The sequence below is a fragment of the Lycium barbarum genome, chromosome 7 (genome assembly GCF_019175385.1).
Source record: "Lycium barbarum isolate Lr01 chromosome 7, ASM1917538v2, whole genome shotgun sequence".
Classification (NCBI taxonomy): domain Eukaryota; kingdom Viridiplantae; phylum Streptophyta; class Magnoliopsida; order Solanales; family Solanaceae; genus Lycium; species Lycium barbarum.
In genome coordinates, this window is record NC_083343.1 from 40,113,789 (window position 1) to 40,231,253 (window position 117,465).

Here is a 117,465-nt window from a genome sequence, read left to right on the forward strand (position 1 = left end):
CTCATGATCCTCGATATGTATTACGATTATACTAAGTTCCTCATATGACGAGTAATCCTATAAGGATAGATGTAATGAATGACGATAATAGTGATAATGATATTGATGACGACTATAATGGTAATAGCGATGACGATAGCGATGACGATGATGATAGTGATGATAATAGTAAAGATGGTTATGAGCTATTATGTATATGTATCTATGTATGACTATTATGGAACCCCGAGCTTATAAGGCCGGGTAGAATATGTATGTATGTTTATGTAACGCGCGCACCACTGCAGTTGGGTACGGACAACACTGAGCCTTGGTAGGGCCAGGTATATGTAACAATGAGCCTTGGTTGGCCAGGAATGTATGATCACCGAGCCTAGCTACGGTCGGGTACGTGAAACACCGAACCTTCGTGGTCGGGTATGCTATGTAAATGATATGTGTATGACATGAATATGTATATGCTATGGGTAGGTATATGATATAGATATGAGTATGAATACGAATATGATACGATTACGAGTAAGAATATGTACATGATATTAATGTGACTAAGGATATGTAAATGAGTACGGATATGAATATGGATATGGAAACAGAGGTATGTACACAAATACGCATTAGAAATGGAAAGTTCCTATGAAAGGCAAGTAAGTGCTTATGACGATGATATTACTATCTCCCACCCTATGCTATTTCTTATGTTGTATATTATGCTTCTATATTGATACTGATCATGCTTTACATACTCAGCACATTCTTCGTACTGACGTCCTTTTATTTGTGGACGCTGCGTCATGCCCGCAGGTGCACAGGGAGACAGACTTGATCCACAGCTACATTCTCAGAGACTACATAGCAGAGCTCCACTTCATTTGGAGCTATAGCTTTTGGGTACTTATTCTTTTATGTACATAATTATGGGCATAGCGGGGTCCTGTCCCGCCTATATGTTATCACATACTCTCCTTAGAGGCTCGTAGACATGTGTATATGGTTAGATATGATTGGCCTTGTCGGCCTATATTTTGGATTTCATTTTGTTAGCCTCGTCGGCTTATGTACATTGATATGGGCATAGATGTCAATGATGATATGAAGGTATTGTTGTCCAATGGGACTAGTATGATTGATGAATAGAAATGTATGTTTAAATATGTGGCTCACCTAGATGTAAGTGTAAAGGTATGCTAAAGGGTGCCGGGGTGGGCTAGCACCGGGTGCCCGTCGCGGCCCTCCGGTTGGGTCGTGACATTTCAACTCTGTGGGAGCCATTTTGTAAGGAGGGATAGATATGGGTCTAGTATATGGTAGCACATCTATAGCGAAATCAATCTCCCGCTCTGGAGGGAGGCCTGGAAGCTTTTCCGGGAACACATCCGGAAAATCATTCACTACGGGGACAGACTGAAGAGCTTGCGGTTCAGCTTCTACATCTTAAACCCGAACTAGATGGTAAATAAAACCTTTTGTGATCATTTTCCTTGCCTTAAGGTAGGAAATAAACCTACCTTTTGGTGACGCAGTATTCCCTTTCCATTCTAAAACTGGTTCTCCCGGAAATTGGAAGCTAACTATTTTCACTCTACAATCAACATTGGCATGGCAAGAAGCCAACCAATCCATGCCCATGATAACATTAAAATCCACGATTTTTAGCTCATGTAAGTCAACCATAGTACGATGGTCACAAACCACAACTACACAATTTCTATATACTCGACTAGCTATCACCGGTTCACCAACGGGTGTAGACACCTCAAAAGGTTTAATCGTCTCCGATTTAACCCCAAATCGACCCGCAATATATGGAGTAACATATGACAGTGTGGAGCCCGATTCTATGAAAGCATATACATCATGAGAGAATACCGATAATATACCTGTGACGACATCGGGAGAAGACTCAAGATCCTGGCGTCCAGCCAAAGCATAAATACGGTGCTGAGGACCGCTAGAACTGGGGGCTCTCCCCCTACCTCTACCATGGCTGCCTGGCGCATGTGAACCTGGCCCCATAGGGCGTATGGATGATGAAGATCCAGCTACCGATCCTGTAGGCTGGGTCCTACCCCTACCACCAACCGAGGGGCAATCGCGCATAATATAGCCTGGCCGACCGCATGCATAGCAAACCTCTAAACCCAGTCGACACTGGCCCTAATGTAACTTCCCACACTGGGAACATCGTGGCACGGGTGGCCTTGCCTGACCCAAATCACCCCTGCACTGAGAACCTGAAGCCCTGAAACTCTGACTTGGCCCGGAATAAGTAGATCTATCAAATCTCTAGCCTGCAAACCGTGGAGGCGCACTAGTCATAGCATGGCCTGAATGCCTAGAAAACTGCTGTCTCAGCCTACCTCTATACTCACTCGTCGGACCCGAAGATCTAGCCCTCTTGTTATGCCCTCTATCATGCTCACGCTCACTTCTTTGTTGTTGTTGGCTTTCTTCCAAATTCTGGGCGTGGGCTTGAATGCGTGAAATATCCATATTGTCCTGAAGGGACGCAGTCAAGAACCTATCCATCAAATGTGGCCCTAGGCCTCCCACAAACCGGTGCACTCGGTCACCCATATCCGCTACCATAGCCGAAGCATACCTAGCCAAAGAATTGAAGCGGAGACTATACTTTAAAGCACTCATACTCCCTTGCCTAAGATTCAAGAATTTATCGGCTCTAGCCTGCCGAACCTCTGGAGGAAAGTAATGTCAGAGGAAGGCATCCACAAATTCTTGCCATACCGGGGGAGGTGCATTGGCTCCCCGTGAAGCCATCCAAACTGTATACCAATGAACCGCGACATCCCTCAATCTATAGGATGCTAACTCCACCGATTCAACATTTGAAGCATGCATTAACCGAAGAGTCCTCAACATTACATCAATAAAATTCTGAGGGTCCTTTTCCGGCTTTGACCCAAAAAATTCCGGAGGGTTCAAGCTAATAAAATCACGGGCCCTTGTACTAACAGCCCTGTCACCTAGCCCCGTACCTTGCCGCTAAGTCTGGGCGGCAACCAACTGAGTGAGTAAATGAATGGCCTATTTTACATCTTGGCCCGAAGCATCCGGTGCTGGAGCTGGGGTTGAGACTCCCTCATGCTCCTCAGAAATAGGCACTGAATGGGAGGACTAAGATTGAGCCACATTCTGGGACTCACCCTCCTCAATATCCGTTGGCGGTGCTCTTTCAGCTCGCTTTTCTGCCACTGTCTTGCCCTTTTGGGCTGCCGTAGCCTTTCTCTTTACAGGCATCTCTGAAATACATAATACACAGTTAAGGAAAGAAAAATCCTTATATTATGGCTCTATCGCACGATCTTATGAAGAAAGAAGGTCATTCATTCCTAAAATGCCCGCAGCCTCCCGTTTATAAGCGTGCGCGCAACACACCCATAAACAAGACTCTACTGGATACGGCTCGTAGACATACCCTAGGACAGAACTGCTCTGATACCACTTTTGTCACGACCCGACCAGAGGGCCATAACGGGCACCCAGTGCTAACCCACCCGGGCACCTCTTATCGTACATCCACATTTATCTCTAGGTGGGCCACATAGCTAAATCATAATTTCTATCCATCATTCATGAAAATCTTAGTGGCAACGGTACATTCATAACATCATTAACAACTATACCCCCATCAATGTACATAAGCCGACGAGGCTATCAAAATGATATACAAAATATAAGCCGACAAGGCTTCAAGACATCTAACCATACACAACTGTCTACGAGCCTCTAAGAAGAGTAGGTAGTATCATATAGGCGGGACAGGACCCCGCCGTGCCCATGTATGTACACAAAAGAATAATACCAAAGTTGTAGCTCCGGATGAAATGGAGCTCCTCTAAGCAGTCCCTGAATAAGAAAGCTATGGATCAAGCCTGTCTCCCCGGCTACCTACGGGCATGACACAGCGTCGACAAACAAAAGGACGTCAGTACGAATATTGTACTGAGTATGTAAAGCATAATCAATATCATAATAAGAGCATAAGAGATAACATAAAAAACAGCATAAGATGAGAGAATCGGGAGATAGTAAAGTCATCATTATCATTACTTACTTACTTGTTTTTCATAGGGACCTTCCATTTCTAAAGCGTGCTCTTGTACATACATACATGTACATTCGTGTTTGTATTCATATTCGTATCCATAGCATACCCGACCATGGAGGTTCGGTGGTTTCACATACCCGGCTATGACGAGGCTCAGTGATTATACATACCTGGCTCTACAAAGGCTCAGTGTCATCCATACCCAACTGTAGTGGTGTGCGCGCAATAGATATCATACCCGGCCATATAAGCTCGGTGTTACATAATAGTCATACATACTTAGACACGTATAGATAAGATTCCACAAGTATCATCAACATAATTACCATCATCGTTTTCGTTACGTCTATCCTTGGAGGATCAACTATCATACAAGGGATGCAATGGAATAATGAAAGTATCGAGGATCATGAGCTTTAGTAACTTTAGAGATAGAACCATTTGGAGGACATTATGGAACTCATAAAAGGATATATACATAGCCAAGGAACCATGCCTTATTGAAATAAGGGTTAGCCTTACATACCTCTTTATCTTCTTAGCTATCTAACGTTCACCGTTGAAGCTTGAATAATCTACATTTAGAAGGATTCATGCCATGGTTAAGCCTTAATGATACTTTTAAACTCAAACTAGAATAATTCATAGTCTAATGAAAATTGGGCAGCATTTCCCCTATTTCGTCAACTTCCACCATCTCACAAAACAACTCCCAACAACCACAATAACATCCATAATACACTCATAATATCGAATTCAAGCAATCACATTACACTAAGCCTTCAACATTCACCCCCATGTTTAACTCATACTAGCAACTTCATACCCATTTTAGCACATTTTTATATAATGCTTCTTCATCACCATTATTACCTTCCATAACATGTTTATATCCATATCATACTAAGAATCATGACTCCATATAGATTACTACTCATAAACATTATAAAATCTATATTTAGACTTCATTTTCTACCTCCTTCTTCCACCCAAGTTTTGCTACAACCAAACATTCTCAACAACATGAAATAAGCATGAAAACTAACCTTTTCATCCCATGGAAACAAGCTTTGGAGCAGCTATCAACTTTGTGCAAAACCCTAGCTACAATGCCCAAGTTTTCTTGTAGTCTACAAACCCTAAGAAACCTTCTAATGTATGAACACTTTGATTCTTGCCTCTTGATCTTTGTTTTATCTAGGATTGGGGTGGAATAAGATTAGAGAAGGGTTTTGAGCTCTCAATACTTGTAGAAGATAAAAATGAAATAAAAGAACCAAGGGCAACTATTTATACAAAAACTTAAAATCAGCCCGACGGATACTATACGGAAACTTATACGGTCTGTATAAGTGGTCGTGGTTTAGCACCATGAAAAACATCTTCCTGCTGGGGGTTATACGGACCGTATAAGTGGTCGTATAACTCCACTTCCCTGAAACGGTTTCCGTCGTTTTGTTCGATCTCCAATCCTTATGGAACCTTCTTGACACTTGTTTAACACTTCATTACCAATCTAAGGAGAGTTACAACTCTTCTTTAAGACATCATTAAGTCAACATTAGCTCGGTACTTTACGGAACCTTTCCAAAACACAACATATACTTTGCCCTTCTTAAGGAACTTTCTCCTCTTACTTCAAACATCTTTGAAGTCTTAACTAGGATCGTTAAATAACCTTTATTACTTATAGAAATATCATATTCGTCTCGCCCTGAATTAGTCTATCTATCATATGACGACATGAAATTTTTCCGAGGTGTAACATCCTATTTCTAGAAGTTTCAAAGTTTATGCTTTTAAATGCTACGATGAGATTATTGAGCTTATTTCATGATTTCCTTGATTTTATTCATTGTTGTTGATCTCACCTTATATTCATTGGTAAAGTGATGATGATTGTTCCATAAGATAATCGGAGGTTACCGACCTTACGTCACTCCGATAAAATGGTAACGTTTATTTGGGCTCTCATGCATGCTACTTAAATATATATATATATATATATATATATATATATATATGTGTGTGTGTGTGTGTGTGTGTGTGTGTGTAGGATAGGGGAAAAAGGGAGAGGCGTTATATACGCATAGCCACCTGATCAGTTGGTATATTATGACATCGTCCCGGACGCGGGATATATGGGTATGGATCGGGCTGCACGTTCCGCAGCAATATAATATAATATAATATAATATAATATAATATAATATATGGATCGGACTGCACGTTCTGCAGCAATATAAAATATTTAAGGATCGGGCTGCACATTCCACAACAATATTATGTTATATAAGTATGAGAAATGTTTTTATGAAAGGGCCAAGCATGCATGATATTCGCCTTAAGAGGCAATCAGACATACAAGTTATTCTTATCTCATGTTACGTTCTGTACTTCTTATTATTATGTTCCTATTCATGCCTTACATACTCAGTACACAGTTCGTACTGAAGTCCTTTCTTGTGAATGTTGTGTTCATGCCCGCAGGATCAGGTAGCCAGCCAGACGATCTAGACTAGTAGGATCCCCCCTCAGCTGCAGTCAGTGCGCTCCATTGGTCCGGAGCTGTAGCCTTTTGTTTTTTTTTGGTAGGCTACTTTGCCATATAGATATGTGGGTATGACAGGGCCTTATCCTGTCTTTTCTACAGTTTATATTCCATAGAGGTCTGTAGACAGATGTATACAGTGGGAACGTCATGTAGCTTTGTGGTCTCTTATTTGTTTGTACAGTACATGCAGTGGCCATGTCGGACTGCGTTGTCTATCCTTTGCATGCATATATATCTAGAGTTTATTGCATAAGTTTTTCAGTAGATGCTATCATTCAGATATAATTTAGAAATGGGCCACCAAGTTATTCAGCATATGGCAAGTACGAGTTTAGGGGTGCTTGGTCAGTAGTGGTCGGGCCCTCGTCACGACCCATTGGTTTGGGTCGTGACACCCACGATGGGCGCCAAACTGTTTTCCCTTAAAATGGCAACAATTAAATTTATATGTGGTTTATAGGGTATGTGGTTTGATTAGTGATTTATGTAAAACAATAAGCAATATATTAATGAATAAGAAAGAAAGTAGCATAAGAAATCAAGATATTCGTCTCTCTAAATTTGGTCCGGTTTTGGAAGAACCGCCTCTGTCCCGAGCCAAACCAATAGAAAAGCTTTGATATATATGATTTTCAGATTACAAGAATGAATGTGTATGAAAGACTAGCTCTCAAATGAGGGAGGTTCACCCCTATTTATAGTGAACAGTAAATGGGCTTTTGTACAAACCTAAAAAGGCTTTAAGAAAAACCCTAAAATCCACAAAAACGGCGCTCCGTACGGATGTCAGTGCAAATTACGATCCGAATGGCAGGGTGCAACCTGGCTCGCAACGGATCCTTCAAACTTGTGCGTAGTGTCTTTCCCTCGGTTTCTGACGTTTGGTTGGGAAAGCTCGCAACTCCTCGGTCCTCCACCCCTTCGATCTTATCCGAGGCTAATGATCTCGTTTTACTTCGACCTCGTACTAGATGTCGCGACATTTCCAACATATACAGGCTAAATATGTTATTCCCTCCATCCCAATTTATTTAGCATCATTTGATTTGGCACGGAGTTTAAGAAAGGTAGAAAGACTTTTGAAATTTGTGATCCAAAACAAATTTTATATATTTGTGTAGTTGTAAATCATATCATAAAGTTCAATTATTTCTAAATATAAAAAAAAATTGAAACATATTAAAAATAAAAATGTGCCATATAAATTTTGGACAAAAAAGTAGTAGTGCGCGATTATGTTTCGGTGCAACGGACCTAAGTTGTCCAATTTCGTCCAAAGGGATACTTGTTCTCCTATATAAGAAGTGGGAGTGAGCTGCTGAAGCAGCCACCACTTCGTTGACGTGCCAGCTTCTTTTGAGGGTAATTTTCGAACTTCAAGATCTGCACGCCTTAAAATGTTGTACTGGTTGCCTTATCACTTGTTCACGTGGGCATTAATTTGCTATACACTGGGTCCACTTGTATTTTGAATGTCACGCGTTGGTTTTGCAATATCCGAAATTCTGCATCATGACCATGTGGGTCCCGCGTCGATGTCTCAATTTGACATTTCCCACTCTATTTGTTTTACTTTTGGCTTCTATTTCCTTTTTTGTTTTCTTTTTGTTAAAGTAGTATTAAGCTTTCCAGATTATTTCCGAAAGCATTTAATTGATGTAGAATTAAAGGATACAATAAGTTAAATGAATTAACAGTGATTGTTTTTTATGTTTTTATACTATTTGTGAGTGAAAAAGATTAAATATATTATATTTAATTTGCGTTTCTAATTTTGTGAAATAAAGGACAAAAAAAGTATGTTGCTAAATTTGCATTGATTATAAGTATTGTTGTTGTTCTTAATATTTTTTTTCCAATATTAATACTAATATTTATTGGCTATTCATTTTACTCCTAATGAGATGATTTACTACCATATAAATTTATATATTATTTTAAATCATAAATTTCAAAATCATTTAATGATTAGCGCTTACAAAAAATTAAATTTATGAATAAATATTGGGCCCGTGCACAACACGGCTTCTTCCCACTAACCTATATAAGAAGTCACGGAGTGGCAGCTGAAGCAGGTTGCACTCTGTTGACAAGCCAGCTTGCTGGACAGGGTTATTTTCGGGATTCTGTAATTGTAGAGCTTTAACAATATTGTACCATATTGCTGCTTCATTGTACTTTTTCCATTGCTTTACAAGAAAACAGCTCCACTGCAGTTTAATTACATCTGTATCAGCCCAAAATTTATATTACTGTGGGCCCCGTTTGTTTTTTCATTTCAGACGTATGATTTTAGTTCCTGCAGTTAAGAACCTAACACATTTTTGGATTCATCAACAATTGTTACTTGAGTTTTTTTCTTACTTACCACTGATTAGGGCTGGGCGTTCGGTCGGTTCGGTTCAGTTTCACAAATTTGGTTCGATTTTCCGATTTTCGGTTTGTAAAAAATGAGAACCGAAATCGAACTGAAATAACTTCGATTCAATTCGGTTTTTTCAATTTCGGTTCGGTTTATTCGGTCGGTTTTTTCGGTTTAGATATGGATGACATAGTTAAGCATCAAGCCGATACTTCATCATTCCAAAAAATCCTAATAGAGCTCGGTGTGAGACAGTAGAAGTGTTGACGGCATAATATTCACTTCATCAACCAAATACAAATTAATGCAGTGGCAGAACTTTTCCTCACATTTCACTTAAGTCCAGTATTACAAGTATTTCTTGTTTATCAGCCAACATCTTCTCTACAATCCAAGAGATATGACAAAGGGAATGGAGATTATAAGTAGTTCCTACTTGTCAAACTTTGTTGTATCACATCTTCCTACCACTAACCAAGAAGAGTTTTTAATTCACAATTTGCAATGTTGATATTACTAAGATAACACCCATTGTCACAAGAAAATATGCTAATGGGTGTTCTAAGATACATTGTTGAGGAAACTTATTAAAAATCTACAAGGAATTGTACAAGGAATATATAATATATGTTTCAAGAAAAAAGTGATTAGTTAAAATTCAATTTTTCGGTTTAACCGAATTAAATTTTGCATAAATCGAACCGAATTGTTGAAATCTTATAAATTTAAACCGAACCGGACAGAATAAACCGATAAACCAAAATCGAAATTAACTTTGATTCGGTTCGGTCGGTTTTTTCGGTTTGAACCATATTATGCCCAGCCCTACCACTGATAGCTAATCTGCACACGTTTACTTGTTTAGCTAAATTCAATAGATAATCTTAATCAAAATTATTCTAACAATAATTCTTGCCATATACTCTATTCTTTTATCTATTTGCAAAGTAAAAAGACAAAACTAATAAAATCATATGTAAATGTGAGTTTTTGTATTGTTTTTCATTCTACAATGCAGATGGTACGTACCTCGAAGGAAAAAAAACTGAAATTTGTGATCATAAATATAATACAACAACAGTATATCGAGTGTAATTTCACAAGTGGGATTGTAATTACAAGACAACATATGTGGCTACAGGCTTTTCAAACTTGTGCTATTGAATATGTGATAACTTTTTCACAATAAAACTTGTTGTCAAGAGTAAAACAAAAAATTAAGTTAAGTTACTTTTGAATTTGCAAGAGATAATTTCCTCAAACAAACTTAAAAAATTGGATCAAATAAAGTTGAAACAAGACAAGACATGCACTCTAACATAAATTGTTGGGCCCGAACTAGCAACATTTTTTATGTTTACGTATAAAGTTTTTGCAGCTTTAGCTAATGCAAACTAAGACACTGGGCCCGTGCCAACATCCCGCTAGCCTCTTCACAAGTTACAAATTACATATAATGGAAAGACATGTCAGCACTCACCACATTGGGAAGTGATCAATATAACACGACTGTGCCATCCTTATATTCGGTTGATATGTTAACCAACAACACGTGGCAGAGGCATCATTCTCGAACACCACCGAGATCGGACCTGAATTCTAGAAAAAACACAAAACATCCATTAATTAATATTCTTCCAATTTCACTTTCTTAATAAAACATGATTATTATTACTACTTAGAAAGAATATCACGCTCCTCCAAAAAGAAGAAGAAAAAATAATAATAAGACAAAAGAAAAGGTAAAGAGACGGACAAAATAATACTACTTATATAGGTGCAGTGTCGTCTTCAACAATCACAGCAGTCATATAGTAGCAGCAACCACATATCACTGATTCTTTTTCTATAATTGCATCTAAAGATAGAGTTATTCCAGAAGTTTCAGTGAAACGAGGACTCTTCTAGCGGTTGCTTTTACTTTGATTGGATATTTTTTCTCTCATCGTTGGATGATCGGATAGTAAGAGAAAGGTAAATGGAGGTATAAATCGTTGGATAAACTGTTTATATTGAATGTTCACTAATTCCTTACACTTTTCTTTTTATAAGCTTTGTATTAATTACACTTTTCTTTTTACGCTTATATACTACTCTGTATCAATTTATGTGCCACGTCAAACAGCTTAATGTTGATGGGAATTCGGGCAAGAGATTTTTAAGTATTTTGAAATAAAATTTATATATTTGGAAACTACATAAAAATAAAAACTATGTCACAATAATTGATAATTTAAAATATTTAAAAGATATATGAAAAAATTATGGTAAAAAAAGGCTTGTTTGAATCTCGAAATTCGAAAGATGCTACGTGAGTTGTGATGGAGGGAGTACTGTACTTTTTTTTTCTTGTGTAAGTTGAATATGATTATACTGTGTTCTGATGTTTAGAATTATATAAGCATGCTTGAGCTTTGGTGATGAGAAATCTAGCATGATGCCTACTTACAGTAGAGTTTGAATATCGACAGTAATTGATGTACTTATTAGTACTTTGTTTTTGTTTAAACACCAGATTTGGATTTCTGGGGGATTTTATCCTGTTTGGACGTTGAGAAAGAGGATATGGAATGCTGCTTAATTTAATTAGTAGTTATATTTAGAGTCTGTTTGGATGGGCTTAAAATAAGCAGCCTATAAGCTGGAAACAACTTATAAGCTAAAACAAAAGTTGGGGTAGGCTAACTTATTTTTTTGGTTTATAAGCTGTTTTCAACTTATAAGTTGCTTTAGATAAGCTAAGTCAAACGGGCTCAATTATTTTTTTAGGCTTATTTTATGCACAAAATGACTTTAAGCTGACCAGTCAAACACTCAAAAAAACTGAAAACAGCTTATAAGTCAATCCAAACGGGCTCTTAAGCTGTTTATCTCTGCCCTATCAGTCATAGTGCATATTTGGTTCGAGCAGGTTGGATGAGAAATCCCATAGGAGTACAGGAGTTATCCTTGGACTAGTTCTATTCCATGTTTGGCGTAGTGGTGGTGGTGGTAGTAGTAGTTGTTTACCCCGAATTTAGGTAATCAATTGAATTTGTAAATGAGGTATAGGATATGTGGAAAATCTTTAATCGATGTAATTGGAAGAAAATGAATATGGATATGCTATGAGCAAGTGAACAATAATCGATGGTTTGCACTAAATGTATGTATTTAATAATATATGTATTGTTTAATTGAATAAAGCTAAAGAACACACTGAATCCGGATCAAAATCAGGGAATGAGAGAGGGAGATTTTATATATTTTGCAATTACAATGTTCTAGAACTGAAGAAGCCGACCCTTGAAAGTAGGGTAATGCCCCCTATTTATAGTTTTGCCTCATGGGCCTCATATAACATAAAGCCCTTTTGAATAAAGAAAAACCCTAAAAGGATAAGATTGGGTCGTACGGTCTGACACCCGTACGACAGGCAGTACAATGTGGCAGAACGGTCTTGACGCGTGGAAATTGTGTAAGGGATCACCCGGACCAACGGCCATGACCAACTGGACCAACGGCCACGATCAACTCGGCTATGGAGAAACCGAACCAAACGATTTCCTTCGCTTTCTTCGAATCAAGCACTTCTTCGATCCGAAAGAAAGTCTTCATGGTCGTGCTTGTTTCTCTCTTCCCTCGACCTCCGATCTCACCGGTCTAGCATATGTCCGATTTTTACCGTATACAGATAGTCCCCACACTTTCCGGACGGTTTTATCGGAGTAACGGGAAGTGGATGAATCAAAAAACGGTGGTTCTATATGCTCGTTATTATCTTTTCATTTTGGCGGGAACAGTTGCATCACGTCCCTCTGTCATCAGCCATGTGTCTCATCTCGGATGGTCAGCTCTGACAACCGCCGTAACGCACGTTGTTTCAAGTCACTTCTCATTAATTGTGGGACACGTGGCATCCCCTGGTTGGCTGGGATTTGAAACCGCCTCGATCCCCATATCTATATAATGCCCTTCACCTCTTCATTCTTCCATTTTACATCTTCCATTTCACTTCTTCTATGTTCTGTTTCTTCACTTCATCACTTCTAATCATCCTTCATCTCTTATTTCTTGCTGATTCGTTGCTTATATTGCGTGAGAAGAAACCAGCTCCACCAACTTCTTTAGCTATTCTTATTTAGAAAGTGCTGCTTCCTTTTCTTCTTACTCTTACCATTTTGAAATTTTTCTTAACTGCTCCCTTTATTTTCTAACTTCTTTTTTGAATTTGCCAAATCTCCTTTTCCACAACTTCCAAATGTCTGCTAACACCGAAACCACCTCCCACGATGTTCCCTCTATTTCTTCTCAAGGAACCGAGCCAACTTATCAATCCCAAGGAAAAATCGCCTTAGAGCCCACTGCTTTGGACATTGTACCGTCCAAACCCAACTATAACAAGGATTTTGAGGTTGAGAAACCTTCTCTGGTTTCCGACAAGGGGTTTGATGTAAGACGGTACCCCTTGTCTATTACCGAGGACAAACTTGATTTAGTCCGGGCTGATTGCGGATGGGATAACCGTCCGGTACAAGTTATTGCCCCCGGACCTGATGAATCAATCACCGACCATCGGGAGGGCTTCTTATACGTTTACACCTACCCTTTCACACTCAAGCTCGACCCTTCGATCGACCCGGTTATCCTAGATATGTGTCGGACTTACGATGTAACCCTGGACCAGATTGGCCCGATCGTATGGAGGACCGTGGCCTGCCTCCGGCTATTGGCCAATAACTTGAAAAAGGAGTTCACGCTGGCTCACTTCATCTGGCTATACTCCCCGAGGTTGTTCCGGGGGGTGTAATATAGCTAGCTAAGCGAAGCCGGAACCCAATCTTCTCGAAGATGGACGAAGATAGAGACCGGGTTGTCTAGAGCGTTACGTCCGGGTGAGGACCGCGGACATTATTACGGCCAACTACATGCCCTTCCCAGAGAGGTGGAATGATAATCGTAAGTTCTTTTAATAATTTCTTTTGAATGTTTTGTCAAACACTAGTCTCTTCACATTCTCACTATTGGTCCCCTTCTTTATACCAGCTGTGGCGTGGATACCTCCGGCTGTCTAGAACATCAACAAATGGGTTAGTGCTCTTCTTAACCAGCACACCCATGAAGTACGGACATGGGGACTCCTGTCGCGTGGCCGATGGGTCGCTCACAACCACGGTAAAACTTTGCTTCTATCGGTATTCATTGCATTTTCTACATTTCCCTTTTGTAACATCTTCGGCACTCAGGTTTACCCAAGGGCTCGGTGAACCCAAGATCGGAGCCAGCGGCCGAACCCGCTGTGTCGGCACCCGAGTTCAATTCAGCGGGTACATCCCGTATCATTTCTGCCGCTAACAAGAGAAAAAATCCCTCTGACAAAGGGCATAAATCGAATAAGAGGGCGAGGAGCGTCGTTCGGACTCTAAGAGATGAAACCGAGCCCGAGTTCCTCATTCGGAGGATCGGTGTGACCCCTCCCTTTGCTTCTATTCCAGAGGAGGGTACCACCATTTCATAACTCCCTTCAGCCAGGGAGGGACCGACAGCTCCGGCCTTGCACACAGGAGGGGAAGAAATTCATTATCCGACTCCTCTAAGGTCGATTGAATTTGTCGATATTTCAGGTGATGATTCATCCGAAGAAACCCCCCTGCAAAGGACCAGAAGGTCCGGGCGTGCACCCGAGACCGATCTGAGGGCAGAATCGGTCCCCGAGATCAGTTCCAGTAGATGTGGGCCCACTGCCCGGCTATGAGACCGCCGCACCTTCCGAGATCCCTGCCTCTATCGAGGCTGCTAAGGCCGGCTCGAGTTCTCCAACTCCAGGTTCAAGTTCGGATAACTTTGATGACATGTTCTCGGACGCTCCTCCTGTTACCGGCGAAGCTGCCGGTTTTGGACATCTCCCGATCCCTCGAGCCACGAGGGCGGCTAGCCGGACCACCGAGACTGGAGCTAGGGATAGCCTGGTGCGTGTCTTCCCAGCCCCAAGCGTGGAATCTAGAAGGACCAGATCGGCCGTAATCACCCTCCCCAAGGACTGGAGCTTTTTTTCTCGCCCGGTGGGAGTAGCAAGCTACCTGAGGCCGCTCGTCTCGGACTCGGACAAACGAAAGATGAACGGAGTCCCCTGGCAGTGTCTCATTAACGAGGGCATGCACGCGGGCAATCGAGTAAGTTCATCAGCCATCCTTGCATAATTCAATGAGAATATTAGTTTCTCGTTTATCTGAGTTTTAACTTATTTCTTTTGCAGAGTGTGGTGCTTGTTAACGTGGCCTTCGTCCGCGCTCAGCAAGAAGTTGACGATCTCAAGGGCCAGCTGGATGCCCAAGGTCGAGAAACGGAGAAGTTCCAGCACCTTTTGCGGGTGAAGGAGGATGAATTGAATCGAGCAGTTACTCTTTCCAACCTTCAACCCGAGCTCGACGCGGCGAAGGCTGAAAACCTTCGATTAAAGAATGAGTTGGCCGAGATGGTTGAGAAGAACCGGCTTCTCGAATCGGACAAGATCGGCCTTAGCCAAGACAACACTCGTTTTTCCTCAAGGCTTGGTGTTACACCTCGAAAATTTTTCCGTTGGCACGAAAGTGAATGAACTAGTGATGAATATGAGTGCATGATGTCCATGAGCAAGAAACGACGTTTGATGACCTTAGGCGAGATTGCAAAGGTATCCGATGTGAAATGAGAAAGTTGGCTAAGTTAAGATGAGATATAAGGTGAGCAATGCATGTGCATGGACGTGGGTGATTAAAATGAGAAGTCTAAGAAATATGGGAAGTTGCAGATTTGCAACTGCCCAGTGGTCGTAAAGTGCTAGGACAGACCGTAAATTGGTATACGGTCCGTAAACTAGCAGGTCGTAAATTGGCATGCAAAACTTCAACTTTCTGCCAGTTGAGGAAATGGCTAAATACGACCTGGAGGACGGACCGTAAAGTGATTTACGGCCCATAAACCATGGTCGTAAATCACCATGTTGCAGCCTTAAGTTTCTGGTTCTGAATATGGTTAAAGACGACCACGAAGGACGGTCCGTAAACTAGAATACGGACCGTAAACCCCTATGGACGACCACTGTGCACTTCAGTTAAGATTTTGCAAGTCATTAAATAAAGGGACCAACACTTGTTTTATTTCATTTCAACATTACACCACTTCTCTCTAAAACTTCTCTCTACATTTATTATCCAAGTTTTCAAGGATCATAAGTCATCAACAACATAAAACAAAGTGAATCAAGAGTAAGAACATCATCAAAGGTCATCCAAGTCAAGAAATCCAAATGGAGAAAAACTAGGGTTTTTCTCAAAGTGGAGTATTATCAACTAAAGCTTGTTCCTACAACTTCTAAGGTAAGATTCATGATATTTATATAATGTATAAGATATTGGAGAGTTGAAATGCATGGATTGTAGAAATATGGTCAACTAGGTCATGAATGATAAATAGTGACATTTTGAGGAATAGTTTGAATTGAATCACGAATGTTGTTGTGTTGTGATATGAATGTGTTATAAATGGTATTAAAGATCATGAACTAGACACTTTAGACGGATGGACGAAGTTGGGTGTTATGACCTTGAATATGGATGAATTAGAAGCAAGTTGAGAAATCTAGATAATGTGGATAATGTGAATGACTAATGGCCATTGTTATGATATTAATGAAGGTAGAAACGCTAACATTGGAAGGGGACGTGCAAGCGTAGAATAGTCCGACGAAAAGGTATGTAAGGCTAATCCTTCTTTCATAAGGCATGGTTTCTTGGCCAAATCCCTAATTCCTCTATATGAGTATGTTGTTTCCAAATGATTGATATTCCGAGCTCATAAGCTTACGATCCTTGATATGTGCTACGATTGTACTACGTACCTCATACGACGAGTAAGCCCATGATATAGAAGTAACGATAATGATGACGATAGTAACGATGATGATATTAATAATGATGCTAAAGGTGCCTACGGGCTATTATGCTTATATGTGCCTATGAAAGGCTATAATAAAACCCCGAGCTTATGACGCCGGGTAGAATATATGTATATGAATATGTATAAAGTATGTATACGATTACGAAATGCGCTCACACCTCTGCAGATGGTACGAATAACCCTGAAGCCTTGGTAGGGCCAGGTATGAGTAACCTTAAGCCTTGGTTGGCCAAGTACGTATGAAACACCAATCCTATGAGGTCGGGTATGCTATGTAAAATGCTATGTATGTGAAATGACTAAGTATATAATATGGATATGAATGTGATAAGACTATGTATGAGAATACGACTAAGGACATGTATACGAATATGAGCACGAGTATGGTACGAGTACTATTATGGAATACGGATGATGACGTAGGTGTACGAACACGTATGAAAAATGGGAAGCCCCTATGAAAGGCAAGTAAGTGTAATGATGATGATGTTATTGTCTCGCCTCCTATGCTATTTGATATGTTGTTCCTTATGCTTATATATATCGATGTTGATCATGCTTTACATACTCAGTACATTCTTCGTACTGACGTCCTTTTATTTGTGGACGCTGCGTCATGCCCGCAGGTGCACAAGGAGACAGACTTGATCCATAGCTGCTTATCCAGAGATTACATAGCAGAACTCTATTTCTTCCGGAGTCATAGCTTTTGGGTATTCATTCTTTTGTGTATATAAATATGGGCATAGCGGGGTCCTGTCCCGCTCATGTGATATGTTATACTCTTCTTAGAGGCTCGTAGTCACGTGTATGTGTTTGGATAAGTCTGGCCTTGTCGGCCTATGTTTTGTATATCATTTTGTCGGCCACGTTGGCCCATGTACATTGATGTGGCATAGATGCCTATGATGATATAAATGTGCTGCTGTCCAAATGGGACTAGTTAACGAATGAATGGAAATGCATGTATAATTATGTGGCTCTCCTAGATGAAAGCATAAGAGTAAGCTAAGAGGGTGTCCGGGTGGGCTAGCACCGGGTGCTCGTCGCGGCCCCGAGTCGGGTCGTGACAAAAGTGGTATCAGAGCAGTTCAGTCCTAGGGTGTGTCTACGAGCCATGTCTAGTAGAGTCTTGGTTATGGGTGTGTTGCACGCCACACTTATAAACAAGAAGCTGCGGACATTTTAGGAATAAATGACCTTCCTTCTTCATAAGAATCATGCGATAGAGCCATGATGTAAGAAATTCTTGTTCCTTAATCGTGTGTTGTGTATTTCAGAGATGCCCAAAGAGGGAAAGACTACGGCAGCCCAAAAGGGAAAGACGGTGGCAGAAAAGCGGGCTGAAAGAGCACCGCCACCGGTAGTAGAGGAAAGTGAGTCCCAGAGTGCGGCCCAATCCCAGTCTTCCCAGACAGTGCCGGTTACTGAGGAGCGTGAGGGAGCTCCAGCTCCTCCCCCGGATGCTTCAGGCCAAGATGTCAAAGAGGCCATACAATTGCTTACACAGTTGGTTGCTGCTCAGAGTCAGCGGCAAGGTACGAGGCAGGGTGACAATGTTGTTAGTGCAAGGGCCCGTGATTTCATTACTTTAAACCCTCCGGAGTTCTTTGGGTCAAAGCCGGATGAGGATCCTCAGGACTTCATTGATGGTATGTTGAGGACGCTCCGATCGATACACGCTTCAGACACCGAGTCGGTGGAGTTAGCGTCATATAGATTGAGAGATGTCTCGGTCCAATGGTATACGGTTTGGATGGCTTCACGGGGAGCCAATTCACCTCCCCCGGTATGGCAAGAGTTTGTTGATGCTTTTCTCCGTCATTATATGCCTCCAGAAGTTCGGCGAGCTAGGGCTGATAAATTCTTAAATTTGAGTCAAGGCATTATGAGTGCCCTAAAGTATAGCCTCCGTTTTAACTCCTTGGCCAGGTATGCTTCGGCCATGGTAGCAGATATGGGCGACAGGGTACATCGATTCGTAAAGGGCCTAGGGCCACATATGATGGACAAATGCTTGACTGCGTCTCTTCAGGACGGTATGGATATTGCACGCACTCAGGCACATGCTCAGAACATAGAGGAAAGCCTACAACAGTGAAGAAGTGAGCGTGAACAAGATCGGGGACATAGCAAGAGGGCCATATCTTCGGTCCCAATGAGTGAGTCCAGAGGCGGACACAGGCAACAGTTCCCTAGACATTCAGGCTATTCTATGACCAGTGCACCTCCACGGTTTTCAGGCCAGAGCCTTGATAGATCTACTCATCCCGGGCCGAGTCAGAGCTATTCGGGGTCCTAGTTTAGAGGTGATTCAGGCCAGTCAAGGCCACCTATACCACGATGTTCCTAGTGTGGGAAGTCGCATTGGGGTCAATGTCGATTGGGTTCAGATGTTTGCTATTCATGTGGTCGACCAGGCCATATTATGCGTGATTACCCCTCAGTACATGGTAGAGGTAGGACCTAACCATCAGGGTCGGTAGCCGGATCTTCGGCATCTGTACGCCCTACAGGGCCAGGTTCACATGCGCCAGTCAGCCATGGTAGAGGCAGAGGGAGAGTCCCCAGTACTAGCGGTCCTCAGCACCGTATTTATGCTTTGGCTGGATGCCAAGATCTTGAGTCTTCTCCTGACGTAGTCACAGGTATATTATCGGTATTCTCTCATGATGTATATGCTTTGATTGATCCGGGCTCCACCTTATCCTATGTTACTCCTTATATTGCGGGTCAATTTATAGTTGAGCCGGAGTCGATCAAACCTTTTGAGGTGTCCACACCTGTGGGTGAATCGGTAATAGCTAGCCGAGTATATAGGGATTGTATAGTCACGATTTGTGACCATCGTACCATGATTGATTTGCATGAGCTAGAAATGGTAGATTTTGATGTTATTATGGACATGGATTGGTTGGCTTCTTGTTATGCCAATGTTGATTGCCGAATGAAGATGGTTCGTTTCCAGTTTTCGGGAGAACCAGTCTTAGAATGGAAAGGGAATGCGGCATCACCAAAAGGTAGATTTATTTCCTATCTAAAGGCAAGGAATATGATCACGAAAGGATGTATTTATCATCTAGTGCGAGTTCAAGATGTAGAATCTGAATCGCCGACTCTTCAGTCAGTTCCCGTAGTGAACGAATTTCCGGATGTGTTCCCGGAAGAGCTTCCAGGCCTTCCTCCCGAACGGGAGATTGATTTTGCCATTGATGTATTGCCAGGCACTAAACCCATATCTATTCCTCCTTATAGAATGGCACCCGCAGAATCGAAAGAGTGAAGGAGCAACTGAAGGACTTACTTGATAAAGGCTTCATTAGGCCTAGTTCATCCCCATGGGGAGCGCCCGTATTGTTTGTCCGAAAGAAAGATGGCTCTTTGAGAATGTGTATCGATTACCGGCAATTGAATAAGGTGACGATTAAGAATAAATATCCTCTCCTGAGGATTGATGATTTATTTGATCAATTGCAAGGTGCCAAATGGTTTTCAAAGATTGATTTGAGGTCAGGGTATCACCAAGTGAGAGTTAGGGAGAAAGATATCCCTAAGACAGCCTTCAGAACAAGATATGGTCATTTTGAATTTCGGGTAATGTCATTTGGGCTAACGAACGCGCCAACGGTATTTATAGATTTGATGAATAACGTGTTCAGGCCCTTCCTGGATTTATTTGTGATAGTATTTATCGATGACATCTTGGTGTATTCTAGATCCGAGGCAGAACATGCGGATCATTTGTGTATGGTCCTTGGAGTTCTTCGAACTCGATAGTTATTCGCGAAGTTTTCCAAATGCGAGTTTGGTTGAACACAGTGGCATTTTTAGGGCATATTGTTGCAGCTGATGGTATCCGAGTGGATAGTCAAAATATTGAGGCCGTGAAAACTTGGCCAAGACCCACAACTCCTACAGAGGTTCGTAGCTTTCTGGGCTTAGCAGGTTATTACAGGAGATTCGTTGAAGGTTTTTCCTCTATTTTTGCACCACTCACAAAGTTGACACAGAAATCAGCCAAGTTTTAATGGACAGATGCTTGTGAACGTAGTTTCCAAGAGTTAAAGGGTCGATTGACTTCTACCCCAGTTCTGACACTTCCAGAGGGATTGGAAGGATACATTGTGTATTGCGACGCTTCAGGTGTTGGGCTAGGCTGTGTGTTGATGCAACATGTCAAAGTGATTGCGTATGCTTCAAGGCAATTGCGGAAACATGAGCAAAATTATCCTACCCATGACTTAGAATTGGCCGCGGTGGTCCATGCATTAAAGATATGGAGACATTACTTATATGGTGTCCACGTGGATATTTACACAGATCATAAGAGTCTTCAATACATCTTCAAGCAGAAAGAGTTAAATTTGCGGCAACGACGATGGTTGGAATTACTGAAAGACTACGATGTTGATATTTTGTATCACCCCGGAAAGGCAAATGTTGTAGCTGATGCTCTTAGCCGTAGGTCGATGGGAAGTCTAAGTGATGTAAGACCAGAAAAGAAAGAGATGGCCCGTGAGCTGCAACAGTTAGCTAGCCTAGGAGTCCGAGTGGTGGACTCAGGTAGCAGCAGAGCTACTATTCAGAATTCGGCAGTCTCGTCGCTAGTAGCGGAAGTGAAAAAGCGACAATATGAGGATCCCATGCTAATGCAGTACAGAGATACACTCCCTCAGAAGGAGGAGTCATTCTTTGATATTTCAGGAGACGGAGTTCTCCGATGTAGAGGCAGATTATGTGTCCCTGATGTGGCAAGTCTACGCCACCAGATTTTGAGAGAAGCTCATTGTTCCCGTTACTCCGTTCACCCCGGAGCGACGAAGATGTATCACGATCTTAAGTCCATATACTGGTGGAATGGAATGAAGAAAAATATAGCAGAATTTGTAGCTCAATGTCCTAACTGACAACAAGTCAAAATAGAGCACCAAAAGCCGGGCGGATTGCTACAAGCTATAGAAATCCCAACTTGGAAGTGGGAAGTGATTAATATGGATTTAATTACAGGCTTACCCCGTACTCGACGTAAGTATGATTCGATATGGGTGATTGTGGATAGACTCACTAAATCAGCTCATTTCTTACCAGTCAGAACGACCTATGTGGCAGAAGACTATGCCAAGCTTTACCTTAAGGAGATAGTGAGACTCCATGGTGTTCCAGTATCTATCATCTCCGATAGAGGGACTCAGTTTACAGCTAAATTTTGGGAGTCTTTCCAAGAGGGTTTAGGGACCCGAGTTAGCCTTAGCACGGCATTTCATCCACAGACCGATGGACAAGCTGAACGTACTATTCAGACTCTTGAAGATGTGTTGCGAGCATGTATGTTAGATTTTGGAGGAAATTGGGATGATCATTTGCCACTCATTGAATTTGCTTACAACAACAGTTATCATTCCAGTATTCAGATGGCACCGTATGAAGCTTTATATGGGCGAAAGTGTAGATCCCCAATCGGGTTGTTTCAAACCAGAGAAACTATGTTAATAGGGCTAGACTTGGTCCAGCAAGCTATAGAGAAAGTTAAGCTCATACAAGATCGGTTGTTAGCAGCCCAAAGTCGTCAAAAGTCCTATGCGGATAATCGTCGAAGGGACTTAGAGTTCGCAGTGAAAGATTGGGTGTTCTTGAAAGTGTCGCCAATAAAGGGCGTTATGAGATTTGGCAAAAAGGGGAAACTTAGTCCCCGGTACATTGGGCCATATGAGATTGTACGAAAGATAGGCAAAGTGGCCTATGAGTTAGATCTACCTCCCGAGTTGGAGTCAGTCCATCCAGTATTTCACGTCTCGATGCTTCGAAAATGTGTCGGAGATCCTACGAGGATCGTCCCAGTAAATGATGTTCAAGTGACAGAAAAGTTGTCTTACGAAGAAATACCCATTGCCATATTAGATAGGCAAGTACGAAGGCTTAGAAACAAAGAAGTGGCCTCAGTTAAGGTTCTATGGAGAAGCAGTAAACGAGAGGAAATGACGTGGGAAGCGGAAGAAAGTATGCGAACCAAATACCCACATTTATTTCAGCCCTTGGAAGAGGTCCAAGATGAAACGTCAAGATCATAAGGTATGCCTATTTTCCTTTTATGCTTTTAGGTCGTGTGTGGCCAAATTTTTATGCTATTATGTTGTGGCCCTGTGATGCATCGATATTATGGGTTGTTGTGGCCGGATGGTAGTGCCATATTATAGGGGAAACTCTAGAATTTTTTTTATAGAATCCCCGAAGACTTTAACATTCGAGGACGAATGTTCTTAAGGGGGGGAGAATGTTACACCTCGGAAATTTTTCCGTTGGTACGAAAGTGAATGAACTAGTGATGAATATGAGTGTATGATATCCATGAGCAAGAAACGACTTTGATGACCTTAGGCGAGATTGCAAAGGTATCCGAGGTGAAATGAGAAAGTTGGCTAAGTTAAGATGAGATATAAGGTGAGCAATGCATGTGCATGGACGTGGTTGATTAAAATGAGAAGTCTAAGAAATATGGGAAGTTGCAGATTTGCAACTGCCCAGTGGTCGTAAAGTGCTAGGACAGACCGTAAATTGGTATACGGTCCGTAAACTAGCAGGTCGTAAATTGGCATGCAAAACTTCAACTTTCTGCCAGTTGAGGAAATGGCTAAATACGACCTGGAGGACGGACCGTAAAGTGATTTACGGCCCGTAAACCATGGTCGTAAATCACCATGTTGCAGCCTTAAGTTTCTGGTTCTGAATATGGTTAAAGACGACCACGAAGGACGGTCCGTAAACTGGAATACGGACCGTAAACCCCTATGGACGACCACTGTGCACTTCAGTTCAGATTTTGCAAGTCATTAAATAAAGGGACCAACACTTGTTTTATTTCATTTCAACTTTACACCACTTCTCTCTAAAACATCTCTCTACATTTATTATCCAAGTTTTCAAGGATCATAAGTCATCAACAACATAAAACAAAGTGAATCAAGAGTAAGAGCATCATCAAAGGTCATCCAAGTCAAGAAATCCAAATGGAAAAAAATTAGGGTTTTGCTCAAAGTGGAGTATTATAACCTAAAGCTTGTTCGTACAACTTCTAAGGCAAGATTCATGATATTTATATGATGTTTAAGATATTGGAGAGTTGAAATGAATGGATTGTAGAAAATATGGTCAACTAGGTCATGAATGATGAATAGTGACATTTTGAGGAATAGTTTGAATTGAATCACGAATGTTGTTGTGTTGTGATATGAATGTGTTATAAATGGTATTAAAGATCATGAACTAGACACTTTAGACGGATGGACGAAGTTGGGTGTTATGACCTTGAATATGGATGAATTAGAAGCAAGTTGAGAAATCTAGATAATGTGGATAATGTGAATGACTAATGGTCATTGTTATGATATTAATGAAGGTAGCAACGCTAACATTGGAAGGGGACGTGCAAGCGTAGAATAGTCTGACGAAAAGGTATGTAAGGCTAATCCTTCTTTCATAAGGCATGGTTTCTTGGCCAAATCCCTAATTCCTCTATATGAGTATATTGTTTCCAAATGATTGATATTCCGAGCTCATAAGCTCACGATCATTGATATGTGCTACGATTGTACTACGCACCTCATACGACGAGTAATCCCATGATATAAAAGTAACGATAATGATGACGATAGTAACGATGATGATATTAATAATGCTGCTAAAGGTGCCTACGGGCTATTATACTTATATGTGCCTATGAAAGGCTATAATGAAACCCTGAGCTTATGACGCCGGGTAGAATATATGTATATGAATATGTATAAAGTATGTATACGATTACGAAATGCGCGCACACCTCTGCAGATGGTACGGATAACCCTGAAGCCTTGGTAGGGCCAGGTATGAGTAACCTTGAGCCTTGGTTGGCCAAGTATGTATGGAACACCGATCCTATGAGGTCGAGTATGCTATGTAAAATGCTATGTATATGAAATGACTAAGTATATAATATGAATATGAATGTTATAAGACTATGTATGAGAATACAACTAAGGACATGTATACGAATATGAGCACGAGTATGGTACGAGTACTATTATGGAATACGGATGATGACGTAGGTGTACGAACACGTATGAAAAATGGGAAGCCCCTATGAAAGGCAAGTAAGTGTAATGATGATGATGTTATTGTCTCCCCTCCTATGCTATTTCATATGTTGTTCCTTATGCTTATATATATCGATGTTGATCATGCTTTACATACTCAGTACATTCTTCGTACTGACGTACTTTTGTTTGTGGACGCTGCGTCATGCCCGCAGGTGCACAGGGAGACAGACTTGATCCATAGCTGCTTATCCAGAGATTACATAGCAGAACTCCATTTCTTCCGGAGTCATAGCTTTTGGGTATTCATTCTTTTGTGTATATAAATATGGGTATAGCGGGGTCCTGTCCCGCTCATGTGATATGTTATACTCTTCTTAGAGGCTCGTAGTCACGTGTATGTGTTTGGATATGTCTGGCCTTGTTGGCCTATGTTTTGTATATCATTTTGTCGGCCACGTTGGCCCATGTACATTGATGTGGCATAGATGCCTATGATGATATAAATGTGTTGTTGTCCAAATGGGACTAGTTGACGAATGAATGGAAATGCATGTATAATTACGTGGCTCACCTAGATGTAAGCATAAGAGAGTAAGTTAAGAGGGTGCCCGGGTGGGCTAGCACCGGGTGCTCGTCGCGGCCCCGAGTCGGGTCGTGACACTTGGTGAGCTCGAAGCCACTATCTCTCAACTCCGGGGGGAGCTCGACTTGGTCAAGTCCAATGCCGTGAGCATGGCCGAAAGGCATCAACTGCTTGAATCCGAGAGTGCCAAGTACAAGGAGTGGATGAGGGTGTTTGAGCGAAAAGCAGAGGACAGGGCCCGGATATGTGACGAGCTGAAAACCGAACTCGAGGAGATGGCCGAGGCTAATGATCTTCTCAAAGCCGAGCTCGAGTCGGCCACTTAAATCCAAAGGGTCTTCGATGAAGAGTGGGATGAACTGGTGGCAAAGCTAGCCCAGGCTGAGGCCGATTTGGCAGAAGTCCTTAGGAGTATGGAGGCTGCCGAGGCTCATACTACGATTGCGGTAGAGTATAAATGGTGGAAGTCTCGGAGGGTCACCCTTGAGCAAGCCGGGCATGGCTTTGCGGATCTTCCGGCCCTAATACTCGAAGCTAAAAGGGTCGAGGAAGAAGCTAAGAGAGCCCTCGATACTGACTCCGAAACGTCCGAGCGGACAGTGTCCGAACACTCCAGATCCAACCATACCGGATAGACCAGGGCCTGTAGTTAGCCTTTATTTGTTTTTGCCTTTTGGCTTGATTTTTGTTTTCCAACCTCGTAGGGGTCTCTGGTGTAAAAACCTTACATAATGGAACATGCATTTTTCCTGATTTTCTTTATTTCTTTTGCTTGAATGCTTATGACTTTTGCCCCAATTGCCGGTCCATTTTTAGGACAAGCAAAGACTCGGAGTCATTATTTTGGACCGCCTAAGTATTGGCTTTTCTCTTCGTCCGGTATGTTTTGTCCGGGAATTTGACCGAGTGGTTTGCCCGTGCGACTTATCTAATGCTTTTTGAATTCAGACGTCTCCGAATCACGTTAGGCATTTTCTAGGACTGGTATTTTTCGGCTATTCGCTTGTCATAGATTAGGTTCGGACACCTGAATCCCAGCCTTAGCAAATTTTGATGTAGCAGTCCTCATTCGAGGGTGTTTAGAGATTTTGGCTCGGTTCATTGTGACCTTGTTGCCTTTGTTGAATTTCGACCATAGTGCCCGGAATAGGGTATATGAATGAAGCGATGCCGAAATACGGCGGTGATCATCGGGGTAGGGTGTTTTAACAAGAAGACATCCGAAATACAGTAATCTGAACTTTTCGATAATCTTTGTATTGCAAGTATTTGTGCGTACATGATATGAGAATTTTTTTCGTTTCCTTCTGCTTTTGTCGTAGCAAATAATAAATGGACACGATTCATTCTGATCGTTTGGTCCTTACATCGAAACCTAATACAGAAGGTCCAGTCTTGGTTTTGCCGTAGCAAATACTAAGTGGACACGATTCATTCTAATCGTTTGGTCCTTACATCGGAACCTAATACAGAAGGTCCGATTTTGGTTTGTTGAGCTCCTCCGTTTTCGATTAACTGGGGAAAACCTCGATGTGGGTATATTAGTCCCTTAGTGCTTATCCGAGCTGCAAGATGGGGTAAGCACTATCAAGTCCCCACTCGTAGGGTGTGTCCCCGAGTTTCTGGGTGTTTGTCCTTGTCTTTGTCAAGTAACACGTTGTACTTGTTGCCTCATTAAAAACCTTGTCGGAAAAACCATTTTGGGACAAACCGTACTAAGGAAAAGAATGCAACACGTGTTTTCAGACCTAGATTCTAACTTTATCCGGTACTTGACTTCCTGCAAAAAAGAAAAGGGTTAATAGAAAAACACGAGGTGTCCGTACCTTAGCAGTAGTATCTTTTCAAATAAGCCATATTCCAGTTATTACGCAACCGTTGCCCGTCCATGGATTATAGCTGATACGATCCTTTGCCCGTTACCTCAGTTATCTTGTATGGTCCTTCCCAGTTTTCCTTTGTTGGGATTCTTGGTGTTCAAGGTAACTTTCCGAAGCACCAAGTCCCTAACTTGGAAATGTCAAAAATTGGCTCTCCGATTGTAGTACCTTTCCATGCTCTTCTTCTGGGCTGCAATACGGACCAACGCGTTTTTGCGAAGTTCATCCGTGAGATCGAGTTTTACGGCCATGGCCTCCTCGTTTGACTCCTCGGTGGTATACCTGAACCGGAGACTCGGTTCACCAACTTCTACGGGAATGAGGGCTTCGGCCCCGTAGACCAACGAGAAAGGTGTTTCTCCCGTGCTTGATTTCGATGTGGTTCTGTAAGCCCACAATACCTCCGGTAGTACTTCCCTCCAGTGATGCTTTGACGCTTCAAGTCTTTTCCTCAGATTTTGAATTATTGTTTTATTCGTGGATTCCGCCTGTCCGTTCGCACACGGGTGATATGGAGTTGATACGATTTTCTTGATCTTCAACCCTTCGAGGAAATCATTGACTTTGCCGCCCACGAACTGAGGACCATTATCACAAGTTATCTCGGTCGGGATGCCGAAACGACAAATGATGTGGTCCCATATGAAGTCAATGACTTCCTTCTCTCTAATTTTTTCGAAGGCCTGCGCTTCAACCCATTTGGAGAAATAGTCAGTCATAAACAAAATAAAACGGGCTTTACCTGGTGCCCATGGCAGTGGACCAACAATGTCAATTCCCCATTTCATGAAAGGCCAAGGTGAAACCACCGAATGCAGCAACTCCCCGGGCTGATGAATCATCGGGGCATGTCTTTGACACCCGTCGCATTTCCGAACACAATTCTTTGAATCTTCCTCTATTCGGTTCCAGTAATAACCGGCTCTGACAATTTTTCAGACCAGGGCTTCAGCACAGGAGTGGTTGCCGCAGGTCCCCTCGTGCACCTCTCTCATCACATACTCCGTTTCTCCGGGACCCAAACACTTGGCCAGGGGTCCGAAGAAAGACCGTTGCTACAATTGGTCGTCTACCAAGCAGAAACGCGTAGCTTTTGTCCTTAGTGACCGTGATTCTTTTGGGTCACTCGGGAGCTTTCCATCTCGCAAGTATTCGACGTACTTGTTGCGCCAATCCCAAGTTAAACCCATTGTTTTTATTTCGGCATGCCCGTTTTCTATCGCTGAATTCATCAAGTGCACTGTAGTACCGGGGTTGATTTCTTCCCCTTCGACCGAAGATCCCAAATTGGCCAATGCATCGGCTTCGCTGTTCTGCTCCTTCGGTACATGCTGCATGGTCTATTCTTCAAACCGGTGTAATATCACTTGGATTTTTTCCAGATACCTTTGCATCCGTTCGTCCTTGACCTCGAAGACGTTGTTCATCTGGTTGACGACCAAGAGAGAATCGCACTTTGCCTCGATTATATCGGCCCCCATACTCCGGGATAATTCCAAACCTGCAATCATAGCCTCATACTCGGCTTCATTGTTAGTCAATTTAACAGTTCTAATGGATTATCGAACGGCATTCCCGTCGGGGGTTCTAAGGACGATTCCTAGCCCGGAACCTTTGTGGTTCGAGGCTCCGTTCGTGTGTAGCGTCCAAATACCCGAAGCTTTCCCCGAGGTTAGCAGAAGTTCTTTCTCAACCTCGGGAACCATAGCCGGGGTGAAGTCCGCCATAAAATCGGCCAAGATCTAGGACTTGATGGTCGTCCGAGGCTTGTATTCGATATCATATCCGCTAATCTCTACGACCCATTTCGTTACGACCCAGCTAGGGGCCGTGACGGGTACCCAGGGCTAACCACCGAGCACCGCTCGTGCCATCACTTATTAAGCTTATTTAGTAATCATTTATCCGATTCATGCTTAATTTATAATAAAATCCATTTTTATTTAAAAACGAAATGCTTTTATACATACGAGCCCTTAGGCTAGCAAAATAATATACACACACATATATATATATACACATAATGACCATGCCATGAAACCACACGACCACGTCGAGTATCTACGAGCCTCTAAGAGATGACATCAACAACTGTACACAAAAGAATCATCATAGGCATCTCCAGGACAATGAAGGGCTTCCAATCAGCTAGCAGCCTCTAAGAATCCGGAGCAAGATCTCCTCCCTGTCTACCTGTGGGCATGAACACAGCGTCCATAGAAAAAGGATGTCAGTACGAAAACTGTACTGAGTATGTAAGGCAGGAATGAAATAAACAAACATAATAGAAAGATCATGAGTCATGGGACAAAGATATAACCTGCACACATGTCATAGGCAATCATATTACTATCATATTTCACATTTTACACAATCGTAGTACACATGTTATCATATCCAATACATCATCACATACGTCGTCATATACATCATCACATCATAATCTGTATCGTTACTCGCGTTCGGGTAGCCCTCATATGCCGCCCACTAGTGGTGATCATGCCCGGCCCTCTCGGCTCGGTGTAAATATCGCAGCCCGCATTAGCGGTGACATGCCCGGCCATATAGGCGCGGTGGAATCATACGCAGCCCGCATTAGCGGTGACATGCCCGGCCATATAGGCGTGGTGGAATCATATCATCACTACATCAATCATAACACGTCATTATTATACATCTCAAGCCATAGCATCATGTTATCATTTCTTAGTGTTCCATGTATCCCATAGTGTTACAAGTTAGCATTAATTATCATCTTATTGTCATAACATACCATAGCATTAAGAGCATTCATTAGGCTTTAAGACAACCATACTATGTCGGGGTGACGTAAGGTCGTGAATGTTACACTCCATAATAGTCCGGGCTACTTGTATTAAAACAAGAAAGAATGAGTTAAGAAGGTTCAAGGAAAGTTAATCGAGTTAGTAAGAATATCGTTGTATATATGGTTTCCTTAAGTATCCCAAGGTGACATGATTACCTAAAGGATTTGAAATCGCGCTATGAGTATGTATATGAGGTAATGCGAGTGACCTTTTAAAGTAATCGAGATTATTAGTAATGATATAGAGGATGGACGAAAGATATGAACATACTTTTGCGATTGGAGTTTCGTCAAAGCTTTGTGAGTTCTCTAGTTATGATTAAGGTTATTGTGATTCTCTGGACCCTTCGAGACGTGTATATGGATTTTTATTGATGTATATGAGTGTGTATATGTATGTATAAGAGGTTACATGAGGTTGGAAGAGGATTAGAAGTTAAACGAAATGAATCGGAACAACTTCAATAAAATCTCGGACCAAACTTTTAGCCCATATTGTTGGAGGCATATCTCCTTGCATATGAGGAGTTTTAAGGTGTTTCAAAAGGCTAAAATTAAGTTCATCGAGTCTAGTTTACAACGCAACAAACCGATCGTCAAAATAATATCGAGATAAGGAGATATGGACGATGCAAGTTGGATTATTAAGTGGGGATTAAGACTTAAATGTACACAAATTTTGCACTAGTGGCCGTGTGGGGTCCACTAGCACATAACAAATCTGATTTTTATCCCATGCTTGAGTTGGGGGACGTGTAATACCCCCCTTGGGCAGCAAAATGTCTAACTTTGTTGACCAAAAGTTGCATGCCAACTCATTTTCCAATCCCACAAATTAACAAGAGAGAGAAGCTCTCATCTTCTCCAAGTGAAGGAGAGAGAGAGAGAGCCACGGTTTCCATGGCAGCTCCACCACTATTGCACGGCCAGCCCTTCTATTTTTCTTACCATTAAACCCCTAAAGTGTTCTACACATTCACCATTAAGTTTCAAGTGAAGAAGAAACCATAAACATGTCATTCATGCTCCTATAAGCTCACGGACAGATTTGGGTTCTCCAAGTAGATTCAAAAAAATATATTTTCTTCAAGTGTTTCAACCCTTATAAAGGTGTATAGCAACGTGTAGTAGTTGTTGGAAAGAAACAAGGAGGTGTAGCACCTCAAGAGGGTTGAAGATTCGGCCAAAGTGAAGAACAGGTTGTAAGGTAAGAATGATTATTGTTCTTGTGTTGCATGACGATTTGAATGTATAATTCATGCATGTTGTTATTGGATTGTTATTGTGGTTGAAGTAAGGGGTTGAGCCGTGAGCTTGGGGAAGCCATGGTTGGTTTCATTTTGTATGTATTGTTGGTGAATTGAATGGGTGTCAACATATGTAAATGAACAAAGATTGTAGAAGTTGGTTTATGATGTTGTATGTTGGTATTGGACTGTTTTGTGAGGGAGTTAGTGAACTGTTTTTACTTGATATTTTGATTGTTATTATCATGAATTTCATGATGGAAATGAAGGTGTTTAATGGTTGGAGTTGAAACTAAAGTCGTTTGTGAGTTGTTGTAAGGATTATAGAAATGACGATGTAGTTTAGTTGTGTATGAATTGATGTTGTATTTGTCGTGTGGATAGCTGGTCATAACCTACAGAAAATATATGAAAAGAAGGCATGAAATAATGTGTAAGAATCATAGGTGGTTTGCTTAGTATGTTCGTAAATGTTTGCAAGAATTCCGAACATTGTTTAGGGACTGTTTTGGACATGTTATTGGACTGTTTTGGACATGTTGTGGTAATGGACTGTTTTCTAAAAATTTTAAATGAGCCATGTGTTGTAGGCTTTAATGGAATCATGTTTAATCTCCTTGTACATGTATTGGAAATGGATTGAATGTGTTGTGGTTTGGATGAATGGATGAAAATCATGAAGTTGTTATAGTTGTGTTGAAGTCGTGTAAAGGGACTGTTTTAGGGGAAATTATGGACTGTTTTGTGCCAAGTTTTGATTGTTGTTGTTATGAACATTGTGGTATATTGTATGTATGTTGAATATGTGAATTTAGGTGTTAAAGAAACAAATCAAATTGAAGTACGCAAGCAGTCCAAAACAGTGGACTGTTTTAAGGTTAGAAGCAAATTAGTGAATGTTGAATATTGATTGTTGCTATGAACGTGTAGTGAAAGTGAAGCTTAATGATTCAAGTTGAAATTGAAATGGTTTGTGGGCTGTTATAAGAATAAATATGATGCTGAAACAGTTCCGATAATCGCATAAGTAATGTTGTAAACGTGTTGTTGTCGTTGTAATTGAAGTTGGAAAATTGCGAAATAGAAATTGTAGTGTTGTGTGTGCTGTTTGGCCGTGAGTATGGGACAGTTTTGAATGATGTATGGACTGTCCAAAGTCCCTTAAATCATGTTTATACAAGTTTGGATTGATACATGAAAGAATGACTAGCAATATTAGCTTGTAGCACTAGTTGGTTTGAATGCGAACGAAACGTCGTCTAAATGTTAGAAAGGGATTGTGAGTGTCAAAATACGTATCGAATTCCCTCGTAAACTAATCATAGCTTGTGATATCTTGATATAGGATAAGTACCATTGGGCAGCAAGTACAAGTTATTATACGACTAAACGCTAAAGGTATGTAAGGCCTATTCCTTTCTTTTCTTGGCATGTCCTAGACGTAAGTATGAAATGATATGAACCTTGGGGTAAATTCTACTCTCTAGTTCCAAGCATGATTTGTGATCCTTTTCATTCTGTAATGTTATTGTCATGAGTTTATTATATGATTGACTAATGAATGATGCATAGAAGTTCCTACTCTTGAATATTTGCACAACTAGAGACATACTTGATCTCAAAGTTACACCATGATTAAAGTACGCATGTACATAAAATCTGAGATGTTCCTTGCTATAGTTAGTAATGAGATTTCAAAAAAAAAAAAAGAACCGAAGATGAATTGCATATGTGTGGTATCGCCGCTGGATTCTTGGCCGCGGTATTTGTATGTGTGATGTTGCCGCTGGATACTTGACCGCGGTATGTGTGATATTGACCGCTGGATACTTGGCCGCGGTAGGTGTATATGTGTATATGTTTATGTTTATGAGGCTATGATTTTAATACCGAGTCCCTTATTAAAGGGCCGGGACACGTTATATATATGTATGATTATAATATGATTTTACTTACCGAGTCCCTTACAAAAGGGGCGGGACACGATATATATGTACTTACATATGATATGACTACCTTGTTATGATTACTAAAACTTATGATGAATTATGTGACAAGTAAGTCTTGGGATTTTTGGTCTTTGTACTGAATCTTATGCTACTCACTTCAGATATGTTTCTATTTACTATATTTCATGCTTTACATACTCAGTACATACTCCGTACTGATCCCCCTTTCTTCGGGGGGCTGCGTTCATGCCCGCAGGTACAGACGCTCGTTTTGGAGATCCGTCAGCTTAGGGTACCTATTCAGCTATTTTGGACTGCTCCTTTGTTCCGGAGCTAGCTTGTGGTATAACTCCTTTGTGTTGTATTCATATGTGTTTAATTGGGTACGGCGGGGCCCTGTCCCGCCATATGATACAGTCATTACTCTTAGAGGTCTGTGGACATCTTTGTGGGTCTGTATGTAGTTGTTGATGCGTTGTATGACTATGACTTATGTTTGGGGCGTACCCATTCGTAATGGCAGCCTTGTCGGCTTGCATATGTATGTATGTTTGGTATGTTGCATATCGTGGCAGCCTTGTCGGCTTGCGTAGAAAGATATATGTTGTTGTTTAAAAATTGTAACTCCTCAGGAGACAGGTGCCTACGACATACAAAAAAAAAAATTGACAGCTTTAAAACAACACCATACCTTTTTATACAAATAAGTTCATGACATACTAGTTATAAATGATTACAGTTAACTGGCAATATGAGTGTCCAATTCAGGCACTAGTCACGGCCTACGGGGTTGGGTCGTGACAGTGAACCCCCGATTGTATTATGGACATTTATGAGTATCATGCCTCGCCTTGAAGGGAAGGAAAAGTAAGGCGAGTTTTAACAATAATAGCATCATTATCATTGTAGGAACATCAGGCCACAATTTCTTGAGTCTCTAGACTCTAGCTCATTGTCATCACTATCATGCTCATAGGGGATTTAATATATAGGACTCTTAAGCTTCATCTTATAGAAGGATTTGTGGAAAGCTTGAAGGATTCATGCCTTTTGAAAGAAGAGTTAAGCCTCACATACCTTTGTCGTTTAAGCAATTTAGCGTTTACTTATTCTCCTTCAATGTCACGCCTCTACCTTCAAAAAGAGGATTCGTACGATCGTTAGTTAACCAACTATAAGGACGCACTATTATTTCTAGAGAAAATTGGGCAGCACTTCCTTTGTTTATACTACTTTTCCCGTATTCCATATCAACTCCCAATCACCCACAATAACAATCACAATATAGCAAATCACAATTATCATTCATATACAATGGCCATGATCCACCATTTCTCTTCATTTTCCCCCACATTTATGGTTTTGGGTTCGCTATCGGATTTTCCCATGTATCACACTTATCTCATGGTCTTCATGTCATTTGTAACATATTCACACTCACAACACACTAACATTCATGATTCAATTCAACTACCACTCACTCATGACACTATTCACTCTTGAATGACCCATTTGCTATGTTCTTCTACAATTCAGGTATCTTAACCTTCCAATACCTTAAAAAACATAAAATGGTCATGAAACTTACCTTGGATGATGGTTGAACAAGTCTTGAGTGGAGTTTCTCCTCTAGCCACAAAACCCTATCTCACCTCTTTTGGTTTTCTTTGAGGAGGATGAACTTTACTTGGGTTTCACACTCTTGTTTTCATGAACTTGGTGTGGTTGATCTTGATTTTCACTTGGATTCTTGTATTGGAAGAGGTTTGGAAGGTTCTATAGAGATGTTGGGTCGTGGAGAGAGAAGATGAAATAAAATAAAATGAACTTAGGTCCTTATTTAAAAAATTTAAATCTGACCCGACATCATTATACGGTCCATTATACGGTCCGTATAATCGATCGTAAAACTGCTCCAATGACTACCCTTTTTCTGTGTCAACTTGACGGTACATTATACGGGCCGTATAATTTTATACGGTCCGTATAATTGACCGTAAAATCATCCCTTCAGCAACCTCATTCTGCCTCATTCTGTGACTCTTTTACGGTCCATTATACGACCATATAATGTTATACGGTCCGTATAATTGACCATATAATCCATCAGTTCACTGAGTCTTATTCTCGTCATTTCGTTTGATCTCCGATCCTTATGGAACCTTCTTAACAATTATTTAGCACCTCAATACCAGTCTAAAGGACGTTGTCCCTCGTCAAAACACTATATACGTCATACCCTTCATTGGCCTAATCACTATATGCTAGCGGGGGAAATTTCCAAGGTGTAACACATTTAGTTAGTCTACTCGATAATTCCGGTTTATGCATGATGTTCTTTAGGGGGTAAGTAGTCACTACACATATCGGATGGCATTGAAAGTAAGGCTTGAGCTTTCTAGAAGCGCTTACCAATGCCAATGCCGACTTTTCCAAGTGGGGATAACGGGTCTCCGCATCCCCTAAAGTTCTACTCACATAGTATATGGGGAATTGCGTACCTGATTCTTCTCGGACCAAAACACCACTTACCGCTATCTCGGAGACGGTAAGGTAGAGAAAAAGCTGCTCGTCCGCTTTTGGTGTGTGCAGTAGCGGCGGGCTTAACAAGTACCTTTTCAATTCTTGCAAAGCTCATTGACACTCCGGTGTCCAAACGAAGTCGTTCTTATTCCTTAGTAAGGAGAAAAAGCGGTGACTCTTATCCGATGACCTCGATATGAAACAACTCAACACCGCTATCCTTCCGGTAAGCCTCTGCACTCCTTTGACGTTATTCACCACCTCAATATCCTCGATGGTTTTGATCTTATCGGGGTTGATTTCAATTCCCCGGTTCGACACCATGAAACCCAAAAATTTACTGAACCGGACACCGAAGGCACATCTTTTCGGGTTAAGCTTCATGTTGTACTTGCAGAGTACATCGAAGGTTTCCTGCAAATGCTTTAAATGGTCCTCTGTTTCCAGGGACTTGACCACCATGTTGTCAATATAAACTTCTATTGTTTTCCCTATTTGTTCTTCGAACATTCCATTAACTAGGCGTTGGTAAGTTGCACCGTCATTTTTTAATCCAAAAGGCATGATGTTGTAACGGTAAGTCCCATACCGGGTAATAAAGGATGTTTTCTCTTGATCCTCCGGGTGCATCCGGATTTAGTTATACTCGGAGTAAGCATCGAGAAAACTTAACATCTCATGCCCGGCCGTCGCATCGATCATTCTATCAATGTGAGGCAACGGAAATGAATCTTCGGGCATGCTTTGTTTAGATCCTTATAATCAACGCACATTCAAAATTTATTATCTTTTTTCGGTACCACTACTACGTTAGCTAGCCAGTTCGGGTACTTTACCTCCCAGATAGAGCCTATTTTTAAAAGCTTCGTTACCTCATCCTTTACGAAGGCGTGTTTCGCCTCTGCCATGGGCCTTCTTTTCTGCTTCAGTGGGGGAAACCTCCCGTCTAAGCTGAGCTTGTGAGTTGTTACTTTCGGTGGCACACCTGTCATATCTATATGGGACCATGCGAAACAATCGGCATTAGCTCGAAGAAATTTAATTAACTTGTCCCTGAGCTCTGAGGTTAACCCCGTGCCCAGGTATACCTTTCTGTCCGGTAGACATTCGGACAAGGTGATTTGCTCCAACTCCTCTATTGTTGACTTGGTCGCATCCGAGTCATCCGGCATGACGAATGATCTGGGTACACCGAAATCATCCTCTTCATATCCGGATCCAGCCCCGTGTACTTTAGTTGCTATTTGGTGTCCTTTCCCCCGGTTGACTCTTCTTCCTTTTGATCCGATTTTTTGGGCTGAGGTGTCGCTTCCTCAACCGCGAACATCTCCCTTGCAGCGGGCTGTTCACCTCGGATGGTTTTTATCCCCTCCGGGGTCGAGAATTTCAGCTGCTGATGTAATGTCGACGGCACGACCCTCATGCTATGTAACTAAGGTCTACCCAGCAATGCATTATACATCATATCTCCTTCGATTACATAGAACACCGTTTTCTGGATATTGCCATCAATGTTAACCGGCAAAGAGATCTCCCCCTTCGTGGTTTCGCTCGCCATGTTGAACCCGCTGAGCACCCGGGCTATCGGTACGATCTGATCGAGTAGCCTTAGCTGTTCGACCACTCTCCACCGAATAATGTTGGCCGAGCTACCTGGGTCAATCAAAATACGTTTAATTTGTGTTTTAAAAATAAGTATAGAGATTACCAATGCATCATTATGCGGTTGAATGATGCCTTCTGCATCCTCGTTGCTGAAAGAAATGGAACCCTTGGGTCTGCGCTTCTCACGCACAATAGAAACCTTCGTCCGTTTCATCACCGACCCTCGTGGGGTATCGGTACCCCCGATTATCATGTTGATTATATGTTGAGTTCTACTGGTTCGGCCCGTTTATGAGACTCCGTTTCCTTGTAGTTACCTTTGGCTCGTTCACTTAGCAATTCTCGGAGATGGCCGTTCTTCAGTAACCGAGCCACCTCCTCTCTTAGCTAGCGACAATCCTCAGTTCTGTGTCCATGGGTTCCATGATATTCACACATCACGCTCGGGTCCCGTTGGCCCGAGTCTGACCTTAGTGGTCTCGGCCATCTTACATCTGCGATACGGCCGATAGCCGAGACGAGGTCCGAAGTGTTGACGTTGAAGTTGTACTCCGATATACTTGGCAAGTCTTTGTTGCTGGCTGAGCTTCCGGCATCGCTCCTGAATGAGAGACCTCGACTGTTCGACGGGCGCTCGGCCCATTTATCACCTCGCCCGGAGAAATGACTCGGGCCAACCCTCAATTTTTCCAACCTGAAGCTTGGCTTTTCCGAATGAGAGTATGGCCGATACATTTCCCTCGATGGTCTGGACTCCGAGTCGTAATTTTTTTGGGATCCCTCCGAGCTTTTGTTCATATTCACGGGCCTCGGGGGAGGCTCGAGTTGGTCATCCTCTACCCGAATCTTCGACTCGTATCTGTTGTGGACATCCGCCCAGGTCACAGCCTCGTATTCCAGCAAATTTTTCTTTAGTTTGAATAAGGTCGTTGAAAACTTGTGCAGCCCATTCCTCCGGAACCGGAGGGAGCTCCATTCGTTCCCTTTGGAACCGATTGACAAATTCACGCAATAACTCATCATCCCTTTGGGCTATGCGGAAAATATCCGCCTTACGAGCCTGCACCTTTTTGGCACCGGCATGAGCTTTTATGAACGCATGGGCGAGCATTTCGAAAGAAGTGATTGAATGCTCGGGCAGATGGTCGTACCAAGTCAACGCTCCCTTTGACAGAGTTTCCTCGAACTTTTTCAGCAACACGGATTCAATTTCATCCTCTTCCATATCATTGCCTTTTATAGCGCAGGTGTATGAAGTCACGTGTTCCTGAGGGTCCGTTGTGCCGTCATATTTCTAGATATCCGGCATCTTGAACCTCTTCGGGATCAATTTCGGAGCTGCACTCAGAGGAAAAGGCCTCTGAATGTACCTCTTCGAATCCGGTCCTTTCAGAATAGGCGGAGCCCCCGGGATTTGGTCCACCCAAGAGTTATATGTTTCCACCCTCTTTTCGGTCGAGTCTACTCGCTTCGCCAATGTTTCGAGCATCCTTAGAACTTCGGTGGATGAACCAGCTCCGGACCCATTGCTCTCAACCATCCGCGTCTCGTCCCTTCTGGGTTCAGCAACACCTTTTGCCCTCTCCGGGGTCGTTTTATCACTTTTGTTTTGCAACTGGGCTATTGCGATTCCTTGTTCGGCAATCGCTGCTCTCTGTTCCTGTGACATTTCAAAAATTAAACGTAAGTCAATATTATCATTCGGGGTATCCGGTACTTTCCGACCTTGTGTCCGGGACAAAGTAATTGAATTGTGAGTATTTAAAGGATCAGTGGCCGGCGGGGCGGCATTCTCCTGATTCACGGTGTTTTGTCAATTGAGGCCCTCCCTCGAATTAACGAGGTTTAGGTCAGCGGGATTTGCTGGTAATCCTCGTGGCCCACTCTCTTCATTTTGGGCCACAATCTCATTGTTGTTGACGTGACCAGATTGTCCATTGTTAGCCATTTGGTCCGTTTTCACAGAGACGAACAAAAGATATTTTCGATTCTGACGGGTAAGATAGAAACCAAGATTAAAGACCACTATTATCCTAGTCCCACGGTGGGCGCCAAACTGTTTACCCCGAATTTAGGTAATCAATTGAATTTGTAAATGAGGTATAGGATATGTGAAAAATCTTTAATCGATTTAATTGGAAGAAAATGGATATGGATATGCTATGAGCAAGTGAACAATAATCGATGGTTTGCACTAAATGTATGTATTTAATAATATATGTATTGTTTAATTGAATAAAGCTAAAGAACACACTGAATCCGGACCAAAATCAGGGAATGAGAGGGAGATTTTATATATTTTGCTATTACTATGTTCTAGAACTGAAGAAGCCAACCCCTGAAAGTAGGGTAATGCCCCCTATTTATAGTTTTGTCTCATGAGCCTCATACAACATAAAACCCTTTTGAATAAAGAAAAACCCTAAAAGGATAAGATTGAGTCATACGGTCTGACACCCGTACGACAGGCAGTACAATGTGGCAGAACGGTCTTGACGCGTGACAATTGTGTAACGGATCACCCGGACCAACGACCACGACCAACCGGACCAACGGCCATGATCAACTCGGTTATGGAGAAACCGGACCAAACGATTTCCTTCGCTTTCTTCGAATCAAGCACTTCTCCGGTCCGAAAGAAAGTCTTCATGCTCGTGCTTGTTTCCCTCTTCCCTCGATCTCTGGTCTCACCGGTCTAGCATATGTTCAATTTTTACCGTATACAGTAGTAGTAGTAGAAAGATGTTGTTAGTGAAATTCTAAGCAGAATAATATTTTGTCTAACACAATAAAAACCAAATACTAACAGAAAACAAGAAGAATAGTAACAATTTGGTGTATGATATATGTTTAGCCTTAGGCGCACGTTACGGGTTCGAACCCTGGCCTGAACAAAAGGATAGTATTTAAGTGGAGAAGGTTAGAGGGGCGGGCCCAATATCCCAGTTTGAAAAAGGTTATCGAAAATACATGTTTGGCCTTTAGGAAAGATTTAGCCTAGAAAGAAGGTTTCATTCCTGCTTGGTAATCAGTGTTAAGGCGATAGTACTGCAAATTCTCTTTTTGGGATCATTAATCCCACTAACCAGTTTAAAATAGTCTCCTATTTCGGAAAAAGTATTTTTGGGATGACTGACCTCAAGAATACTTTTCTCCATCCAAGTATAGGATGAAGGTTGGAGTCTTTCAGATACCTCCTCATTACATCACAGACAGTGAACGAAATAAGCACTTGGTATCTTAAATGTAATTCTGATGTTTGTTTTGATCAGGGTAATTGTAATTTTGATTTCTTAACCTTTTACTAAATTTATGCCAAACTTGCTTTTTCAGTTGCTAGTGGTATGTATCTCTCTGTACTTCATTAGATGTGATTCCCTGTCCTTTAGTCTTTTGGACTGATTTATTCTCTGGAGTTAAAAATGATTTTTCTCTTTTATTGTAATATAAAACAGCTTCTTAATAAAGGTAGCAAGCCCTCACCATTGCTTTGGACTACCATTATGTGACACTGAGTGATTTTGGTTCTCTTTAACAGCTCAGTTGTGGTATGTGGGGACACTTGCGTGCTTCATCCTCAATGTATAAGCGCATGACATCCAGGGATTCCATGAATTCTGATGTCGAAGCCGATTCAGGTGTGTCCACTCTCTTGTTACTAGCACTGCGTCTTATCTTGTGCACTAATTTTAGAAATCTATTAGAAGAGGATTATTCAACTAGGTAATATTCTGTTCCTTGGATCTGCCGGGTGCGTTTTTCAAGAAGCAGTACTGTAATTTTAATAGTATATCTGTATATATGCTATTCTGGCTGCATTTCCTTTGCACAACCAATTAAAATGGAAAGGAAAAAAAAAAAAGCAGAGCTAAACGGATCTCTTATGATTTTTCTTTCTCATTATGATTCTTTTTCTAATGTTGTTTTGAATTCTTGCATTTCAACTTAGATCTTCTTCAGAATGGTGTAGAGCAAGAGCTGACAAATCCTTCTTGGAAATATTCGTGTCCACATGTACTTATGGCAACAATAGTTGCATTTCTGTTTGGCTATCATCTTGGGTCAGTTGGAAATTATACTCTTTTCTCTACAATGTTCTTTCTATAATCTTGAGTATTTTCTTTGGTTAGTTCTGGCGATTATTCTCAGAGATTTTCTCGTTGATTTAAGAGAAATTTGTCTTGTTCCTGTCTCCTCTGCAGGGTGGTGAATGAACCACTTGAAAGCATTTCAGTTGATCTTGGCTTCAGCGGGGATACATTGGCCGAAGGTACCTGACATTCTATTCTTTTGGAACATCTGTCATTTTTCATGGAATTACAGGTTTAATATTTTCCTCTGAATGAAGGTCTGGTGGTGAGTACTCTTCTGGGTGCTGCCTTTGCTGGATCCCTGATTAGTGGTTGGATTGCTGATGGAGTTGGCCGTCGTCGAGCCTTTCAGTTGTGCTCATTGCCTATGCTTATGGGTGCTTCATTATGGTAAAGTCCAAATTTACTCCAATGCTTATATCCATGGTTTGGGTGGACTAAAGGGTCTTTCTGTAGTAACGAGTTTGTTGTGTTTCTTAATACAATCTCTTTTGTGTTCTACTTGTAATTTAGAAAGATGGCTGAATTGCTTACTAGGTTTTAGGAGAAATTGCCATGCTCGTTTTGGCATTAAGCTGTAGAGGTCTTACAGGCTCTTCGTCTAAGGAAGGCTGTTTCTGATAATGTTCCCGATAAAGATTCATTAGAAAGTCAGTGCACTGAAGAGTTTATGAAAAGAAAGAGGTCCATGATTTAGGCAAGGTCTGTGTAAAAGTTACTTGGGTATCTTCTTAAGAAGGAGTCTGCAGGAACTCTAGTTCTGAGAGATTTTTGTCTGAAAGGACTGCCCAACAACAACAACAACAAGCCCAGTAGAATCCCACCATGTGGGGTCTGGGGAGGGTAGAGTGTACGCAGACCTAACCCCCACCTTGAAAGGTAGGGCGGCTGTTTCTGAAAGACACTCGGCTCAAGAGAGGAAAACAAGACAAAGGGTCAGATAGGGCCAAGCATATCAAAAACAATATGAAAACGAGGAATAACAAAAGCGAGAAAGTCATGGTAGAAAGGAGCATTAACTACCATAGATAAATAAGATAATCAAAGTACAAAGGCCCAACAAATATAAGCAGAAATCAAATGGCAATACACGAATGAGCAAAACTGCAACCAGCGGCGGAGCCACATATAGGTGAGGGTGTTCATCCGAACCCCCTCGGCGGAAAAAAACACTACTTTTATAAGGTTAAAGTTATTTTTTATGTATATCTAGTATATGTTGAACCCCCTTAGGTTTCTTCGTATGTTTACTTTTTTATATTTTGAACCCTCTCGGCGGAAATCCTGGCTCCGCCACTGACTGCAACTACTATGGTGAAAGAATAAGCAACCTAGCTTTCTATCCTAATCTGAATCCTCCACAACCTCCTATCTAAGGTTATGTCCTCGGTAAGCTGAAACTGTGCCATATCCTGAAAGGACTGCCCAAATGATTAGAAAAGGAAAAAAGAAAAAGAAAAAAAGAATACATCACAACATTAACTTTTCAAAAGAGTGCCGTTGGGAAGAAACTATATCTCCATTTGATGAATATAAAAAGATAAAGAGATGTCCCAAAAAGACCCGTGGTCATGGTTGGGTCTATTGTAATAGTGCAATTTCTGGCCATTTTTCTTTTGTTCATCAAGTTTCATGAGAGAGTTTCTCGCTGTCAATCTGGGTAACTGAAGTTCTAATTGCATATTTCTCGTTGATTGAACACTCTATGCCTCAACTCTTCATTTTGGCAGTCAGGTCTTCTGGGTTACGACAAATGTCTAGTTCTTCTAACCTTCTTGCACCCGAAGCCAGTATTGCTTGCATGTGGTAGACACTAAAGCTTACAGTAGTGACTTCAGAAACATGTACATAGCCCATTGAGGATAATACTTGGAAAAGGGTTTATTCCTCTTACATAAGAAATTTTGCTTTGTAGTTTGTTCAGTTATGTGCATTTACCTTCTGGTGTCTTAGTGTATATTGTCAATCAGATGGTATGTTTACGCTAGGTAGTGATCATTATGAAGTACTCTGTGGAAGCCTTTGTAGTTCACTTGAAAGAAGCTGGTGGAGGTGTTGGTTGAATGTATGAATTTTTTTTTTTTGGGGGGAAATTGAATAACTTAATGTTGCTTTTTGACATCTCAAGTGAACTCATGTTCTTTCTTCTCCCCTGCCCTCAAATCAAATCATCTTGCTTTCTTTCTTTCCTCTTTAAATTATTTTTCCTCTTCGCAACACACATTATGCTTTTTCAGGTAATTAAAAATTACGTCATATAATACTATATACATAGTTTAGTGCTGGTTTGCTTACGAGGGAGAGTTCTTTTCGACTGGATACTGTGCATTTGTGAGATTAGAACTTTTAATAACGCTCTGGAAGACTTAAATCACTTAGAGTTACTCCAGCACCATTTGCTTGGGAATTGAATTTTCTTCTCTTTTTCTGTTGGTCATTTTCCTTCTGTTTGAAAATGCTTTTATGTAAGTTTCCGAGTCCTGGTGATCTTGACTTAGGATTTCGAAAAGATGCTTTGCTAGTCCCACTAATAGTTACAGATTTGCACTGGTACTGACACATGCATTTTCCAGTGCTACAGCCACAACTCAAGCAAGCATGCTTACAGGAAGATTTTTAGTGGGATTAGGATTGGGCGTGGGTCCTCCTGTTGCTTCTCTTTACGTAGCAGAGGTAAAGCTACTATCAGCTTTAGGGTATGATGCTTTTAGTTATTTCATACCTTCTCAAATTCTGTTAAAACTCTTGATATTAATGCAGGTTTCTCCTGCTCATGTGAGGGGTACTTATGGGAGTTTAATTCAAATAGCAACATGTCTTGGGCTGATGGCAGCTCTTGTTATAGGGATCCCCGTAGAGAATATAGTGGGTTGGTAAGACAAATAGTATATCTTGTGGGAAAACTTCTGTAGGTGACTTGTTTTTAGTGGGAATGAAGTTGTATCTGAGCTCATTATGTGTTCTAATACGTACAGGTGGCGTGTATGCTTTTGGGTGTCTACTATTCCGGCTGCAATACTTGCAATTGCTATGATGTTTTGTGCTGAATCTCCTCATTGGCTATACAAGGTATTCTAATTTATGCGTCTCTTGCACTTTTAAGATGATTACTCTCTACGTGCAACCTCTGACTCATTTCTAGGTTGCGATAGTTGCTAGGGTCTCTAAGCTAATCCATATGTAGATGTATAAATCTAATAAGTGAATTCCTTTGGCGCTGAAAATTCTACTGGCTGTCCCATATCTTCTCAAGTCCCATTTCATTTGCTTTCTTATAATTATGCTACCTTGCTCATAAATGGTTGCATCACAACTTGCCTTTTTACCTTTTTGTTCCTCTCCATTGCTCTTTTCATAAGGTTTAAGCTAATTTATATTCTAGATGTACAAATCCAACAAGTGAACTCACCTGTATGGTCATATGTCACGCCCCGAACCATGGCCTGGGCGAAGCATGGCACTTGGTGCCTTACTACATGTGCCGAGCGAACCACTTGGCTTGCTGAATCATTACGAGGAATATCATAAGCGGAATATAACGTAAATGCATGATGAGCCTTTATAAAACATAACAAGTCATAATACTTAATAGAAATACTTGTTTAAACATGAGTGCGGAAATAACATGAATGAGCGAAAGATGGCTATACGACTCTGAATATCTGACATGACATAACTGACTAGTCTAGTCTATGAAACCTCTATTATGAGTCTGAAATGGAAATCATACTTGCTGGGACAAGGCCCCCAGCGTACCTTTAATGCATAACTACTATAGGGTAAATGACTGACTAAACCCCGAAGGAGATGGGGCTCACCAATAGGTTGATACGAGCAAATCCTATTGAGCAGATGCGTCGTCTTGTAAACCCGTACCTGCATCGTGAAATGCAGGTCCCCGGAAATAAAAGGGGACGTCAGCACATTGAATGTACTGGTATGTAAAGCAACTGAATGAAATAACATGTGACGTGGAAATAACATCATAAAAACTGAAACTGAAACTGAAGCTGAAGCCTGGTCATGCACATGAATACATATGGATATAACATGAGTAAAACATTATTAGTAGGGAGAGCATAAATATAAATGACAACATGGTTCTAGTACATGCACCCTACCAACAAAGCTCTCATACCTTGCCAGGGATATGAGATATAAATATAACATGAAAGGATCCAATCATTATTAAGGAATCATCCTAAACATAGGCGGAGCGATCCTCATCCTACGGTGGCTAACGTAATTTCAGGCTGCTTGAAGCCTTCTCGGTAATCTGTGCAACTCCTTAAAACATGAACATGGAAAATAAGTGACACTTGAGTCATAACTTGCATGTACATGGATATCACCTCATAGTATTCTTGCATGAAAACGTGTAAAGTATATAAAGTATTTTCTTGAAAATAAACATAATAAATTATAACTTGTATGTAAGCACCCCATGGAATGCAAAGTATGGGTTTTCATGGATTATGGACAGATTCTCAATAATCATAATGAAATATCAAGAACTCAATAATGGATTAATAATACTTCAATACTTAGTATAACATGGTACATGGGCCCAGGGTTATTATGAACATGGTTAAAAACCCTAGTTTTTGTATAAATTCACACTTTATGGAAGATATGTTCCCACACGTAGATAGTAACCCTACATACCTGGTAATGCTCTAAACTTGTATTAACAATCTGATTTTGAAAGAAGAGTTTCATGGTTTAAGTCTTGAGTCCTTTAAATGGGTTTTCTTGAAAACCCTATGTTAAGAGCAATGATTTCATTGTTAGATTATGGCAACACATTGTAGAATTCACTTGGAATGGTTGGAATAGACTTACCTTGGTGTATTCTAATGGTAGGGAGAGAAGAACTTCGTACTAGGGCTTGAAGAATGTGAAAAACTGATTTTTAGAAGCTAAGTGTTGTATTTATATAAGTCCTGGCTCATCCCCAGGCCTTGCTTCGCGAGAATTTAGATGCGCCAGGCCATCTTGGGGGGCCACAAACCAGTAAAGTGAGGCCAAGGCGAGGATTTTGGCGAGCCTGGCTTTCTCTCAGTAAAACGGCCATAACTTTTTGTAGAGATATCCGGTTGACCTCCATAATATACCGTTGGAAAGGTATTTCAAAGGGCTACAACTTTTATGTCTAAAATTTTCTCAAATTCTTAACAGATTTTTCACTGAATTGGGCTGGAAGGCACCTACCGAAAACTTAACCGATTCTATCGAATCTGAGTACCTCTCTATTAGCCATTTTGAGACGATCATATCTCCTTGATCCGGACTCCGATTGGCCTGATCCTTATATGCATGGAAAGGTATTTTTATGTACTACAACTTTCATTAAGGAACTTTTTCCAAATTCCCAACGAATCAAGGTGTTATGATTTCCCGAAGTAGGCCCCTCAGCCACTTTTGCAAAACGTTCAGACCTTCAAATTTCCTCTGAAACTCTAACGATACGAGTCTTAACCTTTATTCTATGATATGGGATGTAATAGACTTGATTAGTTTTCAAGAACACTTTCTACATCCCATCTTGGTTCCATTATATTATCATCTTACGAGTCAAACCTTAGCCCGAAGGTACGAGGTGTTACAATATCTCTCTCTTGAGATCATTCGTCCTCGAATGATAGCTCATGATTGGAATTTAGGCTGGACATGGCATGAATACATGAACGTGATGAAACATGACTTGAAACATAAGAGCTCGACATGATTACGTGGGAACATGGTCATGGATCATGAGAACTGAATACGTGATTACATCGAAACATGTACATGGGAACATGAAACTGAGTAGTACCTACATGAACGAGAATCGTGAAACATTTGTCGTCGATTTATGAATAGTGGTTAAGAATTACTACTTACCCTGGAATTTACAAAAATTATGGCAGGACTTCCTTCGTAATTCGGACTCTCATGACATTTCTGAAACGCCTGCCAGCTAACTAAAGTACCAACATACCAACACAACCTAACAGGGTATCTTAATACGCATGGTGTGTTATATCGTAATTACTGAATCTTGAATGTGGCTAACATGAATACTGAGCTGGCCTAAACACATGGATATTGGCTGAATGATTACATGATTACTATACATGGGGTTTGGAAGGGAATTCATAGGCATGAATGACATGAGTACTGGAAAATAGGCACGAACATGACATGATTATCTGGGCGTGAGGAGCATGACGTGGGACATAAATACATGTAGACTGGCTGACATGAATACATAAGTGCTAAACTGTCATGAGATACGAATACGTGTAAACGTGGGTATCATAACATGGGATCTGAATGTCAGAAACATGATTGTTACAACATGAGGGTTGAATACTGAGCGCGGGTGGGATCTGAACACTTAGAGACTTGATCATAGACGTTCGTATGTAACCACGGTAGACATATGAGATAAGAGTAAGACTTAAGCCTTGAATAAAATCGCAAATTGGTGCAAATGAGTTCGACATGAGTCATAAAATAGAAATAGGATCCCAACATATACTGTGAAACTCGAGCATGGCATATCATGAGTACGTCAAATCTGAGTAGAGTACTCCAAAAAATAAGCACCATAGGGTACAGGAAAGAAACTCTTGTTCGCTCTGAAACTTAGATGTGAATACCTTAGATTATCTTACTTTTTGTTCATCAATCCCCTTATCGCGAGCGGATCATAAAGGATCGTAGAGGAAAGGAATTTGTAGGTACAAATTATGTGAAATGCTTCATTTTAGAGTATAGGCGGGACATGGGTACATTGAACATGAAGGACGTAACTTGGATCATGCGTACGTGGAAACGTGATTAATATGACATGAAACGTAATTACGCGAATAGCATGACATGGGGAATAGGAGCATAAGCAACATGTCATTTACATGAACACTTCGTTAGTCAAGGACCTAAGACATGGGTGGTAAGTCACCTTGATCATAAACAGTACATATGTACTTAGTGAAAGAAAGGGCATCCTTTGTGACAAGCTATGAGATGGTTTAAAACATTAGCCAGAGGAACATAAGCACAAAACATATAAAATCGTGAGTCGGACATCCTCTTGACTTACTTCCCCAGGCCTTGCTTCGCGAGAATTTAGATGCGCCAAGCCATCTGGGGGTGCCACAAACTAGTAAAGTGAGGCCAAGGCGAGGATTTTGGCGAGCCAGACTTTCTCTCAGTAAAACGGCCATAACTTTTTGTAGAGATATCCGGTTGACCTCCATAATATACCGTTGGAAAGGTATTTCAAAGGGCTACAACTTTTATGTCTTAAATTTTCTTAAATTCTTAACAGATTTTTCACTGAATTGGGCTGGAAGACACCTACTGAAAACTTAGCCGATTCTATCGAATCTGAGTACCTCTCTATTAGCCATTTTGAGACGATCATATCTCCTTGATCCTGACTCCGATTGGCCTGATCCTTATATGCATGGAAAGGTATTTCTATGTACTACAACTTTCATTAAGGAACTTTTTCCAAATTCCCAACGAATCAAGGTGTTATGGTTTCCCAAAGTAGGCCCCTCAGCCACTTTTGCAAAACGTTCAAACCTTCAAATTTCCTCTGAAACTCTAATGATACGAGTCTTAACCTTTATTCTATGATATGGGATGTAATAGACTTGATTAGTTTTCAAGAACACTTTCTACATCCCATCTTGGTTCCATTATATTATCATCTTACGAGTCAAACCTTAGCCCGATGGTACGAGGTGCTATATCATACTTAAAGTTATCTCTATTTCCTACCAACCCCTATCCCCAGATAGATAAAGAGGTGCGAGGGAAGGGAACAGAAGAATAAAACTATTCTGCAGAGGGAGCTCAAATATTTATTAGATGAAACCATTATTGGTTTTGGAATATTGTTTTTGAATCCCAGGTACAAGGCTACGTAGTTTACTTGCAAGTATAAATTTCTACTCTGTAGGTCAATGAATGCAGTAACTTATTGAGATGGTTTTGGAATATAGGTTTTCTATTTAGATCTATTTTACCCTGGGATTTTTCACAGCAGTTTTCTCCCAGAGACTGACTGATTCACTAATATACCATAAGAAAAGGGATGATACCTCCCAGTATAACAAGGCTCAACTGGCTTTGTCATGCTAGTCAATTAAGTTAGTTGCTTAATTTTCTGCTGTCTGCAGCAAGGAAGACTTGCCGACGCTGAAGTCCAGTTGGAGAGGCTTCTAGGAAGCTCACACGTTAAGAGTGCAATGGTGGAGCTTTCAAAGTCGGATAGAGGGGATGAGAGTGAAAGCGTTAAGATCTCTGAATTGCTCTATGGTCGGCATTCTAGAGGTAAAGAAAATGAATTTCTGGTTTAGTTCTACAGTTTGCTTATTTACAATCCTGGAGTTGGTAGTTATTCTTGCATTAGTGAAGTTTTGGCATCTCTAATACTGCCACAGTAGAATCTTCTTCATTTATTTAATCCATTTTTAATTTTCCAAGTCCATTGTCATTTACCTATTCCTTTTGCAGTTGTTTTTATTGGGGCAACCCTATTTGCTTTACAACAGCTATCAGGAATAAATGCTGTGTTTTATTTCTCTTCAACGGTATTTAGACGTGCGGGAGTATCCTCGAACCTGGCAAATGTTTTTGTTGGGATTGCAAACTTGACAGGTACAGACTAGTGAACATCCTCTTCTATCATCCCCTGTATACTTAAGTTTCTCCAATTTGGTCTAATGGTTTCATTTTCGAAGTCTGGAGCTAACTTTCTGCTCCTCTCCGTGTTTTTCCAGGGTCAGTTGTGGCCTTGCTTCTGATGGACAAATTAGGAAGGAAAGTCCTCCTTCATTGGAGTTTCTTTGGAATGGTAACATACCTTACTGAAGACTTTGAGAAGAGAGATTTTATCAATTCTCAGGTGTTTCTATACAACCAATTACAGAGGTATTTACACACAAAATGGAAGCCTAACTAGGAAATATACAATTAAGGAAACAAGATAAAATCTCTTTAATAATGGAAACTAAACCAGATAAGAATCTGTTTAATTATGATTTAGAATCTGATCATATCAAAAACATATCAGAATTAGATCAGAATTTGATCCAATCTTAATAGAATCAGATTTGTCAACACTCCCCCTCAAGTTGGTGCATAGATATCACACATGCTCAACTTGCAAACTAAGTTGTGAAAAGTTCAACTGCTAAGCCCTTCAGTGAAAACATCAGCTAGCTGCTTGCTGGATGTCACATGGAACAGGCTCAAGGTATCATTAGTCAACTTTTCCTTGATGAAGTGTCTATCAATTTCAATGTGTTTTGTCCGATCATGTTGTACTGGATTATGGGCTATACTGATCGCTCCCTTGTTGTCACAGTACAAGGATAATTTATTATCTCCAAACATTTTCAGTTCTTCTAGTAGCTTTCGCAGCCATAGAAGTTCATAGAAACCCTGAGCCATAGCTCTATACTCTGCTTCAGCACTTGATCTAGCAACTACACTTTGCTTCTTGCTTCTCCAAGTGACTAAGTTCCCTCCCACAAGTGTGCAATAACCAGTAGACCTCCTATCATCTAGAGATCCAGCTCAATCAGCATATGTAAAACCTTCTATATGGAGGTGACCATGTTTGGTGAAAAGAAGACCTTTTCCAAGAGCAGATTTCAAATATCGCAGAATGCATTAGACAGCCTGCATGTGAGACTCACGAGGATCATGCATGAACTGGCTTACCATGCTAACTGCATATGCTAAGTCAAGTCTAGTGTGTGAAAGATAAATGAGTCTTCCAACCAATCTCTGATATCTTTGTTTATCAACCGACTCTCCTATCCCTGCTTATAGCTGGTGGTTACTCTCAATTGGTGATCTTCCTGGTTTACAACCCAACATACCAGTTTCTTCCAAGAGATCTAAAATATATTTCCTCAGAAATGAAGATTCCTTTTCCTGATCTAGCCACTTCAATTCCCAAGAAATATTGCAGCTTCCCTAGATCCTTGATATCAAACTCGTGAGCCAAAAGCTTCTTTAGCCGACCCATCTCTTCTTTGTCATCACCTGTCATCACTATATCATAAACATAAACTATTAAAAGAGTGATCTTACCGGGTCTTATAAAGAGAGTATGATCAGCATTGCTTTGTTGATAACCAAAAGAAAACATGGCTTTGCTAAATCTGTCGAACCATGCTCTGGGAGACTGTTTTAGCCCGTATAAAGATTTCTTCAATCTACACACCTTTCCTTGACTTGTTTCATTGTCAAATCCAGGAGGAATCTCCATATACACTTCTTCTTCCAAGTCACCGTGTAAGAATGCATTTTTTACATCAAACTGCTGCAATTCCTAGTCAAGGTTGGTTGCACAAGATAACAAGATTCTGATTGTGTTCATCTTGGCAACAGGAGCAAATGTCTCTTGGTAGTCCACTTCACATGTTTGAGTGAATCCCGTAGCTACCAATATGGCCTTGAACCTCTCAATCGAACCATTGGCTTTATGTTTCATAGTGAACACCCACTTGCAGTCGACCAACTGTTTATCTGGTGGAGGAACAACTAATTCCCAAGTCTTATTTTTTGCTAGAGCCTTCATTTCTTCAAACATCGCTTCTTTCCACTTGGGATCCTTGAAAGCTTCCCCTTCCCTCCAACCCTGTGGAATAGACACAGAGGAAATGACAAGGCAAAGGCTCTATAGGAAGGGGACAAGGAATCATAGGACATAAAGTTAGAAATAGGATGTTTGGTACAGGATCTGACCCCTTTTCTTTGAGCAATATGTCTATCTAAAGCAGCAGAAGAATCAGAAATTAAAGATGACTTACCATAAGAGGAGGACCCTTGGCAGGGAGTAGGTCGCATGATGGCTTCTTGTCTCCTGTTTCTCCTTGAATATCTCATCAAATCAGGTTTGTCCAGACGTCCAATAGTCTTTTTGTGAACAGTAGTCTCCCCCGAGCAGTACTTCTTACGGTTTCCTCCTAAACACTCTCTAATGGAACTCTCACCTGGAGTAATGTCATCAAGAGATCCAAAATTAAGTATCACCTCTTCTCTTTCATTACTCTACCCCTGAGGAGGTGATTGGGTTCCATTGAAGTAAGGTTCAGATTCTCTAAAAGTAACATCCATACTTACAAAATACTTTCTTGATGGAGGATAGTAACACCGATAACCTTTATGTGTTGGAGAATACCCAACAAACACACAGTTAAGGGCCCTCGGATCTAGTTTTCCTGCATTCCTACTATGAACAAACAAACACACCCAAACACCTTTGGAGGAATAGTATAGACACTATTCCCTCATAAAATCTCTGAAGGACTCTTAAAATTGAGTGCTTTGAGAGGCATTCTATTGAGAAGATAAGCAGCTGCTAAGTAAGGTTTTGGGAGATTCATAGTGAACATGAGGGATCTAGCAACTTCCAACAAATGTCTATTTTTTTCGTTCAGCCACTCCATTTTGTTTACTAGTGTAAGGACAACTAGTTTGGTGGATGATCCCGTTAGACTCCAAATAAGTACCAAATCAACTATCCATGTATTCGATGCAATTATCACTTCTCAAAATTTTTATCTTATTTTCAAACTGAGTGCAAACCATCTTATGAAAAGATTGAAAGCAAGAAAATACATCACTTTTTGCTTTTATCAGGTAAACCCAAGTCATTCATCGACTACCGGACACAGAGGCTGTCTGAGTAGGCCCCCAAACATCAGAATGGATAGTCATAAAAGGAATTGTGCTTTTATTATTACTATTACTTGACGGATAAGAGTTTCTAGTATGTTTGGCATACTCACAAGTGTCACAAAACAAAGAATCAACCTGAATCCTAGAAAACAAACTAGGATATAATTTTTCTAAGATAAAAAAGGATGGATGCCCCAACCGCCTATGCTACCGTATAATTTCTTGATTGGCATTCTTATTTTCTCCAAAAAAAAAAAGCCTTGACATAGAACATCACTTTGATTCCTCTCCAACATATATAAGCCATCATGCACTCTATCATTGCCAATCCTCTTCCCGAAAGACACAATTATCAGGAAAAAACTCAATTTTGCAGTTTAAAGCTTTGGTGGTGGCGCTGACTGATAAAAGGTTAACTGGAAACTGAGGGACATGAAGTACAGAAGATAACTTAATATTTGGAGCACAAAAAACAGAACCTGTTCCAGCTATCGGGGAAAGAGAACCATCGGCTATGCTAACATTGTCTGTTTTTAGACATGGAGTGTAGTTAAGAAGTTCTTTAGAGGAGCCTATCATGTGTCTATTCGCACCAGAATCAATAATCCATGAATTAAGATGAGCAGTAAAAGCAGTACCTGGCTTCACCAAATTAGATGTTGCACCGGAGGAAGAGTCAAGTTGCGACAAAAAGGACTTGAGATGCTTGAGTTCACTAGGAGAGAAAAATTCACCAGAGGTTGTCTCCTTAGATGACTCTACTGTCTCTGACAAATTTACTTGAGCTCTCATTGAGTTGACTCGTTTTCCTCCACGACCTCTAGAGGGTCGACCATGTAACTTCCAGCAAGTTTCCTTGGTATGGCGTGGTTTCCCACAATAATCACAAGGTAAGTGATCTTTATCATAATTGGTAGCCTTTATGTGCTCACGAGAATCACTAGCGTTCAATCCAGACTTCTCAATTGGTGTTGTGTAATCGCTAGTCGTCAACCCAGACTTCTCTATTCATGTTGTGTAGAGCATAGCACTCCTCCTGCTTTCTTCCTGCTAGACATAGGAATAGGCTTCCTCAAGAGAAGGAAAAGGGGTTTTACCAAGTACTTGAACCCTTATCTGGTCAAATTCGTGGTTCAAACCGGGCAAGAAATCGTAGATCCGCTCCTTTTCAACCAGTTTTTGGAACTTTACTGCATCCTTAGTACAATCTGCTTGGAAGTCTTGATAATAATCTAGCTCTTGCCACAAACCACTCAATTCAGAAAAATAATGAGAAATTGACATCTCACCTTGCTTTGTGCCATGGACTTTGTTACGGATCTCAAAGATCTGAGCATCATTCGCCATGCGTGAGTAGGTGAGCTTAGTTGCATTCCAGATTTTTTCAGCAGTGTCTAGCAATATATATTGTCTGGTAATCTGGGGTTGCATAGAGTTGATAAGCCATGACATGACAAGTGAATTCTCTGAGTCCCACTGGCTGTATGTGGGATCAGAGGAAGCTGATTTTTTCTTATCCCCATTAATGTACCTTGCAACTTTCTAGCTTTGATAAATAATAAACTGGATCTAGACCAAGCAAGGTAAGTGGCACTACCATCAAGTTTCACAGGGCTAATCCGTAGGTGTGAATTAGTTTCTGACATGGTGGCAAGAAAAAAGCTAGAATAGTAGAAAACAAAAGGAAAATCAGAGAAAAACTTTACAACGGCTCAATAGTGCGGGAGAGAGGAAACTCTATCTCCTAAAAAGGCACGAGCTCTGATACCATGAAGACTTCGAGAAGAGAGATTTTATTAGTTCTCAAGTGTGTCCATACAACCAATTACAGAGGTATTTATACACAAAACTGAAGCCTAACTAGGAAATATACAATTAACGAAACAAGAATCTATAATAATGGAAACTAAACCAGATAAGAATCTGTCTAATTATGATTTAGAATCTGATCATATCAAAAACATATCAGAATCAAATCAGAATCTGATCCAATCTTAATAGAATCAGATTTGTCAACACTTACTTATTGTATACCTGCTTGACTGAGATCATTAATACTTGGAAAGCAACTTCTTACCTAAAAAATGCAGTAAGCTCAAGGAAAATATGCATTGAGATGAATCTTCCAATTTCTGAGTTCTTTGCGGCAGGTGCAGTTGATTGTTTGTTGGAAGGATATAAAGAGGGCGAAAATGAGCTAATGTGGCGCAATCCTAGAATTCTAACTAGTGACCAATTATTGTATTTTCTAGTAATAGGGTACTCCGGGGTGCTACTTTTGTTAATACATTCAGTTACTTGAACGGAAGAAAAAGAGAACCTATGTGGCTCAATATATGAATTGATTTTCTGGACCCTAGTTCGGCACTGCTTGAATTATTGTTATTCTATTTAGTTCTCCCCCTTTTTCTTGTTCACAGATGCCTTATATTGGCAAATTTGGTGATAAAGACATCTCTTTTTTGTTTCTTTACCCTATTTGAGATAGTTGGATATTTATATCTGAAATTTGGCATGTTTGGGGTGTTGAATAAATCAGGCTTTAGCCATGGCCCTTCAAGTGTTTGCTTCAAGTGGAGTTGCATCAAATTATGGAGCTTTTTACTTCTCTGTTGGTGGCATGCTGCTGTGAGTAGTCCCTTGACTTAAAATCGTTTTGTTCAGGTTAATGTCCAGTGCTAGAATATGTAAGAGTATCTATGGTGAAATCGGTACTTTGTTAGAACATTTCTTATTAGCACCTACATCTTGCAGTTCCAAAAGATAAACTCAATACATCAACTTCTAAGAGTAGAGTACATGTGAACTAAAAGCACGATTGCACCCTTAGTTGTTTGAATCTTGATAATCTTGTGTCATGTTTTCAACTGGATGCACAAGTTTGTACCCTTCACTTCTTACTAAGGACCCAATGGATGAGCAGCAGCATATATTACCTGTAGGCTTTACTTACAACATTACTTGTAGGCTTCTTTTCATTTTCTTCTTTTCTTCACCTGGAGGCGCTTTTTGGTTTTTCCTTTTTTTTTTTTGGGGGGTGGGGGTTAGAATAGGACTGGTAATATGAAAATTAAGCTCAGTCACTCTTTTCCATTTTTACCTGTTCAAGAATGGGCAAGTAAGTTGTTTAGTCTCTCTCTCTCTCTCTCTCTCTCTCTCTCTCTGTGTGTCAAATTCAGTAATGACAGCATCTATTAAAATACTGAACATGATGCATTTGAGACTTCCTTATGCAGGTTTGTCTGGACATTTGCTGTTGGAGCTGGTCCAGTTCCTGGTCTCCTCCTCCCAGAAATATTTCCCAGTCGGATTAGGGCTAAAGCTATGGCATTTTGTATGTCAGTTCACTGGGTAATTAGTCTTGTCAAATTCTCCATTTTTCTATTTACAACCGGAATCAGACCTCTGTTCAGATGATAGATTATGCCATTGTTCAATTTATATTGCTGAGTTAGGGAAATGAGGAGTGGGAAAAAAATGAGAGCACACAAATCTCTACAACTGCTTTTCTTAATTGTCTCTGGTGCTTTCTTTAGGTGGTTAACTTTTTTGTTGGACTGATGTTCTTGCGTTTGCTCGACCAACTTGGGCCACAACTATTATACTCCATATTTGGCACCTTCTGTGTGATGGCCGTGGTATTTGTGAAGAGGAATGTGATGGAAACAAAGGGGAAGTCACTTCAAGAAATTGAGATCGCGCTTCTTCCACAAGAATAAAGTAAGTTTTTGGAAACTAAATAAGCTTTTAGATGCTGTCGGAGCGACAATTGATCAAGTACCAGATAGTTCATTTGTGTTTGGCTGAATGCATATGCGGCCACTTAAAGTTGTCTGATTTTTCTATTTAGAGCTGAACTAAAGGTACGACCCATTGACCACATAAACTCTTCCAAAAGTGTACCAATTAAACACATTTTGCTGATATGGCAAAGTGTGTGTTTTACACTCCCTTTGTGCACGTTTAGTATCTCATTTTTTTTTTCTTTCCTTTTTTTTTTTCCTCTGGTCTTTCTTGATAGATTACCTTGCCGGAAAAATTTCACGGCCCACAGCCAGTTCCATGACTGGCGCCAGACTTGCTTCTCACTTCTCCACCAGAACATACCCAAAAAAGCACAGATATGTTTTTCCACCATAATCCGCTGCAGTTTTTTTTGTAACTTTGATAATAGAGACCCCTGTTTAAACTGGTCGTTGGATGATATACAAGAATGAACTTCGGCAATTAAAATCTAAACGGTGCTTCAAAAGAAAACCATAACTCACGAACTCAATTTCAACTTAAATAGTTGACCAAAAATCTTGAGAAGACAGCTCAAACCTGACTCAGACCTTTCAATCTGGGAAAAGTTGTAGAAGCTATATGAAATAATTAACTATTTCGTTGATTATTCTAAACCTCCAAGCATCATAAATACTTGAAGAATTCTAAGCAAAACCGTAATCGTATAATTCTCACATATACTAAAAGGCAATATAAGTAATTTCTTGTAAAAATTCTAGCAAAGATTTATTCTTTCGCAAAGGATGAAACTACGGAGGAGTCACGTTGGTCTTTGGAGTTTTCACATGGCTTTCAAGTGTCTAAATGAAAAGATCGGGCAAGTTTAAATGGTTGCATATGTATTCAACCTATTGTGTTTTTTTATTTGCATTCTTTTTGAAAAAGGTGAACACATTCAGTCCCCCGAATTTTATGCTTGTAGCCAGTTTTCGGGAATTCTTCTTCCAAAGTGCAGGGGAAGAATAAATCAATACAAAAATCAACAAACATTTCTACTTATTCTCACCACCATGTTTATGCCGGCAATCTACGGGCTCTTTCCTGCTTTATACATTGAATCTATGGACTCCTGGTTTCATTGGCCTTGTATAAGCTGCAACTTTAACTTTTTCTTGGTCTGTGTCCGGCACTCAGCTATTCCCCCTTTTCCCAGTGTTCACATACTTTTTCAGACCACCTATCAGGAACACAATTCCCCAAGTTTTCGAAGACTAAAACCAGTTTTCTCAATTGAAAATGAGAGATTGAATTGAAACCATTATGTCTACTAAACTTTATATTTATAAAAAAAAACAAAAAAAAAGGAGTAGTTTTTTAATCGAACTTATTAAGATCCTTCCTGTTGGTTGTGCATTGCAGCTATCGAGTTAATCTAGAGGGTCAAGTTCCTAGAGGAAAAGATATAGAGTAATCATCCTCCTAATGGATTCAAGTCTTCATGCAACTGTTTCTGGCAGTAGTAGCTTTACCCAGCAGGCGGGATGGTCTGCAAATAGAGTTAAATAGGATATAGTTTGGGCTGTGTTCTCTTTGCAGCTCCTAATATTGTGCAGCAAAAATTATTACAGTAAGGACTCTCGCTGATATGGCGTCCCTGGCGCCTATATGATATAACAATAATGTTGTTACTGTAAGGATTTGGTGTACCTACGAGAAATGAGAATTTACTTTGTGTTTGCTGGAATTTCATATATGAGATTTAGTGTTTGTTAAACCAAGAAGGCTAAAGGTTGTATATATATAATCTTCATCTTTTACTTGGCAAATATAAATGTCTGAAATACAAAGTATTGGAGAATGATTCTTGTATTATATTGAAGTGATTCAGCTATCCATATACAGACAAAGAATGTCCTAATTAAGGTAACTAGATATCCTGATTTCTAGAAATCTACTATAGTAATATATCAAATCTATGCTATACAAGGAAAGAGTTAATTGCAGCCTAGTAAATAGAGATTCTATATAACACTCCCCTCAAGTTGGAATATAGATAATTTATCATGCCAAGCTTGTTACAAGGGTAATCAACTCGAGTTTCAGTAAATGTCTTTTCAACAAATCAGCTAGTTGTTCTTGTGTCTTCACGTAGCCAGTGGAAATTAAGTTCTGCCAAGTCTTCTCACGAATAAAATGACAGTCAATCTCAATATTTTTGGTTCTTTCATGATATACCGGATAGCAGCTTGATTATCACACCAAAATTTTGCTGGAATAGGATGCTTTAACCCAATTTCAATCATGTGTCCACATGATCTCACATGTGGATCGTGACACCTCTCTGTACTCAGATTCTGCACTGAACCGAGATACAACATTTTTGTTCTTGCTTCTCCATGACATCAAGTTTCCACCAACAAAGACACAATAACCGGTAGTAGTTCTTCTACCAATTTTGGATCCGGCCCAATCTACATCTGCAAAACACTCAATGCAAGAATGTCCATAATTGCTATATAAAATGCTGAGTCCAGGTGCTCTTTTTAAGTGACATAGAATCTATTCCAAAGCTACCCAATGTTTTAACTGTAGGTGCAGACATGAATTGGTTACGACACTTATTGCAAAAAAATATCTGGACGAGTCACAGTGAGATAGTTTAATTTTCCAACTAACCTTATGTACCTCTTTGGATCATCGATGGGATCACCACCATCTTTCGTAAGATACATTAGGAACCATTAGGGTCTTGACTGCCAACTCCAGTTTTTGCAAGTAGGTGAAGGATATACTCTCTCTGAGACAAAAAGATTCCTTTCTTACTTCTAAGTACTTCTACACCTAAGAAGTATTTAAGCTGACCCAAGTCTTTCGTGTGAAACCTAGAATGCAAGAAAGACTTGAGAGGAGATCCCTACAGTCACCTCCTGTAATGACTATGTCATCGACGTATATAAGGCTAGCTACCGAGTGCCTGCAGAACACCGAGTGATCACAATTGCTTTTTTCAGCCCGAACTCCTGGATTACCTCACTAAACTTGCCAAACCAAGCACGAGGACTCTGCTTCTATCCATACTCTGCTTCAGTCCATATAATGATTTCTTCATATGACAGGCTTTCCCATACTCCCCTTGAGCAACAAAACTAGGTGGTTGCTCCATATGCACCTCCTCATGTAGATCACCATGAAGAATGCATTTTTTATATCTAACTGATGTAAATGCCAATTCTGAAAGGTAGCTAAAGAGATAAACGAGCGGACATAGGTAAGTTTGGCTACTAGGGGAGAAGGTATCAGAATAATCAACTCCATAAGTCTGAGCATAGTCTTTAGCCACAATTCTTGCCTTTAGAGCCGTCAGGGATTAACTTTAACTGCAAAGACCCACTTGTATCCTACTACTTTCTTTTTCTTGGGTAAAAAATCCACCAAATCCCACTTGTGCTTTTCCTCTAAGGCATGTATTTCATCAAGCATTCCATCAGACCATCCAGGGTGATTTAAAGCCTCTTTCGCTGTTTTGGGTATAGTGATGGAGTCTAGAGAAGCAATAAAAAATCTAGACGTGGAGGATAAACGGTCATATGAAACAAAATTAGCAATGGAATATGTGGCTTTGCAAGTACGTGTACCTTTTACGAAGAGCAATAGGGAGGTCAAGGTTTTCTGATTGATCAGGCGAAGGAGAATTTGACAACTGGTGCAGGACTAGTATCATTGGCCTCCCCCCTCATCGAATAGACTGGAACAATTGGCGGTCTTGCTGGCACAGATGGAGCAGGTGATGAAGCTCAATAGAAGAACTTAGAGATGTAAGAACAACATCTGATTGTTCTATCAAAACACGGGTGACCTGATAAACTAACCACTCATCTTCCTCCTCCTGACTTGTAGAAACGGGAGGTGCATAGAAAAATGGGGTAGTCTTTGAGAATACTACATCAGTTGAAACCAGATATTTCCCAAGTTCAGTAGAATAACACTGATACCCCTTCTGAAGGCGAGAATAACTCAGGAAAACACACTTCAAAGCCTTGGGATCCAACTTGGCAGCAGATGGTTGAACATCTCAAACATAGCATGTGCTTCCAAATACCTTAGGTTCCATCGGAAATAATTACTTGTTTGGAAAAATAACACTCTAAGGCTCGTCACCAACAAGCACAGTAGATGACATGCGATTAATCAGAAAACAAGCGGTGGAGACTGCATCAGCCCAAAATTGTTTAGGAACCTTCATTTGGAACAAAAGTGCTCAAGTTGTCTCAAATAGATGCCTATTCTACCTTTCAGCAACTCCATTCTGAGATGGTATATCAAAACATGAAGACTGACGGAGCATACCATGTTGACTCATGTAGGACTGCAACAATTCTGACATGTATTCTTTAGCGTTATCACTCCTTAGAATACGCACTGAGGTATTGAATTGAGCTTTGACTTCGGCATAGAAGGCAGAAATGTGAGTAAACACTTCATACGACTCTTCATAAATATATCCAAGTCATCCGAGAGAAATCATCCACAAAAGTGGCAAAATACTTATGCCCAGTTTTGGAAACCACTGGACATGCCCCCCAAACATCAGAATGAATTAATTCAAAAGCTGACTCAACTCGATTATTAATCCTCGGACCTAATGAGATGCGATGGTGTTTGCAAATCGACATGACTCATAATTCAATGAAGAAATATTCTGAAACTGAGGACAGAGCTTCTTCAACAAAGGTAGAGAAGTGTTGCAGGCTATGCGTCCACTAAACATAATATATGGAGGGACTTGGTTGTGTACCAGTTTCCTTATGCAGTGCAGTAAGAGAGTCAACACAAGATTTTACCGTGGAAAACTCCTTGCTCAAGGGATTAAAAATCACGACCTACCACAGTAGTATTTCAACTCCACTTCACGAGCAACTTCAGGTTACGACATAAGCTAGGAACTAACTCCCATAATCCCTCATCCTTACAATAACGCTTATGTAATCTAGGAACTAACCCCGTAGCCCCTCCTCACTTGCATTGCTTCGATAGCAAGCTCCTCCACTTGACTAACTCTAGCCAAGGACAACTAATACACCTAGACAGTAAGCACCTCCACTTGACTAACTCTAGCCAAGGACAACTAATACACCTAGACTAACTCTAGCCTAGTGTATCACTCAAAAGCTTGCGCAAAAACACTTCCAGCAAGTACATTTTGAGACTTTTCAAACCACCTACAAACAACTTCTTAACATAGAAGAGTAGATTTACAATTTAAGCACAAATGATCAAAGATTCACAACAACTTAAATCACATCGACTAAATTTTGTATCTGGATCAGGTTCTTCAACTTGTAGGTGACTTTGTTCTTGAGAGATCTTGAGAACTTGTGTCGGCAGCTTTGCACGATTTTAGAATAGGTTTTCAAGTCTGCTCAGTATGTTGCCATCATGTTGTATACTCAGTATGTTGCCATCATGTTGTATATATAGTAGGAGCATGCGGGATGGATAAAGACCACTTATTCACTTTGACCTAAAGCATGGGCCAACTCACAGTTGTACTTGTGTGCAGCAAGTGGCTTGGCTTTATAGCTGACCCTGCCAACAGTGCAAGGTGCACAGAGAGCAGATTACAGACCAGGTCTCTGTCTGGTTCTGAAACAGTTTGATAATCATCAAAACACGAATGCACTTGGGACTATCAATTTCCCCCTTTTTGATAACGACAAGCTCATAGATGATGTTCCCCCTGCGAAGCAAACCATCATTGTCGAGGCACCTGCAACATGTTAGCAACATAATGCCGCTTCTGTGTGAACCAGAAGAACAGCTTTTGAAACAGTTTGACAATTATCAAAACACGAATGCACTTGGAACTATCAAGAAGGATGTCCTAATTGACAATGTGCTTCAAATGGAGACACGACACTGGAGCAGGCAACAGATTGAGGTTCCTTCATCAAGGATATAGAGATCATCAGATACATGTCCTTTAATAATAACCTGATTTGTCGTAAGATCACGAAACAAACAATAATCAGGAAGGAACGAGATATAATAATTAAGGTCCCTAGTAAGTTTACTGACATAATTCAAATTAAAGGCTAACTTTGGTGGAATTAGTACAGATGACAGGGCAATAGAGGAGGTTGGTTTAACAGTCCCATATTCATCACTGTTACAGTTTGATCCATCAACTACAGTAACTGGAGATGGTGTTTTGTATGATCGAAAGCTAGAAAAATTAGTAGGATTACCTGTCACGAAATTTGTGGCACCCGAATCAATTACCCTTTTATTTGATGAGGTCATAAGACATTATTTTCGAATTCAACAAAGGTAGTAATTGAATTGATTCCTTAAGTGATTCTCGACACCGGGAGAATTTTGCAAATCCATCCGCTGAAACCATTCTTATATTATTAGAAGATAGACTTTCCATTATAAGTGATTTCAGCAGCAATGGAGGACTAGCAGATACCAACCAAAATAGACTTCAAAATCAGTAGAAAAGCAACCAGCGAATTAGATATATAGCAAGTCAACTTGGCTGACCCAACCAAAAAAAATCGCACCGATTCCAATAATAGAAACCCCACAGATTACAATACAGTTACTTGTGAGAATATCTCCAACCATACAACCCAATAGACAATATTCAAAAGGGCAGATTTCAAGAATTAGCAGACAACTCACCCAACAAAATAATTGTTTAAACCAGAATAAATACCATATTCCTAACAGAGCAGTGATGAGAAAGAACAAAGAAACCAGCCACAAAACAACAATAATTTGATATCGAGCAGAAGTTAGCAATCGCAGAAGCACCAAACAAATGCCAGATCTAATTTCGCAGAAGCTACAAGGAAAAATCAAACCTGGAAGTGACGAACAACTCTCTAAATTGTGTTTCAACACCAGACAAAAGTTCAGGTACGCAATGACGAGTTGTCTTTTATTTTTATTTTTATTTACATCATGAAACGAACTTTCGATGATGCGTCTTCAATAATGATAATGAACCGACAATTTTTAGACATTAAGTTATTATGCTGAAGGCGCAAGACATTAAACTAATACACTGAAGGCGCTCCACTATCTACACATTTTCACCATTTTTGTTCAACAAAATCTGACAACCCCATTTATTGGAATGGGCTCTAGCTTTGAACTGTTCAACAAAAAAATTCATCTCATGTAACAATTATGCAAACGTGACTAAAGGAACCTTCTATTTAAACAAACAATTGTAAAATCTTCTATTCAAGTATTCGACTATGGGAACTTTGACAGGTCTCTCCAACGTGTAACATCTGAACACTAATATTACAAAAAGACAATGAAAAAAATACAAAAGAAGACTTGCTATGTCACTCAAAATTTTCATAGCAAGATCCAACAAAATCTTTCTGCTCTGAATGCACTATTACAAAACCTTAAAAATCTCCTCAAACAAATAAAGAGTACATCAACTAGCAGAGGTTGCAGCTTATAGTTATGCATGAACTTCACAATGAAAAACAAATGCCAGATGAAGTGTACTCTGCAGCTCAAGAAAACTGAATTGAGAAACCACTATCTATGGTTGAAACTTTCGTGGGGCAAAATTCATCAAAGTCAGAGTCCGAGCTGATATCCCTATAGTCACCCATTCATTAGGCGAATCCTCATCTTGAGCACCGTGTTTAGAAGGAACTCTCAACTCAGACAACGGGACTGGAAAAGGTTCTTTATTCAGATACTTGTCATGTAGCAATTCCATTGCGGTAGCTCTGGCAGTTAGGTCATAACAGAATAACTTTTTAACAAGGAGAACTTCATCAGTTGACCTGTTGGATAGAGATGCTTCTAAGCCAGTTGGATTATCAACTTTACCATATGAAATTATTTTATAGTCGGGAAGATCTGCACAACCAGGCCAGACTTCTTCAGACAAGTTCCCCAAAACACAGAAAATCCTACCAAATTGATCAATGTCGGAATTTCCAGGAAAAAACGGCTCCAAACTCAAAAACTCTACAAAACTGCAACCTTGTGACCACAAATCAATTTCTGGCCCATAACTTATGGACCCATAGAGTGAATCACTTGCCCTATACCACCGAGTTCCACCACAGGATGTAAAGGGAGCAAAACCACCAGTTTCACCCTCTTCAATATCATAGGAATATGAGCCTTTTAAGGGATCCCCAATATCACTCGTGGTACAAGTAGCTAAGCAAGAAATGTCTCCATCTTGAACATTACTATCTCTATCAACATCATCCAAGGATCTGGATCTCAGCTCATCCGACTCTCCAAGGAGTTCTTGATCCAGATCTCCTTGCTTCCTAATGCGGTTCAATTGAGATGGATAACCCTCATCCGGAGTGCTCTGTTCATAAGGCTGTTAATTATCATCAACATATACAGATCCTGGAGCAAGTAGTATCTTGGCCTGTGGGGAAGTAGAAAGGGCAAAATCATACTTTCAAAAATAAATAGAAAAACAACTCTGAGCGAAATTAGAAAATTTGAACATAGCCAAATATCAAAGTCCACATCGGATGATCGGAATGAGCCTAGGACACATCTATTGAAACACTATGCAAGATAAGATCAAAAGCATCAACTCAGTAGTCAATAAAACAGATTGAGATTTCTTTCAGGGATTCAAATAGGGTTTGACCACCCTCTATATGTGTCAGTTTCAAAACCAACAACAATATACCCAGTATATTCTCATAAGTGGGGTCTTGGGAGGGTAGAGTGTACACAGACCTTACCCCTACCTCGAAGAGAGGCTGTTTCCGAAAGACCCTCGGCTCAAAACCAACCTGATTAGATATTGTGGAAAATGGAGAGAGATTAAGGTAAAGAGAAGATTGAGGACTTTACTTGAGAAATATCAATCCCTCTACCAGTTTTGTTGTAAGAGGAACAACGGATATCACAAACAATTAAAGCAAGTAGATGGCAGCTTTAAATGGGTCCGAGACTCTTTAATGTGTGGAAATCTCACCAGTGATTATAATTTTTATTTTAAAATTTTTTGCTCAAAGAGGGACAAAGAGGTTTTTTGTTTCCTCTAAACTCAATGGGGAACTGAAAGCTTTGAAAAGGAGATCCTGAAGGGATGTCCAGAAGTTTGTGCGGCAAAAGTCAATAAAATCTCAGATAGAACTATTTTTCCTTGTATACATCTCATGGAGTAGAACCCCTGCTGTCTAAGCTTCTGAGCATTATTTGTGTGATCTATTAGTCCATAATTCATAAATATGTAAAATCTTTACTATTCACTATACTCTTGCATGTTGAAAACCACATAAATACAACAACAACGTTACCCAGTGAAATCCCACAATGTGGGGTCTGGAAGAAAAAACTACGTACTGCACCATTAGACAAAATGAATAAAGTACGAGACAAACCAACTGTTAAAGCACAAAGGATTATATCTAGTACCAGAACCAGATAACCAAAACTCATACTTCACTCATTTTTTCGAATGAACTATCCAAATATTCTTGAAAAAATCATTTATTATAACCAATTGAAGGTGACTGAAGATTGATAGGGACTAGCATACTACACTTTTTGCATCATACTCAGTGAGTTCTTATCACTGTCAGTTCCATCCAATTGATATGTTAGCCAAGTTTACCATAACCATCTCGCATTACTTTCGCAGTAAGGTTTTCGTACACAAGAAACAAATTAGCTTCTTTTATGTGCTCTGTCAAGTCAAGAATTAGAACTAAAGAAAGAATGTAGATGGCCGAGTTGGTTGAGTAGGGGATCTCCCAAATGGGGTTCAGATTCGAAACCCCATGCATGCTTTCTCAGTTGATCTCGTTGCATGGAGCTTGCCTAGTGCACCCTCCTAAGTGGTTTGGGGGATATTATACTAGAGCAATTGCGCACCCAAAGGGTAGCGGCTGTGGGATACCTGGTCATAAAAAAGAAAGCTTATAACCTCTACACTTATCAAGAAACCCACAAAATAACAAGGACGGGACCCGCAAAAATTTGATTGCTAGGGCATAGGAAGCTGAAAATGGACATTAGTTACTGCCAATAAAGTACAAATAAACCAACGAGGATTGTGGTGGAGTGGCAAGTACTCCTTCATCCTTAACTAGAGGACTCGAGTTCGCTTTTGTTAGGGAGCGTTTTACCCCAACTGTGGGACTTTCCGGCACAAATTCAGATTACCAGACACTGAGTGGAAAACAAAAAAAAAATCATGTTCAAATAAGCCACAAGACAAACCATGCTACAACATGTCAAAATAGAGAGATGTGGTACTGCATAATTTTGATAAAGGAAAAGATATGCTTCAAGGAGAATTGTGACGTCTTTTTACTTAAGGCTGAATTTTACTCTACATCATATCCTTGGAGCATATTCCAGGAAGACTGTAATTCGCCTTGAAGCACAACCAAATATTATATGCAAAAAGTATAACCAAACATAACTCTAACTTCAAAAATCTAAATAAAGTGAAAAATATTTTATTTATACGGCCAAAAGCCTACTAAGTCACCTTGAAGCACAAAAATAAGAAGAACATATCTAGTGTAATCCCACAAGTGGGGTCTGGGGATAGCAAAGTGTACGTACACCTTAACCATAAACAAAGTTCTTCACACAATACAATCATGATACAGTAAAGTAATAATTAGTAAAATCATATAAAAACTAGAAAGGAGATGAAGATGAAAGGAAAACCTGTCCAAAATCAGCCAATTTGAGAACCCTATCACTTGATATCAACAAATTGTAAGCTTTCAAATCCCTGTGAACAATAGAATTCCTATGACAAGCATCAACCCCACAAAGTATCTGAACCATCCATCTCTTAATCTCTCCAACGCTCAACCTATTATTCCTCTTCCCTTATTTCACAACAGACACCAAATCAGTTTCCAAATACTCCAAAATAAGCACATCATCTTCATCCTCTCTCCAGAAATACTCATACAAAAGAACAATATTTGGATAGTGTTGTAGTGTTTGTAATGCCTCAATTTCACAGAATGCAGATTGGTAATCGTGGACTTCTTTGAGAGCGACGATTGTGGAGTCGACACGTCGGCGAGCTTTGTAGATATCAGAATAAGTGCCAGAGCCAATTCTTTCGAAGATTTCGTATTTGGTTATGATTTCTTTACGGGTATGGATGCTCCAGCTCTTTGATAGTGGTGGAGAATCCATGTTGTTGAGTGATGGAAGGGAAAGCTCTGACTGAAAGATAGGGTATGTCATAGTTATAGATATTTCATGTGCCCTCAAACAAACCAAAAATAAAAACAAATTTAATAGCATGATAAATGGACATATTTAGCGTTATAGAGTCTTCATTGCTTCTACTATTATACAATTTCGAAATAACTTGTTTCCAACCAACCGGCCTGTTAAATTATCTGTTTTAGTATTGTAACTTGTAAGAATAAATAATGGGGCAAGAAAAATGAATTGTGTATCTTTCAATTGCAGCGGAAATTGTTGAACTCCCCACCAAAACAACTGCTCAAAGTCGACTTCGTCTCTCTTGGAAATGTAGTTTTGTTCTTGAACAAAATATCTTTTTGTCTATAGGTTCCTTTTTCGGAGATGGACGAATTTACTCTCTATTTTTCTGATCTCAGAGAAAGTAATGTTGTATCCCTTATAAAGAGAAAACAGTTATCGAAAGTTTTCTCCCATTACCTAGCCATAAACAGAGTTGTACGGGAGTTGTGTGGGAGTTATTCTTTTAGATAACTTCTTAGTGACTTCCAGCAATTTAATCTTTGATTAACGGGTCGGTTTGGGTCCGTCCACATGGGCAACCCAAGCCCAATATCCAACATCTTTCACTTCGCACATGGTGGAATAGACCCAAACCAGTACCATGCTAATAACACATAATTCAAACAGAAAGATAGTTCGTGCGACATGCGAGTATTAAGAGCTAATACCTATTAAGGTTTTACAAGAGCTCTATGTAGGAATCTAATTACATGGAAAGAGTTCACTACTATCATGAGGATCTTATTACTCGCAGTACCCAGACTGAAAGTTCCAAGAGGGAGGGGTGTGAATTTTAAATTTTCTTTTTCTAGTCGACTGTCTGAGATCAGTAGTCGCCTGTAACTTTAGAGAGTGCAGAAAGTAGCGTGCAGAAAATAAATGGCACAAAATATTTTATACTGGTTCGGATCCAATATGATCCTATTCCAGTCCCATTAGGTTGCAAGGGTGTTCTCTGTAGTTCTTTGTAAGTGTTTTTGGTACAAGGGTTGTTTGAATGGAGCTTCTACATCTACAATCGAACTCTTGTTATCTTTTTGATACAATGCTTCATCAACTATAATATTTATCTCGTCTCTTTTTTGTTTACACAGTAAATTACTCAGAAATACAATGCTTATGAAAAGTAAAGCAAAAAATTTGAGAAGTTTAGACGAAAGTATATCTTTCATCATTCTAGAAGAGCCTTTAAATAATTGGTGGAGTATGACCATTTGGCTCTTGATGGCAACCCAAGAGAATTGATCCTTGGAAAAGGAAATGACAATCCTATTTCCAGGAATAAATTAAGAGCTTTAATTGTGTGCTTGACCTTCCTTGATCTTCAATATTCACTCCATATTTGTTTTCTTGTGAGATGTTGATTTGCGCTAGCAGATTTGAAAATCTTCGGTACTTTCTTGCTTTAGTTAAGTCCTTGGTACTTGCTTCCTTAGTTACTTCATCAATCAAACCCTTGGTACTTGCTTTCTTGTTTACGCAGATCTTCAATTTGACTACATTTATTGATTGACATGTATCGATATCTTCTTTCCTTTCACGTCTAGATTACTTTGAGATGGTGTTGTATTTATTTTCTTTGATAGGCTGATGGGTTGCTTTGATGCAACTCTTCTCTTCCTATCAGTGAACTGACCCTTGATGATTTGGGCTGAGCTGCTTGAGTATTTTCACAACTTTGTGGGTTGTGTGCATCCAATGGGCTGGGCTGGGCTGAAGTGCTTGAGTATTTTCCTGCACAATAAGACTTGTCATCATTAAAATTCTAGCACTAACAATCTCCCCCTTTTTGATGATGACAATTTAATACTCAAGTGTGGTCAACTTTCCTGTTTATGCAGTCGGCTTGATGCTCTCCCTGAATAGTTGACTGGAGTTTTGAGTTAACTCCCTCTGATTCTATTCTCCCATTTGGCATCAATCAAAAAGAAAAGGAGCAGAGACAAATAGAGATCAGCGGATAATGCTAATATTATGCATAACACAGTAGATAGAAACAACATGCATAGAGCTGAATTAGATTAGCAGATAAGTACCAAAACAAAAACAGTCAGCAAACTTATGTCTAGACAACACATTGTTTAGACATAACAAAACATCAAAACACCACATGTAGACTACTGCTGCGGGCGAGGACGCAGAAAGTACACCAAATTATTCACAATGGCATCATTCTTGGCTTCCAAGGTTTCAGCATTTTGGTGGGAAATTCACCCACACTTGTCTGAAGTTTGAGAGACAGTTTCACCACTTCCTTGATCACTTAATCCATTTTAACCCTGAGACAAGCAACATCGGCACCAGTTTCCTTCGTGGACTCTCTTTCCTTTTCCATGTGGAATAGAGTTGACGCCATTAAGTATTTAATAGACTCAATTTTAGCATCCATGTCATCTAGTTTGGAGAGAACAGCCAAAGGACATTTAGGAGTTGTAGGTGGAGATGAGTGAGAGGCAAATGGTTTAAATTTTGTAGGAGAAACAGGATGAACTTCTTCAGGGACATCCTTGGATATCCAATTGTCACCAGAGAGAACATAACTTATACCACCAAAGGCTCTGGAATTCTAGCATTGTTTGATAGGAGTGTTGGGATAGTTAGCCAGATTGATGTTATTGGTTTCAAGAAGACGGATGATGAGCATACCATAAGGAAGACTAGTGAGGTTAGAGGCCCACTCAATCATGTAATTAATAAGAATGGAGGACAGTTTGAGCTTTTTTTTGGTAAGAAAGTAGTAAGAAATGATGGCATCTTGTTGAGTGACATTTGAAAAGGAGCCAGCACGAGGAACAATGTTTGTAGACCCTATATGAGCAAGAACACGGGCTTCAAATGTGATATCAAAGGGGCCTATTTGAGCAGGGACAGTGGAGGAGTCGGAGAGAGTTTGTTTTATATGAGACTTGAAGAGATTCAGGCCATGAGTTCTTAGAAAGGTTAGAAAATCCTAAGGAGTGGCACGCAAGAATGGAGTAAAAAACATCACAATCTAACACGATTCGAGTTCCAAGAATGAGAGTTTCAAGTTCATTTGGCTTAGAGGATCTGACGTTTGCATAGAACATGCGAACAGGGGTTTCACAGACTCTAGTAGGATTTATAGAAATTCTCCCAACCTTAAAACTGAAAAAGATGTTTTACCTTGCAAAATGGAGATTGCATGAGATTAAGATCTACAATGCGACCAACAACAATGGATTTGTCCTTGAGAGAAACCAAAAAATCACGGTTGGGGGTATCGTAGAAATTTTTCCTAAAGTCAAGGAGATTTTCAGGGTCAGGCTTGATTTTCTTGAGAGAGTCGGAACTTGCATCAGGATCAACAGGTCATTCTTCAAGATTTCTGATTAGAATCGAGTCTATTGCTTTAGAAGATGAAGAGTGAGCAGATTGTTCAGAGTCCATTTGAACAGGGGCGGCAGATTTGCATTTACCTTTGAAGTGCTATGATGAATGGAAAGGTTAGAGGTTTTCTGAGTTTTAGTCATGGTGCACAAGTTTGATGAAAGAGAAGCGAAAAAGTGAGAGAATAAATAGAATGAAAGTGGGTAGATATGCATGGGGAAGAGGAGCAGTCTAAGTGATTGGGAAGGGAAATGGCGAAGTGAAAAGGTGGGATGGAAGGGATGTGAACTGACACAAGAAATAATGATCACTCCTCGTGTGTTTAAAAAGTAAATCCAACAGTCTTTCTAGTTAATGCAAGTAAACAACAGTGAAACACATAAAGAGACAAAAGTATTTCCATGTAACGAAATTTTTTTACTTTGATAATGGGTTTTCGATATGCTCAATAGATTTTCTCAAGAAACAAAATCGTTCTTCTAAAATTAGTTTTGTAAAAATGTCAACAAGTTGATTATCAGTACGTACAACATAAATTTCAATATTTCCCTTAGTGACATGATCTCTAATGAAGTGATATTTATTGTCAATGTGCTTAGTTCTAGAATGATGCACAAGATTTTTAGAAAGACATATGGCACTTGAATTGTCATAGAGAATTTGAACAGGTTTAAAAGACAATTCATAATCACTTAGTTGATGATTTATCCAAATCAATTTAGCACAACATTGTCCAATAGCAATGTATTCAGCTTCTGTTGTTGATATAGAGACATATCCCTGTTTTTAGCTATTCCAAGAAATTAAAGGTTTTTCTATAAATTGATATGTTCCACAAGTACTATTTCTGTCATTTTTATCCCTTGCAAAATTAGCATCTGAAAAACCTTCGAGTTTAAAATTGTCAGTACTTGGATAGCATAAACCATAGGTAGTTCCAACAGGATATCTGATAATTCTTTTAACAGATGTAAGATGAGATTCCTTTGGAGCAGACTAAAATCTTGCACACCTGCAAACACTAAACATAATATCTGGTCGACTAGTAGTTAGGTAAAGCAATGATCCAATCATACCACTATACCCAGTTTCATCTAAATGTTTTCCTTCGTCATCTTTGTTGAGAATGTTGGTGAACCCAAAAAGACGTACCTACTGCTTCTGCTTTCTACCATATGGGTTCAGTTTCACATTATTATCAAACTCCATATATGGAATTTGGTCTAGCTTTACAAGTTTCTATTTTTACGATCATAATCTAATTATAGTATAGCACCTACTTGCTTAATAAAGAGAAGTTGGGGACATAGTAAACCTCCTACCGTAAGAGCGATTCCCTGGGACCGTAAGGGGAAAGATTGAATCTTGAAATTTCGAGCCTCGGCTAGCAAGATTGGGAGGTTTAGTATCATCTTAAAGAGGAATACCCAACTTCTGGGGTCAGCTTCGATCACGAGGAGAGAAGAGCTTGGTACTTATACAGGGTCGGGTTAAATGAGTTCTGTGGCTTCCTTATGAAAACATCAATTTTTATTTGGGTATAGACGGTATATCTTTATTCTTCGTGATATTGACCACATTTTTTTATCCCTATTTGCATTTTAGTGACTCATTGGAGTCCTTAAAGCTTTAGCGTCCATCATACCAAACTTTTGAATTAGTTCCTTTGTATACTTGGTTTGTCTAATGAAAATTCCTATCTCAGATTGAATAATTTTTAGCCCCAAGAAGAAGGTTAACTCACCCAGCATACTCATTTCAAATTCGCTTTTAATAAGATAAGAAATTCCTTGCACAAAGAGGGATTAGAGCTTCCAAATATAATATCATCAACATAAATCTGAACGATGAGATTTCCCAAAGAGGATCTTTTTATGAAAAGAGTAGTATTAATTTTTCCTCTAAAGAGACCATGGTTAACTAGAAATGAGCTCAAACGGTCATATCATGCTCTAGGATCTTGCTTAAGATCGTATAAGGCTTTCGTCAATTTGAAAACATGATATGAAAGTTATGGATTTTCAAACCCTGGTGGTTGTTTGACATAGACTTCTTCTTCAATAAAACCATTTAGAAAAGCAATTTCAACATCCATTTGGAAAATTTAAATCTTTTGAAAGATGCATATGCAATTAAAATGCAAATTGACTGTAACCGTGCTATAAGAGAAAAAGTTTCATCACAATCAATTCCTTCTTGTTGTGAGTACCCTTGAGCTACCAGTCTTGCTTTGTTTTGAACTACTTCTCCAGCTCCATTTCGTTTATTTCTAAACATCCATTTAGTTCTAATGATTGAAGCCTTTTCAAGTCTAGGAACTAAATTTTCTTACTTTATTCTTCCCAAGTTGATCCAGTTCTTCTTACATAGCTTTGACCCAATAGTTGGCCTTTAGTGCTTCATCGCCTTTCTTTGGCTCAAATTGTGAGATGAGAGTCAGATTTGCATTATTTTTGCTGGATGCCCTAGTCTTCATTCCTTCATTAATGTCTCCAATGAAAAACTTCTTTAGATAATCAGGGTCACTTCTCCATTCATTTGGAATTGATTCAACTAGCATGTTTGTTGACTCTTCCATTTCAATAGTTGACTTGGTTTCATTGCTTTTTCCAATCGAAGAAATGGCAATGGTAGGTGGCATTTGGTTGTCTTCTTCATCTGCAATTTTACCTTTCTCGACCAAGCGATTAGTATCATCAAATATTACATGAATAAATTCTTCAATTGATAATGTACGTTTATTAAAAACTCTATAATGTATACTAGTATTAGAATATACAAGAAAAATTACCTTTATCACTTCGTGGGTCAAACTTACCTATATTATCTTTGTCGTTGTTCTGAACAAAACACTTACATCCAAATAGGTGGAAGTAGCTATTATTTGGTTTCTTACCATTCCATGGCTCATAGGGGGTCTTCTTTAGAATAGGTCTGATTAAGCACCTATTCAAAATATGGCATGTTGTACTTACAGCTTCTGCCCAAAAGTGGTGTGGTAAGTCATTGTCACGACCCGACTCGGGGCCGCGACGAGCACCCGGTGCTAACCCACCCGAGCACCCTCTTAGCTTACTCTTATAGTTACATCTAGGTGAGCCGCATAATTATACATGCATTTCCATTCATACGTCAACTAGTCCCATTGGACAACAACCCATTTATATCATCATAGGCATCTATGCCACGTCAATGTACATGGGCCCACGTGGCCGACAAAATGATATACAAACATAGGCCGACAAGGCCAAACACATCTACCCACACACACATATCTACGAGCCTCTAAGAGTATAACATATCACATTAGCGGGACAGGACCCCGCTATGCCCATAATTATATACACAAAAGAATGAGTACCCAAAAGATATGGCTCCGAAGGAACTGGAGCTCTCTATGAAATCTCCGAATAGGAAGCTATGAATCAAGTCTGTCTCCCTGTGCACCTGCGGGCATGACGCAGCGTCCACAAACAAAAGGACGTCAGTACGAAGAATGTACTGAGTATGTAAAGCATGATTAACATCAATATAGAAGCATCATAGACAATATATGAAGTGACATAGGAGAGGGAGACAATAATATCATCGTCATAGCACTTACCTGCCTTTCGTAGGACTTTCCATTTTTCATACGTATTTGTACACCTACGTCATCATTTGTATTCCATAATAGTACTCGTACCATACTTGTGCTCATATTCGTATACATGTCCTTATTCGTATTCGTATTCTTATACATACTCTTTTCACATTCATATTCATATTCATATTATATACATAGCCATACACTTATATACATACATACCATTTACATAGCATACCCGACCTCATAGGATCGGTGTTTCATACATACTTGGCCAACCAAGGCTCAAGGTTACTCATACCTGGCCCAACCAAGGCTCAAGGTTACTCATACCTGGCCCTACCAAGGCTTCAGGGTTATCTGTACCATCTGCAGAGGTGTGCGCGTGTTACGTAATCGTATACATACTTTATACATAATCATATACATATATCCTACCCGGCATTATAAGCTCGGGGTATCATTATAGCCCTTCATAGGCACATATAAGTATAATAGCCCGTAGGCACCTTTGGCATCATTATTATTATTATCGTCATCACTATCATCGTCATTATTGTTACATCCATATCTTAGGCTTACCCGTCATATGAGGGGCATAGTACAATTGTAGTACATGTTAAGGATTGTGAGCTTATGAGCTCGGAATGTCAATCACTTGAATACAACATACTCATATAGAGGAATTAGAAATTGGCCAAGAACCATGCCTTATGAAAGAAGGGTTAGCCTTACATACCTTTTCGTCGGACTATTCTACACTTGCACGTTTCCTTCCAATGCTAGCGTCTATACCTTCATTAATATCATAACAATGGCCATTAGTCATTCACATCATCCACATTATCTAGATTTCTTAATTTGCTTCTAATTCTCCCATATTTATGGTCATGACCTCCAACTTCGTCCATTCGTCTAAAGTATCGAGTTCATGATCTTAGTACCATTTATAATACATTCATATCGTAACACAACAACATTCATAATTCAAATCAAACTATTCCTCAAAATGTCACTATTCACCATTCATGACCTAGTTGACCTCATTTTCTACAATCCATGTATTTTAATTCTCCAATACCTTAAACATCTTGTAAAAATCATGAATCCTACCTTAGAAGTTGTGGGAACAAACTTTGGTTGATAATACCCCACTTTGAGCCAAACCTTAGTTTTTCTCCATTTGCATGTCTTGACTTGAATGGTATTTAATGGCTTGCTCACACTTGATTCACTTGTTTATGTTGTTGGGGACTTATAATCCTTGAAAACTTATGAAATAATTGTAGAGAGATGATTCTAGAGAGAAGTGGTGTAATGTGGAAATGAAATAAAGCAAGTGTTGATCCTCATATTTAATGAATTGAAAAATCTGTGCTGGCTGAACAGTGGTCGTCCATGGAGGTTTACGGTCCGTATTTCAGTTTACGGACCGTCCCTCGTGGTCGTCTTTAAGCTTAAGCAGAACCAGAAACTTAAGGCTGCATGCATGGTGATTTACGACCATGGTTTACGGGCCGTAAATCACTTTACGGTCCGTAAACCTGGTCGTATTTTACCATTTCTCGGCTGGGCAGAAAGCTGAAGCTTTTGCATGGCAGTTTACGACTGCCAGTTTACGGACCGTATAGCAATTTACGGTCCGTATTTTGCAATACGACCACTGGGCAGTTGCAATTCTGCAACTTTCCACATTTCTTAGACTTCTCATTTTAATCACCCCCGTCCATGCACATGCATTGCTCACCTTGTATCTCATCTTAATTTAGCCAACTTCCACGTCTCACATCGGATACTTTCGAAATCTCGCCTAAGGTCATCAAACGTCGTTTCTTGCTCATGGACATCATGCACTCATATTCATCACTAGTTCATTCTCTTGCGTACCAATGAAAAATTTTCCGAGGTGTAACATTCTCCCCCCCCCTTAAGAACATTCGTCCTCGAATGTTAAAGTCTTCGGGGATTCTATAAAAATTTCGCCAGAGTTTCCCCTACATTATGGCACTGCCATCCTGCCACAACAGCCCATAATATCGATGCCACACAGGGCCACTACATACTAACATAAAAATTGGCCACACACGACCCAAAAGAATAAAAGGAAAACATGCATACCTTATGATCTCGACGTCTCATTTTGTACTTCTTCTGAGGGTTGAAATAGATGTGGGTACTTGGATCGCATACTCTCTTCTGGTTCCCACGTCATTTCCTCTCGATTGTTGTTCCTCCATAAGACCTTAACTGAGGCCACTTCTTTGTTTCTAAGTCTCCGTACTTGCCTATCTAGTATGGGAATGGGTATCTCTTCATAAGTCAATTTCTCTGTTACTTGCACATCATTCACTGGGACGATCCTAGTAGGATCTCCAACACATTTCCGAAGCATCGAAACATGAAATACTGGATGAACTGACTCCAAGTCTGGAGGTAGATTTAACTCATAGGCCACTTTGCCTATCTTGCGTACAATTTCGTATGGCCCAATATACCGGGGACTGAGCTTCCCTTTTTTACCAAATCTCATTACGCCCTTCATCGGCGACACTTTCAAGAATACCCAATCTTTCACTTCAAACTCTAAGTCTCTTCGACGATTATCCGCATAGGACTTTTGACGACTTTGAGCCGCTAGCAACCGATCTTGTATGAGCTTAACTTTCTCTATTGCTTGTTGGACCAAGTCTGGCCCTATCAACTTAGTTTCTCCGGTTTCAAACCACCCAATTGGGGATCTACACTTTCGCCCATATAGAGCTTCATACGGTGCCATTTGAATGCTGAAATGGTAACTATTATTGTAAGCAAATTCAATGAGTGGCAAATGATCATCCCAATTTCCTCCAAAATCTAACATACATGCTCGCAACATATCTTCAAGAGTCTGAATGGTACGTTCGGCCTGCCCATCGGTCTGTGGGTGAAACGCCGTGCTAAGGCACACTTGGGTCCCTAACCCCTCTTGGAAGGACTCCCAAAACTTAGCTGTAAACTGAGTCCCTCTATCGGAGATAATAGATACTGGAACGCCATGGAGTTTCACTATCTCTTTAAGATAAAGCTTCGCATAATCTTCTGCCACATAGGTCATCCTGACCGGTAAGAAATGAGCTGACTTTGTGAGTCTATCCACAATCACCCATATGGAATCATACTTACGTCGAGAACGGGGTAACCCTGTAATGAAATCCATATTAATCACTTCCCACTTCCACGTCGGGATTTCTATAGCTTGCAACAAGCCACCCGACTTTTGGTGCTCGATCTTCACTTGTTGGCAATTAGGACATTGAGCTACAAATTCCGCTACGTCTTTCTTCATCCCATTCCACCAATATATAGACTTAAGATCATGATACATTTTCGTCACCCCGGGGTGAACGGAGTAACGGGAACAATGAGCTTCCCTCAATATTTGGTGACGTAGACCTACCACATCGGGAACACATAACCTGTCTCGACATCGGAGAACTCCGTCTTCCAAAATATCAAATGATGACTCCTCCTTCTGAGGGAGTGTATCTCTGTACTGCATTAGCATGGGATCCTCATATTGTCGCTCTTTTACTTCCGCTACTAGCGATGAAACTGTTGAATCCTGAATAGTAGCTCCGCTGCTACCTGTCCACTACTCGGACTCCTAGGCTCGCTAACTGTTGAAGCTCACGGGCCATCTCTTTCTTTTCTGGTCGCACATCACTTAGACTTCCCATGGATCTGCGGCTAAGAGCGTCAGCCACAACGTTAGCCTTTCCGGGGTGATACAAGATATCAACATCGTAATCCTTTAGCAACTCCAACCATCGTCGTTGTCGCAAATTCAACTCTTTCTGCTTGAAGATATACTGAAGGCTCTTATGATCTGTATAAACATCCACATGGACACCATATAAATAATGTCTCCATATCTGTAATGCATGGACCACTGCGGCTAATTCTAAATCGCGGGTTGGATAGTTCTGTTCATTTTTCATAATTGTCTAGAAGCATACGCAATCACCTTACCATTTTGCACCAATACACAGCCTAGCCCGACGCCTGAAGCATCACAATAAATAACATATCCTTCCAATCCCTCTAGAAGTGTCAAGACTGGGGCTGAAGTCAATCGGTCCTTCAACTCTTGGAAACTACGCTCGCAAGCATCTGTCCATTGAAACTTAGCTGACTTCTGAGTCAACTTGGTGAGCGGTGCAGAAATAAAAGAGAAACCTTCAACAAATCTTCTGTAATAACCTGCTAAGCCCAAAAAGCTATGAACCTCCGTAGGAGTCGTGGGCCTTGGCCAAGTCTTCACGGCCTCGATCCTTTGGCTATCCACTCGAATACCATCGGCTGCAACGATATGGCCCAGAAATGATACCGAGTTCAACCAAAACTCGCACTTGGAGAATTTTCCAAACAACTCTCGAGCTCGAAGAACTCCAAGGACAATTCGCAAATGATCCGCATGCTCGTCCTCGGATCTAGAATACACTAAGATGTCGTCGATGAATACAATTACAAATAGATCCAGAAAAGGTCTGAATACATTGTTCATTAGGTCCATAAACACTGCCGGTGCATTAGTTAACCCAAACGACATTACTCGGAACTCGAAATGGCCATATCTTGTTCTGAAAGCTGTCTTAGGGATATCTTTCTCCCTAACTCTTACTTGGTGATACCCGGACCTCAAATCGATCTTTGAAAACCACTTGGTACCTTGCAATTGATCAAATAAGTCATCGATCCTCGCGAGAGGATACTTGTTCTTAATCGTCACTTTATTCAATTGCCGATAATCGATGCACATTCTCAAGGAGCCATCTTTCTTTCGGACAAACAGTATGGGCGCTCCCCACGGGGACGAACTAGGCCTAATGAAGCCTTTTTCAAGCAAGTCTTTCAATTGCTCCTTCAACTCTTTCAACTCTGCGGGTGCCATTCTATAGGGAGGAATAGATATGGGTTTAGTGTCTGGCAACACATCAATCGCAAAATCGATCTCTCGCTCTGGAGGAAGGCCTGGAACCTCTTCCGGGAACACATCCGGAAATTCGTTCACCACTGGAACTGACTGTAGAGTCGGCGACTCAGCTTCTACATCTTGAACTCGCACTAGGTGATAAATGCACCCTTTCGTGATCATCTTCCTTGCCTTTAGATAGGAAATAAACCTACCTTTTGGTGATGCCGTATTTCCTTTCCATTCTAAGACAGGTTCCCCCAGAAATTGGAAATGAACCATCTTCATTCTACAATCAACATTGGCATAACAAGAAGTCAACCAATCCATGCCCATAATGACATCAAAATCTACCATCTCTAGTTCATGCAAATCAATCATGGTACGACGGTCACAAATCACGACTACACAACCTCTATACACTCGGCGAGCTATTATCGATTCACCCACGGGTGTAGACACCTCAAAAGGCTTGATAGACTCCGGCTCAATTATAAATCGACCCGCAATATATGGAGTAACATATGATAATGTGGAGCCCGGATCAATCAAAGAATATACATCATGAGAGAATACCGATAATATACCTGTGACCACATCAGGAGAAGACTCAAGATCTTGGCGTCCAGCCAAAGCATAAATATGGTGTTGAGGACCGCTAGTACTGGGAGCTCTGCCTCTACCTCTACCATGGCTGACTGGCGCATGTGAACCTGGCCCCGTAGGGCGTACAGATGCCGAAGATACGACTACCGACCCTGATGGCTGGGTCCTACCTCTACCATGCACTGAGGGGCAATCACGCATAATATGGCCCGGTCGACCACATGAATAGCAAACATCTGAACCCAATCGGCACTGACCCCAATGCGACTTCCCACACTGGGAACATCGTGGCACAGGCGGCCTTGACTGGCCTGAATCACCTCTGAACTGGGACCCTGAATAACTCTGACTCGGCCCTGAACGAACAGATCTATCAAGGCCTTGGCCTGAAAACCGTGGAGGTGGACTGGTCATGGAATAGCCCGAATGTCTAGGGAACTGTTGCCTGTGTCCGCCTCTAGACTCACTTATTGGGCCCGAAGATCTGGCCCTCTTGCTATGTCCCCTATCCTGTTCACGTTCACTTCTCCGCTGCTGTAGGCTTTCCTCTAAGTTCTGAGCATGTTCCTGAATGCGTGCAATATCCATACCGTCCTGAAGGGACGCAGTCAAGCATTTGTCCATCATATGGGGCCCTAGGCCCTTTACAAATCGGTGTACCCTGTCGCCCATATCTGCTACCATGGCCGAAGCATACCTGGCCAAGGAGTTAAAACGGAGGCTATACTCTAGGGCACTCATACTGCCTTGCCTCAAATTTAAGAATTTATCGGCCCTTGCTCGCCGAACTTCTGGAGGCATGTAATGACGGAGCAAAGCATCGACAAACTCTTGCCATACCGGCGGAGGTGCATTGGCTCCCCGTGAAGCCATCCAAACCGTATACCACTGGATTGAGACGTCCCTCAATATATACGACGCTAGCTCTACCGACTCGGTGTCTGAAGCATGTATCAACCGGAGCGTCCTTAGCATACCATCAATAAAGTCCTGGGGATCCTCCTCCGGTTTTGACCCAAAGAATTCCGGAGGGTTCAAAGTAATGAAATCACGGGCTCTTGCACTAACAACCCTGTCACCTTGCCCTGTGCATGGCCTCTGAGTCTGGGCCGCAACCAACTGAGTCAACAAATTAATGGCCTCTCTCACATCTTGGCCCGAAGCATTCGGTGGAGGAGCTGGAGCTGGGGTTGAGGCTCCCACGTGCTCCTCGGTAATAGGCACTGTCTGGGAGGACTGAGATTGAGCCGCACTCTGGGACTCATCTTCCTCTACTACCGGTGGCGGTGCTCTTTCAGCCCTCTTTTCAGCCACCGTCTTGCCCCTTTGGGCTGCTGTAGCCTTTTTCTTTTTAGGCATCTCTGAAATACACAATACACGATTTAGGAGCAAGAATTTCCTTCATCATAGCTCTAACGCACGATTCTTATGAAGAAATAAGGTCATATATTCCTAAAATGTCCGCAGCTTCTTGTTTATAAGTGTGGCACGCAACACACCCATAACCAAGACTCTACTAGACACGGCTCGTAGACACATCCTAGGACTGAACTGCTCTGATACCACTTTTGTCATGACCCGACTCGGGGCCGCGACGAGCACCCGGTGCTAACCCACTCGAGCACCCTCTTAGCTTACTCTTATACTTACATCTAGGTGAGCCACATAATTATACATGCATTTTCATTCATTCGTCAACTAATCCCATTGGACAACAACCCATTTATATAATCATAGGCATCTATGCCACGTCAATGTACATGGGCCCACGTGGCCGACAAAATGATATACAAAACATAGGCCGACAAGGCCAAACACATCTACCCACACACACACATATCTACGAGCCTCTAAGAGTATAACATATCACATTAGCGGGACAGGACCCCGCTATGCCCATAATTATATACACAAAAGAATGAGTACCCAAAAGATATGGCTCCGAAGGAACTGGAGCTCTCTATGAAATCTCCGAATAGGAAGCTATGAATCAAGTCTGTCTCCCTATGCACCTGCGGGCATGACGCAGCGTCCACAAACAAAAGGACGTCAGTACGAAGAATGTACTGAGTATGTAAAGCATGATTAACATCAATATAGAAGCATCATAGACAATATATGAAGTGACATAGGAGAGGGAGACAATAATATCATCGTCATAGCACTTACCTGCCTTTCGTAGGACTTTCCATTTTTCATACGTATTTGTACACCTACGTCATCATCCGTATTCCATAATAGTACTCGTACCATACTTGTGCTCATATTCGTATACATGTCCTTATTCGTATTCGTATTCTTATACATACTCTTTTCACATTCATATTCATATTATATACATAGCCATACACTTATATACATACATACCATTTACATAGCATACCCGACCTCATAGGATCGGTGTTTCATACATACTTGGCCAACCAAGGCTCAAGGTTACTCATACCTGGCCCAACCAAGGCTCAAGGTTACTCATACCTGGCCCTACCAAGGCTTCAGGGTTATCTGTACCATCTGCAGAGGTGTGCGCGTGTTACGTAATCGTATACATACTTTATACATAATCATATACATATATCCTACCCGACATTATAAGCTCGGGGTATCATTATAGCCCTTCATAGGCACATATAAGTATAATAGCCCGTAGGCACCTTTGGCATCATTATTATTATTATCGTCATCACTATCATCGTCATTATTGTTACATCCATATCTTAGGCTTACCCGTCATATGAGGGGCATAGTACAATTGTAGTACATGTTAAGGATTGTGAGCTTATGAGCTCGGAATGTCAATCACTTGAATACAACATACTCATATAGAGGAATTAGAAATTGGCCAAGAACCATGCCTTATGAAAGAAGGGTTAGCCTTACATACCTTTTCGTCGGACTATTCTACACTTGCACGTTTCCTTCCAATGCTAGCGTCTATACCTTCATTAATATCATAACAATGGCCATTAGTCATTCACATCATCCACATTATCTAGATTTCTTAATTTGCTTCTAATTCTCCCATATTTATGGTCATGACCTCCAACTTCGTCCATTCGTCTAAAGTATCGAGTTCATGATCTTAGTACCATTTATAATACATTCATATCGTAACACAACAACATTCATAATTCAAATCAAACTATTCCTCAAAATGTCACTATTCACCATTCATGACCTAGTTGACCTCATTTTCTACAATCCATGTATTTTAATTCTCCAATACCTTAAACATCTTGTAAAAATCATGAATCCTACCTTAGAAGTTGTGGGAACAAACTTTGGTTGATAATACCCCACTTTGAGCCAAACCTTAGTTTTTCTCCATTTGCATGTCTTGACTTGAATGGTATTTAATGGCTTGCTCACACTTGATTCACTTGTTTATGTTGTTGGGGACTTATAATCCTTGAAAACTTATGAAATAATTGTAGAGAGATGATTCTAGAGAGAAGTGGTGTAATGTGGAAATGAAATAAAGCAAGTGTTGATCCTCATATTTAATGAATTGAAAAATCTGTGCTGGCTGAACAGTGGTCGTCCATGGAGGTTTACGGTCCGTATTTCAGTTTACGGACCAGTGCCCGAGCTGGGCACCCATACGTACCCGATACCCAAATTAACATATGAACAGATAATAATATAATAATAATATTAGTGGACGCTACAGAATTTAGTAGAAAAACAGACTTGGCACACATAGGCCGATAAGGCCATCATAGAACAAAGTATCCCAAACATATGTACAGAACCCACACAGATATATCCACAGACCTCTACAGAACATAACATAATCATAAGACGGGACAGGGCCCCGTCATACCCAGAACAATGTACATATCCAGATAGCAGTGACAGACTGTACCAAAAGATGGGCTCTGAAGAAGAGAGCGCCCCAAAATAGCAGAAATGGGATCCTAAACGTGTGGATCAGCGAACCTGTCGTCTGTACCTGCGCGGCATGAAAACGCAGCCCCCGAAGAAAGGGGGTCAGTACGAAATATGTACTGAATATGTAAAGCGGAATCACAGAAGTCAAATCATAATGATTTCAGAAAATGAGTACAAAATCCAGAGTGTCAAATGCATATTTCCAAAACAGACAGAATGTGTACAGAAACATATGTCATATCATATCCGGTCCCTGCCACGGGACTCAGCAGACAGAACGTGGCCACCCTCCCGACGCTGGTGCCACAATACAGAGGAATCAGAAAAAGGGGCGTGGCCCCGTATCATAAAATATCATATCAAAATGGCCATAACCGATCAGATCAGAATAGGCGGACATGGCACATCATACTCCACAGACCCATGTACGCGTATACCTGCCCCCTCACGTCGGGACGCGGCGAACAATGCAGAGAATCACGCTTGACAACATATCCTGGCCCGGGCTCAGTGTGGGAAACATTGGGACATCCACGAATGGAGTAGTGAGAAACTAATGCAATTTAAAAATATCATAAATGTTTTCAAAGACTCGATGAAGCGTATCAAAGCCAAACAGATCCAATGGAGTCGGACGGGATCATAATAAATGCATTTCGGATATCATAATAAATTACAGAAGTATAACTTTCCCGAAGTTATTCCGGGTGTCAAAATAATTTATAAGATTTAATAGAATATTTAAAACAATGTTTATTAGGCGATTAGTATGATAGTCAAAACATTTCTTTCAAAAATCGCCTAAAAAGGAAGCTTTAGTACATTAAGGGCAAAACCGGGAATAGTGGGCCCGCCTCGGGACAAATAAGGCGGCGGGCTCAAATTGTGCCCTCTAAGCTTATAGTATCACTTAAAAAGGTTCTACAAACATTCTATGACTTTCCAAGTAATTTGGAGCAAAGTTGCATAATTTTCCGGAAAAGCATACTAAAGTGGTTCAATTCCACTGAAGGAAAAACTGAGATTTTCTCTTGCGGATTCCGAGGGCCAAGAGGTCCTTCGAGGCCCGGATCCGACCCTAACACACTAAGGGCATGCCAAGGGAAGAATTGGGGTTGCTTTACATACCTTTCAAGCTCTTTACGCCTTTCCAAACTCACTTCCCGTTTCGTCGAAAAACTGCAATTGGTCAAGTTTACCAATTGTGAGCCATGAATACCAAAGTTCCAACTTAATGCATATTTGTCTACCGAAATTTCGGCAGCACTTCCCCTATACATATAGCACCCCAAGTATTCAACTCGGCTATAAATCATCAACAACAACCCAAACGACAACATCAATATCAACAATGAACATTAAAAACACAAATATCCTTCAACTAGTCACCTTTCTCACAAGTTGACATAACCTTCATTCTAACCCAAACTTTCAAACTAACATCAATAATTTCACATTCATTAACAATCAAGATCATCACCATATAGTTCTAGAACCATTTCATATCATTTTCCTTAAGTTATACATTCGATATACATAATATACAACTTTCCGTCAAAGTCATAACTTATGCAAAACATCAAATCTTTGGCATACAACTTCATAACATGTTTCCAACTTCCAAATTCATAAATGATCATCACAATTTAACAACCAAACAACTTCATTTCCTTAATGTCGGCAAATCATACTAAAACGACATAAGTTTCTACATTCCAATTCAATACAAACTTATATCATTCTAACTTCATTTACATTACAAACATCACAACAACACTTTAACACTCTAAAAAACTCAATTCCTTTCTATCCCAAGCCAAATACACCACACGGCCATATGCCTATTGTTTTCCAACATCAACTAAATTCATCCAACTTTCAATTCCCATATGCATTTCATCACAATCATAACTAGAATATAACATAAATTCAACACATTATCACCACACAACACACACACACCCACGGCTACAAGCCATATTCCAAACCCACCTTGCAAACTTCCATTTTTCCACACAATCAACACATTTCTATATACTACAACACAATCAAAACTTCACAACACAATAAAAAGGTGGAAATTCTTACCTTTTCTTCAAGTCTTCTTCACTTGGAGATATGATCACTTTGGTGATTCTAATGCTTCCCACTCCAAAACAACTATACCAAGTTACAAAGGAACCTTGACTTAGTAGGAAATCAACAAGAAATAAATTTTTGGAGCAATATTTTTGGGGGTGAATTTCCCCTAGCTTCACCCGAAACCCCCCCCCCCCCCCCCCCCCCCTTTGTTTGGCTCTTGTTCTTGACTTCTTATCTTTAGTCTTCTAATGGATAGAGATAACTATATATAATATAATTCCTTATGTTAATTAATCACATGGAAATTTAATAAAAATTGTGGGCTTGGGCCACACCATGGCCGTCCACTTCATATGCATTGGGCCTTAAATTCCATTCCATTATTTTTGGCCCAATGACATATAGTCCACGTTTTGTAATTCCCGAGACTAATTTCCAAAATTCCAAAATTGCCCTTAGCCTTGTCCCACACTTTCATGACTCTATTCTTTCATGCATAACTCCTATGTTCAACAAAATATCAAATTTGACCTTATATCTCAAAAATCCAATATAATTCAAGTCTTTCCAAACGTGTGAAAACACGGGATATAACAGTATTTCAGTTTACGGACCGTCCCTCGTGGTCGTCTTTAAGCTTAAGCAGAACCAGAAACTTAAGGCTGCATGCATGGTGATTTACGATCATGGTTTACGGGCCGTAAATCACTTTACGGTCTATAAACCTGGTCATATTTTACCATTTCTCGGCTGGGCAGAAAGCTGAAGCTTTTGCATGGCAGTTTACGACTGCCAGTTTACGGACCGTATAGCAATTTACGGTCCGTATTTTGCAATACGACCACTGGGCAGTTGCAATTCTGCAACTTCCCATATTTCTTAGACTTCTCATTTTAATCACCCCCGTCCATGCACATGCATTGCTCACCTTGTATCTCATCTTAATTTAGCCAACTTCCTCGTCTCACATCGGATACTTTCGAAATCTCGCCTAAGGTCATCAAACGTCGTTTCTTGCTCATGGACATCATGCACTCATATTCATCACTAGTTCATTCTCTTGCGTACCAACGGAAAATTTTCCGAGGTGTAACAGTCATGGTTCTAGCTATGTCTTGCAGAGTTCTATTTTTCCATTTAACTACACCATTTTGCTGAGGAGATCTTGATGAAGAGAAATTATGAGTATATCATTGTTCATTACAGAATTCTTCAAATGCTTTGTTTTCAAATTCTCCTTCATGATCACTTCTAATAGAAGTGATGTCGTAACCCTTTTCACATTGTATTTTTTCACAAAAGAACTTAAATTTTTTAAAGTATCATCTTTATGAGCAAGACATTATTATCCATAAAACGTGAGAAGTCTTCTACTATAACAAATGCATACGTTTATCCACCAATGCCTACAGTTCTAGTGGGCAACGAGATCCATATGAAGAAGCTGCAAGGGTTTAGATGTAGATACAATATCCTTTGAATTAAAAGAGTTTCTAGTTTGCTTACCTATTTTGCATGCGTCACAAATGTGGTCCTTTAAATAGTTTAGGCAATCCTAATACCAATTCATGCTTCGCAAGTTTCTCAATTAAACGCATACTTGCACGACCAAGTTTATTGTGCCACATCCATGGATCTTCTCCCATTGAAGCTAGACATATATGTCCTACTCAAATTTTAATAGAGTCCAGTACATATACATTTTTTATCCTGCTTTCAGGAAGAATTTCTTTGCCAGTTGAATCTTCTAAAACACAACCAGTTTTTCTGAATCTTACCTCAAGGTTGGAGTCATATAGTTGATTTATGCTCAGAAGATTGTACTTGAGTCCCTTCAGTAGAGAAACATTAGTAATATCACATGAATTATTGAAGGCAATAGTTCCTATATATACCCGTTATTGTTCCTGTGGAGTTGTCTCCAAATTTTACTAGTCCTCCATCAAAGTCAGCGACTGACTTGAACAAACTTTTGTCGTCACTCATATGACTTGAACACACACTATCTAAATATCATTTTCCTTTAGATTTATCCTTGTGGTGTTCCTGCAAAAATGATGGAACGACCCATTTGGTTGTTATAATGTTTTGACCCATTTAACCTTGTTGACCGTTTCCCCGAGTCCCGTTAGTATGACCTATGACTTAGTGAAGCCATTGGTTTGGGTCCCAAGGCGTTCGGGAATGTTTTTGAGTCTTGAGTGAAGACTTAATTTCATAGTGTTGGGGTTGACTTGGTCAATACCGAGTTAAAATTATCTCTTTTGGGAATTTTGAGGTCACGGTTGCGTCCGTAGCGTGTTTTAAAATCAAAACGCATATATGGTTTGTGTTCGGAAGGTTCCGGACGAGTTTCGGGGGCTAAAACAAAGTTTTAAAAACAATCAGAAAATTGGGCACCCGCTATAGCGACGCGGGCACCCACTATAGCGAAGTGTGCACCCGCTATAGCGAAGGGTGCACCGCCGCAGCGGGTGCACTAGGCAGTAGGTCCGTTTTTAATGTTTTTTTTTCAAGTTTTTCCCATCCTAAACCCAAAAACACTTCCTTAGAATGTGAGAGGCTATTTTCCTAGGGCTAGGGTGGAGTTCCTCGTTAAAGGTAAGTGTAAACCCTTACGTGATTCATTATCTTTCCTTCCTCAAATCCCATGACAAGCTTAAGCTCCATTAATGGTGGGTGAAAGATTAGTACCCAAGAATTGATGAAACCTTCAATAGTTGGAGGGTTGGGAGATAACAATGGAAAAGCATTCACAAGCACTTTGGGGTAAGATTCTAACCTAGTATTTATTATTTATTTGTCGATTATCATCATCTCATGGTCATCCTACACACTATTTGTGAAGAATTAATAGGTCAAGAACCCTAGGGCTAAAAATAGAAAAGATGAATTTGGATATCTTGTGATGAATAGAATTCCATGAAATTAAGATTGAAGGTTAATGTCACGACACAAACCGGAGGGCCGCGACTGACACCCAAGACCCTACTCGGCTGAGTGCCATACTACCATTCTATCCATGAGTCACAACTTCTTGTGAACCTTTAATTTACGAAATGACGCTTCCGTCAAGTAAAACATGAAAAACTTTTTAATAAAACTCTTTTATCAAATCAGGGACTTCTCCCTTATCGTTAATTCAAAGAAAACCTTTAGTCACAAAAAGATCTTTAAAAACAAAGCATATGAACACATCGGCCTACATGGCCGTTTTACACAACTGCCGACATCTCGACGCACTATCCACACGAGACTGTCTGCCAAAGTCTCTAACATAATCGAGATACCATAACATGAGCTGGGACAAGGCCTTAGCATACCCGTAATGCATTTGACTCAAGGACATACATAGGTACTCTGATTCGGCAACACTCCGAACAGAAATGGAACTCACCAATCTAGCTAATAGCCTGGGAACACCTTATAGCAAACGTCCTCTACTCATCTGTATACACCTGCGTGGCATGAAACGCAGCGCCCCCAGGCAAGAGGGACGTCAGTACGGACAATGTACTGAGTATGTAAGGCATAAGAGTAACATATACATAAGAATCATGGAAGGAATCTGAAACTCATAAGTGTCACGACCCAACCCCGTGGGCCGCGACTGGTGCCCTATTTGGACACCCAAACTGACTTACGTACCAGATCGACATATCAAAGATTTATCCAGACTTAACATACGTTATTTCAAACAGATACTAAGAACAAATGTCATCTTAAGCAGTTGCCCGTACAGAAATATCATATGAAATCCGGTAGGCTGGCGGAATACACATCGCCCAGATATACAAACATATACAAACATATGGGCCGTTTTGTCCATAACAACAACCGGGACCGCTTAAGGCACATATCATAAACAGAAACGAACAAACATGACCCATGACCCACATATATGACTACAGGTCTCTACAAAACATAATAGAAACATATGACGGGACAGGGCCCCGCCTTACCCCAGATAGTCATACATATATACAGAGACATATACAATGAAAGGTCTTTACCAAAAGTTTGGGCTCCGAGTCAAAGGAGCACTCCAAAGTAGCAGAATGTATCCTACACTGGCGGGTCACCAGAACAAACATCTGTACCTGCGGGCATGAAACGCAGCCCCCGAAGAAAGGGGGTCAGTACGAAATATGTACTGAGTATGTAAAGCATGAAGTACAGTAATCCAAATCAGAACTGAAATAAGGAGTATGGAAAGCGGTTACAGAATCAGTATATCAAACCTGTTTTAAAAACATAAATAATGCAAATAAAATCACGCATAAGGCTCAGGAACGTGGTCGCCTGTCACAACCCGACTAGGGGCCGCGACGAGTACCCGATACTTGTACCGAGCACCCCTTATCTCGTATCATATTCTTATGCTAAGTGGGCCGTGATACTGATTATTGTCATTCCTCTAGTTAACATTACTAATTACAGCATTATTATAAACATATATTAATATACATTACTAACTTGATTTACGGGAACGGGAGCAAACAAGATCATAAAACATCTGACTGTACATAGCTGTCTACGAGCCTCTAACATAATACATATGATAAGAAGATGGGCCGGGTTCCGCCAAGCCCAAGTATGTGCACGAAAGTAATACCACTAAACTGGAGCTCCGGAACAACTGGAGCACTTCACTGTACCGCTGGAGAGCTCCTAGGAGTCAAGTCCGTCAACCTGCTTACCTGCGCGGCATGAAACGCTGCGTCCGCAAGAAGGGACGCCAGTACGAAAAGTGTACCGAGTATGTAAGGCATGAGTAATATCATGAGATCATAATAGAAAACATAAAACACAACATGGGAGAGGGGTATAACCTGTATCGCTGTTTGTCTACCATGATAGATGTTATGCAAGTTAACTTTACCTTCTGGGGTAATGTATAGATACTGCAAGTAAACTGCCCGACCGTGTGGGTACGGTGTGTAACTGCCCGACCATGAAGGTGCGGTGGACTACTGCCCGACCATATAGGTACGGTGGATTACTGCCCGACCATATAGGTACGGTGTAACACTCTCTGAGTAGACCATGAAATAAATGAGTAATCTGTCATCTGAGTGCCCCTTGGGGCGGATGCCATGCATGCTAGCTTTCTAAAAAAAAACCATGTAAATATTTGTAAGTAAACTTCCCGACCACGTAGGATCGGTGTATAGCTGCCCGCCCATATAGGAACGGTGTATAAGCCCGCGTCCAGGCCTCCCGCGTCCGGGGTATAATCTGCCCACTCCAGTGGTGTGTCTGCCCGGCCGCCCGTTGGACGGCGTGGTATCATAAAATAAATCATACATATATATGAAGCATGCATGAGAGCCCAAGTGAAAACTGCAACTCCATCGGAGTGACGTAAGGTCGGTAACCTCCGATTCATTATTATGGAACCGTCATGATCGTTATGTCTTACCTTGAAGGAACTAGCATTATAAAGCGAGACTGTCAACAAAGAATAGCGTTAAGGAAGAACGTAGAATGAAGTCATAAACTTCATAAGACGATAATTCATACACTTTGAAGTCTTTTAGAAATTAGTGTCATATCCAAGAAATAGGATTAAGAATCAAAACTAGCTTGACACTTTCATACTCATGTTAAATTCTTAACTTGAAACTCTTAGTCATGGAATCATCCTTATCATACTTGTCATATACATACTCTCTTTCTTAATATCATTGTCATTAACATCATGGAAGTATTCTCAGTAGTATGGTTACAACACTTATCGTTTGGCGAACAGAACAGTAAAGGAAAATCTGAGACCAATGGGCCCACCTCAGGTCAAATGAGGCGGCGTATGCAATGTACGTATATTACATTTCATGACATCACTTACGAGAGTTTTAGGATGGTCGGACCCTATTCATGCAAGTTCTAGGTATTTAGACGATTCTTTCAACTATTCATAGGCATTTAATTCAATTCTACTGAATGAATAGTAGTCAAATTCAAACTCGAATTTCTAGAATTAGAGTGGCCCCCGAGACACGTATTCAGGCCTACTACGTCTAAGACATGCCAAAGAAGGAAAGGGGAAGCCTTACATACCTTTCTTGCTTTTTAAGCACGTCGAAACTCCAATGCCGTTTCGTCCAAAACCTACAAATGGTCACATTTGCCAATTACTATTCATGAGGTTCAAATTTCCAACTTTGGTTTAGTACTTTTCTACCGAAATTTCGGCAGCATCTCCCCTATAAATATGACACCCCGAGAATTTAACTCGGCTCAAATGTCAACAACAACCATGCCAACAACATCAATTATCGACTAAAATCGCTTTCTAACACAAATAGTCCTTTTTCTACATAAAGCAACAACTTCCAAACTAAGTTTGCATTTATAAACCATTGTCAATATTTTCATATCCACATACTAATTTAAGATCCTTCCAACATAAACTAAGAGCATTCTAAGTTATATATCCAACATTCAACAATTCCATCAATTTTCATATTCAATCCAAAATCCTTATATATGCAACAAAACCATTCCAGCACATTTTCTACTTACTAATTCATCTCCAGCAACAACAATCTACCCCTTAACAACTTCATTATCTTAATATCATAAAATCATATTAATATGACATAATTCTCTACATTCCGTTTTCATGCCAACTTACCCCATCTATGCTTCATTTACATTGTAATGATCATAACAACACAACTAACATGTGAAACAAAATAAATCCATCACCATTTCATCCACCTATAGGCCACGGCCAACATGCAATTTTTCAACTTCATCCCGTTTTCATTCAACTTTCATTTCCATTAAAATTTTCATAATAACCACAACTAGAATACAACATAAAATCAACTAATCTTGCCTACACCACACATGCATACTCACGGCCACACCATGCAAATCTCCACAAGTTCATGAATTTTATCCATTCCTTCATACTACAATATAAACAAGCCTTTATAATATCATAAAAAGGATTAAATATTACCTTTTCCTCACAATTCCTCAACTTGGCTAGGTTGTCATCTTGCAACAAAGAGAGAGATTCTTGCTTCAACAACTATACCATGTTGAAGAGCATCCTGGAATTAGTAGAAACACATGAAGAACCAAATTTTTGGAACAAGATTCCTTGGTCTTCTTTTTCTCCTCTCTTGGCCGAACCTAGGCTTCTTGTTGCTCTCTTCTTCTTTTTTTTTGTTCTCTTGAATTTTCTAGAGTTGTAAAATGATGACTTTGTCTCATTGTTTTCCACCACTTCTCTATATATATTTTCCCACAAGCATGTGAGGGGCACATGCCCCCTCTCTAGAAATTTCTCAAATTAAAACAAAGATGACTTATTTGTCATCTTTTTCATTCTTTTTCTTTTCCCCTTTTTTTTTCTAGCATTTTGGGAAATTACCATTTCGCCCTTTGTCTTCCACATTATTTCCATTGGCCATTATGCAAATTTCTCTTTTTACCCTTGGCCTTTTCTCAATATTTCCATCCTAATAATGGTCATCAATAATATTCATAGCAACGTGTACATTAAAATCACTTTCGAAAATGACCTTGTCCTTAACTTACCACGACCCTCTCGGATTGTCTGAATGTATGAAATACGGGATATAACATTCTCCCCCCCTTTAGAACATTCGTCCTCGAATGTTCAACTGATCTTATGAGGTCTTGTAACACTTCGGGGGTCCCGTTTGTGGTCGCTCTTTCCTTTGTACCCATTTCTTATCCTTTACCTTATTCTCCTTGGCCTTTACACAAATCCTTTGTTCATGTCATAGGTTTCCCTTCTGGTACTTAAGAATATGGTAATCCCTTTTTGGTCTAACATAGTATGGTCTCCCCCCCTTTAAGGGCTCCTTATACACCAACGGTTTCTCTTCTCAACTCCGTGCACAACATGGTAAAATTTCTTATCATAAGTTTTCCTTTCATTTTCCGTCGATACCCTCACATATGAGATATCATACATGTTCATATACATATACACATATAACTAGTATCAACTAACCCACAAAATACTTCCAGACGCTATTCAAGCCTATCCAAATTCTAGAGCCGGGACGTACTTTTTGTCTCTTCTCTAATCTGGCCTGTCACGTGCTACGTGGCCTTTTATGGTCTCCAACCACTCTATATACTCCAATTTTCCCTTAGGTTACTCCAACTTCTTGTTTGCCTCTTGGGTCTACATTTGCGAAAATTTTCAGTATACTTCCCAGGGGGTCACCCATCCCAGAATTGCTCTGGCCCCAGCACGCTTAACCTCGAAACTTTAATGAATTTTAATGTCTTAATGCTAATATTTTTGCCTCCCCTCCCTCGGACTATCTTTATCACGTAATCTGGGGCGAGTTGATGTCTTAACAATTTTTGGAACGCTCCCATAACGCATCTTTCTTTCTTAATTACTATTTTAGCCTTCGCGATCACTACCATTCACCTCTTTCACTATGTATACAACTACTTTTCATTTTGAATTCTCAATTTCCCCCAATACGCTCAGTAACATAAGGGGCGGTACAGGATAAAGTAGAATCTAGGTCAATTAACACATGCATATCATAGAAAATGCCGAAAATGTACCTGTGGCTGCATCTGCGGAAGGTTCAGGATCCTGCCGCCCTGTCAATACATATATGCGGTGGGGAGGACCGGCTGAACTGGATGCTCCTCCTCTGCCTCGACCGCGGCCCGCTGGAGGGTGGGAAGTCTGTCCAGGAGGGCGCATGGACGGGGATGAGCCGGCTACCGATCCCATAGGCTGACTCTCACCTCTACCTCGCATCAAGGGGCAGTCACGCATCATATGTCCCATCTGCCCGCAAGCATAACAAGCATTCGAACCCAGACGACACTGTCCCGAATGCATCCTACCACACTGGTTGCACTGTGGTGGGGGCGGCCTCGTCTGACCAGATCTGCTGTTGTACTGGGGGCTCGAAATACTGGATTGCTCCTGTGCCTGTCCCCCTCTATACTCACTTCTAGCTCCGAAAGATCTGGACCTTTTTCTGGAGCTCCTATTCGAATAATGCTCCCTTTTCTGCAACTGATGTCGCTCTTCCAGGTTTTGGGCGTGGGCCTGGATACGGGCAATGGTCATCCCATCCTGAAGTGAAGCTGTCAAACACTCCTTAATTAAGTGTGGCCCCAATCCGCTCACAAACCGGTGTACGTGATCTCCCATATCAGCTATCATGGCTGGGGCGTACCTGGCCAATGAGTTAAAACGGAGGCTATATTCCCTGACGCTCATATTTCCCTGTTTAAGATTCAGGAACATATCAGCTCGAGCTCGTCGAACCTCCGGCGGTAGGAAATGTCGTAAAAATGCTTCCGTGAACTCCTGCCAAACCGGGGGAGGGGCATTTGCTCCCCTCGAAGATACCCAACTGTTGTACCACAAGACTGCTACATCTCGTAACCTGTATGACGCCAATTCCACTGACTCTGTGTCCGAAGCATGTATGATCCTCAGTGTCCTCAGCATCTCATCTATGAAATTTTGGGGGTCTTCCTCTGGTTTTGACCCATAAAACTCCGGAGGTTTCAGAGTGATAAAATCACGAGCCCTGGCACTCACCGCCCGGTCTCCCTGGCCCTCATCTTGCCGCTGAACCTGTGCGGCAACTAGCTGGGTCAGCAACTGGATAACCTCTGCCATCTGCTGGCCCGGAGCTGCTGGCGATGGAACTGGAGGTGCTGGGGCTGGAGCTGAGACTCGTCCCTGCTCTGCTGACACGGGGGGAGCATGAAAAGTCTGAGGAGGAGCCTCGTTATGAGACTCGCCTTCTTCTACTTCCGCTGGTGGCTCCCGTTCAGTTCTTTTCCCGGCCACCGTCTTGCCCTTCTGGGCCGCTGTAGCTTTCCTCTTCACCGGCATTACTGAAACCATAACACATGATTAGGAAAAGAACTTGGGAACCTGGTAACATAGCTCTATCGCACGATCTAGAGTACAAAGAAGGTCATATTTCCTAAATGCCCTGCAGCCTCCTGTCTATAAGTGTGGCGCGCTACACACCCATAAACAGGACTCTACTGGACACAACTCGTAGACAAACCCCTAGGACCGCCTGCTCTGATACCACTTCTGTCACGACCCGACTAGGGGCCGCGACGAGTACCCGATACTTATACCGAGCACCCCTTATCTCGTATCATATTCTTATGCTAAGTGGGCCGTGATACTGATTATTGTCATTCCTCTAGTTAACATTACTAATTACAGCATTATTATAAACATATATTAATATACATTACTAACTTGATATACGGGAATGGGAGCAAACAAGTTCATAAAACATCTGACTGTACATAGCTGTCTACGAGCCTCTAACATAATACATATGATAAGAAGATGGGCCGGGTTCCGCCAAGCCCAAGTATGTGCACGAAAGTAATACCACTAAACTGGAGCACTTCACTGTACCGCTGGAGTGCTCCTAGGAGTCAAGTCCGTCAACCTGCTAACCTGCGCGGCATGAAACGCAGCGTCCGCAAGAAGGGACGCCAGTACGAAACGTGTACCGAGTATGTAAGGCATGAGTAATATCATGAGATCATAATAGAAAACATAAAACACAACATGGGAGAGGGGTATAACCTGTATCGCTGTTTGTCTACCATGATAGATGTTATGCAAGTTAACTTTACCTTCTGGGGTAATGTATAGATACTGCAAGTAAACTGCCCGACCGTGTGGGTACGGTGTGTAACTGCCCGACCATGAAGGTGCGGTGGACTACTGCCCGACCATATAGGTACGGTGGATTACTGCCCGACCATATAGGTACGGTGTAACACTCTCTGAGTAGACCATGAAATAAATGAGTAATCTGTCATCTGAGTGCCCCTTGGGGCGGATGCCATGCATGCCATCCAGGCCTCCCGCGTCCGGGGTATAATCTGCCCACTCCAGTGGTGTGTCTGCCCGGCCGCCCGTTGGACGTCGTGGTGTCATAAAATAAATCATACATATATATGAAGCATGCATGAGAGCCCAAGTGAAAACTGCAACTCCATCGGAGTGACGTAAGGTCGGTAACCTCCGATTCATTATTATGGAACCGTCATAATCGTTATGTCTTACCTTGAAGGAACTAGCATTATAAGGCGAGACTGTCAACAAAGAATAGCGTTAAGGAAGAACGTAGAATGAAGTCATAAACTTCATAAGACGATAATTCATACACTTTGAAGTCTTTTAGAAATTAGTGTCATATCCAAGAAATAGGATTAAGAATCAAAACTAGCTTGACACTTTCATACTCATGTTAAATTCTTAACTTGAAACTCTTAGTCATGGAATCATCCTTATCATACTTGTCATATACATACTCTCTTTCTTAATATCATTGTCATTAACATCATGGAAGTATTCTCAGTAGTATGGTTACAACACTTATCGTTTGGCGAACAGAACAGTAAAGGAAAATCTGAGACCAATGGGCCCACCTCAGGTCAAATGAGGCGGCGTATGCAATGTACGTATATTACATTTCATGACATCACTTACGAGAGTTTTAGGATGGTCGGACCCTATTCATGCAAGTTCTAGGTATTTAGACGATTCTTTCAACTATTCATAGGCATTTAATTCAATTCTACTGAATGAATAGTAGTCAAATTCAAACTCGAATTTCTAGAATTAGAGTGGCCCCCGAGACACGTATTCAGGCCTACTACGTCTAAGACATGCCAAAGAAGGAAAGGGGAAGCCTTACATACCTTTCTTGCTTTTTAAGCACGTCGAAACTCCAATGCCGTTTCGTCCAAAACCTACAAATGGTCACATTTGCCAATTACTATTCATGAGGTTCAAAATTCCAACTTTGGTTTAGTACTTTTCTACCGAAATTTCGGCAGCATCTCCCCTATAAATATGACACCCCGAGAATTTAACTTGGCTCAAATGTCAACAACAACCATGCCAACAACATCAATTATCGACTAAAATCGCTTTCTAACACAAATAGTCCTTTTTCTACATAAAGCAACAACTTCCAAACTAACTTTGCATTTATAAACCATTGTCAATATTTTCATATCCACATACTAATTTAAGATCCTTCCAACATAAACTAAGAGCATTCCAAGTTATATATCCAACATTCAACAATTCCATCAATTTTCATATTCAATCCAAAATCCTTATATATGCAACAAAACCATTCCAGCACATTTTCTACTTACTAATTCATCTCCAGCAACAACAATCTACCCCTTAACAACTTCATTATCTTAATATCATAAAATCATATTAATATGACATAATTCTCTACATTCCGTTTTCATGCCAACTTACCCCATCTATGCTTCATTTACATTGTAATGATCACAACAACACAACTAACATGTGAAACAAAATAAATCCATCACCATTTCATCCACCTATAGGCCACGGCCAACATGCAATTTTTCAACTTCATCCCGTTTTCATTCAACTTTCATTTCCATTAAAATTTTCATAATAACCACAACTAGAATACAACATAAAATCAACTAATCTTGCCATATCACATCATAATGCCGTATATATATAAGTGGTACCCGGCCCTATGGCGAGGTCTCGGGAACCGCAACACATCATACTACCGAATATACATAGTGCGCACGATCACAAAACCGGCCCGGGATCCGGCGAACGATATCATAGTAGTAGGCACGAGCAGAGTAGTGCGGAAACTATATGCATATAAATAAATAAATTTCGAAACTCGATGAACAAATATATTTTCGGCATCCGAAGGCTCAGAAATCAGTTTCGGGTCAATCGGAGTTAGTATACGAAAGTTACAAACTTTTGAAGTACATAACTTTCTAAAAGCATTTCAGAAGCTCTTTTCGGAAATTCAAGTGACATTCATATTAGGAGAACTTTCAACCATTACTATGGAGCAAATCAAATGGAGCCTTTAAGATCATATGTACGTATCAAAATATATGTATCCAAAACTTTAGCCATATCAAATATTTTTCGGACATCATTATGGATCACATATTCATACTAGGAAACGTGCGGATAACATTATGGATCAAATAAAATGGGGACTTTAAGACCATATTTTCATATCGAAATATTCATCAAAGGCTTTAGTCTTCTCGTTTTTCTTTCGAACAACATTCGGAACATAACAAATAGAATCTTTGAACATCATAAAATATGTATCCAGTCGTATGGAATAGCTTATGGAGGTCAAAGATGTTAGCCATCCTAATGGCTCTAAGAATAGGATTTTCTTTAGGAGCATACTTATACGTTATTTGTTCATTCCAAAAAGGTCATGCCAAAAGAAAGAAAGGTAGGCTTTACATACCTCAATCGCTCGCTAACAAATCCCGGTCACTCGCTAGACAAATCCCGACTCAAGTCTCGGGTTCTCCAAGATCTACAATAGCGTTATTAATTACCAAACATTAGCTACAAGTACTTAGAAATCCAAATTCTAACTAGTACTTGTCTACAGAAATTTCGGCAGCATCTCCCCTGTAAATTCAACAACCCCGAGAATTTAACTCGGCCAAATTCATCAACAACCACACCAACGATACCAACAACCATACTAATAGTCATCAAGAATCAATTTAAACGCATTCTAACATTAATAACTTTCTTCTCTACATAGCGTATCATATTCGATTCAACTACGTCCTTTGAAGCCAATATCGACACTTACATATTCACTACTAATTCAAGATCATTCAAATACAATTCAAAAGCATTTCATACAATTCTACAAAGTATTCAACAATCCCACCAAAAACCATACTTCACCCGAAACCTCCAATCTTCGACACGAACATTCACAACACATTTTTATCCTCCAATTTCATCAACAACAATAACCATTCATACTTTAGCAATTCCATTCCCATAATTACATAAGACTATAATAAAATCACACAATTTTCCTACAACAACTTACAACTAATTTTCATGTCAATCTTGAACAATTATTCTTCCATTTACATCACAAGGTCACAACAACACAATTAACAAGATAAATAAAATTAATCCATCTTCTCCTCACCATAACAACATCACACGGCCACATATACTTACACACACCCACACGGCTCACTCAACACACAACAACTCCATGATTCTCATTCAATTCTACTCACTATATCATATATAAATCTTCCATAACAAGAAAAGGATAGAGTTCTTACCTTTTTCCCATTTTCCCACTTGCTAAAAAAAGTACTTTCTTGCCTCAAAATTTATATCCCGTTGAAGAGGGTCTTGAGCTTAGTAGGGATACTAGAAAATTAGGATTTTTGGATCAAGGTTGATGGCTAATTTTTTTTTCCTTGGGTTGGCCGAACCCCTCTCTTGTTCTTGCTCTCTCTCTTTCTTTTGTTTCTTGAACTTTCTTGACACTTCTTGAAAAAGAAGACTTGGTGGCCCTTTTTATTATTTGCTACATGAATTAATTAGTTATGGGCTTGGGCCATTTGTTGCCCATGGCCGGCCACTACTATATTTTTGGGCCTTTTGTTTCTTTTTTTTTTTTTGATTTTTTTCTAGCCCAATTAGTTATGGGTCCTATTTTGTAATTCCCGAAACTAATTTCCGAAATTCCCAATTTTGCCCTTGGCCTTCCTCCATATTTCCACATCAACACTTCATGAACAACACATATATTGAATAAAAATCAAATATGGCCTTATTTCTTACAAGTCAAAATTATTTCGAATTTTCCGAAGGTGCAAAATTACGGGATATAACAATAAGCCAACTGACTATCTGAATGCTTCTGTATAACTGAAAGTGCCTCTGCGGTTTATGACATGCATGCTCTCTTTAAAAATTATATGCATCTATATATAAAGTAAACTGCCCGACCATATAGGTACGGCGTTATCATCATATCTCGCATCCGGGATGATATCATAAGCTGCCCACTAGTGGTGTGTTTGCCCGGCCATATAGGCGCGGTGTTATACTGCCCGGCCATGTAGGCACAGTGTAAGAAAATAATTGTATATATATATATATATATATATATATATATATATATATATATATATATATATATATATATATATATAATGCATGAAAGACTCATGAAAGGTATACTCCGGATTACTCTAGATATCAAGGGTTCTCTAGAAACCATAGATATAAAACATAGGAAATCAAGGATACAATGAATCCTGTACCATCTAAGAGTAGAGTCTTTGGAACTCGCTCGCAGTCACGACCCATCTAGAGGGCCGCGACGAGCACCCGGTGCTAGCCCACACGACACCCCTTATCTTACACTTATGCTTACATCTAGGTGAGCCACATAATTAAACGCATAATTCTACTCATTCATTATGCTAGTCCCATTGGACAACAATGCCTTTATAAAATGATTGGCTTCTATGCCACATCATCGTACATGAGCCGACAAGGCTATCAAAATGATATACAAAATATAGGTCGACAAGGCCGGACATGTCCAACCATATACACGTGACTACGAGCCTCTAGGAAGAGTATAACATATCACATGAGTGGGACAGGACCCCGCTATGCCCATAATTATATACACAAAAGAATAAGTACCCAAAAGCTATGGCTCCGAATGAAATGGAGCTCTGCTATGTAATCTCTGAGTAAGCAGCTATGGATCGAGCCTGTCTCCCTGTGCAACTGTGGGCATGACGCAGCGTCCACAGACAAAAGGACGTCAGTACGAAGAATGTACTGAGTATGTGAAGCATTGTTATGTCCCGCGTTTTCGTATAATTGGAAATCGAGAAATAATTACGACTTGTGTGTTATAAGGACATAATTTGATTTTAGTGAATATGATTATGTTGGTTATGGAATTATTAATGTTAAGACCTCGGGAAAGGCCGAGGATAAATTTGGAATTTCAGAAATTAGCTTCGGGAATTACAAAACGGGACTTTAGCTAATTGGGCCAAGGAAATTGATGACCCAAAGTTGAAGCCCAAATATTGAAGGGGGCCGGCCATGTCTAATGGCCCAAGCCACATTAAAAGGGTCATGTGTTATGCACATGACCCCTCTAAAAGGATATATACTATGTATGCCTAACCATTATCTAGAAAATTAGAACAAAAAAATCAAGAACACACAAAAAGGGGCTCTCGGCCGTGAGCTAGAAAGGAGGAGAGAAAAAATTATTTCAAGCTTGTTGTTGATCCAAAAATCTGAATTTTTACATAATTGGGAAGTACTCAAGGCCCGCTTCAACGGGGTATAATTAGTTTGGCGCAAGAACGACATTTGCGACAAGTCGGGGTTTCAAGGAAAGGTAAGAATTTTGCCCCTTTTATGTTATAGAATTGATGTGAATATGTTAAGGATTGGAAGTAGATGGAGATCCCGTAATTTTGATGTAAATAGAAAGTCGTGGGTGTGTGTGTATAGTGTGTATTGGCCGTGAGCCATAGAGAGGAAAATTGATGTGAATTGATCTTGGTTAAGTTGGTATAATGTGTTGTTGTGACCCTTATGTCGTAAATGATTAATTGATGAATGGAATTGGCGTTGAAAAGTGATTTTGGATATTATCGGAAAGTGTATACCTTCGGTATCATTATGTATATCATTGTATATTTAAGGTGCTAGAGACTTTAGATATGAATCTATAATGATGCTAATGAATTCGGAATGAAACGACGTTAGTTAGAATGTTCGTCGTGAATTTTGATGTTTTGAAGGATTATGGAAAATAATGGATTTTTGGTGCAATTTCGTGTATGGCTTGAATTGTAGTTAGGATGTGATTGTATAAGTTTGAATGTGGAAATGAATGCAATTATGTAGATGTAGAATTGGAGTTTTGAAAGTTTGAATGAAAGTTGCCAACTTAGATAACAAAGTAAAATTTTGAAGCTAGAATGGTTTGATTGTTGTTTGTGTTGTTTGTTGACGTGTGGGCTGTTGTGATTGATGTATTTTGAGCCGAGCTAAGCCTCGGGGATGTTAGATTTATAGGGGAAATGCTGTCGAAATTTCGGTAGGCAAAATTGGAGTTAAAGGCATTTTTAAGCCTAAGAATCTCAATTGGTAACTTTGACCATTTGCAGATTTTTGACGAAACGGGACTGGACTTTCGGGAGAGCTTACGACGTCTGTGAGGTATGTAAAGCTTCCCACTCCTTCATGTTAGTCGAATAGGAGACCTTCCGGAGCATTTCTGTTCCTCGAAACCCGATCCACAGAAAAGTTACTATTCATTCAATTCAATTGAAGCCTAAGGGCTCTATTTTGGCTAGAATGCCACCATTCGTCCGAAACCTATCGAAATGTGGTCGGGTAACCTAGAAATGATTATGTATGACCCCTGGCACATAAATGTTCGTAAAAATATGTTCGCCACCTCACTTTGACTCGAGGTGGGCCCGCTAACCCCGAGACGCCCTAGTTGTCTTATTGGGCTGTCCTTTTGAATGACGTTTGGAATAGCACTTTCGATGTTGGAATTCCCGTCTATGGGATATGTTTCGACAATTACGATATGGTAAGCTACGTTCTGAGCTACACATATTATTTTGGAAAAGTTTTGATAAATGAAACTTTATATCGGCTAAGTATCCGATTATTTTGTACTATGAAATGACTTATGAGACTACTAGGTTTTGAAAGGCTATTTTGAAATATGGATTGCATTGGTTTGCTCACGACTCCGCTCGTGCCTTATTATGACTTTGTTCACCGGTTCCCGGGCCGGTTTTGATTCGTGCGCCTTATGACAATTCAGCCGTATGCTGTGTTACGGTTCCCGAGGCTTCGCCATAGGGCCGAGTTCCGTTTGGAGTTATGTTGTGATATGGCTCGTGATGCGATACGCTCACCTATGATTATGCTTGTGTTCGGGGATGTACGGAGATTTGAAACCTTCTGGTGTTATGCTGTGTGTGGCGCCAGCGTCGGAGTGGCGACCACGTTCCTAAGCGTTTGCATGATTCATTGCATTATGTATAAGTATATGATTTCGATATAGATTTTGATCTACCCATTTGTACTCCACTTTGACGTTTGATTTGCTTTCGGTTTTGATCCATATTTCTGTACTCCGTGCTTTACATACTCAGTACATATTTCGTACTGACCCCCTTTCTTCGGGGGCTGCGTTTTATGCCCGCAGGTGCAGATACCGGTGATCCTCCGCAGTAGGCTTCACTTCTTGCTATTCCGGAGTACTCCTATTTGATCCGGAGTCCACTTTTGGTACAGACTCTTTTTGCTTTGTATATATTTGGTATATTTGACTATTTGGGTACGGCGGGGCCCTGTCTCGCCATATGTCTTTGTTTTGAGTTCGTAGAGGCCTGTAGTCATATATGTGGGGCGAGGGTCTTATGTGTGTTTGTCTGATTCCGTTTTCTGGTCTTAAGGCGGTCTGTTTGTTATGCCGGCCCCAAATGGCGCTTATGCTTATATTTGCACTTTTGACCGGCGATGTCCATTCCGCCGCTCAGTTTGTATTTGATATGATATTTTGATTTGGCACGACCGCTTAAGACATACTTGATATAAATTATGTTCGATATGATTTCGAAAGATTATGAAATAAGTTTGGATTTGAAAATGAACGTGTGATTCGGTCTGGGTACCCAGGTAGGGTGCCAGTCGCGGCCCACGGGGCTGGGTCGTGACAAAAGTGGTATCAGAGCGGTTTGTCCTCGGAATGTCTACAGGCCGTGTCTCGTAGAGTCTTGTTTATCGATGTGTTGTGCACCACATCTATAAACGGGAAGCTACAGGGAATTTAGGATGTTACTTTTTTTTTTGAATCTTAGATCGTGCGATAGAGCTGTGCTATTAGGATGATTTTGATCTGATTCGCCTTTGTGATTGCAGTGATGCCTCCGAAGAAGGCAACGGCGGCCCAGAAGGGGAAGGCGAGGATTGGAGAGACTAGCCAGGCACAGCGAGCTACCCGGGCTCGTGTTTATGATTTGCCTGAGGACGTGCCACATTCTGAGGGGTCTGCTACACCCCCACCAGTACAGCCTGGATTAGGACCATCGGCAGCTCCAGAGGTCCGTGTACCCGCCCCTGAGACTCCAGCTCCTCAGCCAGGGGCGGAGGACCGGACCCTGAGAGAGGCTGTACAGTTGCTGACTACGCTGGTAGCAGGACAGGCTCGCAGACGCGGGCGGAGGGATGATGATGGCGATGACAGGCGGGACAGCCTGAGAGTTCGGGAGTTTTTGTTATGTGGCCCTCCAGAGTTCTTCGGGTCTAAGCCCGATGAGGACCCCCATGACTTTATTCGGGGGATGCGACGCTCACTGGACTTGGTCAGGGCTTCAGAGACCGAGTCGGTTGAGCTGGCTTCGCATCGGCTTCGAGATGTGGCTACCCACTGGTACGAGACTTGGGAGCTGTCTAGGGGAGAGGGTGCCCCTCCAGCCACTTGGGATCAGTTTGTGACAGCATTCACCCGCCACTTTTTGCCACCAGAGTTACGGCGGGCACGGGCTGATCGATTCTTACGTCTGCAGCAGAGGGGTCGGAGTGTTCGCGAGTATAACCTTGAGTTTGATTCTCTGGCCCGATATGCACCGGCCGTGGTAGCAGATATGTCCGATCGGATGCACAGATATGTTATGGGATTGGACCGGTATTTGGTTGATAGCTGTATGGCAGTGTCATTGCAGGCAGACATGGACATTGCCCGACTTCAGGCCTATGCGATGGGTATGGAGGACCGTCGCAGGTCTGATCCTGCTGGCAGAGATCGAGATAGGAGGCCGCCCAAGAGGGCTAGGTCCGCAGGTTATTCTGGAGATTCTCGAGGCGGACAGCCTCAGCAGCAGCAGTCAGATAGGCATTTTCCTTCGTCCGGCCGGAGTACTCAGTCAGGCAGCCGGAGATTCGATAGTACAGGACCGTCTGGGGCCGGTCAGAGCTCCAGAGTAGCAGGTTCACAGGTACCCAGGGGTCCCAGCCAGGCCAGACCACCCAGACCCCGTTGTCCCCATTGCGGGAAGTCTCATCCCGGGGAGTGTTATCGAGCGACTGGGGCTTGCTTTTCGTATGGTGGTCAGGGCCACTTTATGAGAGACTGTCCTTTGGCTAGCGGTTCTGGTGGTGCTGCTCAGCAGACAGGGTCAGCCGCCGGTTCGTCATCTGTTCCATCTGTTGCACGCCCCGGAGGGCGAGGTATGCCAGCACCGGCAGGACGCGGTCGAGGCCGCGGTGGCGTTTCAGGTTCTAGCGGTCCCTCGAACCGCATATATGCTTTGGCCAGCCGCCAGGATCAGGAGGCTTCGCCAAATGTCGTCACAGGTACATTGCTGGTTTTCTCCAGATCTGTATATGCATTGATTGACCCTGGCTCTACTTTATCATATATTTCCCCGCTCGTTGCTAGTAAGATTGGGATAGTGTTTGAGCCTATAGAACCATTTGAGGTAGCTACGCCAGTTGGGGATTTTATTGTAGCGAGACAGATCTATAGAGATTGTTCTGTGACCATTTATGACCGTAGCACTAAGGCTGATTTGATAGAGTTAGACATGCTTGAGTTTGACGTCATTATGGGCATGGACTGGTTGTCTTCCTGTTATGCTAATGTCGACTGCCAGCAAAAGGTAGTCCGTTTTCAGTTTCCAGGGGAACCAGTCATAGAGTGGTTCGGATCTACAGCATCGCCGAGGGGTATGTTTATTTCATACCTCAAGGCTAAGAAGATGATCCAGAAGGGGTATATCTATCATTTGGTTCGTGTGCACGATACTGCCGCAGAGGTACCTACCCTTCAGTCTGTTCCGGTCGTCAGCGAGTTTCCAGATGTTTTTCCTGACGAGCTTCCTGGCCTTCCGCCTGAGCGGGAGATTGATTTTACTATTAAGTTGATGCCGGATACACAGCCTATATCTATTCCTCCGTACAGGATGGCACCAGCTGAGTTGAAGGAGTTGAAGGAGCAGCTGAAAGATTTGCTGGATAAGGGTTTTATCAGGCCCAGCACATCACCCTGGGGAGCGCCGGTATTGTTTGTCAGAAAGAAGGATGGGTCGTTGCGGATGTGTATTGACTACCGGCAGCTGAATAAGGTGACTATTAAGAATAAATATCCCCTCCCCCGGATTGATGATTTGTTTGACCAGCTGCAGGGTGCTAGACATTTTTCAAAGATAGATCTGCGCTCTGGTTAGCATCAGATGCGAGTACGGGAGTCAGATATCCCGAAGACTGCTTTCAGGACCCGGTACGGGCATTATGAGTTCAGAGTTATGTCTTTCGGGCTGACTAATGCTCCAGCAGTATTTATGGATCTGATGAACCGGGTATTTCGGCCTTTTCTGGATATGTTTGTTATTGTGTTTATTGATGATATCTTGATTTACTCGCGATCAGCCGAGGAGCATTCAGATCATTTGAGAACGGTACTTGGCATTCTCCGTCAGCAGAAGTTATATGCTAAATTCTCTAAGTGCGAGTTCTGGTTGACTTCTGTGGCATTCTTGGGCCATATTGTCGGCGCAGATGGTATTCGGGTCGACACGCAGAAGATTGAGGTTGTGCAGAATTGGCCCAGGCCTACTACACCGACAGAGGTGCGCAGTTTTCTGGGATTGGCTGGGTATTACCGCAGGTTCGTGGAGGATTTCTCTTCTATTTCAGCACCACTGACGAGGCTTACCCAGAAAGCAGCAAAGTTCCAGTGGTCGGATGCCTGCGAGCGCAGCTTTCAGATGCTGAAGGAGAGATTGATTACAGCACCAGTTCTGGCTCTTCCAGAGGGATCTGACGGGTATGTTGTCTATTGTGACGCCTCTGGTATTGGGATAGGATGTGTATTGATGCAGCACGGTCGAGTTATAGCCTATGCTTCCCGGCAGCTCAGACCGCACGAGAAGAACTATCCCACTCATGATCTTGAGTTGGCTGCGGTGATTCATGCTTTGAAGATTTGGCGGCATTATTTATATGGGGTCCATGTTGACATCTATATGGACCATAAGGGTCTCCAGTATATTTTTAGGCAGAAGGAACTAAATTTGCGGCAGCGGAGATGGCTTGAGCTACTAAAGGACTACGACGTTGATATTCTGTACCATCCGGGGAAAGCCAATGTGGTAGCTGACGCGCTTAGCCGCAAGTCCGTGGGCAGTCTGGCTAATGTTCCATCTGATAAGAGGGATTTGGTTCGCGATATTCGTCAGCTGGCCAGCCTCGGAGTTCGTCTGGTGGATTCTGGAGATTCTGGGATTTATGTTCGTCCAGTTGCTGAGTCATCTATTATTCAGGAGGTAAAGCAGCGCCAGTTTGAGGATCCTCTTTTGATTCAGTACAGAGATGTGGCCCTTAATAAAGCAAAGACTCGGTTTGAGATCTCGCCTGACGGGGTATTATTATATGACGGCAGATTCTGTGTACCAGATGTTGCGGGCTTACGGCGGCAGATTATGGGCGAGGCCCATAATGCACGGTATTCTGTTCATCCTGGTTCCACTAAAATGTATCGGGACCTCAGGTGTTTGTATTGGTGGGACGGCATGAAGAAAGATATTGCTGAGTTTGTTAGTCAGTGCCCGAACTGCCAGCAAGTTAAGATCGAGCATCAGAAGCCCGGTGGGTTACTACAGGAGATGGAAATTCCAGCCTGGAAATGGGAGATGATTAATATGGATTTCGTTGTTGGATTGCCGCGCACTCCACGCAGGTACGACTCTATCTGGGTTGTTGTTGACAGGCTGACGAAATCAGCCCATTTCCTTCCGGTTCGGACTACTTATTCGGCTGAGGACTATGCCAGATTGTATATCAAAGAGATAGTCAGACTTCACGGAGTCCCTATATCTATTATTACTGACCGAGGTACCCAGTTTACAGAAAATTTCTGGAGGTCATTTCAGGAGGGATTAGGGACTCAGGTGAGCCTCAGTACAGCCTTTCACCCTCAGTCCGACGGGCAGGCCGAGTGCACTATTCAGACGCTCGAAGATATGTTGCGGGCCTGCGTTATTGATTTCAGGGGCAGCTGGGATGATCATTTGCCGCTTATAGAGTTTGCTTACAATAACAGTTATCACTCCAGCATTCAGATGGCCCCGTATGAGGCCCTTTATGGCAGGAGATGCAGGTCTCCTATTGGCTGGTTTGACGTGGGCGAGACGAAGCTGATTGGGCCAGATGTGATCCAGGAAGCTGTAGATAAGGTAAAGCTTATTCGAGAACGGTTATTGGCTGCTCAGAGTCGACAGAAAGCTTATGCAGATAGACGACGTCGACCGTTAGAGTTCCGGATTGGCGACTGGGTATTCCTGAAGGTGTCGCCCATGAAGGGTGTCATGAGGTTCGGTAAAAAGGGTAAGTTGAGCCCCCGGTACATTGGACCGTATCTGATCGTGCGAAAGATAAGCGAGGTCGCCTATGAGCTAGACCTACCATCCGACTTGGAGGCCGTACACCCGGTATTTCATGTGTCTATGTTGCGGAAATGTATTGGTGATCCTGCCAGGATATTCCCAGTAGATGACATTCAGGTGACGGAGCAGTTATCTTATGACGAGCAGCCTGTATCTATTCTGGATCGACAGGTGCAGAGACTACGCACTAAAGAAGTGCCCTCCGTCAAAGTCCTGTGGCGCAACAATAATCGGGAGGAGATGACTTGGGAGGCGGAGGACGAGATGAAGAAGAAATATCCCCACTTGTTTTCGACATCCACAGGTAATCTAATTTCTTTTTCAGTTGTTGTGTTGATTGATAAAATGAATTATGTATGTCATTATTAAAAAGGGACACTCCTGCCTTGATCATAAGACCTTATAAGATTAATTTAACATTCGGGGATGAATGTTCTTAAGGGGGGGAGAATGTTATGTCCCGCGTTTTCGTATAATTGGAAATCGAGAAATAATTACGACTTGTGTGTTATAAGGACATAATTTGATTTTAGTGAATATGATTATGTTGGTTATGGAATTATTAATGTTAAGACCTCGGGAAAGGCCGAGGATAAATTTGGAATTTCGGAAATTAGCTTCGGGAATTACAAAACGGGACTTTAGCTAATTGGGCCAAGGAAATTGATGACCCAAAGTTGAAGCCCAAATATTGAAGGGGGTCGGCCATGTCTAATGGCCCAAGCCACATTAAAAGGGTCATGTGTTATGCACATGACCCCTATAAAAGGATATATACTATGTATACCTAACCATTATCTAGAAAATTAGAACAAAAAAATCAAGAACACACAAAAAGGGGCTCTCGGCCGTGAGCTAGAAAGGAGGAGAGAAAAAATTATTTCAAGCTTGTTGTTGATCCAAAAATCTGAATTTTTACATAATTGGGAAGTACTCAAGGCCCGCTTCAACGGGGTATAATTAGTTTGGCGCAAGAACGACGTTTGCGACAAGTCGGGGTTTCAAGGAAAGGTAAGAATTTTGCCCCTTTTATGTTATAGAATTGATGTGAATATGTTAAGGATTGGAAGTAGATGGAGATCCCGTAATTTTGATGTAAATAGAAAGTCGTGGGTGTGTGTGTATAGTGTGTATTGGCCGTGAGCCATAGAGAGGAAAATTGATGTGAATTGATCTTGGTTAAGTTGGTATAATGTGTTGTTGTGACCCTTATGTCGTAAATGATTAATTGATGAATGGAATTGGCGTTGAAAAGTGATTTTGGATATTATCGGAAAGTGTATACCTTCGGTATCATTATGTATATCATTGTATATTTAAGGTGCTAGAGACTTTAGATATGAATCTATAATGATGCTAATGAATTCGGAATGAAACGACGTTAGTTAGAATGTTCGTCGTGAATTTTGATGTTTTGAAGGATTATGGAAAATAATGGATTTTTGGTGCAATTTCGTGTATGGCTTGAATTGTAGTTAGGATGTGATTGTATAAGTTTGAATGTGGAAATGAATGCAATTATGTAGATGTAGAATTGGAGTTTTGAAAGTTTGAATGAAAGTTGCCAACTTAGATAACAAAGTAAAATTTTGAAGCTAGAATGGTTTGATTGTTGTTTGTGTTGTTTGTTGACGTGTGGGCTGTTGTGATTGATGTATTTTGAGCCGAGCTAAGCCTCGGGAATGTTAGATTTATAGGGGAAATGCTGCCGAAATTTCGGTAGGCAAAATTGGAGTTAAAGGCATTTTTAAGCCTAAGAATCTCAATTGGTAACTTTGACCATTTGCAGATTTTTGATGACGAAACGGGACTGGACTTTCGGGAGAGCTTACGACGTCTGTGAGGTATGTAAAGCTTCCCACTCCTTCATTTGGCATATCCTAGTATGTTAGTCGAATAGGAGACCTTCCGGAGCATTTCTGTTCCTCGAAACCCGATCCACAGAAAAGTTACTATTCATTCAATTCAATTGAAGCCTAAGGGCTCTATTTTGGCTAGAATGCCACCATTCGTCCGAAACCTATCGAAATGTGGTCGGGTAACCTAGAAATGATTATGTATGACCCCTGGCACATAAATGTTCGTAAAAATATGTTCGCCACCTCACTTTGACTCGAGGTGGGCCCGCTAACCCCGAGACGCCCTAGTTGTCTTATTGGGCTGTCCTTTTGAATGACGTTTGGAATAGCACTTTCGATGTTGGAATTCCCGTCTATGGGATATGTTTCGACAATTACGATATGGTAAGCTACGTTCTGAGCTACACATATTATTTTGGAAAAGTTTTGATAAATGAAACTTTATATCGGCTAAGTATCCGATTATTTTGTACTATGAAATGACTTATGAGACTACTAGGTTTTGAAAGGCTATTTAGAAATATGGATTGCATTGGTTTGCTCACGACTCCGCTCGTGCCTTATTATGACTTCGTTCACCGGTTCCCGGGCCGGTTTTGATTCGTGCAACTTATGACAATTCGGCCGTATGCTGTGTTACGGTTCCCGAGGCTTCGCCATAGGGTCGGGTTCCGTTTGGAGTTATGCTGTGATATGGCTCGTGATGCGATACGCTCACCTATGATTATGCTTGTGTTCGGGGATGTACGGAGATTTGAAACCTTCTGGTGTTATGCTGTGTGTGGCGCCAGCGTCGGAGTGGCGACCACGTTCCTAAGCGTTTGCATGATTCATTGCATTATGTATAAGTATATGATTTCGATATAGATTTTGATCTACCCATTTGTACTCCACTTTGACGTTTGATTTGCTTTCGGTTTTGATCCATATTTCTGTACTCCGTGCTTTACATACTCAGTACATATTTCGTACTGACCCCCTTTCTTCGGGGGCTGCGTTTTATGCCCGCAGGTGCAGATACCGGTGATCCTCCGCAGTCGGCTTCACTTCTTGCTATTCCGGAGTACTCCTATTTGATCCGGAGTCCACTTTTGGTACAGACTCTTTTTGCTTTGTATATATTTGGTATATTTGACTATTTGGGTACGGTGGGGCCCTGTCTCGCCATATGTCTTTGTTTTGAGTTCGTAGCGGCCTGTAGTCATATATGTGGGGCGAGGGTCTTATGTATGTTTGTCTGATTCCGTTTTCTGGTCTTAAGGCGGTCTGTTTGTTATGCCGGCCCCAAATGGCCCTTATGCTTATATTTGCACTTTTGACCGGCGATGTCCATTCCGGCGCTCAGTTTGTATTTGATATGATATTTTGATTTGGCACGACCGCTTAAGACATACTTGATATAAATTATGTTCGATATGATTTCGAAAGATTATGAAATAAGTTTGGATTTGAAAATGAACGTGTGATTCGGTCTGGGTACCCAGGTAGGGTGCCAGTCGCGGCCCACGGGGCTGGGTCGTGACAAGCATGATCAATATCAACATAGAAGCATTAATAGCAACATAAGAAATAGCATAGGATGGGAGATGGCAATATCATCGTCATATGCACTTGCTTGCCTTTCCTAGGAACCTTCCATTGCTAATACGTATTTGTGTACATACATCATTATCTGTATTCTGTAATAGTACCCATACCATATTTGTGCTCGTATTCGTATACATGCCCTTATTCACATTCATATACATAGTCATATCATATTCGTACTCATAACATATACATAATCATATCATATACATAGCATTTACATAGCATACCCGACCACGTAGGATCGGTGTTTCATACATACTTGGCTAACCAAGGCTCAAGGTTACTCATACCTAGCCCTACCAAGGCTTCAGGGTTACATCTACCTGGCCCTACCAAGGCGTCAGGGTTATCCGTACCCGCTGCAGAGGTGTGCCCGCATTTCGTAATCATATACATACTTATTTACATATCATACCCGGCCTCATAAGCTCGGGGTTCCACAATAGTCATACATAGATACACACACATACTAGCTCATAAGCATCATCACTATTAACATCATTATCATCATCGTCATCATTATCGTCATCGATATCATTATCACTATTATTGTCATTCGTCACATTTATATTTATAGGCTTACTCGTTGTACGAGGAACTAGTACGATCGTAGCGCATCAAGAATCGTGAGCTTACTAGCTCGGAAGATCAAATCACTTGAAAGACATCATAGACTTATGGAAGATTTAGATGTTTGGCCAAAGAACCATGCCTTATGAAAGAAGGGTTAGCCTTACATACCTTTGCGTTCGACTATTTACCACTTACACGTTCTCTTTCAACGGTTGCGTTTATACCTTCATTAAAGTCATACTACCGTTAGAATCGATAACTAGCACACAAGGCTAAAGCTAGAGAAAATCGGACAGCATCTCCTTTATTTATACAACATTCCTCCACATCGTATATCAACTCCCAAACGTCAACAATACATTCACAATACCATAACAATGGCCATTAATCATTTACATTAACCACATTATCTAGATTTCTCAATTTGCTCCCAATTCACCCATATTCATGGTCATATCACCCGACTTCGTCCATTCATATAAAATGCCCATTTTCATGATCTTAACGTCATTTATAACACATTCATATCACAACACAACAATAATCATGGTTCAATTCAAACTATCTCTCAAAATGTCACTATTCATCATGCATGACCCATTTTTCTATACTCATCTAATGTCCAAGCATTTTAACTCTCAAATACCTTAAACAACATATATATACCATAAATATTACCTTAGATGTTGTAGGAACGAGCCTTGGTCGAAATACTCCACTTGAGCAAAAACCCTAATTTTCCTTCAATAAGATTTCCTTGACTTGAATAATCTTAATGGGTTTCCTTACACTTAATTCACTTGATTTGTGTTGTTGATGACTAATAATCTTTGAAATCTTGTGGAATAAATGTAGAGAGATGTTTTAGAGAGAAGGGATGAAATGTGGGAATGAAATAATAAACTTGGATCCCTTATTTAATGACTTAAAATCTGGTCTGGAGTGAACAGTACAGTGGTCGTAAACTTGGTTTACGGTCCGTATTCCAGTTTACGGACCATCCTTCGTGGTCGTATTTAATCATAACAGAACCAGAAACTCAGGCTGAGACGTGGTGATTTACGGACACAGTTTACGGGCCGTAAACCACTTTACGGTCCTTATTTTGGGTCGTTTTTAACCATTTGCTCATTTGGCATAAAGTTGAAGTATTGGAAGCCAAAATACGACATGGCAGTTTACGGGCCATATACCACTTTACGGTCCGTATTTCATTTTACGTGCAACTGGCCAGAATGCAATCCTGCAACTTTTCACATTTCCAAAACCTATAATTAGACTTTGTGGAGCATAACCTATCTCTTATTGCAATTGCCTTCGGAATCTTACTTAGGATCGTCAAACGTTATTTCTTACTCATGAAAATATCGGATACTCATACTCCTCGCGGGTCCATTCTCTGGGACAACAATGGAGGATTTTTTCGAGGTGTAACATTATTCCCCCCTTAAGAACATTCGTCCTCGAATGTTAAAGTCTTCGGGGATTCTATAGAAATTCCGCCAGAGTCTCCCCTATAATATGGCACTACCATCCTGTCACAACAACCCATAATATCGATGCCTCTCAGGGCCACAACATAATAGCAATAGAACTTGGCCACACACGACCAAAAAGCATAAAAGGAAACATACATACCTTAAAATCTTGACGGCTCATCTTGGATCTCTTCCAAGGGCCGAAATAAATGCAGGTATCTGGATCGCATACTTTCTTCCGCTTCCCATGTCATTTCTTCTCGTTTACTGCTTTTCCATAAAACCTTAACTGAGGCCACTTCTTTATTTCTAAGCCTCCGTACTTGCCAATCTAGTATGGCAATGGGCACTTCTTCATAAGTCAACTTTTTTGTCACTTGCACATCGCTTATTGGCACCATCCTAGTTGGATCTCCAACATATTTTCGAAGCATCGAGACATGGAAAACTGGGTGAACTGACTCCAAATCCGGAGGTAGATCTAATTTGTAGGCCACTTTGCCCACTTTGCGCACAATCTCATAAGGTCCAATGTACTGGGGACTAAGCTTCCCCTTTTTGCCAAATCTCATTACACCCTTCATAGGCGACACTTTCAAGAGTACCCAATCTTTCACTTTGAACTCCAAGTCTCTTCGAAGATTATCCGCATAGGACTTTTGACGACTTTGGGCTGCTAACAACCGATCTTGGATGAGCTTGACTTTCTCTATAGCTTGCTGGACCAAATCTGGCCCTATCAATTTAGTCTCTCCTGTTTCAAACCACCCAATTGGGGACCTACACTTTCGCCCATATAAAGCTTCATACGGTGCTATTTGGATGCTAGAATGATTACTGTTATTGTAAGCAAATTCAATGAGTGGAAAATGGTCATCCCAATTTCCTCCAAAATCTTTCATACATGCCCGCAACATATCTTCAAGAGTCTGAATGGTACGCTCGGCTTGTCCATCAGTCTGCGGGTGAAATGTCGTACTAAGGCTCACTTGGGTCCCTAATCCCTCTTGGAAAGACTTCCAAAAATTAGCTGTAAACTGAGTCCCTCTATCAGAGATAATAGATACCGGAACACCATGGAGTCTTACTATCTCTTTAAGGTAAAGCTTTGCATAATCTTCTACCACATAGGTCGTTCTGACCGGTAAGAAATGGGCTGACTTTGTGAGTCTATCTACAACTACCCATATAGAGTCATACTTGCGTCGAGAACGGGGTAAGCCTGTAATGAAGTCTATGTTAATCACTTCCCACTTCCAAGTTGGGATTTCTATAGCTTGCAACAAACCACCCGGCTTTTGGTGCTCAATTTTCACCTGTTGACAGTTGGGACATTGAGCTACAAATTCTACTATATCTTTCTTCATCCCATTCCACCAATATACAGACTTAAGATCATGATACATCTTCGTCGCTCCGGGGTGAACAGAATAACGGGAACAATGAGCTTGTTTCAATATCTGGTGGCGTAGACCTGCCACATCGGGAACACACAATCTCCCTCGACATCGGAGAACTCCGTCTCCTGAAAGCTCGAATGATGTCTCCTTTTTCTGAGGGAGTGTATCTTTGTAATGCATCAGCATGGGATCTTCATATTGTCGCTCTTTCACCTCTGTTACTAGCGACGAGACAGCTGAATTCTGAATAGTAGCTCCCTTGCTACCTGAGTCCACTACTAGAACTCCTAGGCTAGCTAACTGTTGGAGCTCACGGGTCATTTCTTTCTTCTCTGGTCGTACATCACATAGACTTCCCATCGATCTACGGCTAAGAGCATCAGCCACAACATTTTCCTTTCCG

The 117,465-nt window shown here is 40.9% G+C and overlaps 1 protein-coding gene, 1 long non-coding RNA gene and 1 pseudogene across 19 annotated transcripts; 1 reads left to right on the forward strand and 2 right to left on the reverse strand.

The window, feature by feature from the left end:
* Positions 1 to 10,021: 10,021 nt before the first annotated feature.
* LOC132603407 (uncharacterized) lies at positions 10,022 to 10,871 on the reverse strand. Its single transcript, XR_009568223.1, has 2 exons — positions 10,742 to 10,871; positions 10,022 to 10,584 (listed from the first exon to the last, which is right to left on the reverse strand). It is a non-coding gene; the product is annotated as an uncharacterized LOC132603407 (long non-coding RNA).
* LOC132603404 (probable plastidic glucose transporter 2) lies at positions 10,821 to 105,176 on the forward strand. 18 transcript variants are annotated; one of them, XR_009568221.1, is made up of 16 exons: positions 40,517 to 40,820; positions 41,124 to 41,223; positions 41,535 to 41,646; positions 41,788 to 41,855; positions 41,934 to 42,066; positions 44,250 to 44,349; positions 44,437 to 44,549; positions 44,652 to 44,745; positions 49,851 to 50,004; positions 50,188 to 50,331; positions 50,454 to 50,578; positions 55,907 to 55,995; positions 56,604 to 56,718; positions 56,904 to 57,087; positions 103,863 to 103,914; positions 104,924 to 105,176. XR_009568221.1 is itself a non-coding variant. In XM_060316450.1 (15 exons), the coding sequence occupies exons 2-14, from the start codon at positions 41,136 to 41,138 to the stop codon at positions 57,084 to 57,086; spliced, it is 1,518 nt and encodes a 505-aa protein (XP_060172433.1). In that variant the 5' UTR covers positions 10,821 to 10,959; positions 41,124 to 41,135; the 3' UTR covers position 57,087; positions 58,513 to 58,837. The 18 variants fall into 18 exon arrangements, 15 of the variants coding, with proteins under 15 accessions (XP_060172433.1, XP_060172429.1, XP_060172436.1 ...); XM_060316450.1 differs by lacking the exons at positions 40,517 to 40,820; positions 103,863 to 103,914; positions 104,924 to 105,176 and adding exons at positions 10,821 to 10,959; positions 58,513 to 58,837; XM_060316446.1 differs by lacking the exons at positions 40,517 to 40,820; positions 103,863 to 103,914; positions 104,924 to 105,176 and adding exons at positions 10,831 to 10,969; positions 58,513 to 58,837.
* Positions 64,311 to 68,335, reverse strand: LOC132603406 (cyclin-dependent kinase F-1-like; annotated as a pseudogene).
* Positions 105,177 to 117,465: the final 12,289 nt, after the last annotated feature.

Bases quoted from the DNA above. Each gene is read 5' to 3' on its own strand.
- LOC132603404 (XM_060316443.1), top strand. From the start codon at position 40,755: ATGAAGGTTGGAGTCTTTCAGATACCTCCTCATTACATCACAGACAGT. The intron at 42,067-44,249 runs GTAAAGTCCAAA...TGCATTTTCCAG, and splicing joins CTTATGGGTGCTTCATTATG to TGCTACAGCCACAACTCAAG. The intron at 50,332-50,453 runs GTACAGACTAGT...GTGTTTTTCCAG, and splicing joins TGGGATTGCAAACTTGACAG to GGTCAGTTGTGGCCTTGCTT.